This window comes from Simochromis diagramma, unplaced genomic scaffold (genome assembly GCF_900408965.1).
Source record: "Simochromis diagramma unplaced genomic scaffold, fSimDia1.1 OVJJ01000449.1, whole genome shotgun sequence".
NCBI classification, from domain to species: domain Eukaryota; kingdom Metazoa; phylum Chordata; class Actinopteri; order Cichliformes; family Cichlidae; genus Simochromis; species Simochromis diagramma.
Window position 1 is genome coordinate 2,032,614 of NW_024387274.1, and position 123,047 is coordinate 2,155,660.

Below are 123,047 nucleotides of genomic sequence, written 5' to 3' on the forward strand. Positions count from 1 at the left end.
GCCGAAATTCTGATGGCAGCATATGCCGATAACATGCAAATTTTGTGGAAAAAAAGTAAGACAGCCTCAGCTGCAAAAGAAAGGGAGCATGCATGGCAAAACATAGCCGACAGAGTCAATGCGTGAGTGTTAATTTAAACATTGATCTAGGGATTTCCACCCATTTAACACGTTATTTTATTATATTTTATTTTATTTTTTATTTTATACATTTGATTTTGTGATGTGATGTGAGCGCAGGTGCAACCCAACAGGCCCCAAACGTTCCTGGCAGCAAGTAAAAATGAAATATAAAAATATAGTCCAAACAGGTGAGGTGTTATTGTATTATGAGCCATAGTGCTTGGTCTGTTTGTAAATCAATTGCAGTTAGAGGCTACATTAATTTCCCCTCTGTAAGCACTTATTGAAATTATCTGAGCACATTACAAGTACATATTTGCTTACTCTGTATGCTCAAATGTGACCCGTTATAGCCAACAGGAAAAAAGCAGAGGCCCGAAAAACAGGTGGGGGTCCTCCACCACCACCACTCACAGAGGCTGAGCAGCTGGCTTCCACATTTGTGATAATGTTGGCAGCATCACATATGATCTTCACAGTGCAGAGAACACAAATTAGCATCCATTACTATAATGAAATAATTTGTTAGTTTGAAATGCTACAGGGAGCTATGTACCTGTACATTAATGCTGTGGAAAGACTTCCTGTTCACATAGTCTCCTTCATTTACTGAAGGAGCAATGATTGGAATGTGAGTGCCATCTATACAGCCAATCACGCCTGGGAACCGTGAGAATAAATGTAAAATTTAAGTAGTAGTTCAAGTATCACCACATCATGAATTAAGTTTTGTTCATCCTGATACCTGCAATTTTGTGGCATCCCTCTTTGATAAATCTTGTGGGTCTATGACCAGGGAACACCACAGACGAGTACAGGAGACGTTTCAGTGCAACTGTAACATTCCTGACTGCCCGACAGACGGTAGCCTTGGAAACGTGCTCAGCGTCACCAATATTATACAGAAAGCTCCCGTTTGCAAAAAACCGAAGTGCAATACAAATAATATGTACAGAACTGAGAGAATGTCCGCGATGTGTCACATGAGCAATATTAGGCCTGAGGATGTTATTCAAATAAATTATAGATTGTGCTGAAAAACGGTAACGTTCACACAGGAAATCATCAGGAAATGATAAAATGTCCGAACGCGCTCTAATCACTCTCTCCCGGCGGAGAGCTCTGCGGAGAATTTGGGCTTCACGATCTACTGGCTCTTCAAGGAAGGGGCACGCCATGTCTGACACTTCCTACAGTCAGGTTTCCGACAAAGAGGCGGAGAAAGTCAGGGTTAGTTGTGAGTAAACCTGCTAGGGGGCAGGTTAGCTTCACGGAGTGTGTCGTCATAGTAACTCACTCGGAATTGATCTAAACTCGCTTTGTGAAACTGAAAACCCAGAGTTTTCGTTATCTCAGGGTATACTTACTCAGAGTTTGCACTAAACCGGCTTCCTGAAATAGGGCCCAGGTTGCCATCCATTGGAGCACAAACTGGGTGTCATCAGGACACTACAATATAGAGTGAACATCATCCCCACAGACACAGCAGCCAGGGAGGCAGAAGAACATCAAGAAGGCCCTGAGTAAATGTGGTTATCCCAGCTGGACTGAAAGCTCCAGCCGATCCAGGAGAGAAGGACAACCGCTGCCTAAGAGAAAACCCGTAGTGATCCCTTATGTGTCAGGAGTATCAGAACAGCTGAGATGCATTTTCTCTGTGGCTTTCAAACAACCAAACTGGTCCACCCCAAGCACGGGGTCCCCAGCACACTCAGAGAAATATAGTATACACTGTGTAGTGCCAGGACTATTACCATGATCTATGCAACAAGGGGAACACAAGAAGAAGATTAACAGCCTTAGTGACCTCGTCCCTACAGATGAGCAAGTTGTTCTCCTCATCCTCAGACTGTTTCTCCTCTACAGAAGATGTGTTAGTGGTGTTGAAGAGGTCCTCAAAATACTTCTTCCACTGCCCAACAATGTCCCCAGTTGATGTCAGCAGTACCCCACCCCCACTATACCCCATGTGAGTAAAACGCCACCTTTTCCTTCGGGAATTGCTAACTTATTTAGGTAGAAGGGTTTGTGTGCCCCGTGATCTCAGAGGCTATGTTGACGAGGGTCTCCCAAGACAAATAGGTCCTGGGTGATGGGGCAGACAATGAGTGATTCAATGGACTCCCACGAGTAACAAAACTTCATGAGCTTTTCTGTCTTCAGGTCGGTGTATGTAAATACACTTTACTTACTTACCTGTGTCCCTGCTTGGGAAAGGGTTACCGGGGTCCTACCTGGAGCCAGGCCTGGCTGGCCCTCTGGCTTTAGCCCATGGGGCCTGGCCAGGTGCAGCCTGCAGAAGCTGCATGGTCACTGTAGGCCCACCACCAGCAGGAGGTGGTGTTAGGGTTGGGTGCATCGTGTGTCTGATTGCGGTTAAAGGAAGGGCACTGATGGACCAATCCCTGCTATTGAGACATACAACATCACCTCTTTGGTAAGGAAGGTTGGGGGCACGGCAGGGGAGGATGCAGGACAGGCTTAGCACACCTAAACATGGGGTGTGCTGGGAACCCCCTGGCAGAGGGGTAGCCTCTCAGAAGCAGCTGACACGTATCAGCAGGCCAAGCGAAATGCAGCCCAGGTGGTGGTTGAAACAAGAATTCCAGCATGTGAGTTTGGAGAGGCCGTCGAAAAAGACTTCCCATCTGCTTCAGAGCAATTCTGACAAACCATTGGGCATCGAGAGAAAAACGGTGCTACAATAATCTTAAATTGGTAATAAAGTGTTAATAAAAACAAACCAATTCCTTCTGCTGTGAGGTTCAATAGCAGCTTTATGAACGTGGAAATGAAACATGTCAGTCAGTTGGCTCAGACACAGCAGGATGGAAACAGTCGGGAGAGAAACTCAAAGTTTGTTGAAGAAAACGTGACCAAACCAAGAATATGCCAGCACAGCTTAGGTTTGAAAAGTTGGATCTAAACAAACCATTTTACTTCCTGTTTGTCCAAAGAACTAAGTGGAGATGTTTATCATTAATGTACAGCACCACGTGTGGTGAGAACCAAACAGCATTTCAGCACAAACATCTCTCACCAAGTGTCACACATGATGGTGGAGGGCTGCCAAAGGACCTGGGCATCTTCTCTATATACTAAAGCATTCTAAAACAAATGTGAGTCCATCTTTCTGAGAAGCTAAAGCTTTGCCTAAATTGGATCACGCAGCAGGACAATGATCCCAAGCACAACAGTAAATATACAAGCAAACCAATCTGAATGACATGCTGTGGCAGGACCTTAAAGACACTATGGATGAATGAACCGAAGGAACCCTGTAAAGCAGTGGGACAAAATTCCTCCACAACAACGTGAAAGACTTCAACTTCAAGTTAATGCTGCGAAAGGTGGTTTTATTAGTGAATTGTGTAGTTTACTTAGGTTTTAACAGAAGTTCATTGAGTGCTGTACAAAAGCGTCCTGAGAGGACTTGGAAACCATCTGCTCTGCCATCGTTCAAGTTGTTAAAAAATTGTGAAGACATAAAAATAAATGTGATGGGTTTTTATATATTTTGTAACATTTCAGAAACCTGTTTATTGAAGTGAATATAAATATGTTGAGTCTTTATTACAGTTGTGGATGATTTTTTTATTGACGTGTCCAAATGGTGAGAAGTACAAACAGCTCCACAGGATCGTCACATAACATGTAGCAAAGGCACATTCACTTTGTTTTGTCACACAAGACAAGAAACTTGGCTGACTCACTCTGACCATGTGCTACAAAGTTATGTGAACACGCACACGCACGCACACATGCGCACACACACACGTCTTTGGATACATTTTCTGATCCTTACACATTTTGATCAAAATGTAATATATGGAAACAAATGATTTTTTTGTTCTAAAAAGGTGCATACAACTGTACAACTGTACAACTGGCCGACTGTGGCAGTTACTGGTGTTGCATTTGACTAATCTATAAAAATATTTAAAGAAGCAGCTGCATTGGACAGAACTGTACCTTTTACCAAATGAAGCTATCAAGAGAGAACAAAATAGTCAGAACATAACCAGCTATAATATGACGACCAACCAGAACATTCAGAACCAACACGTCACAGCTAATCAACAGTTATGCTTTTCATTGAATCAGTGCTCCTGTTCAGAGAGATTTTAACCAGGTTTTTGTCACCACTACTTACAAATACCTAAATGTTACAGTTTAGGAGAACACAATTACTGACCACCAAAACTACGGCTGCCAGAAACAGCTGCTAAATCCGTCTTTTTAGAATCGTGTGCAAACTTTATTCCAGTTATTTCCACACAAAAGCGTGTCAGCTTCAGGCAATCAGCAGTGAAAGTGTTACAGACAAGTCAGTTATCAGAACTGGGACCTCAGCGGGTCCAGTACCAAGTGTGACAAATGTTTGATCTCCATCAATACACCAGTTCGAGCTGTGAAAAAGACTGGGCAGTTACAACACACACGGTTATACAGCAATTGCGCCTGTTCCAAATGTAGCTGTGCAGAACAGGCACAATTGTGTAATTTTACAGTCTCGTTGTGTGTTGTTGTCCGGCTATTTGAGATCACAGCAATGACACTGTGGAAGACATTTTTCACAACCCTTCAAAGGCCTGTTTGAGGGTTCGAGGAAGGGTCTGGCACTTAGGTGTAACGGTTGAAGCTTTATATTTGTGAGACATTCATGTCCCCACGCCTCTTATTCCACCACAACAATACTCACAAATGCTGCCAGTAAATGGCTGTTGAGAAAAGTGATCCCACGCACAGTTCTTTGATTTATTAGTACGATCACAGATCTTACCGATTAGGATGGCCACCCTCAGCAGCCACTTTCAGTTGCATATGGGACCTTATTTGTGACCTAAACTGAGCTGTAATTTCAATGTACACCAGGACATTAAAACTGCATGTATAGAATAATAAGTCCCATGAAAACCACTTTAAAATGGTTTGTGTTACTTCCTCGCCCTTCAAATAAAGTTTTAAAAACCTTTTTCCTCCTGTTGCCAAAGACTTCCCATAGATCAGGAGTCTTTGAGTGCCACGTGACTTTTTTCATCTGTAACACTGTACCTCTGTTTAGATGGGGGTGTTAGGCAAATGTCCATTCGAACCTGAAAGCGCAGCGTTACAAACCAACTCACTGCCATGTCCACTTTGCTGTCCTTGTTCATTCCTTTTGCTCAGAAACACATTCGCCCTTCGGGCCTCCTGCTCTACAGGGGTCCTTCTGTCAGAGTCTATGGTTGCTGCTTGTGGGGCTGTTCTGTGGTTGCAGCGCTGTGTGATGACAAACAGAAATATGGTGATTAACAAACTGAGGGACAGCACTAGCAAAAGTGACACAATTACCAGCTCCTTTAAATAGCATGGGGCTTGGGCGGCCAGCAGCGCTTCCCCATCCCGGAGCTCTAATTCTCTCTGTCGAGGCTGCTTTGTCCATGAGGTCAGGTTTTTGCCCAGCTGTCTGGTGGTGACTTGAGTGTTCCTGTTGGATGGCGTTGTCTTAGACTCTCCTTGGTGCGTTTCTGTTCCTACAGATATGTGGAGTCCAGATCCCGGCTTGGCCATAGATTGTATTGTGGGTATCGCATTTGTCCGAGGCTGGGTGTAGCTGGTTGGAGTTTGAGACAGAGGGCTGGTCTTCTGCTTGACATGATAGATGGCCATAGTCTGTTGGTAGCCATTTTCAGTGGACAGGCAGAGGTAGTGGCCCAGTGTGGCAGGGGTGGCCACAAAGCTCAGACTCCCATCCTCCAAGTTCAGATACAAGTCTGAGGACAGCCGACTGTTGGGACGCTCCCAGAGCTGCTGAGACAGTCGTGATGCTGCAGGACACTGCAGCCGCACGACTTCGTTCAGCGACACAGACACCAGCTCGCCTGGAGGACACGAGGCTGACATACAGATTATAGTTTGCATCAGAAACAGGTGTTTGGATATCACAGAAACTAAGAACAATGACCGTGCTTCTAAACAAGAATCTATTGGAAAAATCTGAACTTCACACAATCATGTCTAAATTAGAAAAGTAAAAGTTAAATAAAGCAAATTCATGTTTTATATGTTTGGCTCACAGCCCACACAAAACCTCAGACGTGTGACTTTTCATGATTTATTTCATTCCTTTTAGACTTTTCTCCTCCATTTAACCTTCAGACTAAAATAGATATTAAAAAGATGTTATACTCACCCGCAGGCAGTTTGTTTGGACCAAATCTGCTCTTGTGATTTAATGAAACACTGCTGCATGCCTCTTCAGCGTTTCCTCTTTCTATGTCCTGGCCTCTGAGGAGGGAAACCATTAACAGAGAAGGTGGGCACTAAGTTTCACAGATTCCCCACTGATGACCAATCCTCAAACCAGAAGTAAAAACATGAAATTCACAAAGCAGTCATCTATTAATTGGAAGGTTGGTGGTTTGATCCCTGGCTGCTTCAATCTGCCAAATATCCTTGGGCAAGGTACAAACCCAAGTATGATGTGTGTGAATGTTACAACACACTTTCACAGAGGAAAAAGTGAGGCAAGTTGCATGGAGCGCTTTGAGTGCTCAGGAAGAATAGAAAGGTGCCAAGTAGATAAGAACAAGACCATTAAACATTGACCGAGAGGGAGGAAATTCCTACATGGATGTTGTATAATCCCACCTGGAGTATCCAGATGTGCTGTCGCGCCTGTAAATGATTCATTTAAACAAAGCTGTGCTACCTGCTCAAAAGCTACAAGGTCAAGAATAAAAGTTGACTAGCTTTGCACAGTTTGGTATTACCGACTCTTTCCTCAGCTGATGTAGTTTCATTGTGCAACCTTGTGTTTCATAATAAAAACGTGAGCAGATCGTGTGTGCTGAACGTATTAATCATAATAAAAATGTAGTGTTACTCACAGGTTAGTGTTTGTTGTAGAGACCATCACACAGACCCTACTGGCAGGATCCCAACCACAGAAGGGATCTCGGGCCAGAACACACTGAGCACAGGTCCAGTAAAAAGAACAGTTAGCTGTCGGGACCTTCACGACGCCCTCCGACGTGCCGATATAAATCACTCCCTGCAGTGGGACAGAATAAGCCTTCAGACATGTCTGTATAGTACTCTGTCGCAATGACATCATTCTGCTTCACTGTGATGGAGAAACTTTATCTAGTTTGCAAAACTGAGTTCAAACGGTTTACCTGCAGAACATCTGGAACAACACAGAGATCAAGTCTACTTTTTACCCAGACTTGCAAATTGATCAGTTAAGGACTCCAGCATGTTCATAAAAATAATAGATAACTGAACCGAGTGCACGGTAAACCTCTGGGACATTATGTCACGTCCCATTCGATGCTGCCAGTTTGCACCTCCGACTGTCCCTGAGCTCAGAGAGGTGATTCCCCACGACACTATCTGCTGTCTCACTGGGAGATTCCCCTGATGCTGTCAGGCATAGAAGGCACGTGGGGAACATACAAAGGACTGAGCACTACTTTGAGTTGCTGCAATGGAGTCTGGGCAAAATGGACCAGTCTGCCATATCATTAGTTTCATTTTGATCTTTCAGTGTGTCTTTGAATTCATTTGCATCCAACAACGTGACATCCTTTTGTCCCTGACGTGTCCGTCGGTCCATATCAGTATGAACGTCCAGCATGACCTTGAGATGTGTTTCCTACGTGTTCCTTTACTTTATTTAGCAGTGTAGCTTGGAGCTAAATAATAATACATAAATAATTAACCCTCAAAGCAGCACACAGGAACTCTCGATGGTCATTGCCACGTCTTTGTCTCCATTGCCTCCAATAGTCTAAAAACCTAAATGGAACTGAACCACCAAAGGTCAGCAGCAGTGTGCACCTTGGGTATGGAGAGCTTCAGGCTCCTGACAGGCTGAGGCTGCTCAAAGACCTGAATCTCCTCGATGATATGGGCCCCTCTGAGTAGCAGCACTGCTTTATGCAAGTAACCAGACTCTGAAACATCAGAAAAGAAATCATTAATAACATAAAACTATTCAAGAAGAAGTGCTGAGAGGATATAAACCTGTACTGTGAGGTGTCAGCTGCAGTCGTGGGAGAGTTCAGCCTTTGAAATGTGTTAGTTGTGTATTTTACTGCTCTGCCTGCAGTCCTACCTGTAAGCAGAAACAGGACAGTGTAGTGTTTGCCGTTGGCTGCCTGGACCCTCTGGACAGTCAGGTGGCTGTAGGTGTTTTCAGCAGACACCATGGTCAGGTTCCTTCCAACTGGTCGCACACTGTCATCTGCCAGGAAGTTCTCTTTGACAAAGCGCAGGGCATTGTCTGAGGCGTTGTGCAGGCCACACTAACACAAAAGTTGACACAAACTAATTATTTTTGTATTCATTTCCATTTGTGCGGCACTTTTTTAATCGCACATTATGAGCAGCAGAGAGCGTGCCATCAGCGAAACTGCTCCCTGCTCACTCACTCAACGCTCGAACGTATTTAGGTTACACCTCAGCCTGTGGTTTTCTTCATTAGTAGCTGTATTGTGGGTCTCGTCCACTTCACCCTGCCGACTGTTATGTTGCCTATAGTTACATGTTTCAAATCTGAACAGCGCTTTGAAATGTGAAGTAGAGCACTTAAGGAATTTTTAAGAATACATTTATAATAAAGACTACAGTGTCGATGGTAATAGGTTTACAATATTCTGAACACATTAGTGGGTGTGTTGAAATATGAAAGTATGGAAAAGGAAATATGTTAAAATCTGGGTGAGATGAGAGATGAGATGATGAGATGAGATAGCCTTTATTTGTCAGTTGCAGGTCTTTTGCCCACAACCGAGATGACAGACCTTGCCGACCGTACATACAATACAAACATCACATTGGGGAGACGGGTCAGGCTAGGCAGCGAGGAAGAAAACATCGAAATGTGTAACACAGAAGGATAATACAGGAATGCACAGATATCAACACACCACAGCACAATAAACACAGACAGCAACATGGGGAAGTGTTCCAGTGTGTACATCTGATCCGGGACCGCTGCAATCTTTGACTGCGCCTCCAGCTGACCCGATGTCCACATCAGAGGGGAGGTAAGCGTTGGAGGTGGCGTTGGATCCGGGGTAGGGAGGGTGATGCGTCGGTGAGTGCTTATCAGTATATGTATGTGTGTGTGTGTCCATAGTTCAGCTGAGACAGTGTCCTTCGCCCTGCCAGGCTAAGTAAACAGTCTTCCAGCCAACCCAGGTGGCCTTGCATGGAACGGGAAGGAACAGACTCAACACAGTCGTTATCAAAAAATATCATTTACTTTGGTAAACTGAATTTCCCCGGTGTTACTAAACAGAGAAAGGAATTTTTGACACAACTTTCCAAATAACTTCATCCAAACTTTTTTTTTCTTTCCAAAAAAACCCAATAAATACTGAGGTTAACATTATTAGCTCCCCGATGCTATTCTTCACTTTTTGCTGTATATCAGGCTGCAGTCGTTTGTTGTAGCTCCTCCAGGTTTGATGGCATGGACTCTTCTCTTCAGTTCACCCACAGATTTTCAGCGAGATCCGAGTCGGAGCTTTGTGCAGGTCAGTCGATATCGTACGTTTTAGTTGTTGTCATGTTGGAAGACAAACGATGACCCAGTTTCTGCTGCTGAGTGCTTGAGGTTTAAAATGGTCACATATCCTTCTTCTTCATAAATCCAAAAATAAGAAGCATCTCAAAGAGCTGTAGTTTAATGTCATCTGACCAAAGCACGCACTTCCCCTAATCCTGCTCCAGGCTGAGTCTGGTTTGAGGTCGTAAGTTCCTGTGCAGGAGTCAAGTGATCATCTTCTTTGAGACTCCGATTCCCAACTCGGCCAAGTCATTCACTCGTGTTGTGGCAGCGTTTTCTTAAAATCTTTCGCTTCTGCAACAGTTGTTCTGTCCTGTTCGGCTCTCATTACATTTCTCAATGATACATCTCAGTAGAACAACTCGGAAACGCTGCGATAACTTTGAGTATCCATCTCCTGCTTTGTGAGCATCAAAAATCATTCTTCTCATGTAAACAGATTTGATTTGGTTTTCGGCTGCTGCTTTCTCTGTGACACACGAGACACTGGAACCTCAGTTTTAACTTAATTTTATAAGCTTTCAGCTTTAAAGAGTTAAAGCACATCATTGCACAACCTGGTTTGTTATTCAGGGGATAATTTATACTGACCCTGGAAAAAACACTTTCTCTGATAATTCTATTATTGTGAGTAAATATATATAATTTATGCTTTCTAAAGGAAACTAGCATGCTTAGAAATGCTATGTTGGAAATCCTTTGTTCTGTTTTGTCAAAATTTTGACAAAAACTTGAAATTTCATGCTAATAATTTTATCCACATCTATATAAAGAATGTTAAGCTAACTGTGAAAGTGTGAACTTGGTACCAAGAGCAGAAGTAGGAAGTAAAGTAGTGAGAAAGCAGGAAGGACCAGACGGCAGTAATGACGTGGAAGAAGACGACAAATAATCGTGAAACTTTTACATCTGAGAATTAAAGTTTCTCACAGCTGTGAATATGTAATTAGTTTTTGCACATGAAGGCAGCGTGTGTGCACGTACACCCGCTGGTTCATGGAGACTTTACTCTAAATAAGTTTTCATAAGTAACCATTTACCTCGCCTGGATTTGCGACCTTCTCTTGAACCCGTGCACTCCACTGTAATGTGTCCCGGTTCAGGACTTTGTAGTTACCAGAAAAGACCGATTTGATGTCAGTGAGGCGGAAGGAACACACTGCTGATCGCCCAGAGTTGACAGACCTGGTTAATCAAAAACAAACATTAAGAATACAGTCACGAAGAATCAGAAACATGGAACTACGGCAAGCAACTTGTTTCATTCTTAAATGTGCATCCTTTAAATAGTATTTCTTCTCTGTTGTATTCTATATCCAGGGCTGCACATAAGTGTCAAAATAAAAGACGCGCACCAGATAAGAAGTTGCAGCGCGCGTTTGTGTCCATATCAAAAGCACTGTTTTTGTCCTAGAGTGGGATTTTCACGGCACATTCGGCACCACATCTCTGTGCGTTCATCATTTGTTTGAAGCCAGCTCACCTCCTGCAACCACTTTTCCGAGGATACGCGCTTCTTTTGTGGTTCGGACTCCTTCTGCTATTCTTTGGAGGTGGAGGAACACCAAAGTAACTGCTTAAAGGAGCTTCTTCGACATCTTTAAGAGTTCCAAACAAATGTCTGTCCTCCTCCAGAAAATCTTACGTGCGTTGCAACTTCTTATCTGGTGCGCGTCTTTTATTTTGACACCTGTGGACCACTTATGTGCAGCCCTGTCTATAGCAACCCTCAATTCGCCCCTGAAGGCCACAGAAAGACTGCCTGGAGGACTCGTGAGCATGACGAGAGCCTTCCTTGACTGGTACAGAAGAGCACATCCCTCAGATTTGAATGCTTCCCCGGTCAGATGGCATGGATACATCACTGCAGTTTTCTAAATGCCCCAAAGATCAAATCTACACATGCTTCACCTACACAGTAGGTCAAAGATCTGAAAACTGTGCTTCTCAATCTCTACAGCAAGTTTGTATTAATGGAAACATGGTGATTTTTTTCAGGAGACAGCATCACTCACCACTGAGAGGTGAATATGCCATAAAAGAGTATGTCATCCACAGGAGCGCCCTCTGCAGGCAGGAGGGTGTCTATGTCCTGGAGCACATTATAGGGCAGCTCATGGTCAGCTTGGCAAAGCAGCTGAGCTTTTGCGAACGTGGTCCAGCGTCGCTGCAGGGTCCGCTGACCTCCCACATCACTCTGACAAATGAGAGAACACAGTGATGTTATCATGTACATAATATTACAGAAAGGTCAGAGTTACAGCCCTTTGACAGAATTATGAATAACAATCCTGACAGGTAGAAATCTTGGAGATGTCATCCAGTCATGTGGGTGGAGTCACAAATTCAGCTTCACCTTGCTGACTAAGTTCCCCTGCACTGTCAGACGCACTAAGAAGTTACCTTACAGGGGGATTTCTTAAATACTGACATCCCTCCAGTTCATGTTGAGAAGATCAAAAGAGACAAAGTTGTTATTACAGCCTGTAATGGTGACATTCAGCCTTACTGACCACTAAAAGGGCTTTGCAGGCACATTCACCCATTGTATTTCATGAACACATAACATTCAGTGCATTTTAAGGTTCGTTATGCTATAACTGCATCTGTGGCCTTGGACACACATGTGACTGGCTGTCTGTTTCCTGTGTCTAAATGAGGACTATTAGTGTTTGTGTGACGGGTTTGGTCTGCTCGTGAAGTTTGTTTGTTCCTGGGAGAAAATTCCAAATATCAGAGCACTGCTGAATCTTTGCAGAATCTCTTTGGACGGGTCGTAGACGAGCACCGTCGTTCCAACTTACCACGCAGATCTGAGAGACGCGGGAGACGATGAACTTGTCGATGAAGTCATACTCTCTGCCCACTTCAGTGAAGAAGAAATAAATTTTCTCTTCATCTGGAATAAATGTGGAACTGATGAAAGTTGGATCTATGGCAAACAGAAGGCAACATAAGCAGAAATGTAAGTTACTGGAAACAATGTGTGAAAGACATGGTAAAGCTGGAAATCCAAGTACATTTTCAATAATTAAACAGAAATAAGAAACACTTATTACAATGTTTGTGATTCCCACCACATAACAGGTAACAGACAAGATGTGCCAGCAAACAAATGGATTGATACTGATCTAAGACGCCATAAACGTATCTAATATTAAAGAAATTCAAATATCTGAGGTTGGGGAAGAACTCGCTGCACTCACCCTCCAACCATCCTAATGTGTCATCCAGCTTCAGGTCGACACGCTTGCCCTCGCTGAGGTGCCTTGAGATGACGGGCCGGTTCCCCCTGTAGTCTGCCACAGTGCCAGTATAAAGCTCTCCATCTGAGACACATGACAACATCTAACATCATACTGACGAGCAACAGCGACACAATGAAAATATATTCGACCATCTTTGTGGCTGTTGGCAGCATGTTTGTGTGCATACACAGTGTTGGGAGCATGGTTGTGTGCATACACAGTGTTGGGAGCATGGTTGTGTGCATACACAGTGTTGGGAGCATGGTTGTGTGCATACACAGTGTTGGGAGCATGGTTGTGTGCATACACACTGTTGGCAGCATGGTTGTGTGCATACACACTGTCTGTAAACATGATGAAAGTTCTCAGTGGACTCAACGTGATTCCACTTTACACAGTAGAATCATGTCAATAATCCACCGTCTTACGTTCACCAAGCTGATTTATTGGTCGCGCTATAACTTGCATGTGTGGCGTGCGCAATCAACATGCAGAAAGTATTTGATAAAGATTTAAAATGTCATGTCACATTTGACCTCTGACCCCCTCAAGGTCAACAGACTGATCTGCAGGTCAAAGTGATAATGATGATATATGAAGCCATTTAAAGCCGTGTTTCTTACTGCCATTGTACTGAGACATGCACATTCTAAATATCACCTTACTTTGGACCTCCGACCTTCTTCAAGGTAAAAGATAAAAATAAGGCCTTTTATCTTTAAAACAATGATCAAAAATCTACTAATGGAAAGATTCTGATTGGTAATGGCTTCATGTTCAGCAACACAAAGATCCCAAACCGGCTGATAATGCAGTAAAAGCACACCCATCATCGTGGATTAGCCTTCGCTAATCGAAAAAAAGGCATTTACAGGTTGGGGTAACATTCAAATAAGAGGTTTGAAATGTCCTCCAAGAACATGGACAACTATTCCTGAGAGCGATTAAAGAAATAACAAGAAACGTAACAAAGTTCATACTGTGTTGAACCGAGTTCAGGCTCTGATGAAGGATAAAGGTGGTCACAGCAAACACTGCACAGCTGCAGCCTGAAGGTAATAAGCTCTGCAAGAACCATTACTACCCAGCTTAACTTCAAAACTGCTCGTGTTTGAATTCATCACAAGTGCTTCATGCTGTGAATTCCCCAATAAATCCTGCAGCTGTGCAATCCTGCATTTTCCACCAGCCAGAGACAGGACAGGGATGATTGGGACAGGGATAACTGGGACAGGGATAGGACAGGGATGATTGGGACAGGGACGATTGGGACAGGGACAGGACAGGGACAGGACAGGGATGACTGGGACAGGGACGATTGGGACAGGGACAGGACAGGGATGACTGGGACAGGGACGATTGGGACAGGGATGACTAGGACAGGGATGATTGGGAGACACCAAAATAGAGTTGTAATAATCCAGTCATGCTGTGGCATCATTTCCTCACCTACAACGAGAGCCGTATTGCGTTGATAAGGGTCATAGGGGCATCGACCTCTCCCTTCATCAGGCTTGAGGCTCATTGTTAATGTGTCAGTGTTCTGGGAAGACAAGGAGAAAAAGTCAAGCTGCTACTGAAGTGAATGCTAAATGGACCATTTCTACAAACACACAAAAAGGGAAATTCAAGCTTTTTTGTATCAACTTTATGCTACAATCACTAAACAGTGAGTAACACTGTCACAGTGTTAAACAAACTAACAACTTAAATGCCTTACGATGTAGGTGCAGCGTGGACTGAAGGCGAACGTTCCACAGGCATAGATGTGGCTGGTGTTCAGGAACTGCAGCACACGTATGAAATTAGGACAGTCAGCCTGGAAACACAAAGTTTAACATTTCAACAAAACCAGCTCATGTAAAACTGTTAACGGTTTGTCTAAACTAGGACCTGTTGGTTCAACTTCAAACATTCTCATGTTACATCAAAAGGGACTGCAACTGCCAGCTCCCATATGGAAAAGAAATAGTAAAAACATATATGATTTACTCATGAAAGTGGCCACTTTCTCAGTACTTTCATATATTTTTTTTAGTAAGTATACAAAACATACAAGTTTCATTATATAATTTTTCAAGGGATCTTATATGTGTTTTCACTCTTGTATGCTTTTCATACAAGTTTCATACAAGACAGATACAAACTTTATAAGATTTATATATATATATATATATATATTAGGGGTGCAACGATACACAAAATTCACGGTTCGGTTCGGTTCGATACTTTGGTGTCACGGTTCGATATTTTTTCGATACAAAAAAAATGTTCATGCCTTTTTAATTTGTCATTTATTAAAATTATAAATATATATTTTAACTCAAAAGTACAGTTTTTAAATTTAACCCTAACCCTTGTGCGCGTTTTTTATTTTGACAGCGAATGCGCACCTGCGGACCACTTATGTGCAGCCCTGGTTATTTAGCTCGTCATATTGCAGCCACAGAAATTATTTTGTCCATGAAACCATAAAGCTGCACTTTCTTTTTGCCTTATAGTCTGATTTGTCATAACTTCTCCGTTTTGTGGTAAGCTTTTCTTTGGCTGTCACTTCTTCACCCTGACCTGTCTTATTTGGCTCAGCAGAACTGAAATGCTTTTACACGCTCACTCACATAAGCTCAGCGATTCTCTGCGCGATCAACCTCTCACATGTTTAAGCTTGCTGCGGGAGATTTCACTTGTCATGTTTGCATAGTAAGCTAACGATTAATAAGACGATGTCAGAGGAATTGGTGCACAAATTATCATCACTCACAGATCAGTGCTGTCGCTCTCTATACACAGTTCGCACGATTGCAAAGTGAAAGCAAAAAAACAAGCGCAAATTCAAACGCGATTTGAATATGTCACATATTGACAGTGGCTCACCGATGCCAATGACATAATTACCCAGCTACATTTCTGAAAGAATGCAAAAGCATTGACATATATTTTCCTTCCTACAATAGCCCGACGGGCAGGGTAGCCCATCTGAAAAAAATCGCTAGCCCCAGGACGTCGGGCTAGCGATTTTGCGAGCCCTGTATCTGACTGAGGAATTACTCATCTTTGGAAAAGAGAGTTTATTACAGAGAAATGGCTCTTTCCAAAATAAAAGCTATACTATCCGCTTCTTCTGGGCTATATTCTCAGCAGCATAAGGAGAATCATGTGCTAACAGCTGTCTAAATGACTCGGCTAAAGTTAGTAGCATGCTTGTTGTTTTTGTCTTTGCACTAGGATGATGTCGGCGTAAATGTGCAGTCATATTCGTTGTGTTCCCACTAGTGCTTTCAGGTTAATCTCGTTGAAATGACCTTAACGCCACAACACGGCAAATCTCCGTTAACGAGCTACCGCCGATCGCCTAGACGGCCAACACGTTAACGAGCTAACTGTGCTAACACACTAGTTCCCACCCATGTAATTAAGCATTGCGTGGCACATCTAACATACTGTTTTACTTTAGTCCATGACTCGCTTACCTTCAGGGTCATACGTCACATGAAAACCAAAATAATTCCAAACGCCAGATCTGAATGACAGTGGGGGAGGTCCATCTTGCAAGGAGAGCTTAACTTCTGTCTTGCTAGCTTGCCCTGCGCTCTTCCTTCTGACTATGCTGTCTGTGTTGAGCGCTCAGTGGATCTGCGCTCGACAGTGCAGCCTAGGCGGAGTAGTCGAACGCAGATTCACTGAGCGCTCAACACAGACAGCATCGTCAGAAGGAAAGTTGATAAAATAAATTACAAATGTTGTATTGTTCGATACATATGCGTACCGAACCGAAAGCACTGTATCGAACGGTTCAATATCGATACGAATATCGTTGCACCCCTAATATATATATATATATATATATATATATATATATATATATATATATATATATCTATATCTATATATATCTTTTCCATATGGGCTGGAACATTATTGGCACCTTTGTCTCATTTGGTTTGTATATTTGTAATTTAACAGGTTCAAAGTATTTGTTCATACATTCAAACAGAACACTTACCATTTTCTTTCCCTTCATGGAGCATTGCTCAAGGTCTTCATGTGAAGGACTCCAGTCCAGCTGAGAGAAGAGGAGAGTTCATCAAGTTCTTCACATTAACCACAGCCGCAGGTTTGTGTAAAGATCGTGATGTGAAAGATCACAGCACGGGCCAGAACATTTCTTTTCGAGACTGCATTTTTTTAAATACACCAAAAGCAGGCACTACAAGTTTTACAGTCACAAAGGATTTAACCCAGTTTGTGTTTGTCCGAATGTTTAGAAGGACCTTTAGAAATTCATTTAGCGATTTTAAAAAGCTGCCTGCTTCTACATAAAATACTGTTTTCTGCATCGTGGTCTCCTGACTTAAATAGCACATCAAACAGGAACAGTTAAAAATGCTTTCACTTTTTTACTGTGTGATTATTGCAAACTGTGACACTGAATGTGTGAGGTACATACGAGTACACAAACGTCAAACTAGTCATACTGGACGTACTCTGTAGTCCACAGACTGGATTATCGGATTGTGCCAAGATGTGGCAAGTTTAGCTAACATAGGAGTACACGAGAAAGGAGACGTGGAAAAGGTCCTGATCTAATTCTCAAACTACTGTCTGAACGTCAAGTGTGAAAAAAAATGAATGAAAATAGAAGCAGGCTGTGGTGTGCAGGCTACAAGGATGAAGCGCCAGGTTCCTCGTCTAGCTTTGAGCCAGTATTTCATGCTTTAAACACAATAAATATTTCAATATATTTTAACTTGGCAACAGAGACTCTGCCTGCAATGTTTTGCAAAAATACTTTAGAATAGTTTAATAAAAAATGTGCTGTTTTTCTTTTGAGTTCTTTAAATTTAAAAAAAGTACAGGTGATGGTGAAGCAGTGATTGTACTGTGTCGCAGACACAGGAAGCTGAAGACTTGACAGCCAAGTAGTCCTTCCTGTTAAGCTTCTTTGAAGTCCACCAGCAGGGCACAGACATGGTTGTTTCACTGTCTCTGCAGTCGGGCCGTCATAAACAATTGGTAGTCACATGGACGTCTGTTTAGAGCCTCACAGTCTAATTCCTAACAGAGACTATCTGATCTGCATTTGCATAATCTCAAGTGACTTTATGTCAATATGCATAAGTGTGCATCTGTCAACAGTCAGCCCCTACCTTGTTCCTCAGTATGATGCTGTCCTTGTGGCTAACATTCAGGGCTAACACAGAGTCCCGGGCTCCAACATATAATATGTCCCCATCCTCACTGAGCAGCAGCGTGGTGGTGTTGCTGACATCGTGGCTGTTGAAGCGGATGAGACGTCTCCCAGGACTATCTGTTATCAAACAGCAGTTTGTATCAGGACAAAGCATGTTAGGATTAAATATCCACAGATAACTAAAAGGATCCAGATATAACCGGCTACAGAGTGTTAACTGCTTAGATGTCGAAGAACTCGGTGTCTGCGAAACGTCTCTTCCACGTTTATTATGTCACAGAAAATATTGTGACCACGCTATCTAGTCACTTATTCAACACTAAACACACAATTCACACTGCACACAGAAAGAATCCACATTTCATTATAACCTGATTCATTTTACCTCAAAGCTTAAACACAATAGTCCATAATGACAAAATGAAACAAGGTTGAAATGTAAAAAAATATAACGTGCATACGTGTTCACAGCCTTTGCTACGACACTCAAACTTGAGGTCAGCTCAATTCTGTTTCCACCGATAATCTGTGAAGTGTCACGTGACTGGTGATAAATCCAGCTGATTGGATGCCACACCTGTCTAAGGCCCCATAATTGACAGTGCATGTCAGAGCACAAACCAAGCCGTGAAGTCCAACCAACTGTGTGCCGACCTCGGAGACAGGATTAAACCAAGACACAGACCTGGGGGGAGGAAACATTTCTGCAGCATTGAAGGTCCCAATAAGCACAGAGGCTTCAGGAAGAAGTTTGGAACCAGCGCTTGGAGTCAAAGGGCCGTTGTAAGGCAGATGATCAAGAAGTTCAAAGTCACTCTGACAGAACTCCACTGTTGGTTTGTGGAGAAAAGAGAAACTTCCAGAATGACCATCTCTGCACCACTCCACCAATCAGGCCTGTACGGCCAGGTGGAAAAGTCACCTGAAGGACTTTCAGACCATGAAAAACTAAATTCTCTGATCTGATGAGACAAAGATCTAACTCTGTGGCCTGGATACCAAGCACCATATGTGGAGGATACTCTGGAGGCACTGCTTAGCACCTGGCCCCTACCATCCCTACAGTGAAGCACGGTGGGGGCTGCATCATGCACCATCAGGAACTAGGGGACTAGTCAGCGTCAGAGACATCCTTGATGATAACCTGCTCCAGAGGTACTGAAACACAGCCAAGATAACAAAGGAGCGGCTTCACTGTGTCGATGTTCTTGGGTAGCTCAACCAGAACCTGACCGAACATCTCTGAAGAGATCTGAAAGTGGTTGTGCACGGATACTATTGCTGTTATTTTTTATGCATCTTCCAGAATTTCAACCTCTTTTTTACTTACATGTGAAACAAGCACTGAAACAGTGCCCTGTACTTGCATTATAATCAGACACTGAAGTGTACAATCTCACAGTACTCCATCTAACATGATAACTGTCAACTACATGTGTGTCCCAGTTAATTTGATTAACATGATTTTGCCCTTTTTTTAAATTCATGAGGTTTCAGCACAATATTTGTGCACAAGAATCGATTTCGTAAAGACGTGAGAGAACAAACACATCGCTGTGCTTTGTTCTATCCCTAATACATTTAAATGACCCAACATGATAAAGGGGGTAAAAATGCACGTGATGTTTCAAAGGCTTCACTCACCCATGGGGAAGGAGACTCTGGGAGTCAGTGTTGTCACACATGGGCACAGAAACCCCAGCAAGGCCAGGGCGAGTGGCAGCAGGATGGGGATCTCCATCACAGCAGGAATAATGGAGTCTGGCCTCGTTTACATTGAAGTTCACATACTCTGCTGTCCATCACTCCATCTGAGACACATGCACACACGTTACCGTACAGTCCTCTAATCAAATGCATTGATTTGTGTTGTTTCAACGGTGAGTTTGTGTAACTCCGTTAATGTTTATATGCCTAAGCATCAAAGCTACAGGTTTAGAAATCAGAGAGATCACCTATGAGGAGAACATGAGGAGGACATGAGGAGGACATGGGTCCGTCGCTGCGTTTTGTTTGTTCAGCTGTGTCTTTGTTTCTTGCTGTGATGAAGAGTCACAGCGAGGCAGCGGCTCGACGTTTCCACAGTGTGGAGATGTCGCTGATTTAAAAAAACATGAACCTGAAGATGAGCTCGACCCTGTAACGCGACACATACACGCGGACGGCTCCGCCAGCACAGCCCGCAGAGTTTACAGATTACTGCTGGGGCGTTTTACGTGGAGTAACGATGCAATGACGATAGTTTCTTGTGTGCTAAATAACTCTATCTTAGAAAAACTTACAGAGCGACAACACAAAGACAGAAAAGTCAGCTTACGTTTCCTTTCCTCCCCGTTTTCCTTCCATCGCTCCCAATCCACCAATATTCTGTCCAACACTCGCGGATCAGTAACGCGAGGAGAAAACGCTGACCGTGGTTCAGCCTTTACTATAACAACAATGCCTCCTCCCATTCGCAGATCTAGGAAGCCCGGCCTCCACCTGCAGGGCGGCCGTACACATTACAACGTCCGAGCAACAGGCCCTCCTCAGGCCCCAGGTTCAAGCTGCGTGTACCAGGGGTCTCAAACTAAATGCGCTGTGGGCCACGTTAGTGTTCAAGTAGTACAAACAAACAAACCAACAAACAAAGAAACATTTCTGAAAATGTAGTTGTTTTTTAAAAATATCAAATATTGCATAATAAGATAAAACTGCATTTTCCTCCCTCTTAACTAACTGAAGCCTTTCATTGAACTACCAAATTGGTCCTCTCTGCCTGTGCACACGTGGCAGCACTTCTGCTGTCATTGTGTTCATATTTAACAAAACCGAAGTGCAGACATAAGTGTGCGCATTAGTTTGTGAGTCTGTCAGTGAACTAACACACCCTCTCATGTTTGTGTCTCTGCTCATGTTGCCTTCATATTCAATCATTTGAAGAACTTATTTTAACATTTCACTCAACAACAAACAAAAAAGTCACTTTAAGGCTGCATTACATCTCTTCACATCAATGTGAGTAGGTGTGACGTGGGCTGCAGGTGGGCCCTGGGCTGTGACTTTAAGACCCCTGGTGTATACAGCATGGCCTCCTCTTTAACAAGGCCTTTAGAAATAATATGTGGACAACTTGGTGTGGGTTTGACTACTTGACTAATGACCAACAGGTTTCCATCTCATATCGTTTAGATGAGTGATATTTTTTATCTTTCCTGGAAGAAATAAGTAAACACACAAAACAAACAAAAAAGCAAAATCCTGACAGGAAACTGGTTTGTAGGACAGCTGTGATGTTTAGTCCAGCTGCAGGATGGTCAGATTCAACTTTTTTACACAAGTAAAAGTGAAAAAGTACATGCTCTGAAAAGTACTCAAAGTAAGAAGGCTAAAATATTATTCTAGTAACAAAATAATGTCAGTACACGGGGAATACCAACATTATTTTTGCACAAGTCTAATAAGTGGACTTAGCTTGTAGAACACGAGCAGAGAAAAAGAAGGAAATAAATAAATAAATAAATAATGGCTATGTCCTGTTGTAGAGAACAACTTTGCCTCTAAACAGGGAAATGAGTCAGATGAGCAGGACTCACAATAATTTCTATTGAGATTTCTTTAGTGTGCAGGCTGTGATCAGCTGATGTGTGCTGCTCTGAGTGCATTTATACCACTGCATTCAGCAGCCTTTGTCCTGGCTGATTTCTATGCTCTACAGTAGAAAGTTCAATGACTGACTGAAGCATCACCAGCTTAACTTTAAACACTAGATGTAACTCTGAGCATGAGCACCAGTCACATGCTGTTCAGTACTTTAACTTCACAGTACAGTAAACTAATAGTTAACCTGCACTAATCTGATGACTGTTTTTAAATAACACAAAGTTACCTTTGTTCAAGACACTGTCCCATGTACAGACACAGCATCTGGTTTAAAAACACTTACATGTAAACTTTATATTTCCAGTTTATCAAACAGCATCCTTACCTTTGAATATAACTGCGCTTCTTCCTCTCCTGGTCTGTTGTTCTTATCTTTCTCCATCTCTGAGTGAAGTTCACATGCAGGATGTCTCAGGCTATGGTACACGGAGAAGTGAAGAGAAAGCAGTTCCTGCCCTTGCTTTGTACATGTCAGTAGTATATACATGACATCCAACAAGATAAGCCTTCATTGTGAGTTCGATTAAGTCTTCAACCAACCAATGTTCCTTTTTTGTTACTTGTTGCAGTAGGTTAGCTGAACAACACGTCTCTAGTTATGAATTTTTACATTAGCTCATATGAACTGATATCACACAACATGTAAAGTGTTTTTATAAACACATATCTGGCATGAGGTCAACATGTGTCACGTGTGGACATACCTTTTGTTAGAAATCTTGCTGTTTTTCTTGATTTCTATCCTGATGCTTTGCTGGGGAATCTTGATCTGACGTCCGGCTCAAAAATCTCCCTTCGGGTTGTTTCACCTGCAGACCCCGTTATACACAAACCAGGTGTAGCTGCAGAATCAGTCAAACCACACTGATGTGACCATCAAAATGCAGTTGTTTGCTCTTTGAGACGATGCATTTATTAGCTTCATTTCAAAGTTCTTTGCTGATCTAAACATCCATTTAGCTGTCATGTCCCAGTATTACATACAGTGGAAGCATATATTACTATTTACCAGTATTCCCAGCACTAACATAAGGTCCAAGCCACAGCATGTGAAATTAGTGTTCTTCAGAATAAGTCACAGGCTTCACTGTGAGCGCAGCAGCGGGTAAGATGGCTAATGAGGAGAAAAGAAGATTGGGGAGGATTATCAGTGACCTGGAAACAGCCATGTGGTAACAGACTGAATGCCTCTCAGTATCAAACATGAAGGTGTTAAGACAAGTATAGCAAAAGTTTGTGAATCCTTTGAGATTTTCCATATTTTTGCAGAAAAGTAACATAAAAAATAATGAATTTATAAGTCAGAAGGAGAACCTAATCAATGAATGATATGTGCTAGAAAAAGAAGATTTCTGAAGAATTCAGTGAAAAGATTTCTTGTTGCTTTGCACACTGGAAAAGGTTACAAAGCCACCTCTGAAGAGTTCAGATACAAAGTCCACGTTCAAAATTGTCAAGAGCAACAGTTACTCTTCTAGGAGTGATCGACCACCAAAGCTCATTACAAGAGCAAAACATTTAATATTCACCAAAGAATCCATGTTAACCTTTAAACAGCGTCAGGTTCTTCCTCTGCCAAGCATGCTGGTAACATTCTGGCAGCTGGAGCGCCAGAAAAAAATTCATAAAATAAGAGAAATTTACCATCAAGTTTTTCACAATTAAAATAAAGAAAATGTCCATATTTTTACAGGATAATAAAAAAAAGTCGTTTTATGTGAAAAATCTGGTACTTTTATTCCATAATTAATACCATCATTTAAAAAAGTGCAAAAAAAGTTATTGTAATTACAGTATACTGTTAATTACAGCTTAATAAAACACTGGCTTTACTTCATGTAATAACATGATAATACTGCCATAAAAACATTAGTACTGTTCACTTTGCTATATTTGTTCTTAAAAACATTTTAAAGTAATAAAAATCTTCTGCTGTATGTCTTTATGTAAATTTTCACTTAAAACTACAAAAAAAGAACAAAGGAATGATGAGATTTTGTTTTACAATGATAACTCACTTCCTGTGCCTGAATATTTAATTCTGCTAACAAACAGATCAAAACAGAAAACGACAACAATTTGTTTTGAAAAACAAATAACTGTGTTCAAATAGCTTTTATTGAGCTATAAAAAACAAGCAGAATTAAAATGAAAAACATCTGGCAACTAAACCAAGAGTCACGGTGAACGTTTCGCTGGTGCTGCAGAAACTCTGTGCAGACGGCAGAGTTATGTTTCAGTTTAGGTGCAGCTGACGTTCGCTGTGAAAGACTGTGGTAGAGATACCAGGGGAAGCAGGGCAGGACTGTAGAAAGGTAAGCACTGTGCCTCAGGACCGCTGTCTTTGTGCAGTGAGGAACAGAACAAACGCTGCCAGTCCTTTAGTAGCGGGACGCGCTCACATTCCAGCACCAGCCAAATCGTCTGACGTTCCCCAAAGAATACTGGAACTGGCTGGTCTGCCATGGCATCCCATTCTCTTCACAAATGAGAGCACATAATTTCAGGGAAGAGGACGGTCAGCCACCTGCTCAGTTTTCTTCTTCCCTTTATCACCTTTTGCTAAGATATCTGGGAAAGGCATCTGTTGAGTTAAATTGAAAAGAAGGGCAAACAATTAGTAATCAGTGACTAAACACTTCACATTGGGCTGATACTAAGGATTTTCTTCACTGGGAAGCTACACACAAACTGAACACACAGCGTGAGGGAAGGTAAGATGATGATGACAGAGAAACAGACGATATATACAGAAGAGGGAATCAGGCAGAGAGGGGACGCAAAACTGAAGACACACACGAGATGAGGGACTGTCACAATAAAACAGCAAGTATCACATACGCACACAGATAAAGACACGTGAGCTTGACATAGAGACAGAACACATAGATATTAGACAGACACACAACACAACTGGGAAGAGCACAACAGGAAACTAACAACCAAGGTAGAGAACGAGAACCATAGTTACCAAACTCAGACGTGACGGGGTAGATACTTCAGAAAGAAAACTATAAAAACCACTGAACCACAATGCTGCCCAGTGCTTCAGACAGTTTCAGGTTTGAACAGGCTCCAGTGTTTGCTTTTCAACTCTCTCTGTTCATTGGAGCAAAAACCAGGGCTGGACTGGTAATCTGGCATACCTTTGAACAGTACCAGCAACAACTAGTTACAACTAGTAACAGCTTGTAACAGCTACAAGCAGCTAGTAACCAGACCTGCTGCTCGCATCAGCTGTGGAGAAGTAAGGAAGAGATGGAGGAAGGTGAAATTAAATGGTAAGAAAACAGATGAAGAGACGTAATCAGGAAGGGAGAGATTCAAGGATTAAAATGAACGGTTGCTTTGATCACGAGTCACTGCTAATAGCTCAAGTGTGACTTTTAATTATTGTCACATGTTGCAGGCAACTAAGAACTAACCCAACAACAACTGTACCTGATTAAAACCTTTTTCAATAATAATAATCATACAAAATGAAATATATACACATATACATTTTTGTCCCAGTCCAGCCCTGCAAAAACTGTCAATAACTGAAAACGTGCAGCAGTGCACATCCAGTACTAATCCAGTTAGGGGTAAACTGCTGAAAACAGCTCCCCAGATTGTCTCAGACTGAACAGGATATTCTACGGTTCCATTCATCCATTTGTTTAAGCAGCTAAAGTCATATTTTAAGCAAGAGTGGGCAAGCTTGTTGTTGGGGCAGTCACCAGCAGTCAACAAGGAGTTTGGCAGGTGGATTTTCTTATGTCTTTATCCTGTCTTCCTTCTCTCACCCCAACCAATCACAGCAGATGGCCCCGCCCCTCCCTGAGCCTGGTTCTGCCGGAGGTTTCTTCCTGTTAAAATTGAGTTTTTCCTTCCCACTGTCGCCAAAGTGCTTGCTCATAGGGGGTCATATAATTGTTGGGTCTTTCTCTGTAGGCTCTACCTTACAATATAAAGCACCTTGAGGCGACTGTTGTTGTGAACACCTCGAGCTTATTTTCTTAGCATTGGCTGTTGTTCAGTGCACTTAGGATATGATTATTACTAATGTCACAGTTTTCATTCCACTTTTATGTGTGATATTTTTTTATAAAACAGTCAAACTCTTACAATAGATTCTCTCTTGAAATATAAAGACTCTAATATTTAATCTTGACTCATTTTAATGAGGTGGGAGTCTTTTTTTCATCTCTCACATGATTTTCTTAACAGCAGTGCACCTTGTAAATAATCTACTTGCCGTTTTAAAAGTGAAGTTGTCTGCTGGGACATCTCAGTGGGATCTACACTTACAACATTTGCATGTGTCAATTAGGAAATTGAGTCAGTTATGAATGGTAGTAATTCACAGTCAGAGCAGAAAGAATATGTTGGTGCACACACTTTAAACAGTGAAGTAACTGTTTAACTGCATGGGCATAGATGCAGGTTTGTCATTTACATTACTATCTAACCAAATGTGGGCAGAGATATAACCTGAAGCTCGTCTATCTGCTGAATCCACAGTGAACTTCATTTCAGCTGCACTTCACAGAGCGTCACAGCTATGTTGAAACTCAGTGGATTTTGGCTTATTGTTCAGCTGTCTTTGGCAGCAGGAATGAACTCTGGTAAGATCATTATATGTTTTTTTTAATGTAAACATATCTGGATGTCTTTTTTTGAAATAGCACTTCTTTCATCGTAGAATTGTTAAAGACGGAATATATATCAGTAACATGATATCTTAAAGTCTACAGCACCATTGTTAGTGGTCTTTACAGTGATAATGTATTTCTGTACATATGTAAAACAAAGCTACATTATTTTGATCTGCAATAATAAATAAAAATGCATCAGTGGAAAAAAATGTCCGAAATAACTTTAATTCAGCCACCAAATGAATCCTCGGTATGAGGATAGTTTGAGCACGTTGGGAGAAGCATGTGTCAAACTCGGGCCAGGCTAGCTTGTTCCTGTTTTTTGGTCCTTTGTTTATTTAGTGGGTGACTGATATTAGGACTCAGTAGGCAGATGGCCCTCCAAGTCCCTCATCTGCATACTCTAAACTACCCTTTGCAGTGGGGATAGTGGGTGCTGACCAGTGAGTGTAGAAAACACTACAGTCAATTGGTGCTCACGTAGGTCATACTCCAGAATGTTGTTGTGGCAGCCCCGGATCTGGTGGGGTGTGGGGAACTGGGGAGCTGGCCCTCTCCTTCCATGGGTAGTCCTTATTATACGTTTCTTAGGCTGGAGTGGGGAGGGAAATTTGTGCGGGTTTGTTGACTGTGCCTTGTGGCCTTGTGGCCATCTGCCCCCCACACTGTCATTATGGCTTATGACATATCACTGTGCACATAGGACCTTCCCTGATAGTACATTCAGACAGATTTATTGTTTGATTCTCTGTCATTGCAGACTGGAATGTTCAAAGGAATCAATCCACCTTCATTCCAGGACACTGGTAAGCCACCACATGATGTAACAGACTGATACTTTTAACACTAGATTAAGCCTGGCAGGGAACAAGCACTGCATATCTGTAGGTTCAATGTTACATAGAAAAACAATGTCCCTTGACATTGACAGGGAATGCTCCTAATGAGACAACAGATCGTGTCCTGGGGCATCTCCTTCCAGATCTGGACCAGGGTATCACTGAGCTCCTGGACAGTCTGAACCTGGCAGTGATGGATGGACTTTCATATACAGTAATGTCCTGGAGGTGTTTTGTTGGATTTACGTCTGTGTAAGGGCAAGTCAGTCATATCAATTTCTTGATCCTTCAATGCTCTGATCAGAGGATGAAGGAATACTCGGGCACTGTTGTGCACCAGGAGGAACCAAGACCGTCTGCACTAGTGTAAAGTCTGAGGATGGGTCCATGGATTTCATCCCAATACCTAATGGTAGTCATGGTGTCTGCTTCCCCAGACCATCACTGACCCACCACCAAACCAGTCGTGCTGAATGATAATATAAGCACCAAAACATTCTTCGTGGCTTCACCAGGTGAACCTGCTGTCTGTGCTGTGCTGTGGAAATCAGTGGTTTCCAGTTGTAGACCTACCAATTCTGGTATTTTATGGCATATGCCAGTGAGGCTCCACAGTGTGGGACAGTGAGCACAGGGCCCAGTGTTGATGTCAATTCTTCAGGCCACCCAGACCACACAATCCGTTTCTGATTGTTTGGTCAGAGACATTCACACCAGTGGCCTGGTGGAGGTAATTTGGTTGGGCTCTGGCAGTGCTTATCCCGTTTCTCCTTTAACAAATGAGCAGATACCCGTTCTGTTGATGTTTAAGGACTTCTCTGGCCCTGTTTAGCTCTCCTAGAGGAACCGCCTCTGTCCTGGAATCTCCTCCATGATTATGAGACTATGCTGGAAGACACAGCAAATCTTCTGACTATCTGTGCAACCTCTCTAGGGCCAAGGTATTGCCTCATTCAACCGTTAGGAAAATGACCCTAGTAATATGCAAAACTATTGAAAAATTGGTCAGAAATGGTCTAGCTGTTTTGGGGGTTGTGTTGCCTCACTAGTGCACCTGGTGATAGTTTCACTAACACCAAAGCAAATGAAAGTGATCAACAACCCCCCTCTCCCATTTAACTGGCCAGATCAATATTCCAGACGTTTAACTGAGTTGATGATATACTCTGATTAAAAAGAGTTCCTTTAATATTTGAGCTGTGTATTTGAGCTTAAAATCATGAAGATAAATTTGTATTTCTAAGACCTAGAGAAGGATTCAGAGTATCACTAACATGGCTGTAGACTGACGTAAGCAATACTTAAAAGAGGTAATGTTAATAATTCAAATGCTTTTTAGGCGGGGGCAAAGGGCGTAGGTCCTGGCAGACTATTCCCCGCCTATTGAGATGACTGGTAAACAAAATGTGACCTCTCTGGTGGTGAATGAGCCTGAGCTAGTGCGTGAGGTTGGAGACATCGGCTAGATGACTCAGATGTGACTAACACTGATGCACGCCTTGGGTTCTGGAGCCAGTCTGGAGAGGAGCTGGACTTTGTTCTAGTCCAGTGTTGCTCTCAGTGAGAAGCAGCACATTGGGGGTGGGTATTTTTGTAACCCCTTGGCTTTCTGCCTGTATGTTGGAGTTTTTGCTGGTGGACGAGAGGGTTTTTTTCTTGTGCTTTTGGGCCAGGAAATGGGTCCTGACTGTCGTTTGCCCTCATGCGCTGAACGATAGCTCAGGGTACCCAGCCTGTCGCTGGGAGGGGCTCTTGAGGGTGCTCCATTGGGTGACTCCATTGTCCTACTGGGAGACGTCACCGGTCACATGGTCACGTGGTCACATGTTAGTGTTTTGAAATTGCATAATCAGATCTGTGACTGTATGTTCTGAACACTCTGAGGAAGAGAGGAGCTGAGCTGTCAATATATCACCTGATCACCACCTGGTGGTTAGCTGGATCAGTTGGTGGGGGAGAATGCTGGACAGACCTCATGAATCTAAACATGAGGGTGCACTGGGAAGGCCTGGTAGAGGCCTCTGCCCATAAGATCTTCAACTCCCACCTCTGGCAGAACTTTGACATCATTTCGAGGAAGGCTGAGGACACTGAGTCCATATTGACCATGTTCCGCACCTACATTGCTGAGGCTGCTGTATGATGCTTTGGCTTCAAGGTGGCTTGTGTCTGTTGTGGTGGTAATCCCCTAACTGGACAGTCAACATCTGAGGTGATCAAGCTGAAGAAGGAATTTTATTAGCCTTGGTTAGTGTATGAGACTTTGGAGGCAGATGATGGACACTGGCAGCCCAACTGGAATGCAACTTGGGCAGTGGTTAAAGCAAAAAGTTGAATGCGGAAGGAGTTGAGTGAGAGCATGGAAAAAGACCAGAATCGCTTTGAGGCAGTCCCAAAGTCTTTTTCCAAGGTTCAATTGTAAGGCAACTCAGGAGGGGAAAGAGGTCCTAACACAGTGTATAGTGTGTAGGGAGCACTGCTGACTTCAGTTGAGGACATACTTACACAGTAGAAGGAATTCTTTGTGGACCTCCTTAATCCCACTGACATGCCTTCTGTAGAAGAAGCCAAGTTTGGGGAAGAAGGGGATGATTCACCCATTACTGGAGGCCATTAAGATAGGTAAACAAGGTGTGACAATGTGGTCGGTCTGCCATGCATCTTCTGCAGTGGTGCCAAAACCCAGGATCATGGCATAGCTTGACCACGACCGGGCGGGAGGGGAGGTGCGGGACCAAATGGTGGCCGAGCTCGCGGTCACGCGGGGGGAGCAGGTGGTGGTGTTTTGCTGCACCCATTCCTGGCAGCTGAGCAAGCTCCACCACCTGCTCATTCACCAAAATAAAGGTGCTGAAATGAACGAACTGTGTCGTTGGGTCCGTCATGCGACATGCTCGTGGCCACTTGGAGGAAGCAAGCGGCGGTGTTTTGCTGCCAGTGGGAACAATTGCAGGACTGGACCAAGCATTGGATTCAGTTGATAGAGGATCTGGGGCAGCTCGGATGGGGTCCTGGCTGACACTTGACCGCATAGTTCGTCATAGGTCGGCGTGGTTCGTGGTGTGGCTGCGGTGGAGGTTGTTGCATTGTTGTTGTGAATGTATGGCTGGCAGCTGAAAAGCTGCGGCCGAGTGTTAAAGAAACAACAACCAAAATAAAAGAAAGTGTGGAAAGATGTGACAATGTGGTCGGGTCACCATGCATCTTCTACAAGGGGTCTCACACTCCCCAGCCTCCCGAGCAAGGTCTATGTCAGCATACTGGAAAGGAACTCAGATCTCATCTCTGCTTTTTGGGGATAATGAGGCCATGGTCGTCAGCCGGAAAAGGGTGGAGTTCCCACTTCGGATCAGAGACATAGAGATAGAGTGCGAAATTTAGTCATTCAGAGAGACTGAGTAGAACCGCTACGCCTCTATATCGAAAGGACCCAGTTGAGGTGGTTCTGGCATCTGACTAGGATGCCCCCTGGAAACCCACTGGATGATGTGTACTGGGTATGTCCTACTGAGAGGAGGCACCAGGGTAGACCCAGGACACGCCAAAGAAATTATATTTCTTGGCTGGCCTGGGAACCCATCTGTGTTTTGTTGGATGAGTTGGAAGAGGTGGCTGACTGCTGGCCCTGTGATATGGCACCAGATCATGGACGGATGCATTTCTAATAATTCTAATAGTAAAAACAGTAATAATGCAGACAAATTGGAAAGCCCAAAATGGGATTTCAAATCAAAATTGGCATGTTGATTGTGATTTTCAGACATTTCACAATATCACATTACCAACACAATGTCAGAGAATAACTCATTGCCAAAATCATGCAGTGTTTTCTTTAACTGGGTGTTGCCTACTTGTTTTTTCTTATGTGATAGATGAAATCATTCCAGTTTATTTAAATTAGTCAGAAAGTTATACATTCACATACAATGAACAATTTGAGGCATAATTAATGTCTAACAAAACTCATGTAATCCTCAGGGAAAATGACACAAAATACAGCCATCAAACGATAGTAATCATGGAAGAGGAACCTGCAGTGATTGAGTCAGCCACTTACCTGTTCCAGAAGCATCCCAGTTCATCAAATCTGCTAGTGTACCATAAGAGGGCACTGTACGTTCTGCAAGGAAGCAATTTGTTTTCGACTAGAAATCATGACATTGTACTGGTTGGCCATGGTAGTCAAAGCCCTACTGGAGCAGCCCAGTTAGCTGGTTATGACCCAAAGGAACTTGCCAGATTTGTTTTCATCTTAAAAACTAAAACAAACATTGGTCATCTTGGTACCATCAGGCTCATAAGCTGCAATATTGGAAATGACCAACACTTCATGTTGCAGTTCCTACAAAGTCTCCGGTCTTTTAGTGTGGAAACAAAGCTCAGCCTATACAACACACTCCTGTCAGTTAATTCTGATGGTGATATACTGACGACAACTAACGGTGTCTGGAGGTCCCATGAGCACTACAGCACAGTCAAAGCTGAACTAAACCAAAGAGGTGATCTGGTGATAAAAAAGGAACTTGGCTGTCCAGGACCAGTATTTCACAATTATAAAGGAAATATTTTGTATCTGCAGATACTGGACTGGCCAAGCCACCCGCAAATGTTTGTCCCAATGGAACTGCGCAAAAAGTATCACTTTATCGACTGCCTGGAGGGGCTGACTTGGAGCTTGTTTTTTGAGGAAAACGAAAGAAGGCGTGCTCCTGATTATACCACAGATGATTCAAGACACCTTAAAGCAATTTGGCTAGAAAAGCCAGCAGCAGGAGAAGACAACATTATCCTGAAGCATATCATAAGCATTCAACATCTGCTAGTGGAGATACGGTACAATGCCAGAGAAGAAATTCCATTGGACCTTTACTACGTTCTCAATGAATGCATTTACAAAGTAAACGGGAAAACTCTGAATGCAACTCTGGTGGGAAAATTCATGAATCCTGACAATCAAGTGGAAATTCAAAATTTTCTTCAGAGCTTTAAGGACCAGCAGGACGAGTCCTCCCTGGAGAAGCTGAGAGAGGGTCTCAAACCATCAAAATTCAATGACTTCTGTCGCCAAACCTTCCAGTTTCAGCAGTGTAATTACAACTGTGAGCGATGGGGCCATTATTTTATGGCAGCTGTGTTTTCAGCATCGGTGCGTAACTTCAGAACCTTCTCACTTTTCCTCATGACTGTCATTGGTTGTGAAGTAGGCCACTCACGAGGAAGTGACAGTCCCTTGTGCACAGCATTTGTGAGGGATGACCACCCCATGATAACCGATCAACCCTGGCCTGAACATTTGAAACGAGGATTCTATGGCTGTGCTGTTGACAACTTTGAAATGGCACCACAGAACATGCAGATTTGGTTAGATCAAGTTGTTGCAAAGGAAAATGCACTGTACATTAAATCAAAGCAGATTATGAGTGCTATTAACCATGATGAGCAAACAGAGCTAGATATCTTTGGGAGGGTTAAAGTCATGAATAAGTACGCATTTTCATCTTATCTTGAATTCTTCCGAGGTACGCCCGAGGGGAAAAAACTCAAAAGAGGATGTGCACCTTCTTTGCATGGGAATATGAATCCATAATGCTGATGTAACAGTTCATATTGTCCACTTCATTGTTTTCATTGTACAGTTACAATATTTTTCTGTGCTGAAAATACTGTACTCTGGATGAATTACAACATAAAACTAAAAAATGCTTCACAGTCATCTACCGCTTCACTTTTGTAGCTAGAAGAATAAAAGAAAAATCTTGATGCATTAAAATGAAAGCATTAAAACAGAACTCCAGAGGTTTTTGTGATGTCTTCTTATGTCAAAATATAAAATATCTGGAAAAGTCGACACTATTCTAAAATTAAACATTTAACTGCATCATATAAACCAGTTAAATTATGTTTCTTTAAAATCAACAAAGGAACGCTGTAACAACAGGTGATATTGGGAAACTCGTTACATGTTTATTTAAATGTTCATTAAATCACTTTTCTTTTGGTGTCAAAGGTCAGACTACAGAGAATTATAAAATATAAATACACAGAAATCAGAATCAGAGGCAAAGCATTCTAGAATGAAGGAATATTACAAAGGCACAATTTGAGATTTCAAATATAATTCTATTATTAGAAATAATACAAAACAACGTGTTTTGTTACTGAGAAACAATTTACTCGCGAGTCAACTTTCTACAAGCCAGGAAATAAATCCTACACTTCAGAGGTCTGAAAGTGATGAATATTTCCAATGACTTGATGTTAAATCTCTCTTAAAGTTGACCACATAATTGGAACGTCACCTGGCGTGACTATTATTAGGCAAGGGAAGGCGGAGCTTGTTTTTTGTTCCCTTTTCTAAAATAGTAAATCATGTTTTACCTTTTTTTTGTATTTCATTGACCTAACCATTTAAAATGTTGACCTCTGACCTATTAAGAAATATATATCAAGTTGAAAATACCACACCAGCAGACCATTAATATAGTGATATGGACCAGTTTTAAAGCACCCAACACTTTTGCAAATCAAAAACATGACAAACTGGAGCGACATGAACGGGACAGAAGTTATTCACTCTGGTTTTGACGATAGCTAACAGCTTTCTTTTTCAAACAACCAACTTAGTTCCATGTATGTTTTTATTCAAAGCAGAGGTGTTTGTAAGATTTATAGTTTTAAAATTTGTAGAACACTTTTTGGACCAAACACCCAAAGAACTAAATATGATGAGCATCTTGAAGCAACACAAAGAGAGAAGAACATTCAGACACCAGTGACACTGTGGTGTCTAATCACATAAGGTTTAGGCTATTGTAACATGTGCAGCATGATAAATGAAAAAAAATACAAAGGAGGACAAATTGAGTATTTTATTCAAAATCAGTTTACATTTTACTTTGAACTTAAACAAAGTAATCTGAATTCAAAGGTAAACTAGTTAAAACTGTAATGTTTAGTCATCAATGCTTAGAATGGATTTTGAACCCTTGTATTCTGTTTGACAATTCTTTATGAGCGTGATGTGTATGTGTTACTCTGCTGAGTTAAATTTCCAAATACGTGTTGGGCTGAGAAGCTGCTCTTTACAGGAGAATACAGCTGCATGACGAGCCCTTCTGACCGCTAAGGTGGCCAAACTGCGAGGTGGCTAGTGACTGGATTAAATTCCAGAAGTGCTTGAAAGAGATGCCCTCGCCATCACCTACACCCATCTTCCGCAGGATATCACCAAATCCCTGGTCAGTGCCGACGCCCTGTCAGAACACGACAAAACAACTCACGTTAAAGTGAAAATGTTAACACCTAAACCAGACTTACAAGAAAATATCATTCCAGTTAATTACAAACCGTTAGGTTACTGATCACAGTTCGGAATATCACCTAAGACAAATCTGATCAGACAAAAACAAACACAAACAGGGAGCACTGAAATGACAGAATTTTACCCAGAATAAAACTAGTACAACTGAAGACACTCTGACAAGACTTGCTCAAGATACTGAGCACCAAAATGGTCCCAACGCATCCACCGGTGTATTTGTGCACTCAGAGTGCATGCATTGTAAGAATGTGGCTATGTGAATGTGTCTTATAGTGTGAAGAGCTCTGAGTGGTAGATACGCCAGTTCATTTACCATGGGTTAATGTATTTAACTTTGTAAATTTAAACTGGAAGTCCAGGTGCTGGCCCTCATCCTGTCCACGCAGCAAGCTGGTGCTTTGAGGACATCCGACAGATGGTTGTGGATCGGCTGGGCCTCGTGCCCGAAGACCACCATTGATGTTTCCTGAGGATCTGCCTTTTGTCTATGCCAGACGGCACTTGAACCTGGTACCTTTAATGGAGGTCCCATTTGAGCCATCTGACCATTTCACAGGAGTGCACTGGGATATCGTTTTGAGTTCTTGTGGATTATAAAACACGATAGTGCCACAGTAAAATGACTTGCTAAGTGACGAGGGCCCTTTAGAGTCACCCAGTGAGTGGGGGATGTTGATTTTGAAGTGATGCGTTCGGACCAGGAAGGAGCCACACAGGTATATCACCTCAAAGCATGGAGAGTGGCTGAAACCACTTCTCTGGTGATTCCCGCCTCCCTCCAGTGTGACGACCATCTCACACAGACCCAGACAATGAATGTTGCTGCACTGCAGCAGTAGTTTTCAGATGTGTTCTCCCTTGTCCGGTCACACCACGCTCATGGAGCACCACTTTGACGTGCCCTGATGTGATGGTGCATCACGGCTCTACAGGCTACCTGAACACAAAAGGCAAATAGTTCAGGCAGAACTGGCTGTGATGCTGAAGATGAGGGTGAAAGTCCCACAGTGCCTGGTGTAGCCCCATGATTCTTGCAGTGATGAAAGATGGGTCTATACGGCTCTGTTTGGACTACCGCAAGGTGAATGAGGTGTCACAGTTTGGTGTTTCGAATGCTCCGGAGTGCTGACCCAGCCAGAAGGAGCTGAAACCCTACACTACTGTTGCTCGTACATAAAAACACTGTGAATAAACCCTAATCACAATGGAACGCTGCGTGAATCGGGTTGCATCTTCACATGTTTTTAGACAGACTCACTCTGTATGTTTAATTAAATGGATTCATCTTTTACTATATGCAATATTTGCCCACTTTATTAGGTACACATTGGTCACACAGGGTTGGATCCACCTTGTCCTCTCAGAGCTGCCGTAGTACTTTGTCTTGAGATGCGGTGACTGTGGAGTCCATTCAATAGATGGATATAAAGGGGTTTACATGGTCAGCGATAATCTTCAAATAGGCGGTGGTATATAAACTATGGTCAACTGATGCTAAGGGACCACAAAGGGCCCCAAACCATTACATGCATTGAAAGCAGGATGGAGCAGCAGAACTCAAGACTCAAAAGGTCAGACAACATCTTCAAATGTTGTCCAATTTGTTGGGGTGGCTGCAGCTCAGGAGGCAGAGCAGATCATCTGCTGATCGGAAGCTTGGTGGTTTGATCTGTATGCCAAAGTATTCTTGGGCAAGATGTGCGTGACTGTTAAATAGAAAAGGACTTGGGCCTAGAAAAAGTGCTTGTGTGAATGAGGTAAGTTGTGCTTTGAGTAGGAAAGTGCTATATAAGAATCAGTCTATTTACCAATTTTGATGAGGCTGTGCAAATTGTGGCCTCATTTCCTGTTCTTAGCTGACAGGACTGGCATCTGGTGTGGTTTCGCATTTATAGATGCTCCACTGCATTCTTTTTTTAATCAAAGTTCCTGTTACCTTCCTATCAGATCGAAGCAATCTGGCCTATAATTTAAGTCCTTTCTTCCTTATTCTAATACTTGGTTTGAACTTCAGCAGACACTCTTGACAACAGCCTAAATGCATTGTTGCCACCACGTGTGATGGCTGGTTAGATTGCCTTAATGAGCAGATGAAAAGGTGTACCTAACAAAGTGGCTGGGGAGAATATATAGTGCTTTTCAAGTCTTACTGACACTCAGAGCTCTTTAGTTTAGTATTAATGATTAAATACTAGAAGTGTGCATGTTGGCATTTTGTCTGATAGAACAGCTGAACCGTAAGTTTGTACAAAATAACAAAACAAAACTGCCAAAAACTCTCACAGACTTATACAGAATTGTTACCATGAATAGAAATGATTTATATTATTGAGGAGATTAATGAAAAAACACTGAAAAACATGTTTCAGTCACAGTAAATTACAGCAATCTTCAAATGAATCTGTAGAGAGTTGATGATGCAGGAGAGACTGATGTGCAGTTTTAATCTTAATGCCTGTCCGTTAACCTGACCATGTCAGAATTTACTTGTAAATCTAATCTAAGGTCTAACCAAGTAAGACTGCCTTAGAAACTTTTACAGAACAGCAGTTATGTTTGTATTCAGAGGTTAGGCTGAGACGCTGTTAGATTAATGGAAAGGAGTGCATGTCTTCAGAGGATTAACATTTTTTAGTGTGTGTTTGCCTGTGTGTGGATTAGGCTTGTATAACTCTGTTGTAAGCATGTTCCCCTTAGTCTTTGTGCAAGCTGAATATGGTTAGGTGTGCTGCCACACCCATTTGCTACAGATAACTGCGAGCCCCGGTCAGAGAGAAGCACAAGGAGGCTTACTGTGGACTTACCTTCATCAGATTGGGCATCTGGGAGGACAAAAGATTTTTGAATTCATCACTTTTCAGCGTCGGAGACTTGTCGGCTGAAGCGGAGTGGAACTGGCTGACCAGTGTATCAATGGCATTCTCCAGGTCAGAATACTGGGAAAAATTAAAGGCGAAAAGAAAAAAAACAACAAAAGAGAAAGCCAGGTAATTTTAAAAGAAACCTGTTTTTCTTAAAAAGTTTATTATGTCATTTACCCTAAAACAGAACAAACAAAAAACACTTTCAGATCTTGCTTTATGCACCACATTTAAGTCCAATTTTACCTGTACATTAATTTAGCACTCTGTACCCTTCAACCGTTTTATCTCCCTCAGTCATGGCCAATTTAGAGTCACCAGTGAACCTAACTGGGAAGGACGCTGGAGGACCCAGAGGAAAGTTCCCATTCAGGGTTCAGACCAGGTGCCTTCTCGCTGTGAGGAAACCGCATTACCCACCGGCGCTGTCCAACATGCATTTTAGATCTTGTTGCGGCTGCATTTTGAGCAAACACCAACCTAGAAACGCGACACATCGTTGCCCTATGAAGTCATTACAATGAGCCTGTTGAGAAACTCATCCAATTATTATTCGTTGGCCATCAGAACAGGTCCCAGTGCTCCTGCTGTTTCTCAATGCATGTGTGGCAGCAGCTTTGTCAGAACCACACCCTTTCTGACTAACGTACCACAAGCTGCAGCAAGCCTTCTTCACCGTTGTGAAAAAGTATTTCAAAGAAAGTAGCAATGGTCAGGAGATCTATTTATTTCACTGAATTTGTTGTTTTTATATTTCTTTGAAGTCTATTAGTGATTTATCTTAATTAGTTAACGTGGGTGCTCATTAACATATTGAATCCAGCTTGTTGTAAAGCTTGATGTAAACTCCACACAGTGGAGATTCAAAAATGAGGTGCGACAAAGTCTGGGTCAGTTTGTGGCTCTGCAATGCCCGTGTGTTCCTTGATCATGGGTTACAGAGCACTGGCTTTCCTTCAGGAAATTCCTTGCCTTGACTGTTTTGTCTCATTTGCTAAACGGTTCAAGATGTAACCATGGAATAATGCGAGATACTCGCTGTTCCTGTGAGCAACAGGGATATGAGAAGGAGCATAGAGAAACAGGAAAATGAGGAAACGCTGCAGAGTCGTGGAGCACACGGACACACAGAGGTGGATCGCTGTCTGAGCTCGTGCAGATAAAACTGCTGTTTCAATAAGTCGAGAGCTACAAACGTGTGTGCAGACTGGTGCCAAATGAAAGGAGTGAGTAAGCCCTTCAGCCATCATGTGGAACAGAATTCTTCCTGGCAGCATTCACCATTTGGTGTCTGAGAGTGGCGAAGAGTCAAAACTCTTCAGCAAATATGAAACTGGTTTGATTTCTGTCACGTGCTGTGGCTGTACAGGCATTAAGCCCTTCCACTATACCCGAGGCTCACTGACATCCTGCAAGAGACAACACCCATCACGATAAATAACATTTCATCAGAGGATAAAGGTGATTACTCAACTTTGCACTCATTCACAGACACTCGTGTAAGTGGACCCGAACCGCGCAACAAAATGCGACCCGCAGTATAACAGACACACGCTTTTACGGGTCAAGGTACTTTACCCGCAAGTTAACTGTTTGTTACAAATTAGCACAAAACTGTGATGAATTACACGCGTGTACTGTTACCACTTTGAATTCGTCGTGGAGGAGCGGCAGGACCCTGCGCTTAGCACTTCTTTTCGGGGAGGGGCCGCATACCTCTGGAAGTTTCTCCCCGAAAAAAAGTTCGAGAATAATCCATTGCTGATGTTTCAGTCACTTCTGAATGATAAGTATTTACACCCTGCGTATCCAAACCCAGTCCCCCCGCTGATAATCTGACGCCTTGTGTGACACGTCGCTTCTCCGTGAAGCGCACAGAGGCCATTTTTTAAAAATTCCACATATTGATTTCGCACCAAACCACCTTTTTCCGGTTAAAGAGCCGACGGTGTAAACGTCTGCTGCCAAGAGGTCCAATTTTACAGGTCGGCACTAAAAAAAGTTGTCTGTACCTACCTGAGGCATGTTGACTGCGGTAACTCGTCTTCCTGTGTTTCTCGCTGCTGGAGAGGTTCAGTGAAGCCCTGCATCTGTCACCAGCTGGCAGCATTCCGAGATCCTCCCTCCACCACAAAGAAGAGCCAGGAAGGAGCTGTGCTCTTAGATAACGCCGACGCAAAGCCATGAATTTACCACAGTTATACAAGACAGTCACACATGTACATCTCAGGCTGTGTTTTTCGTGAGTGTGTCATTACACAGCACAAAGGATGTGCCATACTTCGGACAGCATTCAACAGCTTGTTCCACATCTGGAAACTTTTAGCAAAGCTGGAAACTGCTGTTCTCTGCAACAACTGCTTTACTCGGACTGTACACGGTACAGATGATAGCAAAAGTCCCTAAAAGGATGTTCTCTGATTAAAAAGAAACAAAACTAAAAGAGTAAGGACAGAGACAGCAGGTATGAGCACATTCCTGTTATCCGGTTTGTGTGGTGGCGCAGAGGGGGTGGGGGATATTGGAATTTAAAAAACATTTTTTAAAGAACTGTATCCAAGCTGGGAAAGATAAGAGCAGGCTGCATTTGCCCCTCACTAATAAAGACCCGCTCCCCCTCCTTCTCATGTATGCGCCGGTGTTCGTACGGTTAAGGGTTAATGCCACACCCAATCCCAGAAGCTGCAACGCAGTTTCAGCAGGATGCCGTCAATCATTCTCAGGATTGTAGCTCCTCCCACAGGTTCTACAGTAACAGCCACACGGCCTCCGCTCTTCAGAGCACTTTAAACTTTAATTCTTTGAAATACAAACATTCAGTGAAATTTACCAGCAAAAACGGGCACCAAGCTTTAGCTCTCGGGGCCTTGACAACTGTGCTAAGCTTCAGATGGGTTTTTATTAGTTACCCGGGCAAAAGACTTGTTTCTGAGTTAGTCTTTGAGTATATTAGCATATTACTGGAGAACCGGCTACATCTCTGAAAGCCAGAGACAACCATCCATGTGTTCATTAACTTTCCCCCACATCGTGACTGTGTGCAGGTGTAAAACCTTGGGCCATATTCAGTTTGGTGCCCTTACCACAGTGTGTAGGAATACATTTCCCAGCATGCCCCTCCACTATCAAAACCTTTCAGAAATGGTCCCTGTTTTAGGCAATGGAGTGATAAAAATGAGTAAATATTTGTAGATCTAAAATTCAATTCACAGGTAAACTGCACACTGTTTAAAAAGTTTACATGATCTCTATGATGTAAACATGAGCAGCTCTTGTATTTTGTACGTTACCTCAATGTTGGGAATAATTAGCATCCAGAATAATGTAGAGAAAGGATACTTTGAGTGGTCTCCTCCTACTTTCAGGACCCCGGGGGCTATGTTACCTGATGTTGGCAGCTGGCAGGCTCCCTTGCACTGAAACATGTATATCTCTCACCCTGTGCAGTACTGGAGTACTTTGTGCAAAGCTTTTTCCAAAGTTCATGTTATTAGTTATATTATTATTATTCCACAGCCCTCCACGCTGTGCTGAGTCACCTAGAGCAGCAGCAGAGCTGCGTCCGAATGCTCTTTGTGGACTACAGCTCAGCCTTTAATACAATCATCCCGGACATCCTCATCACCAAACTGGTCACTCTTGGCCTCCCTCCTCTCACATGTGCCTGGATAAAGGATTTCCTCACAAACCGGCCCCAGACTGTAAGACTCGGCCCCCATCTCTCCTCCACTCGCACACTGAGCACCGGCTCCCCACAGGGCTGTGTGCTGAGCCCCCTCTTGTATTCTCTCTACACCCACGACTGCAGCTCAACCCACAACAACACTCTCATCATCAAGTTTGCCGATGACACCACGGTAGTCGGACTCATCTCGAAGGGAGACGAGGCAGAGTACAGAGAGGAAGCCCTGAAGCTGGCAGCATGGTGTTCAGAAAACAACCTGGCACTGAACACTAAGAAAACCAAAGAGCTCATTGTCGACTTCAGGAGGCACTGACTTGGCCCCCCTTTACATCAACAGGGAGCGTGTGGAGAGGGTCCACAGCTTCCGGTTCCTTGGTGTCCTCATCTCTGCTGACATCTCCTGGACAGACAACATCTCAGGGGTCGTCAAGAAGGCCCAACAGCGGCTGCACTTCCTGAGGGTCCTGAGGAAGTAGAAGCTGAACTCCAACCTGCTGCTGACCTTCTACCGCTCGTCCATTGAGAGCCTGCTGACCTACTGCATCACAGTATGGTACAGCAGCTGCACCAAAGCAGATAGAGCGAGGCTTCAGAGTATGGTTAAGACAGCACAAAAGATCATCGGCTGCCCTCTCCCCTCCCTGATGGACATTTATTCCTCCTGCTGCCTCAGCAGAGCAGCAAACATTATCAAGGACAGCTCAGAAAACCCACAGACTCAAAAACAGTTTCTTCCCTAAAGCCATAACCACCCTGAACTCACACATGCACCGATAACACAGAAGGAAAAACTCCCTTGTAAGAGGAAGAAACCTGGGGCAGAACCAGGCTGTGGTGTGACCGATCGGGCACAAAGGGAGAGAGAAGAGATTAGAGGGACATGAGACCAAACGCACAGTGGAAGAGAGCCAGCATTTAATACAGGTGTAATGTCAGGCGGGGCAGCCCTGAAGGAAGGAGATTCCCTTCTCTACCATACACTGGATGCTTGTATTCTTAAAAGAGCTCCGCTGTATGTTTAAGTCTTTTAAAGAAACGCCAGCAGTATGAACTATGAACTTTTAGCTCTAAATGTACAGTTACACCGATTAAAGTAGTTACCATCTCTGAAAAGTTTTAATGGTGAGTGGGAGCTGGGAAATGTATTACTTGCACTTCCTGACCTTGTTTCCTGTCATTTGTGCAAAATATCTGCAAACATTTGGACCTCAGCTAAGCAAAGCAAAAGCGTAGAGCTTAGAAGAGGAAGTAGAGACGAGAGCAGGGTGAGCATAATGCCAGGAACTTGGATTTAAGCTGTGTTTTCAATGGTTTGGCTGATAGCACAGATGGGTGAGCATTTTTAAGGCGTAATAGAGAGAGAATAGGAGAGGCTGTTTACGCTGCTACAACACGGCAGTAAGGGTATACTAGTGTTTTAACCAATCGTATCTGTAATACTATGTTGACTAAAAACTGAAGGTTGATTCTGGGGTTATTCTATAAGTTTGAACTGTTTCATTATCATAAAAACAATAATAAACGAGAGGTGTGCTTCTCTGCTGTGAGGCACAGCACTCGTGTGTGCGACAGATAGAGTGTCATCATGTGGCTCTCTCAATCACTGTCATGGGTACAGCTAAATAAAGGTGTGAGGACCAATGACTGAGCCCAAATCTATGGGCTGTGTACATACAACACATTCAACCTGCTGCCAGATTGAAATGTGCAGTCACATTAAAATTATACAGATATATATAATCCTTGTCAGCTTCTAAACTCGGTGCTCAGTTGAAGGTGGAAACCCTCCAGGTGCTCTTTAAGTTTCATCCTGACATCGTCCCGTATTTCCACTAACGCACCATTTGAATTCTGCTCGCTGTGTTGATCCGGTGACGACTCAACTCTGGACATGCCTCCGCTGCTCTCTGTTAAGTATTCCACACCTTTTAGATCCAGTTCTGACAAAAGAGCGGTTTTTTCTTCGCCGGCCACGTTCTCCATCGTGACAAAACGTTGCGGCTCGTCGTCAGTCGGGACAGTCAACAAGATCACCCGCCCGTCTGCGCTGTCCTGTAACCATAGCAGCTGGTGCTGCAGGTCGCGGTGGTGATCCTGACTCGTCACGTCAGACTCTCCGTGGCGTTTGTCAGAGAGCAGCAGCTTCTGCTGAGAGCCTAGATAATGCAAACTCTGCTCGTCAGTTTTAAGAAAGCACACTCCAGCTGAGACTATATGCTGAACACCTGGATTTTGCAACAAAACTTGGGAACTTGTTACACTGGTATCACTGGTTTCTACGTCTTTCCAGGTTGTTTCTTGCTGCCTATCTATCTGAACGTGATCCACATTTTCAGCTGTGTCACAGGAGCTTGTTGCAACATTTCTCTGGGTGTTCGGTGAGTCCTCGTGCTCCAAATGCCCACCACTCTGCCCCTGCCCTTTTCCACAGTACAAACAGTTTCCCTTGTCTGTCTCAGACCAGCTACTGGACTGTGGTAGAAAATTACATCCTGTCTCCATTTGATCAGCACATTTGTCCTCAATCAACTTCATATCTTTGGATTTAGCCTCATTCTCCTCTAGGTCAGGATCTCCTTTGTGCTGTCTTTCTTCTCCCCCCTCTATGCAGCTTCCCCTGTTTTTGCAACCATTCTGTGACAGAAGCAGAATGTGCTTTAGTCGCTTATCACGGAGCCTCAGCACGGTGCTCCGCAGACGGCTTTCCCTCCGCCTGGCTGCATGCAGTTGTCGTAGGGCTTTTTCCAAGCAGTCTACAACTTGGTCATAACGTCTCTTCCACAACAGGGGACAGAGCTGAGCGTAGCTGTGCTCCTTTGGCAAGTAGAAGCCTGGAGGGGGGGGCAGACGTCTCATGTAACGTGACGGGGAAACGGGTCGAGACTCTGGAGGTGGAGGACCGAGTTCTTGCTGCGACAGCTGCTCCAACCCTGATGTTTCTTGAGGAAATCCAGGCATGTCTTGAGTAGTCTCCTCAGTGGAGCCCACTGACTTTTCAACTGTGGGTTCTTCTGCAGTGTGACGCTGGTTGATCTCCTGATGTGTGCCATCCTGTGCTCCTGAGTGGGAACTCTTCCTGCAGAAAAAACTGTGACAAATTAGTTTTTCCTGGACAATCAAATAGCCACTAACACTACAGCCATCTAGCAGATTATGGATGACTGTATTATGTTTTATTTCTAATCAAACTGCAAATGCAGTAAAAGCATAAACTGAACACTGTGGACCTCAACATAACCGATACAGTGTGGAACCATCTTGACAGAGAATGAAACAAAAGTTATCTTTAAACACTAATGTGAATGTGTGTTTGCACATCTTTAAATGTTTGCAGCCTTTCCTGTTTTTCTAGAAACACATGAAGAAATGAGTGACGGCTCAAAACCTTCACAGCACTGCAGGCTGTTACATTTAACATCTCACATCTGTCACCACTGAGTGCTTCAGATTCATTCCATATTTCACATCTATCTTTTCTTAAACATTTATTTTTTCCTATTTTCTATTCACTATATCATTTCTATTTTTATGATTGATTTTTCTCTGTTCATTTTAATCATCGTGGCAAACCTTTATGCAGCATCACAGCTGTCACAGGATGCTAACATGGTTGATTTCTTCCCTGTTTTTACCCTGACTGCTATGCTGACAGATGTAATGCTAACTGTAGGCCACACCCAGCTGCCCTAGCTGGGTGTGGCCTCCTTCCACTTGGGTTCAAAACTTTAGGCACTCATTCATCAACACCTGCTCATTATGGTTTTTCAGTATGGATATATTTACCCTATTCAGGGACCACTTATAGTCATCTTAGATGATTACTTCAACCTTAATTAAAGTAAATCCCTCATCTCATCACCTCAAAGAGCTGGTCCTAGATCAGCCAGCTGGTCTCAGATCTTTTGCATGTAGAGCTGACCCCAGCACGTACTCGGTGCTCGAACCAAGAATCAGAGAGCTGCTGGAATTCTCATGTTTTCCTGATACTTGGTAACTAAAGTAACAATTTCTTAGTTCATTGTAACTTATTATGTACTAATTATTATGCTAAATTACACCAAAAATCATTGCAGGCATACCTGATGCTCCCGTAACAGAATCAGAAGAATAAAAGCGAACGTTAGAGTTGGTCTGTTCTTTCACAGAGCATCCTCACAGAGTGGGAACTGAAGCAAAGACTATGTTTAAATAACTATAAAATAATGAATCAATTCAGGAGCTCAGAATCTGCTCACAGATGATGACAAACTATCAGCCTGTGTGAGGTTTGATTACCTGACAGGGATGTTGTCTTCTTTCTGCTGCCTTCCTGCTCTTTTTTGTTTGGCTGCTGGAGGGAAATCAAATAAAGTAGGAACTGCATCTTCCTTTAGTCGTCTGATTCCACTGTGTGAAAGGGTCAAAAACAACACTTAGGCTGCTATCGCAACACTGCCATAACTGAAAACTACACCAGCAGTTAATAACAGAAAATTCTGGTTTTAGCTGAAGTGGTATCTGTAATCTGTGAAAGTCCAGCTGGTCGATACACACCTGGTTCCACTCAGCTCAAAACTCTCGGGTGGGAAGTGCTTTGAACAAAAATAGACAAAGTCCGTCTGAGGATCCCAGGAGTCTGCGCGGTGAGAGTTACTGATCCAAAGGTTTCTCCGAGCCGCTCCTTTGGGTAACCTAGTCAGCCACAACATCAGTCTGTGTTACATTAAGCTTCCATTTCAGGTCAAGTTCAATAAAGATATATTATAATATTTCAAAGAACATAACGTCACAACATCATCAGTACATCTCCATTTGAATGTGAATAACACTGGAGTCGCACTGGGGACCTGGAGACCATGACACAGCCAAATTCACTGCGACCACGTGCCATGAACTTCCTGTTGAAAGCGTTGCTTTGACGATGGCGACCAGGTGTGTGACCACTCGCAGAGAGATACTGGTGCATCAAAACTCAACAGCAACGTGATGGAGCCTGTCTGCTGAAGGTCTGAATGGGGTCAAAGTGGCAGTCACAGCAGGTACAATAAGTACTGAAATACTGTGTTATTTTAAAAGTGTGTATATAATGTTTATTCTGTGTATTTATTATCTCACTCTTACTGCCTGTTGATGCCCTGTCCTTCTCTTCAAAGTCATGCTGCTCTGTTGTACGGTAACTGCCCCTTGGGGACTGTCCATGCCTTTCGCACGCACCTCTCTTTCTTCTTCATGCGTTGCTTTTTCCTGAGTCATTTCTCATTATTACACATGACCTAATTTATGGACATCTATGGTTTGATTTCTTTGCATGTGTGGATTGGATGGGTTGTTACCAACATCTGGTGTGAATTTCACGTCAATAGCACCTTTACAAATAAATTTGGTTATGTTTTCCACACTTATTGTACCTGCTGTACATGCAATCTGTTTGTGATAACGTGGGAATTAACTTTGTTGCTGCCTGTTGTGTTTGTTTTGTCTGTATACACACAGGTTCACATTAACTACTTAGATTTATATTTCAGTCAGAACCTCATAGATTAGACACATTCAGACAGGTTCCCTCCCACCAGGCAACCCGCGTACTCGCCTCGCGATTCAGCGTTTGAGGGTGTTGTACATGTGGCTCAACTACTTGCAACCTCTTTCCAAATGTGAAAAATTAAATCAACCGTTGATTTTTCTAGTTATAAGGAGGTTGGGTATTATTATGATTAACTGCTCTAACTTTCCACATATTGCTCAAATAAATTATTCTAATCGTGTTATAAAACCCACAAAGTACTACAGCTAAGCTCATGTCTTCTGGTTCCAGTTTTACAGAGCTTAATATTAACTGTATTTTGACCTGAACGTCAGCCTTGTGTATTACTGAGTGAATATGAGAACAGGAGAAATATAGATGTGCAGATGATTTGTGAGCTTTTGAGTTCCTCTGTTTCATTCATGTGTCTAAATGTGTGAAAGAGAGAATGTGAATGAAAACAATAACTGGTTACTACACCCTGACCCAAACATAATGTGTAAAGTGCTCACTTGTGAAAGGTGACGCCAACATTTCGAGTCTCATGGTTGTCCCTGGATTTGCAACCCCCTGCTGAACAATGTCTTGGCATCTGAAAGTAAAACAAAGAGTAGAAAAAGTAGAGAATGGAAGATAGTTTATCATGGAAGGGGGTGTTGTTTAGCAGAAAACACATTTTACTGCTTCGAGATGGAGATTTTATTTTGCTTTTTTAGTCTTATTGACCGTCAGTGTCAATTCCTTTCTCTGCCTACCAGCTTTAAAATGGTAGAAAACATTTACTCTGTATCGTATCAACTGACAGCAAGTAAAAAAAAGAAAAAAGAAATTAAAGACGGATGTTTGAATTTTTGTGTTTTTATTTTTTTCCTCCCCAGCTCCTTAGTGTCCAACAACATTAAGCATTCGTCTGACAAAAGTCCTGTTTTCCATTGAAAAGCTGCTTCAGGCTAACAAACAGATTAATACTCGTTCTCCTGAATCGAAAGCTTGCAGTTTTTCATTTTAACGTTTCTCTAAATTTGAGTCAAATCTTTAAAAGGGGGGGGGGCATCATATGGACACGCTACACCTAACACAGGCGGGGGGGTCATGCCTGTGTTGGTGTGTTGCCAACATTAGCATTAAGAATACGATCGATATCGAAAAGGATAGAAATGTTTTTGTTTCCATCCACCCCACAGTTGTTCCAAACTTCATGCACCGCCCCCTCCTCACTCGTCCAATCACGGAGTTGCTGATCGCGGTGTGCAGTATCGATAAGTTTGCCCTGATCTGTGACCATCTCGGATGTCTGAATCATACCTGATTAACCCAAATCCCCATGCAGCTTCAAACAATCGAGTAAACGGGACTAGCTGGTCCTCGATCACCTGACGGTGCAGGTTCAGGTACACATGACCGAGCCGCCTGGAGGCGCATCACACAGTACGTTACACTGGACATTTAACAGGGTTTTCTGCTGTTTCTGTAATGAGCAGGCGAAGGGCCTAAAACGCGAAGCCGCCATTACGGAAGGTCTTGCTTTCGGTTGTAACGCATTTCAGTTCACGGAAGTGTATATTATTTAAATAATAACATTAATAATAAACAAATATCAACCCCGGCTGTTGACCTCAGAATGATGGCTGAATTATTTTCTTCTTTCTTCATCTTCCGCTTCCTTCTTCTTCCTCCTGCCCTGCTCTGCCACTTTTACCGCTGTATACCTGATAGTGGTCGCATTACTGCCACCTACTGGACTGGAGTGTAAGCAGGAACGCGTCCTTTCTGTGGCTCTCCCCCCAGAGTAAAATCTGAACTGCTGTCCTCATATAAAGCCACCTCTCTCTCTCATACTTATCAGAGATGAGGGAGACATAAACTCTGATACATAAATTCTTCATATAGTCACTCTGAATTATAATTTCCTTAATTTTTACACTGGGTGCTTTCCTATTACTCTTAGTGTTCATTTTAAATTTAAACAATATATTTATATTGTGTTGCAAATAATGAAATATCTTGTCATTCTTTACAATATAAAGAGCCATGAGGCGACTGTTATCATGATTTGGCGCAATATGAACTAGAAAAGAATAGAACAGAATAATTATTACTACTATAAGTGCTACTGTAACGTCAGCTGTGATACGTATTTCAGTGAAGGTGGATGGTTGACAGCCTGCCAGCTGCCTCGCTGTCCACAGAGTCATCGCGTCACAGATTATTTCCTAACAAAAATAACGTCAGTTTCAAACAAACAAACAAAAAACAAGTTGTCTGAGTGCCAAAGGTTCAGCAGACCTGCACTGTGCTACTATGGTCAGTGGTCATAGTAACATAGTAAAATAAGTCCACTGAAGGAATAGGGAAAAGCATACTAACAGTGCAGTCAATACTTTGATAAATAACTGTTGTTATTTATTTTTTTCCATTATTACATGTTGCGCCATATGTTAATATGGGATGTGCTCACATACATATATGTCCATGTTTGAAGTGTGAAACCTACCAGCCAGCACACGGTACCATCACTGCATACCCGATGGACTAAAATGCACCTTGTGTAAATGCATACACTGCCGAGCACCATATGGACACGCTGCACCTGACTCAGGCGTGGGTAGCGATGTGAATATGTTGGAGATGTAAATGCAGTGCGTTTTATAACTGTCCTACAGGAAACACCTACATCCTTGTCTGGGCATTTAATTGTGCGAACAAAAAAATCCTTTTTTGTTAAAAAACAAACAAAAAACTCCCAAACATGTCATGATGCGTGTACAACACCAGTAATCCAAACTTTGTTACCCTCAATATCAGAGACTGTGTGATCATCTGTAAGGGCCACAGGTGAGTGGATCACACAGTCACTGGTTGTTGTTCAAACAAGCAGGTTCATGTGTGAACCTGCTTGTTTGACTCCCATAATGTTTTTATTTACAGGCCAAACACATTTATAAATTTAATAGTTAATAGTTTTACATATTTTCATCGTCTTGGTAGCTATTGTAAAATTCCAAGTTTTTAAAATGGTTTCATTTTGCTGCTCAGCAAACAGCAAATGTAGTCTATACTAAAATTTCACAGACGGACGAACACTGTGTACGTGTGTGTGTGGATGCGTATGTGTGTGAGTGTGAGGGGGCGGTGATGATTCAGAAGTCAGATTTCTCACAGGAACAGTCACTTCACTAAAAGCAGAAACACACTGCAGTTGGCTAGTGAGGACAGACTATTCTTTTTTCTCTTTGATGGAGAATTGAATGATTTACAGAAAACTATACAAACTTTCAAACTGAATATTTTATTTCGACTTGCTCACTGCTTTTTCAGTCGGTCTTGAGAAAGTGCGTTATGTCCAGAGTTACCAATCTGTCAAAACTGCGTCAGGAGAGGATGCGGGAGATCAACCTGCGGGTAAGTTGGCATGTTCTCGACCGAGTTCTGCATTAATAATAAAGACTACAGCATCGGTGGCAAGTGTTGGACATATTTTGACGACAGGCAAGAAAGCACATTTACAAAATCTTGTGATTGTTAGAATGTGTGTTCATTAATACAGTATTGTAGGTCATAGACCGTAGCAGTTCATGGTTTTGTCTCCACCCCCACTCACACTTCCTCACTCCTTCACCCGCTTTTGCACTCTGAACCATAAATTTGGTCATTTCCGTGTTGTGACAGAGAGCCAGCTCTTGAAAGACATGAGCACAGGCCTGGCAGATCACTGGGCCTTATGTAGCTGCATGGGCTGCAGCTAAGTCTACATGCAGCATGTAGGTGGTTGTGAGTATGTTTGCTTGTACACTGTGTGCGAGCTCCTAGGACTATATTCGACTATAGCAACTGTTGCCATAGAAATGGCTGTGACTGTGTGCTGTTACCAGTTTCTGTTGAGCTTTCTTGGCGCAACAAAGACATTTTCTTTGTTGGGCACAATGTCTTGTCTCCAACCTCCATGCTTGGGGACACGACTTGCGATGAGGCAGACTGGGGTGGTGGCTGAAGGAATTGTTCCAATTACAGGTTGTTTCACACTGCTCAGTCTTTCTGTGATGTTTCTTCGAAACTATGATTCTTTAAGTGTGCTGTGTATTTTCAGCATTCCCAAAAAGTGCTATAGGGAAGTCTAATATGATTTTACTGGACCTCTGAAATCGTCATCAGGGTCAAGAAGGTCAAACTTTCAATCGATCAGACTTTCATAAAAACTATTTTATCTTTAAAACTGTGCTTAAAATCCCCCTGCCTTGGTTTTTATTGCCAACATTAACATTAGCATGACCTTAAAATGGCCTCTAATGATTGAAAGCTTTCCAGTGCAGCTGAATTAAAGCAATTCAGTTCAATTTTATTTATTCAGTGTCAAATCACAACAACTGCCTCAAAGTGCATTATATTGTAAGGTAAAGACTAGAGGTGGGAATCACCATATATCCCACGATACGATATTATCACGATACTTAACGCACGATATGACATTATTGCAATTTTTTAAAATATTTTGCGATATTCAGATTCTGTACATAAAGGTAAACTTTATCAATATTCATTTTATCTAATATCAAAGTCTCACACTCAGTCTTTCTCTCATTTCAGTTTTATTGTTGACAAACTGAACAGTTTGTATTACAGTCTAGTCCAACTTAACTGAATGCAACCATCTGGTACAATTATAGCTATTCTGAACTATGCAATTTATGAAAACTATGCAGCCCATTCAGCAACTGAAGAATTTGAAAGTAAATTAAAACAAAATATAATTTTACATTAAATAAAAAAGTTTTAAACTTAATTAAAATAAAACATGTCTTAAATTAAAATAAGTAAACTGTCATGTTTATTGCTGCCAAAATAAAAGTTAAACACATTTGGACAGTGAAGGAATGTCAGGATTCTTGCTCAGAAAAAGGATCAACGTGCTCTGAAGTCAGAGCACAAAAACCTTTTTTGTAACAAAATATCGATTTGTGCTGTCCGTGTATCGATACATTATTAGCAAACAAAATATCACGATACTACACAGTATCGATTTTTCCCCCCACCCCTAGTAAAGACTCTACAGTAATGCAAAGAATACAGAGAAAACCCCAATAGTTATATGACCCCCCCGTGTGCTTTGGTGACAGGATCCAGGGTCACCTGGTCCAGCCCTAACTATATGCTTTAGCAAAAAGGAAAGTTTGAAGCCTAATCTTAAAAGTAGAGATAGTGTCTGTCTCCTGAATCCAAACTGGAAGCTGGTTCCACAGAAGAGGGGCCTGAAAACTGAAGGCTCTGCCTCCAACTCTACTTTTACCTTAGAAACCCCAAGTAAGCGCAGTCTCACACTGAAATAAAGAACGTGTTAAATCAATAGTGGACATTGGTTGCACACATTTGCTTTGCTTTGGCATAAACTTAAACAACATAGTTAAATCAACACAACTTATTCACATTCAATAAACCTGTGCATTTTGTGTTGATGAAACGTGATTGAAACATGTTTAAATGAAGTAAGTTGAGCTCTTGGAATATTTTAATCCTTCACAGTTTTGTCACTTTATTCCAACAGTATTCAATAACTTTTACCTCAATACTACTTGGTCACTTGAATACTACATGTTGTCTTCATATTACATAATGTTCAACAAAGTCTAGAGTCTGGCTAACATAAATGGTTTTGTCTCCACTTTACAACAACTTCCACTGTAGCCATCCTACTAGCTTTATCCGGGTTGCAGGGGGTCTGGGGCATAACCCAGAAGTGATAGGGTAAGAGGCAGGGTCCACCCTGGACAGGTCACCAGTCTATCACATAGAGACAAACAGCAGGTTTAGAATCACCAATTAACCTAACTAGAATAACTACATGACTTTTAATTGTGGGAGGAAACCAGATTACCCAGTGAGAACCAACTGCAAACTAACCAGATTGTTTAACCAACATTAAACAATGTTTGAACAATAACTGCTTCCAGCTAAACCCGGCCAAAGCAGAAACTTTGATTACTGCACCAGGCAGTGCAATACCTGATATTAAACAGCATCTGGGTGATTTAGGTTCCTCACAGAAGCACAAGCTTAGAAACCTGGGTGTTGGTTTTGATGAAGCTTTTTCTTTGGAGGGACATTTAAATCAGATAGTAAGAACCTGCTTTTTTCACTTGAGGAACATTTCAAAACTTAGATCCATCGTGTCAACAAGTGAACTCGAGATGATGATACATGCTTCTGTCTCTACAAGACTGGACTACTGTAACAGCCTGTTTACTTGTCTAAACATGAAAGGGCTAGCTCATCTACAGGTTGTTCAACTATGCAGCGAGGCTGCTGACCGGCTTGAACAAAGGAGCTTGTATGACCCCTGTGTTAAAGTCGCTGCAGTGGCTACCAATCAGATTTAGGTCCCATTTTAAAACTTTTACACCATTACAGGGACCCCCCCCCCATTGCTGATGTAATTCGTACACATACCTCTTCTCGTAACCTGAGGTCATCAAACCAAAACCTTTTAGTGGTCCCCCACACTCGCTGTAAAACTCGAGGGGACCGATCTTTCCAGGCTGTTGCATCCAGACTGGAATGCACTTCCTTTATTTCTACGGGCTTTGGACTCAGTGGAGACCTTCAAAAAGCAGCTAAAGACATTTTTATTTCAAAAAGCTTTTAATGCTTTTAAAACAACTAGCTTTTAACGCACTTTGTGACACGTCTGTGAAAGGTGCTATATAAATAAACTTTACTTACTTATTACAAGGCTTGATGCAGAATTTTCTTTATGTTTTTGTCTTTGACAGGTTAAACCACAATAAATAGCGATAGCATACACATGGTGTGGGCAGTTGTCTGCCTCTTATAACCCGTGATCTTGTGAATTTCATGAGTCCAGCAACTAACCACTCTTACTAGATTGTATCATGTCATCTCAACAAGAACAAAATAAGTTGAATTTCATACACATCCTACATGATTTAATCATGTTTACCATAGAAACATGAAATTATTTTCTTCAAATTACAAGTTATACTTTTGTAAATGTAACAACCACCCAATTTTCTTTTTTTGAGTGCAGAGTGAAGTGCTCTAATGGGGTAACATAGTACTATAAGGTCATTAAGATAAGACGGGGCATGTTTAAGCAAGACCTTGTACGTGATAAGAATGATTTTGAATTTGATTTTGGATTTAACAGGGAGCCAATGAAGCAAAGCCAATATGGGAGAAATATTCTCTCTTTCTAGTGCCTCTCAGGACTATAAAGGAGGAGGACTCTTCACTGACATGAACAAATTGTAAATACAAATACAACTACTCTTTCAAGGATGTTTGATATGAAAGGAAGGTTGGAGATTGGCCTATAATTAGCTAAGACTGCTGGGTCTAGAGATGCTTTTTGAGTAAAGGTTTAACTACAGCCAGCTTGAAGGCCTGTGGTACATAGCTGATTATTAGAGATAGGTTGATCATATTTAAGATCGAAGCATTAATTAATGGCAGGACTTCTTTGAGCAGTTTTGTAGGAATGGGGTCTAAAAGACACGTTGATGGTTTGGAGGAAGTAATTATTGAAGTTAACTCAGAAAGATCGATTGGAGAAAAAGAGTCTAACTTAACATCAATGGTACTAAGAGTAGCTGTAGATAATATTTAAGAGTTACATAGAATAGAAGAATAATCCTTTAATTTTCCCACAAGTGGGAAATGGGGTGTGACAGCAGCAAGAGAGACACATATACAAACAAACAGTACACAAGACACAGAACAGAGACATACACAATTTTTACATAATTACAACAAGGACAATAGTTACCAAAAGCAGAGTACTGTACAGTTATTGAAATTAAATAAAATGAAATACAGATAAGAGGCAAACCCAGGTTGTAGTGCGAATCTGTTGATAAAATAGTGTCAAGTTACAGCGCAGATGTAAACATCTATGTTTGTTGGGAGCAGTTCTGATTGTACAGTCTGACAGCTGCAGGGAGGAAGGACCTGCGGAAACGCTCCTTCATGCATCGAGGATGCATCAGTCTGTCACTGAAGCAGCTCTGCAGCAACATTTACATGCATGGGGTGGGAGACTCTGTCCGTCAGAGATGTTATTTTGGCCAGAGTCCTTCTGTCTCCCACCACCTGCACTGGGTCCAGGTGCATCCCAGAACAGAGCTGGCCTTCCTGATGAGTTTATCCAACCTCTTCCTCTCAGCTGCCGATAAACTGCTGCTCCAACATACCACACTGTAAAAAATGACAGATGCCACCACAGAGTCATAGAAGGTCTTTAAAAGCGCTCCCTGGACTCCAAATGACCTCAGCCGCCTCAGCAGGTAGAGTCTGCTCTGACCCTTCCTGTAAAGAGCATCAGTGTTGTGGCTGCAGTCCAGTTTATTATTCAAGTGAACACCCAGGTACCTATAAGAGTCCACTATCTCAATGTCCACTCCCTGGATGTTCACCGGTGTGAGTGTGGTGGGTCTGCGTCTCCGGAAGTCCACCACCAACTCCTTGGTTTTCCCGGCGTTGATCAGCAGGTGGTTCTGCTGACACCAGTCCACAAAGTCCAGAGTCCACTGTCTGTGCTCTGAGCCGTCCTCACCTGTGATGAGGCGACTATGGCAGAGTCGCCAGAGAACTTCTGTAGGTGGCAGCGTGGGGAGTTGATGGAGAAGTCTGCAGTGTAGAGGGTGAAGAGGAACGGTGCCAGCACAGTTCCCTGTGGGGCCCCCGTACTGCAGACCAGCGACACAGCCCTGTGTCCTCACATACTGTGAGCGGCCTGTGAGGTAGTCCAGTATCCACTGTGACATGTGGTGGTCCACTCCTGATAGCTCCAGCTTGTCCCTCAGAAGTTGTGGCTGGATGGTGTTGAAAGCACTGGAGAAATCAAAGAACATGATCCTCACAGTGCTTCCAGGCTTCTCCAGGTGAGTCAGGGCTCGGTGCAGGAGGTAGATGATGGCGTCCTCCACCCCGATGCCAGGCTGGTAAGCAAACTGCAGCAGATCCAATGAAGACCTCACCAGGGGGCGCAGATGGTTCAGAACCAACCTCTCGGGGGTCTTCATCAGATGTGATGTCAGGGCTACTGGCCTGTAGCTGCTGAGGTCCTTGGGATGGGAGGTCTTTGGTACCGGTACCACACAGGAGGTCTTCCACAGCTGTGGAACTTTCCCCAGTGACAGGCTCAGGTTGATATCCTAGGATGCCACACAGTTCATCTGCGCAGCATCTCAGGAGCCTGAACCTGACGCCATCTGGACCTGCAGCCTTCTGCACCTTGATCATGCGAAGCTCGTTCCTCGCTTGAAGTGCAGAGATAGAAAGAGAGGATTTCGGGGGGGGGGGGGGGGTATGTTGGAGTCCACAGAAGCCGGGGTGGGTGTGATGGCTGGGAGCTGAGAGGTGAGAAGTCCTGAGATGAAGGACAGGCAGGCCCTGAAGATGAGGGAGATTGCAGCAGGGGGGACGATGCTGGGGGAGGGGTGGGTGGTTGATCAAACCTATTCAAATATTTATTTAGGTCATTCACCCACCCCAAGTCTCCTGCAGCCTGGGGGGTTGGTTTTTGTCCTGAGATTGTCTTCAGGCTGTTCCAAACCCCTCTGATGTTGTCCTGTTGCAGCTGCTCTTCCACCTTCCTGCTGTAGTTTTCCTTCCCCTGCCTTATCTTCCATTTCAGCTTCTTCTGGACAGCTCTCAGCTCCTGTTTGTCTCCAGATCTAAAGACTCTCTTCTTCTCCCTGAGGAGAGGCTTTATTTCAGGATTTATCCATGGCTTATTGTTAGAAAAACACCGTACCTTTATGATGGGTACGGTGTTGTCCACACAGAAGTTCATGTAATCTGTAATGCAGTCTGTGATGCTGTTGAGGTCATCCTCCAAAGGGCTGCAGAGGTTGTCCCACACAGTAGAACGGAAACAGTCCCTCAGGGCCTCTTCAGTCTCTGCCGACCATTTTTTAACTGTGCGTTTCACAACTGGTTCTCTGTACTAGAGGTTTATACACAGGGGTGCACATAAGTGGTCCGCAGGTGCGCATTCGCTGTCAAAATAAAAGATGCAACGCAAAGAAGTTGCAACGCGCGTTTGCGTGCATAAGATTTTCTGGAGGAGGTCAGACATTTGTTTAGAACTCTTAAAGATGTCAAGAAGCTCCTTTAAGCAGTTACTTTGGTGTTCCTCCTCCTCCAAAGAATAGCAGAAGGAGTCCGAACTACAAAAGAAGTGCGTATTCTCGGAAAAGTGGTTGCAGGAGGTGAGCTGGCTTCAAACAAATGATGAATGCACAGAGATGTGGTGCAGAATGTGCCGTGAAAATCCCACTCTAGCGGACAAAAACACTGCCTTTTATATGTACGCAAACGCAGGTTGCAACTTCTTATCTGGTGCTCGTCTTTTATTTTGACAGCGAATGTGCACCTGCGGACCATTTATGTGCACCCCTGATTATACACAGGCTGGAGATGAACCAGGGGAGGGAGAGGTGATGAGCTGTATGCCTGGTGCTGTGTTTGGAGTCTGCTGGTTACAGTGTGCAGGACCTCACAGGCTGCTGCAGCGTTAGCAGAGGGCGGGGCATGCACAGCTATCATAATGACGTGTGTAAACTCTCGCTGTAGATAGTACGGTCTCATGCTAACCGTCCTGGCTTCATAACTATGTGCTACAAGCACACTCTGATGGGCAAAGTTAAGTGGCAAACCGTCATGCCTACTTAAATTTGTGCTGGAATTACTCTGTGACAGCAGAAATGTGCATAAACTAGTTATGGTAGGACATTTTGCCAAAGTAGGATGGTTTGTCAGAACACTGGAAGTATATCACATACATGGTGATGGTTGTGATCATTACTAGTTAACGTTAAAGGGATGGTTGGCTCAACAGAGCTCTGACTGTTTGTCAGCCTGGCTACAGAGCTGCAGAGAAATCTCGGGCTGTTCTTATTTACTTCAATCAGTGATGAATAGTCAGATGTCCTGGCTTTATGGAAGATATTACAACATTGCATTTGTTTATGGCCAAGTTAACTGAACATGTAGTTTAGTAATAATTCTGCTTAAATTGCTCCTCTTTCATCCCAATCTGTCTTTAGACTCATGCTCTGATGTAAATAAGCAGAACTAATTTCACAGATGTTAAGCAGCAGATTCAGTGCATAAGCTCTACTGTCTCTCAGTAAATGTATGTGAATAAGTATTTCATACTACACGTTTTTTACATTCTGTTTCATTTTCAGAATAAAGAGCGAGAGCGCATGAGGGAGCGAGAGAAAGCTGCAAGGGAGAGTGTGGTGCTCAAGCCCAATGGTCACCTTTTTACATCTCTGACAGTGTCAGGAACCACACTCTGCTCAGCATGCAACAAGAGCATCACTGCAAAGGAGGCTCTCTGCTGCCCTAGTAAGTAACACTCTAGTTATTCCACCACTGTCTCATCATTATGCTTTATATAGTGTAGTATGACGATGTGTAGTATGACGATAGTATGACGATAAAGCCAGAGACACAAACCTCAGAACAAAGTTCTCTCTATGTCTAAAAACACAGGATGTGCACTGAGTTATGCGTCACCTCTCTCTTGGTTTTTTAGTATTTGGTCCCTTTTTATTAACTGAATTAGACTTTAAAAGGAGGGAGACAGGAAGGGTATTTTAAGGCCATTACATTAATATTTAATTCTTAAATTAAACTAAAAAAAAACCATTTATGGTCAAAGATGAAGAGACCTGGTTCCACTCTTATTTTCAGTCAGTCTTCACTTTAGTCACAGGAAACAGAGAAGCAACAGAGAAAACCCGACAATCACATGTCCTTTTATGAGCAAGCACTTTGAAAACAGCGGGGAGGAAAACTCCCTTTAAAACAGGAAGAAACGCCTAGCACACCCAGGCTCAGGGGGGGCGGCGGCCGACCGCATCGTGACTACATCAGCAGTCACAGTAGTGCTAGTGATTTAACTGCATGTTTTATCTTCCTCACTGTTTATTTTGCCTCTTGTGTCTTCATTTACTCCAGCATGCAGTGCCACTATCCACAACCGATGTCGAGATACTTTGCCAAACTGTGCCAAAATGAAACAGAGGGTAAGACACAGACATCACTACTAATCACAGTTTCTGCAAAGAGTCTCTGTGTATCAGTTTGAACACGTGGTCTTCATCCGTCTGGTCTGGGTGAGGCTGAGCTTGTTCAGATGCATGGTCATCTCATTTTCTTCTTGTTTCCTAAGCACTGGCAGTGTCCAGAGTGTCCTGTTGTATCCATCACTGAGTGGCTGTGTGTGTGAATGGGTCAGTGTGGCTGAGAGCTCTTGTGCAAAAGAGCTTCAAGCAGTGACTAAGATTAGTTAAATGCTGTTTAATTGACTGATCTCACAGACATGTCACAGATTTAGAGCTACAGTTACCAAGTAAAACAGTGATGTTATAGTCAAACCAACAGACGCTGCACTAGTGAATCCAAGCAATGGAAGAGTTTTGTACTTCTTTTGTATTTAAAGGTATCAGATCACTTTTTAGAACGATGGTCTTTGGTTAATCAGAAATTATGAATCACAGCCTGTAACAGTTCATCAAGACTACGAATCGTTTTTGTCAAACTGTGGACGTAGTGCTGCTGACATTTAGATGTAACACTGAAAGTCTGCACTTCAGTGTCTGTGCTGTCCAGACTTACTGATCTAAACGTATTTCTATTCTGAATAGTTCCCAGTAGTCCCAGCTGTGTCTCCTGCTGTTTCCTGTTTGTGTCATAGTCTTTCTGTTCTTGTACTGTTAGTGTTTCTGTGGTTCCTGTAGTTCCAAGCGCAGAGTCATTTCCTAGCGTTACAGCGTTCCCTCATGAACAGCCTATTGGATTACAATGTCACCAGGGTTTTAATAGTTTTGCAGTTTTCATTCGTTTTTATTTTTATTTAGTTTTGACTTCAGATTTTCAATTTTGTATCAGTTTTTATTAGTTTTTACCTTTTGTTTGCTAGTTTAGTTTAGTTTTTATTTTTTTTAAACCCTTAGTTTCAGTTATAGTTTTCGTCGTGTTTGCAACAATGAAGTGTAACAACATCCCAGTTTCATCATATCAGTCATGCTCTTCTGCTTATCCTTGGGTATGTTGCTCTTCCAGCTACCATACCCTGCACCCTGGACAGGTCGCCAGTCTGTCGCAGGGCTAACACGCAGAGACAGACAACTCACACCCCCACCTATGGGAATAAATAAATAAATGAGGGCAGATGAACAACTATTGATAGCAGGCAACTTGAAAAAATATATATCTTGGCCCCAATGAGACTATTAACTCTTGCAGCTCCGGGTGAATTGCTAAACTTTTTGAAGGCAATTGACTCACACAGTTGTGTAGATATCCCAGTCTCAATAAACATATTCACCAACGCTTCCTCTCGCTTGTGATGTTCCTGCGAACGGACCAACCAGCAGCCATCGGCTCGCTGTTGGAAGCACTGCATTAATGGTTTTTGTGGAGTTGTCTCGGGATGCTTCACGCTGCCCGGGGTTAGCTTCTGTTTCTGGGGATGAGGCTTGGGCGTGCTCCCTTACCTTCTCAAGCTAAGCTAGGTTAGCCTTCTTGTGTGAGCTTTTCAAAGGTTCCCTTTAGAAATGTTCGCATAATTTGTCTCTTTCCACTACAAGACAGTTGCTTTATCTAAAACGCAATCATATTCAGAGTAATATGAAATTGGACTCTGGCGATTTCTCCTGACTTTTGCTGACGTGATTCTGCGTGGGACGGAGCAGCGACACAGACGACTCGACTAACGTACTGCCCCCTGCTGGCACAATGAGACACAGCAAGAAAAAACCTGGAAACTACACTTCATTTTCACCCGACACTATTGAAAACTAAACACATTTTCGCTATAAATTCAGTTAATTTCAGTTAGTTTTGTGAACGCTCATTACAGTTTTAGTTAGTTTTCCTTTTTTTTGCAAAGTCTTGTTGTTATTTTTATTTCCGTTAAAAGAGGTGAAAAAGAGTGAAAAATGTTTTTTCACTTCTAGTTTTCGTTAACAATAATAACCTTGAATGTCACTGTCAATAAAAGGTTGTTTTAGTTCCTTTTATTTATTCCTAACAGTTTGCTTTTGGGTTCTCAATCAACATTAAATATAATGAATAGTGAATTTATTCTGGTAGCTAAACTGACCTAAAAACTCTCTTTGTTTCATTTTTTGTGCTCCTGTAATTGTAGTTTTTGTCCTTTCAGCAACAGAAGACGGCCCTGATGAAGAACAATGTTCCACTGCGTGCAAAAAGTAAGAACAATGGAACAAATCTAAGAAATGAACTGCATATTCTGCCTCACTCTCGTCCTGTCTTCTTTCCTTCCTCCCTCCTATCTATCTCTTTATCAGTATGTTCCTCCGTCATCATTAAAATCCTCTTTAGCTTGCTAACATGTTGGAATATTTTTTCCTTTCTTCAGCTAATTCTCTTTATAATACAACTATTTTTTCCTCTCAGCTCAAGGAATGCGAGAACGTCCAACTTCAGCTATTTACCCCTCTGAAAGCTTCCGACAATCTCTGCTCAGATCACGCCGTGGCCGCTCTCACCTATCCCTGTCCAAGAGTGTCTCCACCAACAACATCGTAGGGTGGGTCATAAACACAGAGCAAATATTAGTGTTGCTCTGTTGTTTGGTTAAAGTTACCTGAGGTCATCAGTGCACGCTGGTTTGCTGGATTAAGGACAGAAACCAGTCACATCCACTAGTTTGGATTTGCTTTGTCGAATGTTCAGCCAACACCAAGAATGCATAAAAAGCAGGACAGGAAATGATCTTTTAAAAACACAGTATGTGTCCTTAACCGTGGTCACTCACTGTCACATGGTGGGGCAGGAAAGGTCATGAAGCTAATTTAAGATGATTTTGAGCTGCAACCATGAGTATTCATGCTTGCTTTCCCCCAACATGTCAATGTTTTTGATGAGTGAGGCACAGAACAGACTGTGGCTGACAGACAGATGATGATGAAGATTATCCATCTTCATGCTACAGTCACTGGCAATGATAAAGATGTATACAGGTTTTGTAAATGCTCACAGGGACGGTGTGATAATATCTCAGATTGCAAAACATTTACTCTGCTCCACCTGATTTGAATTCAGCTCAGTTCAGTTTATTTTTCCGATACAAAATCACAACAGCAGCCGCCTCAAGGCACTTTATGTTGCAAGACCCCACAATACTGAGAAAACCCCAACAAGCACTTAGCGACAGTAGGAAGGAAAAACTGTGAAGGCCCGAGACCCAGACTAAGACATGCAAACTGGACACAGAGACCGGAGGGGGTTACAGGAGGCACACATGGCCCCCGTGAAGTCGTGCGAACAGTGCAGCCTTGTTGCTCTTTTTCTGTGACACATACACCCAAAAAGAGCAGAAAACCTTCAAAAAAGATAATCTATTACAAACCCTCCACTCCATGTTTGTTCGAAACCAAAGAGCTCATCCACTGTGTCTGGGATTGACACTGATTTGTTGAGTTTGTGCTGGCAATTTATACGGCTCCACGCTAATATATATACACGAGGAAATTTTCAGTTAACCCTCACAAACTTAGTTGGAAACTGTCAGTTTCAGTATGTCTGTCAATCAAAACACTAACATTCCCAACTCCAAAATGTATGAGTTGGTGTGCAGCCAGTGAAATCTCTATGCATTAAACACCACTGTTCAAGGTGCCTCTTATTATTTTAACATTTTGGCTCTGTTTGGTTCTCCAGTTTGTTTGCCGCTACATTTATTTCATGCACAATAGTTAGGCACCAATAATACCCGCATGCATGTGTGTGCTGCAGGTCGCTGAATGATGATGCTCCCCTGGGACTACGCAGAATTCTCTCCCAGTCGACAGACTCCCTCAGCTTCAGAAACAGAACGATGTCGATGGAGTCGCTCAATGATGACGGTATCGCAAACATGCAAGCAGCACAAAATCTTAGACAGCTCCATGTGTTCACAGTCAGTTAATTATACATGTATGTTATATACTCACAAGTCTGCAGGCCAAAGACTGGTCATTCTTCCAGCAACATCATAATGCACTGGACTGTAGTAGAAAACAAACCAGAACAGTTCATGAAGTCCATTTCCACCCAGAGAACTGATGCTGCTGATTAGATATGTGCATAAATGAGCAGTTGAACAGGTGTACCTGGAGAATGTAGGTATTTAAAAAAGAAATTCCTTGTGACTATTTTCCACATAGAAAGTAAGGGCTGAATGGGAGACTGCAAAGAGTACAAGTTCCAATAATCGGTCTGATAGTTTATGGATTAATAAGGTGGACAGAACGTTCTGTCCACGCCTGCACACCTTCTTATTGTAATATTGTGACAAATGAATGCATGTTTCCAGAATTTAAGCAAGCTTATCAACATGAATGCATTTTTGGTGCTTAAATTTAATAGATAATTGCTTAACTACTAGTAATTGGGGGTGGCTGCAGCTCAGGAGGTGGAGCAAGTGTCCACAGGTGGTTTAATGGGCCGAATATCCTTGGGCAGGATACTGACCCCAAGTTGCATCCATCAGAGTATGAATGTGTGTGAATGCTAGACAGGAAGCACTGTCATATAAAAAAATAAGTGCTTGTATAAATGGCTGAATGACCCTGGTTGTATAAAGCGCTTTGAGTGCTCGGGTAGAGTAGAAAAGTGCCACATGAGAACCAGTCCATTAACCGTTTAGTGCATGCTCTGATTGGTAATAAGATCCTCATAAACATTCTTCCTGAATGTAGTGGAATACAACTGTACAGCAGTAGAAGTGAAACGTGACACATTTCATGAAGAGGTCGTTGAATCTTCAAACCTTCAGGAGAAAGCTCAAGTCGTCTGTTCAAACTTTTGTCTTCAGTCTACAATAATCTCTCATATAATAATAGTAAAATAAACAATAATCTGTGAGTCTGCAGTCTTTCATACTGATCTTCTTTTCCTCTTTAGGAGAACTGTACTACGCCTCAGTCCTGGAGGAGATCGAGCTTGAGGGCCAGGACTTTAAGGCTGACTCGTGGAGCATGGCTGTGGATAGCAGTTACTTACAGACACATCGCAAAAATGTTATCAAGAGGCAGGATGTCATCTACGGTGACAAAAACATGATCTATTTTTCATCATTTCTGCCTCATATGCAGACGTTCAGTCTATTGCTAAACGTTATACACGTGTTTGCATATGGACACACATAGAAAACAAATCAGTATGTCACCGTTTAGAAATATGCAATGGTTGTCATTTAAAAATGTCGTATGCATCTCATCTCACCTTTGTTATACGTGTGTGTGTCTCTTAGAGCTGATCCATACAGAGCTGCACCACATGCAGACACTGCAGATCATGGAGAGGGTGTTTCGACAGGGCATGCTGGAGGAGCTTCAGTTAGAGCCCAGCACCGTGCATGCTATGTTTCCCTGCCTGGACCAGCTCATCAAGATACATTCCCAGTTTCTGGCACAACTTCTCCTGCGGCGCAAGAACAGCCTGCAACCTGGATCCAACCACAATTACACCATTCATCAGCTGGGGGATATTCTAGTAGAGCAGGTTTGTGATTCTGCTGACTTCCCCTTACTGACTCACATCCACAGTAACGTGACTTGTTTGTGTTCCTCTGCCAGTTCTCAGGCCAGTCTGCAGATGACATGCAGAAGACTTATGCTGAGTTCTGTAGCCGACACTTAAAGGCTGTCAAATTATACAAGGAGCTGCTCGCTAAAGACAAGAAGTTCCAGTTCTTCATACGGGTAGGAGACACATGCATGGACATATGTATATGTTAACGACCGTACCGACCTGCCAAGACTTGTTACAATTATACTTCCCAATTATTATTTCACCTTCCTCCGTCTCTTCCTCATTTTGTTGTTGGGACTGCTGGCCTTCCTGCTGCACTTCTCCACAGCTGTTTCCAGCATCAGCAGCCTCGTGTGACCGCGAGGGCTTGTTACCAGTTGTTGTTGGTGCTGCTGTTGACAACGCAGCAGCATAATAAATATGAACAATAAAGCAACAATAAGCATAAGTAAATAACTGGCTTACTTGGCACCAGAGGCGGAGCCAGACATTTGAAACACCCGGGGCTTAGCCCAAAAGGGTAGTATGCATGTGGGATTTTTTTTTTTCCCTTGGGGGGGGGGGGGGGGGGTAGAAATGACTGAAAGATTAATTGGCTCTGTTTTGAGTTTTGTTCAAAAAAGAACGACTTCATATAGGGAAAAATATATATCACATGTGCAGGACACCTTAAACTAGTTTTTTAATTAAGCAGCAAGGCAGAACAAAGTCAGGCCTGTATCAAGACATGAGGACTAAACCCCAATTCAACCAGACCCAGAACTGATCCAGAATTAAAACAGGACTACAACAGTTCAAAATCAGGACTACTGAGGACTTAACCAAGACAGAACCAGAATCAGAACTAGATGATAGTAGCACTAAAAATCATCATAGACTTGCACTACATTTATTTTTTAATTTCACCAAAGTACAATATTTAGATTGAGAAAAGTTTATATAATTGTTTAGCCTTGTTGTGCAAACAAGCCTGCAAAACTTAATAAATATAGAATTTGAAAAATAACAAACCTAAAAAGAAACACTAGGTACGAGATACATGAGGACCTATGATACGGTGATACTTTTGGTAAACAACCATTTGACTAACATGTGTGTCTCACCTGCTCTTGTTCATCTCTGTTCTGTCCTCATTCTCCCTCTCTCCATCTCTGTTCCTCTCTCTCTCTTTGTGCTGACAATCATCAAATATACAGATATTTACAAACTCTTCAGATAAAAAACACTTTTTTAATTGTAACATCAAATCAGACTAAATGTTTATTTTTTTTTAGATTGATAAATATAAAAAACATATTTGTTAACTTTAAGAGTAAAGAGAGAAACTATCTGTATTTCTTAATTGCAAATGGCACCAAATTGTATTCAAAATTGAGCCACACTTATGGAGCTCCACAGTTCTTTTCCTGGTGTTTTGGTTGACATCTCTTGATTTTCCCATGTCACAGAAACAGGCTCTGTGTTTTGCCTTATATGCATCCACAGCTGTGCCACCAGTTTACTCACATGGACTCTATGAACCTATCAGAAGCTTCTTCAGCTCAGAATGGAATCGTCTGGAGTTTCTTATTAATTAACAATAAACTTAGTGTACATGTGCTCCTAAAAACAGACAGCTCTGTCTCTCTTTATTCTGACATTTAACTAATTCAAAATATATTTCAATATTTATCTAAAACAAAAGTTTACTCTAAATTGATGTTGTACAGTAAAAATGTTTTCTCCCTAAAGTGTATGTAAATATCTGGTTACAAATGTGAATATCCTGCTGTGTACTGAAATCCCTCTTGTTTTGCATAGAAATATACTGAACAATATACAAAGCATAATATATAAAATAACATTTACCTGAGTTTTTTCTTTGAAAGAAGCCTCTAATGTCCATTCTTATGTTTCAGTACATAACTGAAACCGATTTAGTCGGGGAGGGTAAGAACTGAAAATATGAAATAAACACACGTAAGCTAAGACTCTCTAAAAAAAATAGCATTTGTTCGGCTTTTCATTTCGCCATTTGTTGATTCACTTGAAGAGCAAGTAACGTAATATTGGTCAAGTGATCAGTTTGATATCAATCTTTCGTGATGCACCGTCATATTTACATTATTTGTACAGTACGAATGATTTGCTTTGGTACCTGGTCAAACTTAAGCTCTCCTCAGTAGGGCTGGCTCCGTTTCTCCAACAGCGAACTCACAGGCAGTAGCTGCCCCGCCCCCTCGCTCAGTCGCTTAGTGCCTGAGCTTGGATCATACCAATATCAGGGGGGGATTCACGCACAGTCGTAAATTCCCACAGTGTGCACTATGTGCTTCGAATATTGTGTGTACTTTTTGTTTTATACAGTTGTCAGCCAGACATCTAACTATGAAAAAATTACACTCCAAAATACCCTGGGCTTCTGACAAAACAACCCGGGCTTAAGCCCAGTAAGCCACCCCCACGCTCCGCCCCTGCTTGGCACCTACAATGTTTCATACTAAAGGCATTTTAATTTTACTAAGAGATCTTCAATAAGAAGATCTGTATGAAAGAGCAAAACTCAGGAGTGAAAAGTTACTCAGGAGTGCATCGACTAAAGATGTTGATCATGTCGGAGGAGAGCTAAAGGGTTTGAATGAGCATGTCTGAAAGACATAAGGAACCAGATGTCGCTGCTATAATTGGTTAAAAAAGGGCAAAAATGCTGTTTCAGAACAAGAGGAGACGTTCAAGAAAAAGAAAAAGCAGCTTCAATTGAAGAGTGGAGGAAATGCTTCATCTGTGCCTAAGATAAATTCACTGCCCCCTAAAATTAAGAGAACACTTGGAAAACACATCAGATCTTAATGGGGAAAACATTCATGCTGGATACTGATACTGGTACAGATGGTAATGAGTTAGGAATGAAAGGATGCCTCACTGTTTGATGGAATGAAATGAAATTATGAACCTACAGACGGCTGAATTTAAAGAATGGCGCAGCAGGCTCTTCCATTTTACTAACGGTACCGTTAGTAGTTTGCATGACTGACAATGTTGGGACATGCTCCTAATGAGACTGCAGATGGTGACCTGGGGGATCTACTTTTACATCTGCCTGCACATTTGCGCCAGATAAAGCGCACCAGGAGCAACCCAGTTACCCACTGCACCAGTGCAGGGTACAGTGGGGCAGAGGAATTCCCACTGATACTTAACGACGGTCAGGATGGCGTTGCTCAGCCTGTAGAGACCCGTGTGCGAATTCTTTCCCCCCCATTGATATCTGATGTTTTTTCCAAGTGTTCTGTTCATTTTATCAGGTAGTGCATTTATCTTAGGTACTGATGAAGCACAGACATGCCACCCCGACCATCACTGGCCCACCACTAAACTTGTCCGGGCAGCAGAGTGTTCCCCACGACTTCTCCGGGTCCTCTTACGTATGTCACGTGTGTTCAGTGTGAACCTGCACTTATGTGTGGACAGCACAGGATACCAGGGTGGACCTGCCAATTCTGCTATTCTGTGACAAATGCCAATCATGCACTCACACATACAGTGTCGATACAGCATTGATACAGCGTTGATACAGTGTCGATACAGTGTCGATACAGCGTTGATACAGTGTTGATACAGTGTCGATACAGTGTTGATACAGTGTCGATACAGTGTCGATACAGCGTTGATACAGTGTCGATACAGTGTCGATACAGCGTTGATACAGTGTCGATACAGTGTCGATACAGTGTCGATACAGCGTTGATACAGTGTCGATACAGTGTTGATACAGTGTTGATACAGTGTCGATACAGCGTTGATACAGTGTTGATACAGTGTTGATACAGTTAGCACAGGGCTAACTAGACATTGTCGCGCCCTCAGGCCACCCTCGTGGAATCTGGTTGAAACCATGACTTCGTGGAGAAAAGTCATACCTTTGACTTCAGCTCTGCTGAGTGTATGATTCGAACTGATCGCTTTTAAATAATGATGAAAAATTAAAGCTTCCTTTCTGTCTCTTAGCAGCAGGTGAGTCGAGGACCCTTGCTACGTTGCCATGGTGTTCAAGAGTGCATCTTATTGGTGACTCAGCGGATGTTCAAGTATCCTGCACTTATTCAGCGCATTCTGGACAACACAACAGGTGAGTCATCCCAGTCATCTGCCTCCTTCTTTTCTCAGATCTACAATGTCACTAGAAAATTAAAAAATGCTGGTTTTCACATTTAACTAACATTTATGGTTCCACACAACGAAGCAAAACCAGGCTTCAATGGGAACCTTTTCCTCTTCTCCATTTTTCTGTTATTTACTGTAAACTTAACCCTTTAACACCCAGGGTAATATATTTGGTACATGAAGCTTTTGTGAGCTGGATTTAGTAAATTAAAACTCATATATGCAAATTCATATTTCTTTCTTTATTTTGAAAAAATTGTCAGAAGATGAAATTCAAACTTCACAGTTTTACTGAAATTAGAGATGAATCAGATGATTGTTTCTATTTTATCCAGATGATGAAGAAGAAGCTTCCTCTGTGGCCCAGGCTCTGCTGATGATCAGAGAACTGCTTAGTTCAATAGACCAACAGGTACTGAAGTGTTTGCTCCCTGTGCAATAATCTGTGCGTCATTCATTCTCTTCATATTCAAATATCAGCAAACTCACAAAGAATTTATGTTCTTTTCTAAATCTTACACATTCAGACATCAAGTACAAGTCAGTGCAAACACTCATTCTTCCTAAATGACGCTTAGATTAGGTCTTTAGATCTCTAGTTTTTAGCTTGTGCTAACAACCCAGCATTCATTTGTTCTCCTACCTCAGCTGTAAAGTGGACGACTTGTTTCACTAACCAGAGAGAGGATTTGTAGCATTTACAGGACAAACAATTCCCTGCCCTGTTCGACAGGCTCTAAACTTCCACACAAGTGCTTTTAGCTCATACTCGAGATCTTTGTTTATTTCTAAGACTGATTTACTTCTGATTTTTATCTACTGAAAAATCTCATCGTCTTTTCTGTCTTATAATGTATTACACTGTAATACAGTCATAATATGTAGTATTTATTAGTTTCAATAGAATAACATTTAGTAATAAGACCTTACTATTCCTCTACTTTTACTAAAACTCAGTAAAACTCAGCTTCATTTTTAAACACTTAGACTTTGTACGTTCATCTTTCCACCTGACTCCCTCCAATTCACACACATTTATTTTGTCTTGCTTCAAGTGATGTTCATTCCTCTTCTCTTCAGAACACACCTCCACCTCCATCACCGTTTCAAAATGGATCTTACAAATCTCCTTGTAACATCCATTTTAGCCGACTCAGATTAGCTCGCTGGTTCATTCAGATGATTTAATCAAACTGAAAATGTAAGATTGAATTTCCTGTCGGCAGATGGACGATCTGGAGAAAACGCAGCGGCTTCAGGAAATCCATGCCAAGCTTGACCCAAGGGCTGAGGCCATAGTACGGGATGGAGGAATATTTAAAGCTGGAGAGTTACTCCGAAGGAGACTTATCCGTGAAGGGACCCTTTTCTGGAAAACTCCAGGATCACGACTCAAAGGTACACAACAATTGGGTGATTAATATTTAATAAAATAAACATAATACAACAGGTAGACACTGACTATTGTCCTATTACTAGCTGTCTTAATTCTTTATGGCATAGATTCAACGAGCTGGTGAAAAGACTCCTCAGAGATTTTGGTTCATATTGACAAAATACCATCAAGTCAAAACTGAACATTTAAATCAGCCTCAGTTGACCTTTACAGCAGGGGTGTCCAACTCCAGGCCTCGAGGGAGGTTTAGATCTCACCCTGGGTCAACACGCCTGAATCACATGATTAGTTCATTACCAGGCCTCTGGAGAACTTCAGGACATGTTGAGGAGGTCATTTAAATTGTGTTGGATCAAGAACACATCTAAACCTGCAGGACACCGGCCCTCCAGGCCTGGAGTTACAGACTGTATATATAAAACATACGTTATACGTTGGCTTATGTAATTATTCTGTCATTAACACTAAACAACATTAAAATACACCTTAAAAACTGTGAATCTCAATTATGAAACAAATTCTCAATTTAAAAAATGACAAATATAATGAAATAAAAACAATAATAAAAGTAAGTATGACAGTGCACAATGAAAAGTTGGGACACTCTGCACAACTAGAATTAAATGGTAAATGGCCTGTATTTGTATAGCGCTTTACTAGTCCCTAAGGACCCCAAAGTGCTTTACACTACATCCACACACACATTCACACACTGGTGATGGCAGCTACATTGTAGCCACAGCCACCCTGGGGCGCACTGACAGAGGCGAGGCTGCCGGACACTGGCGCCACCGGGCCCTCTGACCACCACCAGTAGGCAACGGGTGAAGTGTCTTGCCCAAGGACACAACGACCGAAACTGTCCGAGCCGGGGCTCGAACCGGCAACCTTCCAATTACAAGGCGAACGCCCAACTCTTGAGCCACGATCGCCAAGCAAGAAAGGCAAGCAAGAATAAATGCAGACAGACCGACAAGAGACAGAGGACAGCACAGAGCATAAATACACACAAGGTAACGAGGGAAATGCACAACAGGAGGGAGACACAGCTGAACCTAATTAAACATGAGGACAGGGAGGAAAACAGAATACACTGACATAGGACATGGAGTTTCAAAGTAAAACAGGAAACGCAAGAGACATACACAACAATGCTGACTTAACACTGAGACATAGAGACATGACTGACTGAGGACACAGAGGGAACATGGAGCACAGGAACAGAAGCCAAGAAATGAACTCAAAGACCGACCCAGGACTGTGACATTAACAAGGTAGTTATGTTAATGTTAGTTCCCCGAGGCATGGATTATGGATCCGGTAAAAAAAGAAACATCAAAGCCGATATGAAAAATGAACAACACACCAAAAGACGAAGAAGAATGTCGGTGGAGGACAAGGTCCACCTGATGTGTTTGCCCAGAATAAGAGACTTATGTTGTTACCTTGTATCTTACTGATTAATTTTCATTTGCAGAGCGTTCTCACTCCCGAGGCGTAACATGTCGACGTTTTGTCACGTCCCGCGGCGTTCCTGAGGAACGCGAAAGGAGACCTTCGGCGTTCTTATGGTACGCGGCGGGTTATGGCTGGAATCCAGTGCAATGACGCTCCCGCGGTAGTAGACGTTCCAGCCCTGTATTCCAGCCCTAAACCTAACCTTATCCCTAGCCCTGACCATAACCTTATTCCTGAGCTTAACCAGGGCTTTAATGATGTTAAATAGCGTGTTTCTAAGCGATTTGAAGAAAAAGAGCGAACATGTGTAGGTTCAGTCCAGACGGTTCTCATATTTCCTCTTTTTCCGAGGTCGTCATTTAGGAACGTGGTGGGTAGCCGAAAACATAATATGGTGACGATTTGTCACCTAGCGTAAAATGTTACGCTTTGGGAGTGAGAACGGGTTGTCATTTCAGTCCTCACATTTAACTGAATTTTTGTTGTTGTTTATGCTCATAAAATATGAGCATTTATCTTTTTTGTTTTTCTTTAACAAACAATGTCAGACACGGTCATATTCAATTGTTGGCTGTCCGAGTGGTGTGGGTGATTTTAACACCCATGGAGAAAATGACGGCCTTAACACGACAAATACTGTAAGAGATAACATATTACTCTCATACTGGCTTCTCATGATTGGCTCCCTGTTAAATCCAAATGTAAAATCCTTTCAATCACAAACAAGCAAACAAACATCTTAATAGCTTTATAATACCATATCACCCCATTAGAGCATAGCCCAAACTTTCCTTTTGCTAAAGCATAGTTAGGGCTGGATCAGGTGACCCTGAATCCTCCCTTAGTTAAGGGAGGATCCATTCTTCGTTTTATTATGAATATTCTACTATTATTAATTATAATTAAAAAATATTATTATATTGATTAATAACTTGTCCTGTCTCTGTCCCCTGACCCCAACTGGTTGGAGCAGATGGCCCCGCCCCTCCCTGAGCCTGGTTCTGCTGGAGGTTTCTTCCTGCTAAAAGCACCAAAGGGCTCAAAGGAGATCCAATGATTTCGTTTTTCTCTGTTTTCTCTGTATTATTGTAGGTCCCTACTTTGCAATATTAATCTCTCAGTGCCTTAAGGCAACTGCTGTTGTGATTTGGAGCTGTATAAGTAAAACTAAATTGAAATTCAAGTTTTAGAAAGGGGCTGTGTTGTTGTTGCCAAGGTTTTTACGCCTGGGATTGAACCTGCTGGGTGGTGGTGTCTTTCTCTATGGTTGCCTGCATTGGTTTCCTACAGGTCCTCTGTCTGTCTTCCACACTTCAACATTTAAACCCAGAACCATCCTGCACTGCATTAAGTAAAGATTTTGACACTAAAGGGTGATTCTAGTCTAAAAAAATGTTTATGTGTGTGTTTGTGTAGATATACAGGTCTTACTGATGTCTGACATCCTGGTGTTTCTGCAGGAGAAGGACCAGAGGTGCATCTTTCCATCTATGGTAAGAAAATATTTGCACACATGTTAAAAATACACAAACAACTAACCAAAACCCCCAAAGCATGCTAAAACTAATTACACAAATGCATCATTTATGGAAAGACATTTTTAAACATTGTAACCCTTTTGTTTTGAAAAGGATATTTCAAAACACTAAATAAATATGGATAAATAAGTAAATACTGCTTACACACAGACAGCGATGAAGCAGGTGACAGAGAGCGAATGCAGCAAGAAAGAGAAAGTACAATGACGCGCACTACTGGTAACCAAATAGCTGCGGCATGCTAAGCATGCTAACAGAAATGCACAGAATCTGTATCTTTAGGTGTGTCCTGGCTGTTTTACCTGTTCGAGGTGTGTGTGTGTGTGTGTGTGTGTGTGTGTGTGTGTGTGTGTGTGTGTGTGTGTGTAAGCCTTCATGTAACTGAACTAAGTCGTTTATTTAAAATGGAAAATAAAAAGATAAACGAGGGTGAAAAACCACATAGTTACAATAAGTTTTTCTCTTTATTTCACTAAAACTATCCATGTTGTACGTTTTAGGACAAGCCTCCAGTACTGTCCCTTCAGAACCTAATAGTAAGGGACATAGCCAATCAGGAACGAGGCATGTATCTGATTAGTGATTCCACCCCTCCTGAGATGTACGAGTTTTATGCTGCCTCCAAGGATGACAAGAATATCTGGATACGCCATGTACAGCACGCTGTCAGCAAGTGGGTAAATGCACACACAACACATGCTAAAGCTTTCCATCGGTTTGTAGTCTACAAACTGAGGTTTATTACATCTTGGGTCTTATTTCTGCATTTTGGAAAATATAAAGAAAAATGTAATTACCCAGAGACAATTATGGACTGTAAATCCCACAGAAAACACAAACATTTATTTGCATTTGCAGAGCAGAATAAATGTAGCATGTTTTTCATAGAGCCTGTACTTTCCTCCTAGGTTATGAGGTCGGCACACTGGTTCCTATATAATAATAATAATAATACTAATAATAACTCCCAGATGGCTGAGCTCCTCACCCCAGAGGCCAGACACTCTTCAGGGGAAGCTGATTTCTGTCTGTACCCGTTTTTTGGTCACTACCCAGAGCTTGTAACCATAGGTGAGGGCAGGGTAATAAAGTCGAGTTACAACAATGAGACCCAAGTTGTGATAAACTGTTTAATTATTGAGGTATAAATGTCTACTAATTAGTTTATGAACAAAAAACTGACAAATCTAAAACGTTCGTGTCTGTTATGTGACTGATAAGACGATATGTGTGGTCTGGATTTTGTGTGTTCAGGTGTCCATCAAGAGAGGAGTTTCCCCTGATAGAGTCGGAACACAAGGCTCACCTGAGGAGGCTCAAAGGTCAGGAGAATATACAGACTAACTGAATTACATTCACATTTCAAATACCTGGGAACCAGAAAAAGACGACATGGTAGCTTAGTCTTACTGGTGGCTACGTGTTCTCTACCACAAACTTTAACCAAAAAGATGAATACTCAGGTTTTCTTTCACCCTTTTGGTCCTAAATAGTTATTTAAAGGTTTCCATACTTTTACCAAATACAGAGGTTCCACTGGACCGAACATCACTGTGATCTCCAAACCAAAATCCAAAGGCCCTGTCAGAGTATCAAACATACCAAACCTGATCTAAAAAATGAAAACTGCTGTAGTATCCACAGGCAGAACATCTGTGCTAGTGTCAGGAATCGTTTAGATCTTCTGACATGCCAGTATTATCTTGGATTGCGTTTTTGCCCACAGTAAATGCTTTTGCACAAGAAGGCAGCATTTCACAAGTTTGGAATAACAGTAAACAGTAAAATCATAAAGAGCAAAGCAGCTATGGTAACGGTAAAACCATCAAATGTCTCACAGAATTTCTCTCATCAAGCTGCTTTTTTTCTGATGTATTGATTGCAAACAATTTTGGAGCAGTGACATCTAACCAGAAGCAGAGGAAGTGAAGCACGTGACTAAACGAGGAAACAGACATGAACTTATCGGGGAATTGGCACAAGAGTGGAACTAAACTCTCAACAACCAAGAACTGAGAACAGGACAAACTAAAACTAGGAAGTTAAATGAAGATATGAACAAATAACAAGTCGACCAAAGAATCAGCAGGAAGAACCGTTTCTGCTCCACAGTCATAGCTGCACTGGTCTCCTCCTGTTTAGACCATGTCTGAGCTTGTTTCATACAAATAAAATTAAACTGAAAATTGAACTGAATAGTTATTTACATGAACTGTATTTCAAACTAAAGCGTCCTGCATCAGCATTTTCATTTTGTCCAGTGAAGGCTGGGATCTGCCCGACCTTTCTGTCAGATCAACATGAACCAGGGAGACCTGTGAAGAGGCAGGCTTTGTTTTTCTGCACGTCTGTTTTAGACTGATGACTGATTGATTGTCATCCAATCAGCTGACCTGCAGCACAAGGACCAGGAGATGCTGGAGCTCCTGCAGGAAAGAGTGACTTTATTCTGTGAACTGGCAGAGGTGACAAGTGGCCAGGAGAGCCTGCAGCCTCCCATCACTCGCTACTTGTTTAGGGCTGACACACCACAAGCTCCTCGTGCTGAAAAGCTATTACTGGATGCCACATCTGAGGGTAACTATCCACGTTTCATATTAGCATGCTGCACATTTGAAGGTGAATATCTGATCGAACTCAACAAAAAAATAAATAACTTTTTTTGTACATAACTTCACATAATTTTAATTAGAAGTATGAGTAAAAACAAACATTTTGTAGCAAACAAGAATGAAAATATTTACTATCCAAACTCCTATATCCACTTTTTCTCCCTGAATTTTTTCTGAAGTGACTGTGAGCTGTCACATAGTTGAGGCTGAGGCTAAAGCTTCAAGACTGAAGCAGACTTTAGTGGACATGTAGACCGAAGGAACAGAGGTGATGAGGTAGTGTTGGGTAGGTAGGGCTGATGGCTGTGGATTTCTCAAAAACCAAGGTGCCTCTGGAAATCAAGAAAAGGAAGTAAGTGAAGGTAAAATCCAGGACTGAATGGCAGAAGCTGGATGAAGTGGTGAGGAAAACTGTACTACAGTATTTTATGTATCGTCTGGAAACAGACTGAATGAGCAAGAACTAAATGTACATCAAATAAGAGATAGAGAGGCAAAGGCTTACAGTGTGCTGTCTGCTGTGAGTAAAGAAAGTGTGTTGAGATGGAAGGAGTTTGATGAGCTGATCAATAAAGAAAATGAGAGCGAGAGCAGGACAGATACGGCAAGTACAGAGGATCATTGTAAGTAAGTGTCACGGTACTGGGCCATGTGGCCCAGGGTTTAAGTTCTAATGCTTGTTTTTGTATCCACATGTGTAGTTTAACACATCTAGTTGTTTTCTAGTTTGCAGTTTAGTCCTTGGTTTCTTAGTCCCTTTTGTCATCTCTCCCTGGTCCGTGTGTCTACCTGTCATGTTTCATGTCTCTGGTTAGGTTAAGTTCATGTTCTATCTCCATGTCTATGTCTCTGTGTTTCCTGTTTTATTTTGAAAGAGTATGGTGTTCTTTGTTTATTGTAGTTAGTGTTACTCTCCCCTGTATTGTCATTATGTTTCCTTCTAGTCAGCTGTGTTCTCATGTGTCTCCACTTCCCCTGATCACCTCATGTGTGTATTTAAGTCCTCAGTCTTCCTTTGTTCGTCGCTGCGTCGTCTGTTCTACTTCCCCCATGTTACGCCAAGATGAAGAGTGGAAGGCAAATGGTCTACATGATATACGTGTGGAGGAACTGAGAGGATGTCTGAGGAATAGTGAACTGGTAGCAATTTTCAAAACAAGGGTGATGAGCAGAGCTGTGGTAACTACAGGGGATAAAGTTGATGAGAAAGGAAGAAACTTTAGCAAAGAGTTGTTGAAGTTAGGTTAAGAAGAGACGCGACGACCCTTTGGAAGTTAACAGCTGGTTTGGCCATATCGAGCTCACTTACCATTGACTGACGCACTATGTTTACATCTGACGTGCTGCAGTTTTGACACAGAGAAGGAGATCAAACACAAGACATGCAGGAGGAATCAACATGGGAACAGAAAAATATGTAAAGTTAATAGAAATGTGTGTGTGTGTGCATGTGTGTGTGCATGTGTGTGTGTGTGTCCTCACAGTGGACAGGCTGAGTGAACTCCTTCTGGGCTTCAGCATGGACACCCGCCTTTTGTGCCATCACAGCCACATGGAGGTGGTAGACTGTAGTAAGTCAGCGTTTCAGTCTCTCATTCATGATCATCTTAAGTTTGACTGAATTAATTATGGATTTATACATTAATAAAAATAGTAACAACCTACAATGTGGCACTATCAGGCATTAGTTAGGTATTAGTAAGTGCTTTGGTCATCATTTGGAACACAACACTCCTATTTAGTATGTAATGTATGAATACAGATATAAATGTTCATTCTTGATTAATAAGCTCATAATGTGTTCATGGTAACATTTCTAAATACATAAATAACAAAGTATTTGGACGCCCATTCCTCTATATAATGATTAAGATGATTAAGATATGAGCTCATTGTTTGTGAGGTTAATAGAGGTTTAATAAATGCTGATTTCATAGTGTAATTCATGGTTAATTAAGACAATTACTATTTGTTAATTGTGAAGTGAAGGTTATTTACGTCTCAGCTATTTTCCCAACAGAGACATGACGCAGACAACACAGAAAGAAGTGCAGAACATACAGATGCAAACATAACACACCTGAGGTTTGCACAATAATGCAGGTTTGTAGGCGGGGTTTAAGAGGAAGATGCACCAAGGAGGTGGAGCCACAGGACAGCTCAACTTAAACATACAAAGATTTCTTCATTTAACATAAAACATGAACATTGTTTTTACAAAGCAATAATAAATCTTTCACAGAGCTTCACAAATACGTGTATACAATATAAAGAAAGGGTCCATCATATTAAACTGGTAATGCAGGAAAATGTCTCTGGAATGTTTGAGACTTTGGAACTTCTTTAGATCGTTCCCGAGGTTCAGCTTTCGTCTGGTTTGTGGTCTGTTAGCTTTAGTGCAGCTGAATTAGACTAAATAGCGGTTTCACACAGGTGAACAGCTTAAATGAAAGAAGTAAGGACTCCATCTCCTCCTCATTCAGTGAGAACTCAGAGCAGCTCCGTGGGGCGAGGAGGAGATCAGGTTACGAGGTGGTTCTCCACCATGAAGGAGAATCCCAAATCAATGAGCGTTATCATGGACAACAAAGGAAAGAAAATATGTGGACACATCAGCCCACATGTGCACTGGGCCACCATCCAAATACTCGGTTTGCCAGATTACCAGTCCAGGCCTGCTGGTAACTGCCTGAATTAACCATGAAATGGTAAATGGTAAATGGCCTGCATTTGTATAGCGCTTTTCTAGTCCATAGGACCCCAAAGCGCTTTACATTACATTCAGTCATTCACCCATTCACACACACATTCACACACTGGTGATGGCAGCTACATTGTAGCCACAGCTGCCCTGGGGCGCACTGACAGAGGCGAGGCTGCCGAACACAGGCGCCACCGGGCCCTCTGACCACCACCAGTAGGCAAACACGGGGTGAATTATAATCTGAAGTATTAAGAAAACCTTTAAAACACTCAGTCACTGATTTACACTAACTATACCATGGATGCCTTATGAGTGAGCTTTTTAGTCTAGAATAAACACTTATATCCACATTTATAAATTACATACTAATGAAGAGTAATACTTTATAAATGATGAATTAAGCATACTTACCTTACTAATGCTTAATAGTGTGACATCATTATAAAGTGATACCAGAAAACTATGTTACAACAACAACTTAGATGTGCAGAGAATTACATAAAAAAGCTTCTTTTTTTTTCAGCTGAACGGTTAAAATAAAGGTTAAATTGCACATATCGCTCCAAGACAAGTACTGAGTGTGTTTTGTCTCTTCTCAGGTGACCAAGAGCTGTTGGTCAATGGAGCCCAGCATTTTATTGCAGCAAAGGTGAGGACAAAGAGTTGATGATGGGAAAGGGTTTGGAGGTGCAGTTATGGAACTGAACATGGTCTCAGATTTGGTTTTGTGGTGCATATAATAAAGTTAACGGGACCGATGAGTCATTTTGTCCAGGTTTTACTGAGACATTCACATGTTTAAGGCATCAACAAAAAGACTTAGAACTTTTATTTTATCAGCAAAACTAGAGTTTAATTTTCATCTTTGACATCAATAATGTCAGTAAGAATTTAGCTTTCAATGTCAAATTCAAACTTTACTTGTGTTTAGTAATTTCATTAACTGCAAGTATATCTCTAATAATCATATTTTAATATCAGCACAGCAGGTCATGTATTGTATGACCTTCATTCTTTTATTTTTGAGCCACTACAGATATTTCAGTATAGTTTTTGATGAATACAATAAGAAAGACATAGCTCTCCTGTATAATAAAGACAGTACAGAGTGACTCCAGTTCACACTGAAGTCACTGGACTCTTGTTTTAGGGGCGTCTGTGTGTCTGTCCTGATTTGTGGTGGTGGGGGACGTGAGTGGATGTTGCCTTGCAGTGTTGAATGGTGCCTGGGATACTTGCGTTGGTAGGTGCTCCTGGGTTGGGTGTGGGGTCTGGGGCATTGGTGCCTCGGGTCCCCTGGTTCCTTGTTAGTTCTGTCCCTGTGTGGGCGTGTCATGAGTGTAACCATCCAGGTCGAGCTGGATCTGTGCGGAAAATCTGAAATGTCTAAAATGTTTCTCTGAGTTGGTGAACTGTAATAACTTTGCTTCAACTGTTTTCATTCTCTGCTGTCTGTGGAAAACGTTTTTGCCTAATAAAGGAATGCACGAAGCGACAAGACAAGTCACCGCTAATGGTAAGTAACTTTTAAAGTATGTCTGTTTATTTAAAGTGCATTTAAAACAGAAGTCAGTAATAAGTATGCTGCTCGTGTCTGACAGGAGATCTGCCAAAGGCTGGTGAATCTCAGCGTTTATCTTCATGCACTCCAGGTAAGTCGGACTTAACATGCCACAGCACTCCATACACCACACCACATGTTACAGACACTGTGTACGAGGTCACCTTCACCTTAGTTTTGTTAAGTTGATAAACTTTAAAGCTTATCTGAATGCCAATGTTCTGACTACATGTACTTTTTGACTACGATAAAACTAACATGATTAATAACTACATTTTATAAAAGCATGTCTCTGAGGGGAATTAGTTGACATAACTTAACTCAGTATTTCCTGTTCACTTTTGTAATCCTCTTTAACTAAAATTCCTGAAAATTATGTTACAAACCTTTTAAAATGAAGGCAGGCAACTGCCACAACTGCACTGAGTGCTGCTAAATTTAGCAGCTTCAAGAAATATTGAAAATAATTCAAACAAACAAATGAAACAAACTAAAAACAAGGAGCCAGAGTCCAAAGCAAAGCCCATGAAATGTTCAAGAACACAGTAAACAGTCCTGAAAGGTTCAGGGGGCCCAGAGGTCGACAGCACAACAGCCCAAAACAGTTCAGTTCATGAGGCCGACTGTGCAAAAAGCAATGGCGGCAGCAGCGCAGGCGAAGGAGGTCTGGAGGCCGGCTGTGCGGCAGGACCAGACAACGGCATGGAAGCCGCAGATGGTGGCGCGGCAAGCGATGAAGGCTGGATGGGCCCCTCGGACCCTCCAGCGGGAACAAGACTTATATTCTCTGAATCAACCGATTCAGGCAGAATAAATCCTCTGAGTGAAAAACAGTCTTGCTCACAGTGAAAGAAATTGCAGAAGGTTGGGTTGGAATGCTCAAGTTGAGTGTGCAATAAACATTCACTTTCTCCCATGAATGGGGTGTGCTCAGTCGTTCTGGAGTGGCGGCGTCGTGAACGCTGTTTACTCCGGGAACGGGGTGGGTCGGACCACGAACCCTCCAGCTGACCGGGCTGCAAATCCTCTGGCTCGTCATACAGGAGCGGTTCTCCAGAACCTCCAGCAGAAACAGTCTGTGGGGTCCATGTTCTGGTTGCGATCTTCTGTCGTGTGAAGGCTGTGTGCAGGCAGTAGTGATGGCAAGCTGGACCCAAAAGTGCAGACTCAAAATAAAGATTTATTTCTACATGACAAAACAGACAACTGGCTAAACTGGCTAAACTGGCAACACTGGAAACACTGGAAACTAAACTGGCAGGCAGAAGGCCGGACCACACAGCATGGAGGGATGATCAATCACAACACTGACCCAGAAACACAGGGCTTGAATACACAGAGGGAGCAGTCAGGGAATGAGAGTCAGGAGGGAAACACAGCTGGGGCAAATCAGGGCTGACGAGACAGGGGAAGCAAAACCAGATACATTAACATGAGACACAGACTTTCAAAGTAAAACAGGAAACATGACACAGTCACATGGACTTCTCAAGGGGACGCAGCAGACAGGGGAGACAGAGCAAGAAACACAGACAGAAACCAGAACATTAAGAAAGAAACCAAAAGACTAGAAACAATAAATAATAAGAATCAAAGTACAATAGTAAAAAAAACCTTCAAAACTCTGCGTCAATGACCCAGGTCTCCTAACACAGTACCTGCTTGGTAACATTCACATCAGGGTGTGTGGAGATTAGTTTGCACTTGTGTTTAGAAGTGCTTGTATGAGTGGGTGTGTTGTATACAGCGCTTTGAGCACTCTGGGAGAGCGCTCTATAAGAATCCGTCCATTTACCGAAAAGATTACTCTCAGAAGTGTCTCATCCAGTTATTGCTATAAAAAAGTGAAAAGAACAAAGGACAGTGTGACAGGATCCAGCCTCAGAAGTTTCTTCCTTGGGCAACAGTTTACCAGCTTGCAGACTGTCTTCAGAACGAATGCAGCGTCGTTCAGTCCCAGCAGACAGTTGTAGCAGTGCAGGTGTTGTCACGGTCAGTGGGAGCTGACTGTGTGTAGAGTGACCCAATCTCAGACAGAGAAGAAAACGGGACTAAGGTTTAAACAAACAGCGAGATGTTTATTATGGCTGATAAGCATGAATACAAAAACATAGCCACAACTAACTGAAACCTAAACTGGGAAAACTAAATAACTATGGAAACTGTGGCGAGAGACATGGAACTGAACAGGTTCATGGGACCATAGAACTGTGAAATAAACCCAACATGAACCTGAGCAGTAAGATCTCTGTGACATGACGTGAAACCAAACAGACAACCTGACACAGACTGAACGCACACAGGAGGTGATCACGGGAACACACGAGGAAACAGCTGAACATAAGGACACCACAGGGGAAGTAAACCAAAACACACTGAACATGGAGACTCCTGACTCTACAAAATAAAACAGGAAACACTGAGAGACGTAGCCATGACAACACGAGCCTGACATCATAAGACATGAGACGCATGAGCTCACACTCCGTGCAACACTGCACTAACTGCTGCTCACTCCTGCCACTTTTTTATGTGCAATTAATCACTTTTCTATTTCTCTCTCTAATGTCTTTCTGTACATTTAGCGCTTAATATTTCTTTATTTATACATGTTTTAATTTTTTTCACAGTAAAAGCTAAACTACAGCTGATCAGCAGCAGTCTTTTGGTGCTTATTTGGTCGACTGGTTTGAAATATTTGTAAATAAAAGTCAAATCTACCAGAAACAAAGAAGCGAATCCATCTTTACAAAATAACACAACTGTGGAATCTTTCTAAAACATCACAGCACAACAGACACACTTCATATTTGACTCTGTCACAAACCAAAAATATCTGACACTGGATTCTCCTTGTAATATGACAGGGTGCTGTTATTAAGCAAGATTCAATCTTGGAGCTGTTACTGCAGCAGCAGGGCACCATGTCTCCAAGTGAAGTATGGCGCCCTCTGTTGCGAGATGGAGGCCATCGGGAAGCCACTGTATTGTCAACCATAGGAGAACTGGCGCTTCTGCAGAGACAACACAGCCTGCTGCAGGAAGAGCTGCTGAGACTGAGGGATGCAGAAAATCGGTTCAAAGACAGCGAGAGGGCCCGGGCTGAGCTAGAGAGGCAGGTCCGACAAATGAAAGCCACCAGTGGGGTTGCACCTGCTTCACAGCGGTATGGAGAACAGGCCTCTCAGGTAAGTTCAATTACTTATACTGATATAGTATAATAGGGGCAACAAAGGGCGCCAAGACACAGATTTTAAACAAATTTTAACTCCATGGAGGTCAGATCCTTCTGTCATGATCAGAATCATGAACCCACACACAGAGGACACAGGGAAAAGGTCGACACAGGTTTATTTACAGAAAGTTGGAACAACGCTACCAGGAGATGCAGGCCATCCATGGGAGTACAGACCATCACATATGCTCGATCAGAACAGACAACGAGGATAGCTGTGAAAAACAAACTGACTGGTAACATGAACAGAACAGACACACTACCTCTGGCTGCTGATCTGGTGATGACTGAGCTAGGTTGATAACCGAACGCGGAGCAGATAGGTTGATCTTTGGAAGTTAAGCATTTGACAAAGAGGCAGAAAAGCCCGAAGAAACAACCTCTGAGAGGAGTAAAATAAACCTGGTGGTTGTTATAAATCAGCTGTGTTTTCTGTACCCATTACTCATGTTTCTTTGCTCTTTCCTAGATGTCTAAGCCTTTGTCAATGCAGTCAGAAACAGAGATGTCTGGAGTTTATAACATGCAAGCCAACCAAGATTCTGTTCACCAGTCAAGCCTGCAGCAAGTCATTGACCTAGAGGTATATGTGACGTCAGATGATGATGACGATGGGACTGCATCTGAAAGCTCCAAAGGTTAGGTAACAGACAGACACGATGTGACCGACTACTGTCTATGTATCTATATCTTTCTTGTCCATTTACCATTTCTTTTGTTTTTGGCACAGCGGTTTCTCAAGTGACAGCCCAAATTATATTGAGTGTTAATTGAAAAATAACCCTCAGTTGTTTTTTCTGAAAATAATTTTGTTATTGTGTAAAAAATAGTAATAACTTTTCCTTACTAAAGAAAACTAGAATGTTTGATTCTGTTCATCAGGACGTTTTCAGTGGGAGAAACCTTTCATCATCATCATCAGGTGACGTCTTCAGTCTCAGCTGACTGCAGGTTTCCAACCTTTAAACAGGACATCTGCACAATGACTGAAACCAGCCCACTGAAGGAACAATGGGCTGTGAGGTCAGTTCCTTGATCATTAATATCCAAATTGTCATGATCATTGATCAACAGCCATGAGTCCCATTCACAGAGAGCTGGGGAATGGCTGCAATCACAGCATTGTAAGATGGTGACAGATGGACCCTTAGGCCCCTCCTCCATTCAGAGATGGTCTTTCCCTTTTCACGTAAATGGCCTCCTTGACTCCGCCCTCAAACCAGCGTTCCTCCCTGTCCAGGATGTTACATCCTCATCATTGAAACAGTGTCCACTGGCCTGTAGGTGTAAACAGACTGCAGAGTCCTGGCCTGACGAGGTAGCTCTTCTGTGATTGCAGCCATTCCCCAGCTCTCTGTGAATGGGACTCATGGCCACTCATCGGTGGTTGTTGATCAATGATCATGACAATTTGCATGCTAATAGTCAAGTTACTGACCTGCAGTCAGCTGAGACTGAAGAAGTCACCTGGATGAGTGACGAAACGTTTCTCCCACTGAAAACGTCCTGATGAACAGAGTCAAGCTTTTGGGATTTACTTACCTGTATAACTGAGCATCAGGACAGAAATGTTAAAAAACACTTTCTGACAAAATAACTTTATCGTCATTTGTAAATGTAACTAAATGTAACTAAATGTAACTAAATGTAACTAAAAAAATGTACCAAACTGCTGATGTGGTTTGGTACTCCTAATGTTCCCGTTTGATTTCTTCCATTTTAGTCTAAGCCCTTCTCCTCAGCATCCGAATGCAAATACCACACTTAAGACCTTTTACTGTACTTGGTTGTCTGATTAGGATATAAAGACATAGCTACACCGTTTCCCAAACCATTTACTTTTTGATTTCCCAGAAAAAAGATGGGTTACATGTTTACACTTAGCTTTTTATACAACACCCCCAGCCAACTTGCCAGTCCAGAGGTACTCCCCACAATTTCCATGCAACGTTGCAAAGCTGTATAAATCCGAACAGCTCCACAACATTCAGAGCTTTAAAGAACTTGGGTGACTCCAGAAGTCCAGCCACCAACGAGTTTATTGACTGCCTTTGTATCCTCATCCCTCATTCCTCAAACAAAACACATGAGCTTTAATTTGATTTGTTCCTCCCCCCATTATGTTTGGATACTTGACACTAAAATACTGCACTGTTAAACTGATGTTAGAGGTCTGAATTTATATTTGTTCTCTTTTTTTCAGATCTTCACGATATTCCAGAGGAGATCTGATCCTTGGCATGTTTTCATTCTGCTAATGACTGTATGAATATATTTGCTCATCTGAAGTCTTGATATTTTTGATCTGCTTTGTTTTTGAGTAGTTTGTGTTGACGTGGCAGTGAGTTTAACATTTAATCACACGTTGCATGATAAACTTACAAGTATTACAACTACTAATGTCTTAATGAAATTTATCAACACTTTACCCAAAGCTCTTGGACTTGGAAAAAACACAAAATATAAAATAAAATTAAAAAACAACTATAACTTAAACATTTTACAAAATCAATACTAACCATCAAACGGTCTGACAGCGACTGCATCATTTCACCTGCTTTTTCCATCAATAAGCTGTTGATATATTAAAGTTTTAAAGTTCATGCTTTAGGTGCTGGCAAATGATGGGCTTCGATTGTAGATACACTGCACTGTGTGTTCGAATGTTGTGTTGAAATTCTTGACGTGATACTTCAGCCTACAGTTTGATCCCTACTGTGACCAACAGCAAGGGGAGGATGCAGCACATACATGTTCTGGTTTTTCATGTTCTGTGTGTCAGTCTATCTTCTGTTGCTCTGTATTATCTGCAGTATTGTTCTTTCATTAATTACTAACCCATGTGCCTAATTGTTGTAGTACTTTGATGACGACACAGTTGTATGAAAAAAGTACTTGTCTCACATATTAACTACTAAGTAACTAGATCAGTGTTGAACTTTTTCTAGCAGGTATCACAACTCTAAATCAGCGCTCCCCAACCCCGGGCCACGGACCGGTCCGTGAGTCGTTCGGTACCGGGCTGCGAGGGTTGAGGCTCGGGTGTGAAATTTATGGTTTTCAGCGTTTTTATCGTTATTTTTTTAAATCGTTTTTATCGTTAACTCGGTTTCCCTGGATCTTTTCCTGTGTTATGAATAAATCTTCTTTTTTTGGTACCGATACTGGTTTTATTTTGTTGTACTTATCCGCAACACCTTAAAGGCCGTGAAAATATTGTCGGACATAAACCGGCCCGTGGCACAAAAAAGGTTGGAGACCGCTGACCTAAATGTTTTCTGAGTGTTTTCATTTTGGATTTAGGAATTTTCAGCCACTGTTCACGTTCTGAGATGTTTTCGATGATCTTTGCATGCAGAGCATGTTTACAATCTCTCCAAAGATGATGTTCAGGTCATGAGATTATGAGGTCCATTATTCAGGTCATGAGATTATGAGGTCCCATAATATGTATTTACGTCCCTCAGCTTCTGTTTCTTGAAGACATTTATGATAATTAAGGGCTTTGGGTAGTTCCCCCTATGTTGAAGTCAGACTTTCATAAATGTTACTGCAGTGACTGATTACATGACATTTGCACTTTGTTTTTGTGGAATCTATTCTTCCCCTCACGGGGGTGCAGACTATATCCTGGTAGGTAAAAGTGTTCAGTTCTCACATCTTCTGTGTCCAACAGGTGTTCCAAAAAAAGCCAGCTTATTCAAATCATGCTTTGCAGACTTAAGACAGGATCAGTGCCATCATCAACACCACCATCTGACTAACTGTGGTAGCCAAGACAGTGGAAGCCTTTTCATGATCACACTATATGATATGGAGTTAAAGGAACAGCTTTTTTCTCAGCATGTGTGCATCTGAACATATTTTTTTCTTCTTTTCTTTTCACCTACAGATGTCAGTAACAGTTTTTGACCACCTTTACAAGTCTTTATTTGGTCCAGATGCATAATTAAAGTTTAGACATTGTAGAAACAATAGTGACTTTTTAAATGGTAATTTATGTGACTGCTGCATGAGATATACTACTGTCATGTCTTTGCCAGAAAAATCAACCGTATTTGATCTGACTTGCATAAAACTGCAAATATGCAGTGAATCTGGATGTAAACTGATTTGAATTAGTTATAACTAATTCACTGGGTCAGCTGAGATATAATTTAGCACATCTATCGATTAAAAAGACAGGATTTGCAACATTTTGACTGTAAACAATGGTCAAAAGCAACTGAGAACAATGATACTGTATGTATGAGAATGTATGAGATAGTAGCATCAAAGTGTGGATTCATTGCACAGAGTGTTTGCCTGTTACAATATAGGGTTGAATGCAATGTAAGCCAAAAACAAGGACTGTAATTACTTTTGCACACCCTTTTCCAATTGTGCTATTTGTATTACTACATAAAATATATAACCTGAAATATATTCTGGTGTCAATTATTTTCTTTATTATATGATTTCTCTTTTCTGAGATTGGTTTCCATGAACTGCAGAAATAGCAGCCACAAAGTAGTGCAGGTGTCCAGATCTGTAGCCACAACCAGGAAACCATTTGTTAATACAACCCCAGGAAAGTAAAAATAATGTCAGCTCGGCATGTTCAATGTTCTCAGTGCATAAGGATTCCCTCTCAAGATGTTTGTATGTGTGACCTCTGTGCATACATCTGGTGTGGGAAAGCCACAGGGCCAAGCAGGTTAGACAGACCCAGTTAAACAATCAGAGCAACACCTCATATACATACTGTATGCTCATATTTACACTGAAAGGTAAGCAGGGACAAGTTCCCCTATAATTTGCTATAGGTTCCACCATGTGCTCCTCCTACTTTCAGGGCCCTGGCCATCAGAGGATACACCTTTGTTTTTTTGTTTCAGATCAATTTTCCCAAATGAGCAACTGTGGTAAGCTCTCTGTAGAGGAGTTGACTCCAATCAAATTTGATCAGACTCCCAATCTGACCACTGATTACATAGCTACATGTCATCCTTCAACCGCTAGCTGTCTATGTGGTGCCCAAAAACCAACGTGGGCATTAAAGATAACTGATCTGGTCTTATTAGGAGAGTTTTCGTCATTCCACTTTAGATGGTGCAGCTGTTATTTATAGAAATAAGGATTAATTTATTAAATCAACACTAAGTAAAGACCAGGAATTAAAAGTTGTAGTCTTACTTGGCTCTCTGCAGCTCCCTCCTCCCCCCATAGCCCCAAAACACCACATAGAGCTTTTGTCTGCTCCTAGACCACCTGAGATAAAGCAGCACCAAAGAGCAAAACTATTAAATATGAATTATTAAACATCAGGAGACTCTCTTTATGATCATCTGTTTTGAAAAGATTTTAGAATTTATCAACATATTGATTTATTCTGTCTCAAAACGTGGTTAAGTTAGAGAGGCAAGGTTAAGATGGTTTGGACATAAGGAGGAAGGACTGTGGGTATATTGGACAAAAGACCCTGAATGTGGTAGGAGGTTAAAAAAAACACAAAGAGGATTTGTGGATGTAGTGAAGAACAATCTGTAAAAGCTTTGTGTGACAGAGGAGGATACTGGAGATGGGGTGAGATGGAAGGAGATGATCTGCTGTGGTGACCCCTGGTGGAGGAGGAGGAGTGTTATTACAAGTGAAGACGTCCAGCTGTCATTTTCATGCTCTCAAGACCATGACCTGGGTGACTGTAAAGTTCCAGCTTATGTAACTCAGCTTCATACAAAATCCCAGCATTTCAATCAGATTCAGGTCAGGATTTTGACCTCCCTCTCCCCATCCACCTCCTCCAGCTTATCCGGGGGAACACCAAGGCTTTCCCACGCCAGCCGAAAGATATAATCTCTCCAGCGTGTCCTGGGTCTGCCCCGGGGCCTCCTCCCGGTGGGACATACCCGGAACACCTCACCCAGGAGGCGCCCAGGGGGCATCCTTGCCAGATGCCTGAACCACCTCAACTGGCTCCTTTCGATGTGGAGGAGCAGCGGCTCTACTCTGAGCCCCTCCCAGGTGGCTGAACTTCCAAGAGTCCAGGAGTTCTGCGTGGCCTGGTTCTGAGGGTCTTATTTTCTGTTACTGGCTTCCTCTTTTGTATCGTAGAAAGCTCCATCTCTTCAGCCATCAACGGTCATGATGGGACATGTCTCCTTTCCTGATGTTGAGAGCTTTGCTTTTACACTTAGCTCTCTCTTCACCACAACAGACCGGTACAGTGTCCGCATCACTGCACCAGTCCGTCTATTGATCTCCCGCTCCCTTCTCCCGTCACTTGCGAACAAGATCCCGAGATACTTAAACTCTTCTACTTGGGGCAGGAACTCGTCCCTGACTCGGAGTGGGCACTCCACCCTTTTCAGGCTGAGGACCATGGCCTCGGATTTGGAGGTGCCGATTCTCATTCCCACCATTTCACATTCGGCCGTGAACGTTTCAGTGCAAGCTGAAGTCCGAGTCCCGCAGCCAACAGATGTTCTCCAAGGCTGACTGAAATATCGCTTCAGGGTCTTTGGCCATTTTTGTGGTTGTCAGAATGTCAGATGTTTCTGGAAGCCTTGGTTTGTTTGCCTGTTTTTTCATTAGGCTTATGTTTTTGGCTAGCTTGATATTGATTTCTCTTTCTAGTTTTATGTTCCTCCCCTCACCCCGTAGACTTCTTTGGGATGTAACACACTGCATGGTTTTGGATCATTGTCCTGCTGCAGAACCCAACTTCAGCTTGACGTCATGAACAGATGGCCAGACAGTCTCGTTCATGCTTCCATTTACCACAGTGAGTCTTCCAGGTCCTCAGTCAGTACAACAACCCCGGGCCACCACCATATTTTGGTATGATGTTCCTATTCTGAAATGTTGTGTTACTTTTACTGCAGATGAATGGGACACACACCTTCCAAAATGTTCAGCTTTTGTCTCATCAGTCCATAGAGTATTTTCCCAAAAGTCGTGGGGATCATCAAGATGTTTTCTGGCAACACTGAGACGAGCCTTAATGTTCCTTTTGTTCAACAGTGGTTTTTGTCTTGGAACTTTGCCATGCAGGTCATTTTTGTCCAGTCTCTTGTTTTTATGTTGGAGTCATGAACGCTGTCCACAACTGAGAGAAGTGAGGCAAGCAGTTCTTCGGATATTGTGCTGTTTTTTTGTGACCTCTGGATGAGTCGCAGGATCGTGATATGATATGATTCTGAGAGCCTTTTGGTCTACTCTGCTTTGTCAGGCAGGTCCTATTTAAGTCACCAGGCCTGTGTGTGGCTAGAGAAACTGAACTCAAGCTTCCAAAGATGTCATTCACCACTGTTAATTTATGTTATAAAATCACTGTTTCACACAGGACCATATGGGTTTGAATTTTTTAGCCTTGATATTAAACACCTTCATTTATAAACTGCATTTTGTGTTTACTTGTGCTATTTTTGTCTAATATTTAAATTTGTTTGATGAAACATTAAAAACAGGAAATCAGGAAGATGACAAACTCTTTTCCACACCACTGTATGTTGTTTAAATGGGCTTCCTGTTGAGACTTTTATTGATTTATTATCATTTCTTTTATTTTATTGTGTCTTATTGTATCTCTATCATGTTTCTGGGTCAGTGTGCCCAGCAGTTTCAGTTTTTTAGACTTTCAAGCCTGTTGATTGTCGGTGTGTAATGTTTACAGTTGCTTCATGTATTTTTAGTGGCTTTGGTCTTATTCTTAGTTCCAAGTTGCTTTAGTCTTGACCTGCTGCTCGTATGTCCTGATGCCCAGCCCATCCGCAGACTGTTTCTCTGTTGGTGTCTCCTGATGTCTCGACTTCTGTGCAGGGGCAGCAAATTTTGGGGGGTGGCCAGTGCCCCCTGGACCTGCTTGGTGGTGCACCTGCTTCTGTGAGTAAAGAGGAATTGATGGCAGAGATTGGCTTCTGTGGACTGTGGTCTGGTTACTTGATTGTTTCTCCATTTCTTGAACGTTCATATAATCTTAGTGAAATGAACATTTCTGTTTCTGATCAGATTGATGAAGGGAATGAGTTTTCTGTGGGAGAAAGTATAAGTGCATATTCTGTTTTTGAGTCCACTGATAACAGGACTAAGTTTAATGAGTCTGTGTGTTCAGTATTTGGGAGACAGACTGTGGTTTCTGTTGCTGTGTCAGAGAATGAACTGTGATTAATAAAGTTACGTGTTGTGGTTTAGAACCTATGCAGGTCTGGAACCTGTGCATAACAAGATTGCGTGTCTTTTTGTGCTGGTGAATAACAACAGTATGTCTGTTGGGCCTGACAGTATTACCTCTGAGACAATGGGTTGTGATGATCAGCCAGCTCATTCAGAGACTGCCTAGACTGTTGAATGTAGTCCTCTCTCAGAGACCACTCACTGTGTTACCTTGTTAGAAACTACATATGGTACTCCAGAGACTGCTTACATTTCACAGCCTGCATCCTCAGAGGCTAATGCTCCACCATCCTTACTCCAGGCTCAGCCTGATTCTCACCTTACCCCTTTCCTAGGGTGATGGTGGCCAGGCTCCAGCCACAGCTCCAGCTTCCAAGAAGGTCTGCGTATCATGCGAAGCAGCCTGAGTCGCCAGAGGAGTGGCTGTGAACCCTGCACAGTTCCAGGCAGGACAACACAATCTGCTAGACCCTGCTGAGCATCCTTCTGAGAGGACAATGCACCCTACTCAACAGCCTGACTGGGAGTCCTGCTCAGATCAAGCTTCCAGGGAGTCCTGAGCCTCAAGAGAATCTAGGGAATCTCAAGCCTCTAGTATCTTCAAAAAATTCGGAACATCCAGCATCTCGAGCCAGTGGGCCCTGCTCCACCTGAGTGTGAGCCAAAGTCCAGGAGTTCATGTCCTGGTTCTGAGGGTCTCAGTCTCTGCTGCTGGCTTCCTCTTTTGTATCGTGGAGAGCCCCATCTCTTCAGCCACTGACGGTCATGATGGGACATGTCTCCTTCCCTGATGTTGATCCTCAGAATTGCTCCGTGTCCACTACTGGCCTTCTGGTTGGGCTCCTGGCTGGTACCCAGAGTCTCTTTGTGTCTGCTGTGGGCCTCCTAGCCACCCTGCAGAATTCCTTCATCTCTGTTATTTAGCCATCCGTCATCCCCCAGAGTGGTTTCACATCTGCTGCTGGACACTCTGTCAAGGTCTTGCCCGGTGGCCAGGAAGACACCAGAACTGCCTTTGTCACGGTTGACGCTGGCCAACTGTGGGGAAGTGAGGAAGGAGGACCCAGGCGCGGAGCTCTGAATGCAAACAATGCGTTTAATTACAGTGAAATGGAAAATAACAATAAATCCCCAGTGCGTTCCCGACTCCCGTGACATGTCCTCTTCCCAGTGTCAGTGTCCCCGCTCCTCAGTGTCTGAGCACCCCGTGCTCGCTGCCCTCTCGTCTCCACGCTTCTCCTGGGGAGATAACAAACAGGCAGCCGTAAGATACGCACAATGCGGCAGACTAACTGCACTGACTAGCCGAGAGACTAACGTGAAGTCACACAATGATCCAGCGTCGGAGAGAGCACCACACACTCTTAAGTATCTCCTCCTACGAGGCTTGATCAGCTGCGTGATGGTCTTCAGGTGTGGCCAACCACCTGGCAGGGCCACACCCACCTGGCCCGAAGGTGCCTGTAAACAGGTGCTCTCAGAAACACCGGCATCCACACACACACACATAAACACGCTTATACCTGCAAGCAGGGTGAACGAGGGACAGCACACCAAAAACACACATGATAAAAGTCCATAACTGCTCAGGGACGCTGGATCAAACAGACCCAGGACCCTGACAGCCTTTTTGTCTTTGGAACTTTGTGCTGTCTATTGTTGTTCTTTTGCCCCTTTCCAGTTCCCCTCCTAGACCCCCTTCTCCCACCCAGATCAAGTTGGAATATTCTACTCCTTTTTCTTTTTTTCCAAACATTTCAAAAATGGTGAGTCATTACAAACGGCTAACTTGAATCTGCTAACTTGTCTTTGAGCCTTTGCAATCATTGGTGAGTTTTCTCTGAAATCAGTTTGACCAGTTTGAAAGCTCCACGATGAGTGTTCCTGGTTTGTTCCTGGTTTGTGCCCGTCATACAAAAATGAACTGCAGTGGACAAAGAAGCAGCCTTAACTGCACATGGAAGTTCAAGATGTGAACGCTGTTTGTAAACTCCATACCTGTCTGATTGAGATCAGCAGATTAAATGACCCAATTCCAATATTTCGTTAGGGGCAAACAGGATAAGTCTCCAGAACATCCACCACAGGTTTTGCTGAAACATGGGCTGCAAACAACTTTTCCAAATACGTTCGGGAACTGGCAGCTGGTCTTCACAGTTCCTAGACATTATTGGCCTCTGTCATGTGGTGCTCTGCAGTGATAAATATGCCCCTGCCCTGGCGTTTTATCTCCATTTTACAAAGTGTCTCAATTTTTTCAGATTTGGGATTGTATTATTTTGCATATTAGTTACTCTTTACTTGTTCTGTATTATATCTAGAATTGAATTTCAAATTCTTCTTCTCATATACAGTACAAGTATGATATTCCAACAGAGAACTTTCCTCTCAGACTGCAGGCTTATCTATTAAAAAGTAGACTGGGAGGCAGACAACTCTTCTGAGGAACCAGTTTCCAGTTTGGATTCAGGAGACAGACACCCTCTCTACAATACAAAGAGGGGACTATTGTTGTGATCTGGCATGATACAACATTTTTAACTGAACCGATGTTCGCAGAGTTTATAGATATGACATAATGTGGGAATCGTCTGCCTTGCTGCCGACTCGGTCTCTTACTCTAATCCTTCAGACAATGTCAGCCAAAAGATGTTTATTAATAACTAACTGGGGCTTAGGGGGGAATAAGTGACACATTCAACTCCCTGGCTATCTACCCTACTCATCCCAGGGGAGATCCATTTATAGGCAGCAAAGGCAGGTCATGAAATACTGTCGCAGGGCAGGCAGTCCTTCAACAGTGTCAGTTTGGATTGCATTTATTCTAGCAAACAACCAACCATCTGATCACAGGGACATTTCATTAAAAAAATTAATTTAATTGATATTGTGTTTAGTTATGAAATTACAAATGTAAGTAAAATTTATTCATGTAGTGTTTTTAATAGAAATCATCAATTGTTTCTCAATAAAACAATAAAAAATATAATAACAACATTAAAAAATACAAAATGACAGTAAAAGAAATAAAGTTTCAGTAATTTTATGTGGGATTGATCATTAATTAACAGATATTAGATTAGATTAGATAAACTTTATTAATCCCTCGGGTGGATTCCTCTGGGAAATTCGGTTTCCAATAGCACAGCACCGACAGAAGTTACAGAACGTGAGCAGAAATATACCATATATACACATATAGAAATACAGTGTACAAAAGGGATGAATAGAATAAATAGGAATAAGAATACAAGGGAATTGCACATTTCAAGTATTGAAGTCTATTACACAGTTGGATATTAACAAAAGCATTGCACAGTGAAGAGGCACTACAGCTTAGTTGTTCCCCCCTCCTTTGTCCTCCTGTCTCCCCTCCCTCTCCCCTCCAGAGAGGAGTTAAACAGTCTGATGGCGTGTGGGACAAAGGAGTTTTTAAGTCTGTTAGTTCTTGACTTTGGGAGAAGCAACCTGTCACTGAACAGACTCTTCTGGTTGTTAATGGCCGTGTGCAGAGGATGCCCAGCATTGTCCATAATGTCCAGCAGTTTTTTTAGTGTCCTTTTCTCTGCCACTGTCACCAGAGTGTCCAGCTTCATGCCGACCACAGAGCTAGCCTTCCTGATCAGTTTCTCCAGCCTGGATGAGTCCTTCTTTGCTGTGCTGCTCCCCCAGCACACCACAGCATAGAAAAGTACTCCAGCAACCACTGACTGGTAAAACATCCTCAGGAGCTTCCTGCAGATGTTAAAAGACCTCAGCCTCCTGAGGAAGTGCAGTCGGCTTTGGGCTTTTTTATACAGGTGCTCTGTGTTGCATGACCAGTCCAGTTTGTTGTCCACCAATAAAATATATTCTTTAATTATGGAAGTTTTGACCACAGAAATGGGTAAAAACAGTATATATGATTTTTACGAGTTCATCTTCAGGTATTAAACTTTTAAAAGCTATGATTATGGTCATTTCCCAGATGCTGTATTTACCATATTAATATTACATATGACCATAACTGGTAAAATAGCAAAAATGACAAAAATAGCATGCACAATGTATCCACAAATTTATTTAATGAGAACAATAAATATTACTTCACATATAACTACTTCAGAGAAAGAAAAGAAAAGTTTGTTAGACTAAACATATATATATAATATTTTTGTAATTAGATTTGTAAAATAAAAATACCAAATATTATTCTGCAACCAACCAGGTTTAACATTTAAGTTTTGAAGAGAAACAAAGGTGTAGGTCTGTGGTGCAGCAGGAGCAGCAGTTAACTTTCCAATGAGCACGATACAGGCCATTGCAGATTATCTGTCTTTTAACAAAGGTACAGTGTTGAACGCTTTAAACCAACTCTTTCCTCTTATGATGTTGAGGATGGGCTTGCTGAAAAGCTTAGCAGTTTTAGCTCTTCAGATAGCTGCAGCATTCAGCGCTCATACTTCTTTGGATTTAGACAGATTTATCTATTCAAGTGTCCCACATTCTCACACAGATGTTTGCTGTTTCTCTAAGCAGATTCATGATATGAATTCTTGGTGTCAAGAAATATTTAAAGTGAAAAGGTGAATTTGCACAGTTTACATTTTGTATAGAAGGTTCCAAGTCTCACTGCAGAAATCAGAGATCTTTTGAATGTGTTGCTGACTGTCACCATCAGCTTTCATCTTCTGTGTCACAATGTACATGAAAAGTACTGTAGTCGGTATATTCCTGATAGATTCTTCCCTCGGTGTTCGTGTGCTCGCTCAGTCTTAGTTATTATGCCAAATTCTTGTCTCTGCGTCTTACGTTTAGTTTCGCTTCCTTTGTCTTTCAGTGTGAATGTTAGATTAATATGTAGGACTGCATTTGTTCAATATCTCTAAAATCAGAAACGTGCTGTCTCAGAGAGAGGCTGAAAAACTAGTTCATGCATTTATTAGTTCCAGGCTGGACGACTGTAATTCAGTTCAGTTATCAAAATGTCCTAAGATCTGCCTGAAAAGCCTTCAGTTGATCCAAAATGTGGTTCCTTCCTAAATCCAGAATCAAATTTAAAGTCCTTGTCCTCACATGCAAAGTCAGGAAGAATCAGTCCCATAGTACAATACCAGAGTACTTTATAATGGGAGGCACTCTGTATTTGTTTATACACCACTCTGCACTTAGTCGTTAGTTATTATTTATCTCTGGATCTCTGGTTTTACTTCTTGTGAAAAAGGAGTTTTTTCTTTCCACTGTCAGTGTTTTTTCATAGGGGGTCGTCTGATCGTTTGAGTTTTCTTCGTATTGTTGTTGTTGTTCATTAATGTGACTGTTGGTGTGATTTAGTGGTGTGTGAAAAAGGTCCAGGACCCAGTTGCAGAGGTTGCAGTTATCAGCAACAACAGTTTGCTAATAGTATTAAAGGTAGAGTTAAAGTCTAGGAGGAGCAGCCTGACACAGGAGCTGGCCATCCTTGTGAGAGCAGATCGTCAGCACTGACCACTCTGCATCCAGTGCACAGTGACTATTTTTATGGCACATCAGTCCATGTTAGTGTATGTAGTGGGTCATAACTAGCCCCTTAATGCATTTCATGACATTGCTGCTGCACTCTTGATGCGCTCTCACTCTCTTCAGACACACTGGCACCGTCTGAAAGAGTGAGATGTTAAAAATATCTGTGCAGACTTGTGTGAGTTCATAAGCTCTGAACCCTCTTTGGAATACTGTTTGGGCCTTTTGCTTTTGCTTTCTGGGGGTTGATGCACGGCAGTGTGCTCGTCACATCTTCACCAGACATACTGATTGGTCAGCTCAGCTGGTGAGACAGCGATTCTGGAGCTGGAGGAGGAGATTCATAGAAGGAGCCTGTAGGCTCTGTGAAGGGTAACTGAGGGACACTCAGCATCACTTACTATAGTCAGTGATGCACTGAAGAATGGCAATAGCGTGGTTGTTGACTTTGCATATAAGGACTTCATATATTCAACATGACTAATTAAAATTTCTCATCTAAATATAATTTCGACTTGCAGTTTTTACATATCCCTTAAGGATATTCAGTCTATTAGCACGACTCACATCGAAATGAAAGCAAGTCTTGATTTTGCCTCCCGGAGCTCCACCTGGAAAGGTTTTTGGTAGGAAAAAGTTAGTTTTGTTTTTCATTTTCTCTTTTGGAAACTTTAATGTTTCAACACTTTGAAGGAAAAAATACAAAAAGAAATGAATAAGCTCCAAACTAGCTCCATGTTAGCCATGAACAGGCCAGCTCGGGGCTATAACAAGACACCATAGTAACATCCTGGCCATCCTTTTATTTTGGTGAACAGTAAACAGCATGCACTGGGATGATGGAGGATGTAAAGTGGTGAGCTGTGGGAGTGAGATATGGAAAGGAGTGGTCATGTTGTTCTTAGTGTCATTGTGTCTTCTGACCTGAAGGATCCCACGTCTTCAGCTGTTTCAGGTCTTACACTACTTCAGCCTGTATACAGCAGCTGTTTCCTGTGTCTGCTGCGTTGCAAAACAACCTCAACCCCAGTTCTACCATTTCAAGCTGTTCGTGTCATTTCATGAACATTTCTGTTGTCAGTGATGCTTTGCTGTGTTTCATGATGGTGTCTTGGTACTACTCTTTCTCCCTCTATGCTTTCCATGTACAGAGATGGGCAGTAATGCGTTACATGTAACGCGTTACTGTAATTCGATTAATTTTTTCAAGTAACGAGTAAAGTAAGGGATTACTATTGCAAAAACGGTAATTAGATTACCGTTACTTTCCCGTAGGAACGCTGCGTTACTGCGTTACTAAAACTGTGATTTTTTTGCGAGAATGTCTCATGACAGTGACGTAAGCGAGTGCGACGTTCGTGACAACAGCTGTGTGCAGATCAACAATGGATCATATATCGAGTGCAGGGAGAGAGTATGAGCGTGCAGCGTTTAAAGCGTGGAAATACTGACCTTACTTTGAGTTTGATTCCATAAAAAGTGACAAAAACATTAGCGTCCATTGTGCGTGAAAAGAAAACTTTTTACAGCGAAAAAAACCCTAAACTTCCAAGCAAGCACCGAGAAACTCGCGGATTCTTCCACTGACGGCTGCAGCACACCTGCACCAGGGTAAACCTCCGCCTACACCACTCCTGCTTTACAGGTGAAAATAGAGCAACAGGACCGCTGAGTCTGTGACTTTATTTATTTTCTGCTGTGTTTTACTTGCATCTATTTGAAAGACTGAGTGTAAACACAAAAAATATTTTATTTTATGTGCTGGAATGTGCAGAAAATAAGTTTAAATGTTAAACTAATTTCTTCCAGTCAGGGAATGTTGCAGGTAATTAAATGTTTGCTTGATGCATAAAGTTAAAAGATTAAAACTAATAAAACAAGTTTTAAAAAGAGACTTTTCCATTTGATTACATTTTGTATGATGGATTATGTAAAAAAAGTAGAATTGGGCTGAAAGATCTATCGCTTTATCACCTCTTCAGGTTGTAAATCGTGTTTTTAAAAGTAACTAATTAACTAAGTAATTAATTACTTTTGAAAATAAGTAATCAGTAAAGTAACGGGATTTATTTTTTTGGGGAAGTAATCAGTAATTAGTTACTGATTACTTTTTTCAAGTGACTTGACCAACACTGTCCATGTATGTGCATGGAAGGACAGACAAAAGTGGTCCTGAAAACACATTTCATTTCTGTTTTTTCCTCCTTCTTCACAGCTACATGATAAGAGCAGATCGAAGATATTCTGAGGTGCTTGTGTGTAATATGGAGGTTCACCTTCCAGCTAATCTGCAGAGTACAGTTGTGTGTGATTTTGGGGGAGTGTCTCCTTGTCTGTCATATAAATAGTCTGCTGCTTTGTTAGAGTTGGTCTCTCTTCCAGTTTGCCAGTCTCAGGTTCTGCACCAATTAGTATTGATCTTTTACAGGAAAACGCTATTACACATCAACAAAAATGGAGGCCATCAAGAAGAAAATGCTTATGCTGAAGTTGGACAAGGAAAATGCGCTGGATCAGGCTGAACAGGCTGAAACGGACAGAAAAGCAGCTGAAGACAGAAGCAAGCAGGTAGGTCACACAGGTGCAAATCACATGAAGCAGACTCATCAGTCTGGTGGTTTATATGAGCTTAGGATGTGGTGTAGTTTAGCATCTTATACCAATGAATGAATGAAAATAGGAAAGAGTTCTTTGCTGGGTTACAGCCGAAAGACGACTTTTTGAGACTTTCCAGAGACCCAGTTATGTTTTATCTGTGGTTTTGGTGGATGGTAGTCAAACAAGGACCTGAGTCTGCTGCTGAGGAAAGTCTGTCCAAAAATGTACATTAAAATCTAACCCTGTGTTTCTTGTCCCACGCTATCAGCATGAAGACGAGCTTATACAAATGCAAAAGAAGCTGAAAGCAACAGAAGATGAGCTTGATAAATACTCCGAGGCCTTAAAGGATGCTCAGGAGAAGCTTGAAGTTGCTGATAAGAAAGCTGCTGATGTGAGTAAAACAAATTCACAGTGGTGTGTTTGGTGCATTTCATAATACCACATTATTGATTACTGACCAACCTTTACATTCTGAAAATACAAAAGAAAATATGTCTCTTCCACAAAGCAAACAGGTTAGCAGGGTGCTGACGTGGATGTGACTCTTTGGGAGATTTTTTCCCCTATTTTATGACTGGGAAGGTCAAGAAACTGTAATACATGATACAGTGCTCTCTCAGTGGTGGCATTGTGTCTCACACAGCATGAACTGATGGCCAGTGTAAACCAAGCCAGTTTGAGTTCCTGTTTCAGCCTTGCATTCCATTCTCATCATGCTTACGTCTCACAGCTGTTGGGGGATTCAGAGCCCTTTTTAACTCTGATGTCAACCACCCAACCTTGGCAGTGAGATTAACAATTGTTCAAGTCCATTTTAGGTACCCATGTCTCCCAGATCACAGTAACTGACGGCCTTTATTTAATGGATGTAGCCTAATTTAGGCTCATTCACTGTGGCTCTCACAGCACAATAAGAACTAGACTATCATAAACCAGTGGGCTATTGCACTCACCTTTCTCCACCTGTTTTACTTTCATCCTTCAGCTCGTGCTACAATGTTTAGTTCTCAAAGGTGTCCATCCAAATGGTTCTCTTTCACACACTGACTTTGAGAATTTAAACTAGCGTCAGATTCACAGGACGGGCTCTCTGTCAGACATCGCTGAAGTGAAATACAAATGCAGGCCATAAGAGGCTGAAAGGAGAGGGGAACAAATGGAAAACAAACAGATGATATGACAAAAGTACTTTTTATACACACACTGAGGGGTGGTTAGAAATGAGACACCACTGAGGAAAGTCAGACACGGATTAAACTACAGAAAAGAGGGTGGGGCAGATAATCATACACAAGGAAAGACAAGACAGGAGTAGAAGGTCAGACATGAGGAAAGTAATGTTCAAAGGGAGGAAGAGGAATTAACCAAAAACCCATAAATAACACAGAAACTGACTAAATATAAACAGAGACAGAAGAGGAAACGGGGAGATTTCCTCTGAGAGAAGCGATAGTTATTTCTATTTCTCCATATTTTTGTTTGTTTATTTGTTTTATGTTATCCGGGGCGACCGTGGCTCAGGGGGTTGGGAATTGCATCTGTAACCGGAAGGTCGCCGGTTCGATCCCTGGGCTCTCTGTCCTGGTCGTTGTGTCCTTGGGCAAGACACTTTACCCTACTTGCCTACTGGTGTTGGCCAGAGGGGCCGATGGCGCGATATGGCAGCCTCACTTCTGTCAGTCTGCCCCAGGGCAGCTGTGGCTGCAACTGTAGCTGCCTCCACCAGTGTGTGAATGTGAGAGTGAATGAATAGTGGCATTGTAAAGCGCTTTGGGTGCCTTGAAAAGCGCTATATAAATCCAATCCATTATTATTATTATCCATACAAATAAGTGTTCAAAACCTCTTTTGGACAGATGTCCAATGTTATGATCAGAAAGTCATTGGTGCCCACAGGTGCACACAAGTGGTGAGGCGGTGGAGTCCTTTTGTTTAATGGCTGACCCCATTAAATCCAGTCGAACCAGTCGAGCCAGTCGAACCAGTCGAGCCATTACTTACAGAAACTCAGTCCACTAATTTAGCTCTTAGGTACAGTCCGTATGTTTTTGGACAGTGGCACACTTTTTGTAATTTTGCCTCTATACAGCACCACACTGGATTTGAAATCAAACAATCAAAGCCATTTTCAAAAACCCTTTCTTCAAAAGATATGGCAGTTACATCGGATGAGAATCGTGCAAAAACATAGATATATTTATACAAATATTTAAAATATTCCAGGAAAAAGGGGAATTTATCTGTCCAAAGGATAGTACTAATGTCTTTACTAATGTGTACTAATCATTCTTTAGCTCTCATTTGGAGTGTTGATTATGGACACGATTTACCAAAATAAATCTCTTTTGCTATCCATCAGTAGTCCTTCAAATAAACCATAGCTTAAAGATTTTAGTTTGCTGTCAATGATAAAACCTGCTGTTCTGTAGCAGGCTAACAATAAATGTTCAAAGGTTCCACCTTCACCATGGTTCAGCAGAGGACCTTTTCTTATAGTAATTTATTCTTTCTATATTCTCTTGATTCATAATTATCACCATGACCTCATCAGCACAAGCCATGGCTGCCATTCTGTATGAATCACAGATATTATTACAGACCACTGGACACGCTCAGCCTGAGGATCTATCTCGTTCTGCTGCGCGGCACCGACCAGCGACTCGATCTTCCAGGTGATAGATCCAACGACGAGGGAGGCTGGGAGGATTGGTTCACTCTCTTTGGGGGGAGAGAGAGCATCTGCGTTGGTGCTCCACGAGTCTGGGAGGTAGAAGTTTGTATAGTTAAACTGGGCAACCAAAAAAAGACCACCTGGCTTGGAGTGAGTTTGATCATTTCTTGTGGTCATCCAAACAACAAAGGGATGTTCAGCTTCCTCTGCAAGTGCCTCCATTCTTCCAGCACCAGCTTCACCACCAGCAGTTCTCACCTCCCCATGTTGTAATTGTGCTTTGTGGGTGACAGCTGATGAGCAAAGAAAGCCAAGGGGTGCATTTTATCAGCAGCCCTCTGGGACAACACTGCATCTACCCCAGAATCCAAAGTGTCAACCTCCTCAATGAACTAGAGTGTGTTGAGCAAGAATAGGTGCAGAGGCGAGCAGATGCTCCAGATGGTCGAAGGTTTCCCAGGCTGAGACATTCCACTAGAAAGGCATCTTAAGAAAAGTCAGACTTTGCTATTGTTCCCGATAAACCAGCGATAGAAGTTGGAAAAACCTAAAAAGTAGACACTGTAGATGTTTCCTGGATATGGGAACTACCACTACCTGCACTTTCACCATGAATTTGCTGCATTCAACTATCTTTTGGAGCAGAATGTCCTGATTTGAAGTGAGGCCACAAAGAACTCACTCATGTTCTCCCCACTGTTGTCATTGGATGGTGATTGCATCCTGGTGCAAATCAGTGTCTGTTGAGCCCATTGTGGTCAGATTGTTGTGTCATAAAACCAGCAGAAAGATGGACCCACTCACAGATCACTGAGAAAACATCATGACTCAGTGTTTCTGTGTTTCTCAGTTCTGGTATTGTTTAGCTTCCTTGTTCTTCCCAGTTTAATCATTTTGTATTTCCAGTTCTGAATTGTTTGTTCCCTTTCGTGTCCTGGTTGTCTTGGTCTCGTCTGTGTTCTCCCCAGCCTGTCATGTCTGTCGCCCTCTCCATCTTCTCAGTCGGTCTCCCCTGTCCCAGTGTTTGTATATCTTAGTCTGCGTCTTAGTATGTTTCCTGTTTTATTTTGGCAGTCTCTCATCCTGTGTTCTTCCTCCCTTCCTGTTAGTCTGATTATTTCCTGCTGTGTTCCCTCCTGTTTCCCATCCTCTCATTATCCTGTGTGTATTTAAGGCCTCAGTCTCCCTCTGCTCACTGGTGTGTTGTCCACTGGCTGTGTTTCTCAATGCTCCATGTTCTCCTCACTACTCGTTCCACAGAGATAAAGCTGCCTCTTCCAGTTTACCCTCTTCGTGTTTGAGTCCTGTAACTGGGTCCCACTCTTGACAGACATAGCTAAGCATTTTGCAATCTGGCGCCATCTGTTACAGCTGAAATTTCTTAGGTATCAAAAAGCAGAAATGAGGTTTTCTTGGCAGTCGTCATTTTTGCAAAACCAAAAGAACTCAAAAGTACACAATACTGTACACAACAGTACTCCAGTGCATAATGTATCTGTGCGTGAACAAGTCAGTTAGGCAGAAAATAGCAATTCATGATGGAAACTGCCTTCAAGCCCTTGAGCTCTGCAGGAAATGTGGTTTTATTGAGGTGGATTTTTTGGTAGCAAGACAGAAAAGACAGAATTGCTGTTAATGTTGTTCAAATGTGAATCGTAATTCTGGTCTTCGTGTGCTGCTGGTTCAGTAAATTTTGTCGTTGCACGATGAAACTGGCAGCTGTGGAATCTGTGGGATCTGTGCTTTCAGCAGAGACACTGTTTGTGTACTTGTACTTGAATCTGTATGTTGTGTTTACATCTTTTCACTTATACCTGCTCTTTAATTGGTTAAAGAGTTATTCTAGCTGTTTTATTTTGCCCTTTCAATGCTTGTAAACCTTGGTATATTTTAGAAATGGGTCTAATTCCTGAAATAGATTTTTATGCCATTAGGAAAACATTCAGAACACCCGACACAGATCTTTCTGTTAAATATACTTTCAATCTTATGTTTATTTGTAAAAATCTACAGAAGTCTTTATTTGTCAGTCCTTTTTCTTTCAAATCTTCAAAACCTTTTTAATTGGTCCCATTAAGTAAATCAAAATATTTAACCAAACCCATATCTTTCCCTTTCTTAAATCAAGTATCCGTTATATTTGGGATAAATCCAGGGTTGTGTGAGTCTATAGGGCTCCTGGTCTGGTTCTGTCTGACCACATTAAACGAAGTCCTAGGACATGTTTGTATGCAGGGACTGGATTCATTAGGTGTGTGGAGAGGCTTCTATCACCTATTATTGTCTGAAACCGAATATGGTTTGATATTTGGCATGCGATTTCCTTCCACCGTGCCGTGCAGACCAGGTTACATATGTCCACTAGATTGCCAGTTGTGCATTAGATGTATTTCACCTGTGTACACCTTCCTCCACCTTAACATGCCACCCTGTGTTCCTTCCTCTTCTTGAAGCATGCATTGACCAGTCATTTCCATCCTTTGCTGAAATCACTTCCTCATCACCCGTGTTCCCATGTCTGTTAAAGTTGACACCAGTTACCACTCATTACCACTATATTCAACTTTTCTGACTGGAGCACACGCATTAACATTCACCTATTTGATGTACAGCTTCAAACTAGTCTGACAGACTGACAGACTCTTCACCTGAACAGAACTATTCATATACACTTCCTTCAAAATGACCCATAATCGAGTTCTCTCTCTAGAACAGTTTGAATCCACCTCCAATGCTACTGGCCTCATCACTTCGACCTGGTCTCTTGTACACACAATATGTCTGTTTTCCTTCTCTTCATAATATCTCCCTTCATGAGCCGTAGTCCATATGGACTCCTTACTCTTTTCCACGTTCCTGCATTTCTGTCTTTCTCGATGCCTCCTAACTCACCTTCCCTGCTGAGTCTTCCTTTGTCTTCGGCCAACAGTGGCACCCTGTTTTCGCCCTAACACCCCAACCATTTCTGCAGCATTCCAGCAATCAGGTATGTATCATAGAGTGGCCAGACCAGAGCCACTCCTCAGTAAAAGTAAGTTGGAGTTTTCCAAAAGGCACCTGAAGCACTCTCGCACGATGAGAAACAAAATTCCCTGCTCTGATGAAACAAACACTTAGCTCTTTAGCCTGAATGCCAAGCATGATGTCTGGAGGAAATCAGGCACCGCTCATCACCTGGCCAATGCCATCTCTACAGTGAAGCATGATGGTGGTAACCGGCTCCAAACTGCTCTGGGTCTCGAAGGTCCTAAGCACACAGTCCAGATAACAAAGGAGTCACTTTATGATTACTCTGTCCTTATGTGACCTATAGAGCCAAGACTTGATTTAAGACCTGTTAAATCTAATATTTGTAAATATATGTTTAAAAAGAAAATTTCAAGCAAATGGAATAATGGTGTAATATGACAAAATGTGGAAAAAGAGAGAATACATGCACTGTATCACGATAAGCTTCTGGCTGAGTACATCATCCTAACTCACTGAAAACCAAAAAGGTTATTTGAAGAGATTCTTTGGAAAAGCTTTGTCCACATCCACATTATATTATCCACTTCTTTGGAATAACATGCAATACGCTTCTATCAGGAAATGCTGCTTTTACTGTGTTAGACATGTGCAGCGTATGTAACAGACTGTTTTTCTAATTAATCTGCTCCTTGTATTCTCAGGCAGAGGCAGAAGTGGCTTCCCTCAACAGACGTATCCAGCTCGTAGAGGAGGAGCTGGACCGCGCTCAGGAGAGGCTGGCAACAGCTCTGCAGAAACTGGAAGAAGCTGAGAAGGCTGCAGATGAGAGCGAGAGGTGACTCTGCTGTGACCTCTATTGTTCTTCTGCGATGAGTATCACAAGTCAAGCGTTATAGGAACAGCTTGAATGTCAGTGACCACACTTTTCCCGTTGGATGGTTCATGAACATACTGTGCTAAAACCACACAAAAAAGACCTGGAACTGAAAATGTATCTTAATATATCAGTAAAAAAACTCCATAGATGTTGAATAGCTACTGAGTATTTGAGCTTAGTGCAGCCATGGAAGCAGATGGAAATTTAAACTGCAAGTGAGATCTTTGTACTGGCTGATCAGACTTTATACAAAACAGGCGCCAGGAACTAAACAGGAACCCTAAACTGGGGGTACACTAGAAACCAGGAACACTTGGAGGTCATCAGACCCATGACTGGAACATAAGAGACACTGACAGAGTGTATACATAAGAGAAGTGGAGATGCATAGAAACACAGCTGGAGCAAACTAGACAAACGTTAGAGGGGAAACAAAACTGAACACAATGCACATGAGACAAGGAGCGAGAGAGCGAGGGACATGACGGGCTGGGGGGAACACAGACGAGACCAAGACAACGAGGACATGAAATGGAACAAGTAACTAGAAATGCAAATGATTCAACTAGCTACATACACGTGGCTACAATGAAACTACATAACAAACTTAGAAATAGCGACCAAACTAACAACCTTGACGAGTCCAACAGAAAACAGGGATCCTTACAATTGGACAATCTGTGTAACCTCTGTAAGGCCAAGCTATCGCCTCATGCTACTGGTACTCACACCAACACCAGCCAAATGCAAAACTAAAAAGTACCAAAAAAAAACATTCAGAAAAGATGAGGAGGGGAAAGAGTCAGTGGCCTCCACCTGTTAAACCTTTCCTGTTTAGGACGTGTTTCATTTCAAATTCAAATTCAAATTCAAATTTTATTTGTCACACACACACAACCATACACAGTATGACATGGGGGTGAAATGCTTGTAGCTGTACAATGCCCGACCATTAAATGACAGAAGAAAAGTTTTACAATATTTACAATTTACAGTTTACTACAAAAATTTACAAATTAACTTAGGAATTTACAGTAAAGAATGTGCAAATAGCAGAAGAGATTATAAAGATAAGGATTATAAATTATAGGAATTATAGGATTATAGGAAATGTGTGGTGGTGCGTGTGGTGACGTGTGTGAGAGTCCAGTCTTATAGTGACGTGTTTGGGAGAGTCCAGTCCTACACCTGGTTCAGGGCCCGAATAGCCTGGGGGAAGAAGCTCCTCCTCATTCTCTCTGTTTTGGCCTTAAGGGAGCGGAAGCGCTTCCCAGACCTCAACAGTGAGAAGAGTCCATTGTTCGGATGGGAGAGGTCCATCACAATCTTCCTAGCTTTGGACTTGCACCGCTTGGTGTAGATGGACAGCAGGTCAGGGAGCTCTGATTGAATGATGCGTTCTGCCGAGCGCACCACTCTTTGCAGATCTCGTCTGTCCTGCTTGGTGCTGTTCCCAAACCAGGTGCAGATGTTTGCCGTCAGGACGCTCTCTATGGTGCAGGAGTAGAAGTTCTTGAGCACCCTCAGTGGCAGATGGAAGTCTCTAAGTCTTCTGAGGAAGAAGAGACGCTGACGGGCTTTCTTAACCAGGGTGTTGATGCGGCAGGACCATGACAGGTCCTGAGTGATGTGGACACCCAGGTATCGGAAACTGTCCACTCTATCCACTGGCGTGCCACTGATGATGAGGGGTTTGTAATTCCTCGCCTGCTTTGTAGTGAAGTCCACGATTAGCTCCTTAGTCTTGCTGATGTTTAGGAGGAGGTTATTCTCCTGGCACCAGGTCTCCAGGTTCCTAATCTCCTCCAGGTAGGCCGTCTCGATGTTGTCGGAGATCAGGCCCACAACAGCAGTGTCGTCAGCAAACTTGACAATGGAGGTGGTGTCTGATGTGGCTACACAGTCATAAGTGTACAGTGAGTACAGCAGGGGGCTTAAAACACAGCCCTGAGGCACCCCAGTGCTGAGTGAGATGGAGGGGGAGACTTGTTTTCCCACCCTCACTGATTGGGGTCTGTGAGGAAGTTGAGGATCCACTGACACAGTGATGAGCTGAGTCCTAGATCCGTCAACTTGGTGAAAAGCTTAGAGGGAATTATTGTGTTGAATGCTGAACTGTAGTCCACGAACAGCATCCTAACATAATTCCCTCTGCCAGTGTCCAGGTGACTCAGGGATGTGTGGAGCAGGTGAGATATGGCATCGTCTGTGGAACGATTAGTCCGGTAAGCAAACTGAAGTGAGTCAATGGTGGCAGGAAGTGAAGAAGTGATGTGATCTCTCATCAGTCTTTCAAAACACTTCATCACAATTGAAGTCAGTGCTACTGGACGGTAGTCATTGTGGCAAGCGGGCTGTTGTTTCTTTGGAACAGGACAATAATGGACTGTTTGAAGCACGTGGGAACCACAGCTTGGGCCAGGGAGAGGTTGAAGATCTCCGTGAACACCGGTGCTAGTTGATCAGCGCAGGCTCTAAGGACCCGGCCAGGGATTGCATCTGGTCCTGCTGCTTCCTGGTGTTCACCCTCCTGAAGGTGTTCCTCACGGCATGCTCTGTGATGACGAATGCATTTTCTTCACTGGTGCACTCCGAGCGCGCGCAGCCGTTTGTTGTTTTAATTGCTGCGGCGTCGAAGCGAGCATAAAACGTGTTCAGCTCATCAGCCAGTGAAGCATCTGCATTCATCATTGAAGAAGCTGGTCGTTTATAGTCCGTTATAGTCCGCAGTCCTTTCCACAGGCTCCTAGAGTCGCACTGTCCTGTGACTCTAGTTTTTCCCCGTAGCTCCGCTTTGCCTTTCGGACCGCGCTGCGCACGTTGTAGGACGCAGCCTTGTATAGGTCCATATTACTGGAGACAAGCCCTTCATTGTAGGCAGCGGTGCGTGATCTCAGAGCGTCGCGGATGTTTTTATCCACCCACGGCTTCTGGTTGGGAAACGTTCGGATGATAGTTCTTTCTGCTGTGTCGTCCGCTAGTTTCCCGATAAATCCCACAACCGCTTCCGTAAACATGTTGATGTCATCAGAGCTGCGCCGAAACATGTCCCAGTCTGCGTCATCCAGTGCGTCATCCAGTGCGTCCTGCAGCGCGGCCACCGATTGGTCCGTCCAGCGAGCGACCTCCCTCCTGATTGGTGGTTGCTGCTTTAGCCTTTGTTTGTAAGCAGGTATGAGGAAGATGGCGGAATGATCCGATTTTCCAAATGCCGGCAGGGGCTGAGCCTTGTAACAGTTCTTGAACGGGGTGTAGCAGTGGTCTGATGTCCTAGTGCCCCGGGTGGGGCAGTTGATGTGCTGGTGAAGGTTGTGAAATGTCCGTTTGAGATTCACTCTGTTAAAATCTCCCATAACAATGAGTGCGGCATCTTGGTGAAGTGTTTGTTGATGTGTGAGAGCCTCATGTAGCTCACATAAGGCAGTGTCCGAGTCCGCGTGAGGCGGAATGTAAACAGTGCAGGCAATGACCGCAGTGAATTCCCGAGGGAGATAGAAAGGGCGACACTTAACGATCAAAAGCTCCAGATTGGGCGAGCAAGAGCGTATGAGTGGGGAGATGTTTGTGCTGTCGCACCATCTGTTGTTCACCATCAAACACACTCCACCACCTCTTTTCTTCCCCGACTCCTTTGTCCTGTCCATGCGGTAAACCGAAAAGAACCCCGTCGGCTGCACGGCGTGGTCTGGTATCGCTGGGTTCAGCCAAGTCTCGGTGAAGCAGAGGAGGTTGCAGTCCCGAATGTCTCTCTGGAACTTGATTCTGGCTCTGAGGTCATCAAGCTTGTTCTCGATGGATTGAACATTGGCTAGCAGGATACTGGGCATGGGTGCGCGGTGTGCGCGCTCCTGATGCCGGCTCTTTTACCTCGAGGCCGTCGCTTAGGGTCGCGTCCTTTGTTCTCTCTCAGGATCTCCTTTGGCCAGGTTGGGTCCGGAGTTAAACATGGTGAAATGTTCGTGTATTGCAGACCAATAGAAACCAAAGTGTCTCTACTGTAGCGGATTTGTGTGTTTTGCATGATGCCCATGCAAGATTATCGCAGATATAGCAAAAAGTGACGAAAAACTGCAAAAAGTGGAGAAGTTAGGGCAGAGCATCCAGCACGGCAGCCGACCTCACCGGCGCCATTTTAGAATGTTGTCATTGTTGCTTCTCTGGTGCACTTGTTAGTTTTATGAAGACCAAAGCAGCTCAAACAATCCCCTTTGCTACTTAACAGATCAGGCCAATATCTGAAAGTTTCATTGAGTTGGTGCTATACTCATTTTTTAAATTGTGTATTATTGCACAGTCTATTATTAGCTTCCTCCCAGTCATATGTAAGGCAGCAGCATCTAAACAGAGGTTATTAATACCACGTTCTTATATTTAGCTGACAGATTTTCAAAATGAACTGTTCTATGCATCAAATCCTATCTGCCCAACAGAAAACACTGTGTAGCTATGGTGACAGGTCACTGTGTGGCAGCACCATGACCTAAGTGAGGCTCTTGATTACATATTTGATCACCACACTGGTGAGGAGGAGAGAGGCCAGGAAACTGACAGTGAGGATGGATCAGAAGCTGAAGATGGTACGGAATATAATCCAGATAAAGAGGAATGATGATGACGATGATGGCCATCGAATCCTGCTTTGAACTGTTCCTGATTAATTAAACATGATTTACATGTTGTTATGGGCGATTCGCTTTGACAGCCACAATACTATTCAGGGTCATCATCAGCAAGACAAACTGGCAGTGATTAGAGGTTTGTGACGAGTGCGTGGAATAGCAGCCACTCATCACTCATGTCCAAGTCCAAACATCACAGTGTCTGGTCACCGGTAGGGGACGCTGCCCTTTCAAAAAGTAAATGCCAAGCAAGCAGTCTAAACATGGCATAAAGATATGTCAGAAGTGCAGTTTTGGGATAATTTCCTAGCCACACAAATAAAACATTCCCGTCCACTTTTGGCCAGGACCACAAGAGGTGTTGCTTTATGTGACTATAAAAGATTTGAAATGGTTTAAAAACAAATGTTCTTAACGTTGTAACTTATCCAAAGTAGCCTGTGATAAACAGTAGACTGTGTTTCATCTGATCATTTCTTATAGTCAAACTAATCCAGATGTTTTTTCAGATTAATGAGACTTAGAAAGGCTGTCATGCTCACAAGAACGTGAGCTGATTACAAAAATCTAACACAACATACAGTGATAATACATCTATTATTATAGTTTCTATATCTGATCGAGAACACAAAATTGTTTTACATGAAATGAACGAAGCACGAGGGTTAAAAATGTTTAGTAGCAGCGTATTTGTATTGTCAGAAAGTAAGGATGGTTTGTCTGCACAGAGGCATGAAGGTGATTGAGAACAGAGCTCTGAAAGATGAAGAGAAGATGGAGCTCCAGGAGATTCAGCTGAAGGAAGCTAAACACATCGCTGAGGAGGCTGACCGCAAATACGAGGAGGCGAGTGTTTTTGTTCTTGTCTGTTGCAGTCTGCTGCAGTGATGCACTTTCTTTAGGAACCAAAGACATTTGAAAGGAGCTGGTAACTGTATCTACCTCTGTGTTGTTATTACAATAATACTGAAAAATAGCAAATCCACGGTGCAGGACCTTAAACTCTCACACTTTCTCCTCAGGTTGCTCGTAAACTGGTGATTGTAGAAGGAGAGTTAGAGCGTACAGAGGAGAGGGCAGAGCTGGCTGAGGCGTGAGTACATATACCGTGTTACCTGCCTCATGTTTGGGGTTTTTTGAAGGACAGAAGCAGTTATTTCCTAGGAGCACTGCTTCAAGTGTTTACAGGTTTTTTTTTTTACATATCATGGCAAACATTTAAACTGTGAGTTTTCTGCACCAACCTGTTTTTGTCTTCTAAAAACTCTAAAAGTAAATGTGCTGAGCTGGAGGATGAACTGAAGAATGTCACCAATAACCTAAAGTCCCTGGAGGCCAGGGCTGAGAAGGTAAGGAAAGGCCAGAGACACTGAAAGTAAACATATATTTTCAAAACGTGACTTTTTACATATAACAACAAAGAAGCTGACACAGTACACTCGGGAGGTTTAGACTCAAACCAAGTATCTCCTTGCCCCGCTGTGACACTTCACCATCCTGCAGACATCTCCCTCTGAATAATCTTCTCCTTCCACACAGTACTCGCAAAAGGAGGACAAGTATGAGGAAGAAATTAAGATCCTAACTGACAAACTGAAAGAGGTGAGCAAGAAAGAAAAATTACCTGTAGATATTCTAAATGCTGGATTTATTAATCATTTTATTTATCTATTTAAAATATTTTCTACATTTAAATGAGCGCTGGGCTCTAAATGTTTTGATGCTTTGAGAGGTCAACATACTGCTGCATTTCTGTTACTTCTTCAACTTTGTTGTCTGATCAAAAGTTGTTGCTTTAACAGGCCGAGACGCGAGCCGAGTTTGCTGAGAGATCTGTGGCCAAGCTGGAGAAGACAATTGATGATCTGGAAGGTAAAACACTCATTTCTCAACAAAGTTCACCCTTTAATTATCGTATTTTTCAGACCATAAGGCGCACCAGATTATAAGACGCACTAAGCGAAACAAAACAGTCAAATAAGTCACACTTTACTCAACTCATTCTTCTTGCTTCCTCCACTTCCATACCATTGATTCATTAATGTTGAATTCTCTGGCCGCTGCTCTATTCCCATGTTGTTGCAGTATATTAATGACTAACCTCGTATTGTGGATGGATTATCTCAGTTGTTCTCCTGACTGAAATTTGGTCCGTTTACAGCATCCTGCCATGTGATTGCATTTGTCTCTAACCATCAGGAACCCTCATGTTATCCAGTGGAAAAAAGTTAGCGTTCATCCTCCAGCTTCACTGTGTTTGTTATGCTAACATAACATAGCTGTGTCGCTAGCGACACGTAGCACATCATTATATACAGTAGCAGCTAGCCCAACTTCAGTAACCCTACAAACGTCACTGCTGTTTAGTTTCCTGTCTTCATTTATGTTGGAAGTGATGGCAGAGCTGTATGTTTTAATATTTTCAGAAATCTCTCAGTCAGAACATGCTATGGTCATGTCCAAATTCATGGGCTGCATCCTCCTGAGGACCCAGCCTTCGTGGTCTACGTGGGCCGGGTCCTCAGAAGGTCGGGTAGGCCGGAAGTAAACGGCTGTGGAATTGGACGGTCTAGCCTTCTGATCAGCATCACCACTGTCTCTGTGGAGTTTAATAAACTCAGCCGTCTGCTCCGTGCTATCTAAAATATAACAGGACACTGGCGTAAATTCTCGACTGTCTCACACTTCTGTTTAATCAGTTTTCTGTTTGAGGTTTAGTCAGCTGTGTGAAAACCAAGGAGGAACCCACCCGGGGGATTAATAGTTTTATTTTATCTAATCTAATCTAATAACTTTAATCTCAGCCAAACCGATTGACTCACAAACAAATAAAACACTGAAAAAAGCCCAACAATAACATTTTTAGGTTGTCTAAGTGAATTATATATTACGTTTAACCTGAGCAGCAAAAGTCTGCGGTGATCTGAAAATGATGTGCCGGGAGTTGTGCCGTTCTCAGCGGCTTCAGTGACCCTCGAGCTCTCGGCTTGCTATCGAGCTGGTGGGTAGCAGACGTCTCCAAAAACGTTGAAGCACTTTTGAAAATATGTGGTGTCTTGATAAACCGAGCAGATATTTGATGTTTACACAGCTACTTTCTCACCTGAAAATATGTTAAAAGTTTATTTTGTGACCCAGAAAGAATAATAAGAGTAATTTTAAAACTTAGTAGCGGCCGCCATTGCCAGAAACTGGAGTTTGGCTGGGCCGCGCTATGAATTCTGGGATATGGTGAACCACGAAGGACACACCTGACCCATCCTTCAAATTGGAGAAAAGGAGGACGCATTTGTCGGCTGCATTCAGAGGAGTCTATGAATTTGGACAGCCTTCGTTCGCTATATATATATGTATATATATATATATACACACACACACATATATATATCTATATATATATATATATATATATACATATATATATATACATATATATATATACACACACATACATATATCTATATATATATATATATATATATATATATATAATATATATATATGTGTATATATATATACACATATATATATGTGTATATATATACACACACACATATATTATATATGTGTATATATATATATACACACCACACACATATATATATATATTATATATATATATATATGTGTGTATATATATATATATATATATATTATTATATCTATATATTAGGGTGCAACGATACACAAAATTCACGGTTCGGTTCGGTTCGATATTTGGTGTCACGGTTCGATATTTTTCGATACAATAAAAATGTTCATGCATTTTTAATTTGTCATTATTAAAATTATAAATATATATTTTAACTCAAAAGTACAGTTTTTAAATTTAACCCTAACCCTTGTGCGTGTTTTTTATTTTGACAGCGAATGCGCACCTGCGGACCACTTATGTGCAGCCCTGGTTATTTAGCTCATCATATCGCAGCCACAGAAATTCTTTTGTCCATGAAACCATAAAGCTGCACTTTCTTTTTGCCTTATAGTCTGATTTGTCATAACTTCTCCGTTTTGTGGTAAGCTTTTCTTTGGCTGTCACTTCTTCACCCTGACCTGTCTTATTTGGCTCAGCAGAACTGAAATGCTTTTACACGCTCACTCACATAAGCTCAGCGATTCTCTGCGCGATCAACCTCTCACATGTTTAAGCTTGCTGCGGGAGATGTCACTTGTCATGTTTGCATAGTAAGCTAACGATTAATAAGACGATGTCAGAGGAATTGGTGCACAAATTATCATCACTCACAGATCAGTGCTGTCGCTCTCTATACACAGTTCGCACGATTGCAAAGTGAAAGCAAAAAAACAAGCGCAAATTCAAATGCGACTTCAATATGTCACATATTGACAGTGGCTCACCGATGCCAATGACATAATTACCCAGCTACATTTCTGAAAGAATGCAAAAGCATTTACATATATTTTCCTACAATAGCCCGACGGGCAGGGAAGAGATAGATTTTGGTAGCCCGACTGAAAAAATCGCTAGCTCCGGGACGTCGGGCTAGCGATATTGCAAGCCCTGTATCTGATTGAGGAATCACTCATCTTTGGAAAAGAGAGTTTATTACAGAGAAATGGCTCTTTCCAAAATAAAAGCTATACTATCCGCTTCTTCTGGGCTATATTCTCAGCAGCATAAGGAGAATCATGTGCTAACAGCTGTCTAAATGACTCGGCTAAAGTTAGTAGCATGCTTGTTGTTTTTGTCTTTGCACTAGGATGATGTCGGCGTAAATGTGCAGTCATATTCGTTGTGTTCCCACTAGTGCTTTCAGGTTAATCTCGTTGAAATGACCTTAACGCCACAACACGGCAAATCTCCGTTAACGAGCTACCGCCGATCGCTCCGTGCATGGGGCTAGACGGCCAACACGTTAACGAGCTAACTGCGCTAACACACTAGTTCCCACCCATGTAATTGAGCATTGCATGGCACATCCAACATACTGTTTTACTTTAGTCCATGACTCGCTTACCTTCAGGGTCATACGTCACATGAAAACCAAAATAATTCCAAACGCCAGATCTGAATGAGGTTCAATTTGCCTGTTGCAAGTAGAGCTTAACTTCTGTCTCGCTAGCTTGCCCTGCTCTCTTCCTTCTGACTATGCTGTCTGTGTTGAGCGCTCAGTGGATCTGCGCTCGACAGTGCAGCCTAGGCGGAGTAGTCGAACACAGATTCACTGAGCGCTCAACACAGACAGCATCGTCAGAAGGAAAATTGATAAAATAAATTACAAATGTATTGTTCGATACATATGCGTACCGAACCGAAAGCACTGTATCGAACGGTTCAATATCGATACGAATATCGTTGCACCCCTAATATATATATATATATATATGTGTATACATATATATATATATGTGTATACATATATATATATATATATATATATATATATATATATATATATATATATATATGTATGTATACACATATATGTATGTATACACACATATATATATATATATATTAGGGGTGCAACGATATTCGTATCGATATTGATATATATATATATATATATATATATATATATATATATATATATATACACATATATAAAAAACACCCAGCACGCCCCTGTGGGCGGTTTATCCTTCAAGCTCGGGTCCTCTACCAGAAGCCTGGGAGCTTGAGGGTCCTGCGCAGTATCTTAGCTGTTCCCAGGACTGCGCTCTTCTGGACAGAGATCTCCGATGTTATTCCCGGGATCTGCTGGAGCCACTCGCCTAGCTTGGGAGTCACCGCACCTAGTGCTCCGATTACCACGGGGACCACCGTTACCTTCACCCTCCACATCCTCTCGAGCTCTTCTCTGAGCCCTTGGTATTTCTCCAGCTTCTCGTGTTCCTTCTTCCTGATATTGCTGTCATTCGGAACCGCTACATCGATCACTACGGCCATCTTCTTCTGTTTGTCTACCACCACTATGTCCGGTTGGTTAGCCACCACCATTTTGTCCGTCTGTATCTGGAAGTCCCACAGGATCTTAGCTCGGTCATTCTCCACCACCCTTGGGGGCATCTCCCATTTTGACCTCGGGACTTCCAGGTTATACTCGGCACAGATGTTCCTGTACACTATGCCGGCCACTTGGTTATGGCGTTCCATGTATGCCTTGCCTGCTAGCATCTTGCACCCTGCTGTTATGTGCTGGATTGTCTCTGGGGCATCTTTACACAGCCTGCACCTGGGGTCTTGCCTGGTGTGATAGACCCCAGCCTCTATGGATCTTGTACTCAGAGCTTGTTCTTGTGCTGCCATGATTAGTGCCTCTGTGCTGTCTTTCAGTCCAGCTTTGTCCAGCCACTGGTAGGATTTCTGGATATCAGCCACCTCCTCTATCTGCCGGTGGTACATACCGTGCAGGGGCCTGTCCTTCCATGATGGTTCCTCGTCTCCCTCCTCTTTCTTGGGTTTCTGCTGCCTGAGGTATTCACTGAGCACTCGGTCAGTTGGGGCCATCTTCCCAATGTATTCTTGGATGTTCGTTGTCTCATCCTGGACTGTGGTGCTGACACTCACCAGTCCCCGGCCCCCTTCCTTCCGCTTAGCGTACAGCCTCAGGGTGCTGGACTTGGGGTGAAACCCTCCATGCATGGTAAGGAGCTTTCTTGTCTTTATGTCAGTGGCTTCTATCTCCTCCTTTGGCCAGCCTATTACCCCAGCAGGGTACCTGATCACGGGCAGGGCGTACGTGTTGATGGCCCAGATCTTGTTCTTACCATTCAGCTGACTCCTCAGGACTTGCCTGACCCTCTGCAGGTACTTGGTGGTTGCAGCTTTTCTAGCGGCCTCTTCATGGTTCCCATTCGCCTGCGGGATCCTCAGGTACTTGTAACTGTCCTCTATGTCTGCAATGTTGCCTTCTGGTAGTTCAATCCCCTCAGTTCTGACTACCTTCCCTCTCTTTGTTACCATCCGACTACACTCCTCCAGTCCGAACGACATTCCAATGTCATTGCTGTATAGCCTGGTAGTGTGGATCAGTGAATCGATGTCTCGTTCACTCTTGGCATACAGCTTGATGTCATCCATGTACAGGAGGTGGCTGACAACTGCTCCGTTCCGTAGTCGGTATCCGTAGCCAGTCTTGTTAATGATCTCACTGAGGGGGTTCAGGCCTATGCAGAACAGCAGTGGGGACAGAGCATCTCCTTGGTAGATCCCGCACTTGATGGTGACTTGTGCTATGGGCTTGGAGTTGGCCTCTAGTGTTGTACGCCACATCCCCATTGAGTTCCTGATGAAGGCTCTTAGGGTATATATATATATATATATACACACAGCTGGATAGCTTAGACTACACGCCTTTGGAGCAGAGGATCGCAAGTTCAATTCCCGCCTGGGGCATCTGTATCCAGTGATCCTAAGGCTAGACCCTCTATGCTAAGCGAGCCTACCGCAGACATGAGCGAGACAGATAAATATGAAGGCATGCCGGCTCGGATGTAAAGATGCCCCTGAGACAATCCAGCACATAACAGCAGGGTGCAAGATGCTAGCAGGCATACATACATGTATGGGAGGATGTCTCCAGTACGTTCGGTTGTGATGAAGAGTCCAAGACAGTGAGCAGCACTAACACAGAAAACAATGCTACTCTTATTAACTGGACTCTTCTATTTAAGAAAGAACTGCTTAGTTCATTTTTTTATAACTCAGTATTTCACTGTGAATGTTTCTGCAGATCAGTTTCAGCCTCTTTGTTCAAACTGTCTGTTTTCTTTCTTCATTTTTGTCTCTTGTCTGTGTTTATACCCACAGATGAACTTTATGCACAAAAGCTCAAGTACAAAGCCATCAGTGAGGAACTGGACCATGCCCTTAATGACATGACCTCTATGTAAGTTGTGACAGCACATGGATGACCAAGAGTCTTGCACATTTAAATCAACCACTTTGTGATTTAATAATGAATTGTGCCATAAAATATGCATTATTAGTAAATTGATTTCAGAGCATCAGGCTGTCCATTTTACTGCATTAATTTAAAAAATGCTTTAGAAAATTACAAAAATCTTAATTATTGTTAAATTAAGTTTTTAATTGAGTGTTTAATCTTTTTTTCTAAATAAACAACTAAACATTAAAGAGTTTGATAGTGTTTTGCCACCCAGAATAAGTGCCCTGTAAACTTTAAGGTACTGATGTTCTGTGTGGCCTCTTCTTACTGTTGATAGACAAACAGTGGGTACAGAATTGAGACACTATTGAAGGCTGATATGCTTGTTTTGGGACCTCAAAGATGATGCTGAAAACACACTAAAGGTTTAAACCAGGGGTCAGCAACCGTTAACACCCAAAGAGCCATTTGGAGCCGGTTTCCACGCAAAAGAAAACACTGGGAGCCGCAAATACTTTCTGACATCTAAAATGAAGATAACACTGTATATATTGTTTTTTACATTTATGCTTTGTGTGAACAACTAAGGTGTGTTGCTTATGACATCCATGAAGTGCTACAGAGAAAATTACATTTTATTTATGTAATTAACACATTTTGAACTCTTAAAGAAATATAACAAAAGTAAAGCTGAACTAAAATGATCCAGCAAACAAAAACTGCTGTGAGCCGCCACCCTCATATCTCCTTTGGGCTTTTGGAACCTTGACCTGACTTTTAAAAAATAATTGAAAAAAAGCTCTATGCTGCTGAAAGATGAGAAATAGATATTTGCAAAATTCTGCCTAAATATGTATTTTACCTGGTTAATGTGTGTGGCGGGGCGTGGTCTGCAACGCCGCTGCAGGGGAGGCGGACGCACCTGAGCTGCACCCGCAATCACGCCTCGCCGCCTTAACGTCTGTGCTATCTATGGTGTTGTGTTGGTGTGTGTCGGGCTGTGAGCTGAAAGGCTACAGCCGGCTGTGTGCGTACAGCAACCGTGTGTGAAAAGTGGTCAATAAAGAGATGCTGTAAAGCGTGTTCATGCAAACATCGTCGGGTCTGCCGTGATATGTTTACAATGGGACTTCTGCTCCTGAACCTCTGCGCACAGCGAAGTCACTTTCATCCTTACGCAGGACTGTAAGCTGTCATCTGTCAGGCGTGAGCAGTGTTTGTTTTTAACATAGTTCACGGTGGAGCTGCTGACATAATAGAACTGCAAGTTAAAAAAAAAACAGAACTAACATAAATAAAATACACTTCAGCTAAATACGTCTAATTTATTTTCCCAAACCACGCAGAACTGCAGTATAAGGACTAAAGAGCCGCAGGTTGCCGACCCCTGGTTTAAACTGACTGTGACTTGCTGACGCTGTAACGAGGGGCATTGCACTCACTGTATAAGAAACGAGTGTCTGAATCTAGACTTTAGATAGGTGGCGCTATGGATTTGCAGAGGCCATAAAGGAAACATTAAACATGAGGATTTGTTTGTAGTCCTTCCGTGCGGAGTCAAATATCTTGTCAGCAAATTGAGTACCTCTGTTAAAGCTGACGGATTCATCAATGAGTTCTTTTGTCGTTGCCACCATGTTATCTGTAAATCTAGACCTGCTTGTAAAACATATTGAACGGCCTGTCAATGTTGCACTTGTGTTGCCTAAGATGTTATTTCAGATATAATTGCACTTACTGTCTTTTGCTTCTGTTGTTTTCAGCTAAATGTTCAGAATCTCCACCATCCTTCCAGGTTGTGACCTTTTCTTCTGCTGACCATTACTCTCAGCTCTGCGTCTGTGATCGCCTACCTGTATTTACAGTATTCCCTCTAAATCCTCAAAGTTTGCTCCCGTGCAGTTAGCCTCTTATGATTCAGTTGTCCATGGATAATTGTTTGCTCTCTTAAATGTTGTCTTGTTTTGCTCTTCGTTGTGCTTCTGTATCAATTCTGTGCTGTATCCCTGTTTAAGGAAACATCTCTGGGTTACGTCATCTGTATTCATGGTTTATTTTCTTAGTTTGAAGTTATTAATATTTGTCTTGCAATTTCGACGGGCGTTCTGCAGTGTTCAGTCCCTAATGAATGCTTTCAGGATTTTCTTGTCTCAGGAATTCATGGAAAATTTGGTGATGAAAACCACATCTGGATAGAAATATCATCAACCTATAAATATAAATATACTTAAAGATTTTCCTGAATTGTGAATTACAAAGTATTATGATTGTAAAGCTCTGGTGAAAGTATGTCTCATGTTCATTTGTCTGTCAGCAAAGTAATTTGAACAGTTTTGGAATTTGGTGGAGACGTGGAGCACAGGCAAAGAAATAAAACCATTTACATTTTGTTGCAAATCTGAATCTCTTTGTTGAAAATTACACGAAACCAGAGATTTGCTGGACTGGTGCTTTAAACTTTTTGAAAATACGTCGATGCTGTGTTCTGCCCTGGTGGTTAACATGGAAAATTGACATTAATTTTACTCTCGGTTTGTGCACACTGCACATCGATGATACCCTGCAAAGCATTGTGAGATGTAAGAGCTTCAGGCTTTTCTAAAGAAATGTACCTGTTACCAATTTTTGGAGCTAAATGTGAAAAGCAGCACTGCCTCATTGTGCCTGTTGACACTTTTACTGGAAACATGGACTTACCTGGGATCCTCCTGCCTGCCCACTCTCCTCCTCCAAGAGACACCATGATGTTCAAAAACTGTAATCAACCCTTAGCGATTGCTGCCTTTAACCACCTCTCTCCCTACCTGCAGATCCCAAAGCCCCCAGGCCTGGTACAGTGATCTGTCACACTGGGCCAATGCATTTGTGGGCTGACAGGTCAATATTATTGTGTTTTTCTTTGTCAATATAATTCGACAGGCTGAAAGCGAGCTTAAAGGGCTGCTGCACACCGTCCCTACCAGCACTGAGAGCAGCATATTCATCCATTTTCATTACCGACTATTTGAGCGCCTTGAGACAACTGCTGTTAGGATTTGGTGCTATATAAATAAAATTGAATTTAATGTAATTGAACTGACACTGGATTGCGCAATCAAATTTACTAATGCAACAGGCCCCTTCCCTTAGCTTTCCTTTGAACTCACACACCTTATAGAAGAGTTTTATGTGGATGGAGTGGATAAAACTGAACAAACAAAAGTAAAAGATAGAAAAGCTAAGAGAGATATATTAAGAAATAGTTCTTTTTATGTATGTGTCGAATTAACTGGCATGTTAAGAGCTGCACTGTCAACTAGTAACGAGCTCTCACAGTCACAAGAGGCTGCTGTTTCTGACATTAGCTGTGCAGAATTGCAGGAGGAGGGACAGCAGTAACAACAACAGAGTGAGGAATAGAGAGCAGAGACTGTGATTCCAAAATCAGATGTAGGGGTAGAAGTACGAAGGTAGATTCAAATAACAGGAATAGCTACTTTGACCATGAACCACTCTAAAGTGAACCCCTCACGCTAAAGTGGAGCCTTTAATTGGCACTCGTGCTGTCTGATGATCTGCCTGAGGTATTGCCCTCCCTCTTTCCAGTTCATAGAGCCTCGGGATGAGTGTAGGTGAAGACCTGTGTGCATCGTAAGGAGAAACAGGAAGACATGATGGACACAGTGAGGAAAGACTGTGACCCTTCAAACAAATGAAACAGGTTTTTGAGTTTTCTAACTATGCTGAGCAAGGGTAAGAATCCGACTTTTAAATTAAATTAAATGAAAACTTTGTCTGGGTTTATGGTTGATGAACAAGCTGGAGTGGAAGATTGCTGCTAATCTTCCTCAGAATGTGCGTCAAAAACAAAATTAAACTTAAGTCAGTTTTATTTTATTTAGGGACTGTAAAATGATCATGTAGTGGTTTGTATAAGAAAGAAGAAAACAAATGGATCAAGATCAGCATCGGAATCTTCTTTATTTGGCCACGTTTGTGCGCACAAACAAGGAATTTCACTCCTGATGGAATGAGATGAAGATTAAGATGAAATAAATAGGTCTGGGGAAATAAAAACGGGGGAAATACAAAAGAAAAATAAATAAATACAAACAAATATTTAGGATTTAACAGTTAGTACGGTGATAAATGTAAAAAGATAATGGAGAAAGTTCCTTTAAAAGTGCCCACCAGCAAAGGACAGTAATGGCCCTATAATAACGACTCAGTAAACACAAATTCAATAACCATTCTAAATTTTCCCTGCTGGCAACAGAAGTGATCAAATGTTTCTTTTAAACATTGTGGCACGATTGTGGCCAGAGGTGGGAAGTAACAAAATACAAATACTCCATTACAGTATTTGAGATGAATTTTCAGGTATTTGTACTTTATTTTCAAAATGTACATTTAAACGTTAGTTCAATGATATCATTGTATGTTGTGGCCGGTGTTTTCCTCCATGCTGTTGAGTAGGTTTGAGGGTCACAGATGACAACAGGCTTAATAAACTGATCCGTAAGGCCAGTAATGTTGTGGGGATGGAGCTGCACCCTCTTAAGGTGGTGTGGGAGAGGCGGATGTTGTCCAAGATGAGGACGATGTTGGACAATACCTCCCACCCACTCCATGACATGCTCACCAGTCACAGTTTAGTTTAGTTACTTGCTGTTCTTACTGTCTTGGAGCAGCTACTATATTTCCAGCTAGGGAAAAGAGTGAAAGATAACCTCTTTCAGATTTGGCCAAGTGCATCTTGGTCTATGTTTGTGTCACTTTTGTTTTACATTGGCTTTGCGTTTGGTTTGCTGTGTGCCATTAAATCACTGCAAGAACTCCTGTTATCTGGTCTTTAAGTCTGACGTCATTAGCCGTGACTGGGCCCAAAGTCAAACGAACACTGCGGCATCACTGAGAGTTAAAAACTGTCTAAATTCTTTCATCTGTAATAAAATGATCAGCGTTGCTGCTTTACCAGCGGTAACAATTAAGTTTAACATCCAGGCATCCATGAAAAC

General features: G+C 42.3%; 6 protein-coding genes and 1 long non-coding RNA gene across 16 annotated transcripts; 3 read left to right on the plus strand and 4 right to left on the minus strand.

The window, feature by feature from the left end:
- Positions 1–2,152: 2,152 nt before the first annotated feature.
- sema4ab (sema domain, immunoglobulin domain (Ig), transmembrane domain (TM) and short cytoplasmic domain, (semaphorin) 4Ab) lies at positions 2,153–24,690 on the minus strand. 5 transcript variants are annotated; one of them, XM_040002642.1, is made up of 16 exons: positions 24,678–24,690; positions 20,439–20,544; positions 19,766–19,932; positions 18,078–18,238; positions 16,934–16,993; positions 14,651–14,716; positions 14,380–14,473; positions 12,889–13,011; positions 12,487–12,614; positions 11,698–11,879; positions 10,723–10,867; positions 8,225–8,414; positions 7,948–8,063; positions 6,996–7,159; positions 6,299–6,393; positions 2,153–6,002 (listed from the first exon to the last, which is right to left on the minus strand). In XM_040002642.1, exons 3-16 carry the CDS (start codon positions 19,860–19,862, stop codon positions 5,185–5,187), a joined length of 2,439 nt encoding a protein of 812 aa, XP_039858576.1. In that variant the 5' UTR covers positions 19,863–19,932; positions 20,439–20,544; positions 24,678–24,690; the 3' UTR covers positions 2,153–5,184. The 5 variants fall into 5 exon arrangements, with proteins under 5 accessions (XP_039858576.1, XP_039858574.1, XP_039858575.1 ...); XM_040002640.1 differs by lacking the exon at positions 24,678–24,690 and adding an exon at positions 20,077–20,258 and having other exon boundaries at positions 14,651–14,749; positions 20,439–20,550; XM_040002641.1 differs by lacking the exon at positions 24,678–24,690 and adding an exon at positions 20,077–20,219 and having other exon boundaries at positions 14,651–14,749.
- A 1,586-nt stretch (positions 24,691–26,276) lies between these two features.
- LOC120715597 lies at positions 26,277–33,063 on the plus strand. Its single transcript, XM_040002661.1, has 3 exons — positions 26,277–26,370; positions 27,161–27,206; positions 31,218–33,063. Exons 1-3 carry the CDS (start codon positions 26,307–26,309, stop codon positions 32,824–32,826), a joined length of 1,719 nt encoding a protein of 572 aa, XP_039858595.1. The 5' UTR covers positions 26,277–26,306; the 3' UTR covers positions 32,827–33,063.
- Positions 33,064–33,181: 118 nt separating this feature from the next.
- s100v2 (S100 calcium binding protein V2) lies at positions 33,182–39,570 on the minus strand. Its single transcript, XM_040002698.1, has 3 exons — positions 39,438–39,570; positions 37,365–37,496; positions 33,182–34,492 (listed from the first exon to the last, which is right to left on the minus strand). Exons 1-3 carry the CDS (start codon positions 39,444–39,446, stop codon positions 34,322–34,324), a joined length of 312 nt encoding a protein of 103 aa, XP_039858632.1. The 5' UTR covers positions 39,447–39,570; the 3' UTR covers positions 33,182–34,321.
- A 395-nt stretch (positions 39,571–39,965) lies between these two features.
- thap7 (THAP domain containing 7) lies at positions 39,966–48,313 on the minus strand. Of its 5 annotated transcripts, none has more exons than XM_040002658.1 (5): positions 48,212–48,313; positions 47,122–47,201; positions 45,640–45,777; positions 45,382–45,492; positions 39,966–44,194 (listed from the first exon to the last, which is right to left on the minus strand). In XM_040002658.1, exons 1-5 carry the CDS (start codon positions 48,260–48,262, stop codon positions 42,853–42,855), a joined length of 1,722 nt encoding a protein of 573 aa, XP_039858592.1. In that variant the 5' UTR covers positions 48,263–48,313; the 3' UTR covers positions 39,966–42,852. The 5 variants fall into 5 exon arrangements, with proteins under 5 accessions (XP_039858592.1, XP_039858594.1, XP_039858593.1 ...); XM_040002660.1 differs by having other exon boundaries at positions 48,225–48,311; XM_040002659.1 differs by lacking the exon at positions 48,212–48,313 and adding an exon at positions 47,915–48,205.
- Positions 48,314–49,764: 1,451 nt separating this feature from the next.
- On the plus strand, positions 49,765–85,297 carry arhgef1a (Rho guanine nucleotide exchange factor (GEF) 1a). 2 transcript variants are annotated; one of them, XM_040002636.1, is made up of 23 exons: positions 49,765–50,011; positions 57,814–57,976; positions 58,592–58,659; positions 60,801–60,849; positions 61,058–61,190; positions 62,399–62,508; positions 63,548–63,691; positions 63,897–64,147; positions 64,222–64,347; positions 68,165–68,285; positions 68,656–68,732; positions 69,547–69,718; positions 72,591–72,667; positions 73,213–73,385; positions 73,967–74,034; positions 75,101–75,289; positions 76,809–76,895; positions 78,628–78,677; positions 79,509–79,544; positions 79,630–79,680; positions 82,457–82,777; positions 83,294–83,462; positions 85,028–85,297. In XM_040002636.1, exons 1-23 carry the CDS (start codon positions 49,949–49,951, stop codon positions 85,054–85,056), a joined length of 2,727 nt encoding a protein of 908 aa, XP_039858570.1. In that variant the 5' UTR covers positions 49,765–49,948; the 3' UTR covers positions 85,057–85,297. The 2 variants fall into 2 exon arrangements, with proteins under 2 accessions (XP_039858570.1, XP_039858571.1); XM_040002637.1 differs by having other exon boundaries at positions 68,168–68,285.
- LOC120715622 lies at positions 70,111–77,892 on the minus strand. Its single transcript, XR_005691689.1, has 3 exons — positions 77,788–77,892; positions 75,830–75,839; positions 70,111–70,123 (listed from the first exon to the last, which is right to left on the minus strand). It is a non-coding gene; the product is annotated as an uncharacterized LOC120715622 (long non-coding RNA).
- Positions 85,298–98,818: 13,521 nt separating the features above from the next.
- On the plus strand, positions 98,819–120,447 carry LOC120715605 (tropomyosin alpha-3 chain-like). Its single transcript, XM_040002678.1, has 10 exons — positions 98,819–99,027; positions 99,326–99,451; positions 105,403–105,536; positions 110,926–111,043; positions 111,220–111,290; positions 111,471–111,546; positions 111,737–111,799; positions 112,000–112,069; positions 117,972–118,050; positions 119,814–120,447. The coding sequence occupies exons 1-10, from the start codon at positions 98,914–98,916 to the stop codon at positions 119,815–119,817; spliced, it is 855 nt and encodes a 284-aa protein (XP_039858612.1). The 5' UTR covers positions 98,819–98,913; the 3' UTR covers positions 119,818–120,447.
- The last annotated feature ends 2,600 nt before the right edge of the window (positions 120,448–123,047 follow it).

Excerpts from the sequence above, each read along its gene's own strand:
- s100v2 (XM_040002698.1), bottom strand. Across the intron at positions 34,493-37,364 it reads AGATGCCCAATCTGATGAAG|GGCGTCGGCACTGACCAGGG; the intron begins GTAAGTCCACAG and ends GTGTTCTGACAG.
- sema4ab (XM_040002640.1), bottom strand. The coding sequence starts at position 19,862 with ATGGAGATCCCCATCCTGCTGCCACTCGCCCTGGCCTTGCTGGGGTTT. Across the intron at positions 13,012-14,379 it reads CAATACGGCTCTCGTTGTAG|ATGGAGAGCTTTATACTGGC; the intron begins GTGAGGAAATGA and ends CATGTGTCTCAG. Across the intron at positions 6,003-6,298 it reads TCCAAACAAACTGCCTGCGG|CCTCGTGTCCTCCAGGCGAG; the intron begins GTGAGTATAACA and ends TCTGTATGTCAG.
- LOC120715597 (XM_040002661.1), top strand. The coding sequence starts at position 26,307 with ATGTTGAAACTCAGTGGATTTTGGCTTATTGTTCAGCTGTCTTTGGCA. Across the intron at positions 26,371-27,160 it reads GGCAGCAGGAATGAACTCTG|ACTGGAATGTTCAAAGGAAT; the intron begins GTAAGATCATTA and ends CTGTCATTGCAG. Across the intron at positions 27,207-31,217 it reads ACCTTCATTCCAGGACACTG|GGAAAATGACACAAAATACA; the intron begins GTAAGCCACCAC and ends TGTAATCCTCAG.
- thap7 (XM_040002656.1), bottom strand. The coding sequence starts at position 47,285 with ATGTGTTTTCTGCTAAACAACACCCCCTTCCATGATAAACTATCTTCC. Across the intron at positions 45,493-45,639 it reads TTTGAGCTGAGTGGAACCAG|TGGAATCAGACGACTAAAGG; the intron begins GTGTGTATCGAC and ends CCTTTCACACAG. Across the intron at positions 44,195-45,381 it reads GAAGACAACATCCCTGTCAG|TTTTTTCTGCAGGAAGAGTT; the intron begins GTAATCAAACCT and ends AATTTGTCACAG.
- LOC120715605 (XM_040002678.1), top strand. The coding sequence starts at position 98,914 with ATGGAGGCCATCAAGAAGAAAATGCTTATGCTGAAGTTGGACAAGGAA. Across the intron at positions 99,452-105,402 it reads CTGATAAGAAAGCTGCTGAT|GCAGAGGCAGAAGTGGCTTC; the intron begins GTGAGTAAAACA and ends TTGTATTCTCAG. Across the intron at positions 112,070-117,971 it reads GACAATTGATGATCTGGAAG|ATGAACTTTATGCACAAAAG; the intron begins GTAAAACACTCA and ends TTATACCCACAG.
- arhgef1a (XM_040002636.1), top strand. The coding sequence starts at position 49,949 with ATGTCCAGAGTTACCAATCTGTCAAAACTGCGTCAGGAGAGGATGCGG. Across the intron at positions 68,733-69,546 it reads TTAGTTCAATAGACCAACAG|ATGGACGATCTGGAGAAAAC; the intron begins GTACTGAAGTGT and ends TCCTGTCGGCAG. Across the intron at positions 79,681-82,456 it reads TTTATCTTCATGCACTCCAG|GGTGCTGTTATTAAGCAAGA; the intron begins GTAAGTCGGACT and ends GTAATATGACAG.